A 144,179-nucleotide genomic window follows, 5' to 3' on the forward strand; every position below is an offset into this window, starting at 1 on the left:
AACAACGAGTCAGGGGAAGGATAATGGAAGGTGTCAGAGGCACAATAAATAAGATTAGAGTGGACAAGGAGAAGTGAAAAGTATTAACTGCATTGAAATTTTCAATTAGAAAAGCAAAGCAAATCCTTTATGAATCATCCCCTCCACCTTCTTTTAAACCTTTCTGAATAAATGCAGTTGAATTGCCTGAATACTAGTTAGTACAAAATCAAGCTCTTTCAAAGGAATAAATTATGGTTTTATGTTGTTACTCTAGACACTTAAGTCATTTTTAAGAACACAGCGAGGCCTCAAGATCTTGAACACCTGTGGTTGAAAAGGCTAGTGGTAATTAGCTGGTCACCTTTCTAAGCAGATCTGAAATATCAGAACATCAGCTAAGCAATGACAAAATACATTATGTGCTGGATGCTACGAATCACATTGCTTTCCTAGTTTTCTTACATGGACGGTGTTTCTGGGTAATGCATCCTGCCGAATATGAGGACTACAGCAAAACCAACATGAGGTGAATAATTAGGCGAAGACAGTTTTCATCAGTTCACTTCTGATATACTTGTAACATGAATTGACATTGAATTTTCTCTGTAATGAAGCAAGTTTATCCACGTGAGTCTTCTAATTTTGTCCCTCTTTTACTTGCTTAGAAAATGTGACAATTGTTTCTTCTGTCCAAGGACAATTTCATCTGCCCAGACATGAGGGCAGACTCAGCAAGCAACAGGGACTTTGATTTTTAAAGCAACTGTGTTACAGGAGGTATTAGGGGTCCAATCACCATTTGTTACTATGCCTACACATTGGGTATTTTTTTCTCTTTTGAGGCAGCAGTCTTGGGATCACCATCATCATCATCATTACCCCACCTGGAGTACTGCGTCCAGCTCTGGAACTGTCAGCACGAGAAAGACATGGACCCCTTGGAGCGGGTCCAGAGGAGGGCCACGAAAATGATCAGGGGGATGGAACGCCTCTCCTATGAAGAAAGGCTGAGAGAGTTGGGGTTATTCAGCCTGGAGAAGAGAAGACTTTGGGGAGACCTTATTGCAGCCTTTCAGTACTTAAAGGGGGCTTATAAGAAAGATGGGGGCAGACTTTTTAGCAGGGCCTGTTGCAATAGGATAAGGGGTAATGGTTTTAAACTAAAAGAGGGTAGATTTAGACTCGATATACAGAAGAAATTTTTTACGCTGAAGGTGGTGAAACACTGGAACAGGTTGCCCAGAGAGGTGGTAGATGCCCCATCCCTGGGAACATTCAAAGTCAGGCTGTACGGTGCTCTGAGCAACCTGATCTAGTTGAAGATGTCCATGCCCATGGCAGGGGGGTTGGACTAGATGATCTTTAAAGGTCCCTTCCAACCCAAACTGTTCTATAATTCTATGATCCTATGATCATCTTGGAATTGTAAGACTTTGACCCTTTGGCTTGGAGCCATGATTTATACCAAACCTTGGTCTTCTATCTGAGTGAACAGGCCACCTGCCTAGGTATTTTGCTGCCCAAAACACAGCCACTTTGTTGTTAGATCTCTTAAGACCGTATGTGAGGATCAGCTCCAGAGTGGAACATTTTATAGATACCGCTAAGTGGGCTTTACACCTTCCTAGTAAAAGTTTTGATTTCTGCCTTTTTTTTTTTTTTTTTTTTTTGTAATTACCTGTAATGTCTTAGAGTTCTGAAAATAATTGCCAATTACTGTGTGAAACACATAGGAGTCCTGAGGTGGCAAAATACCAAGTCCTTAACAGGAGTTATTTAGGGTTGCCTTTAATATATCTAATCAATGTACATGCCACAGTGTTTCCAAGAACTGCAAAAGTTCTTCAGATTGTTCTCCTTATTAGAATCCTTTTTGTCTTCTTTAGTGAATCCTCAGCTGTGTCTCAGATTCCCAGGATCCTGCACTGAAAACATGAAATGTTGCTAAAGTTATTATCCTATATATAAGTAATATCCACAAAACTTTAACTGATGAGTTAAACAGATTATTCACAAAACTTGCTTTCCTGTAATAAACCTAAAAAAGGAGACCGAAATAAGCATGCTTTCTAAATACAATACTTAAGTCTAGATGGAATTTCAGAGCAATATTTCATGCTTCTTGTCAACACATAAGGATAAAATGCTGTGTCAGAGATTCAGCGTGGTAGAGAGGTAAAAATAACAGGCAGTCCAGAATTTATTAGTTACAGGGCCACTATGACTATATCTATGCTAATAAACTCAGTGTGCAAATGCTGCTATCCTCCACAACAGGTTGACTGTCCCCAAGTTGCCTGCTAGCTATGGCCATTGGAAAGCCCAGCTTCTGCATGGCACCCATGAAGTGGTGAGACATGAGAGAGAGAGCCCTGGTGGACATGAGCCATTTTCGTAGGTTAGAGTTTGGAGAGCTGTGAGTCACTTAATGACATTCTAGGGACTGTTTAATTTACTAGCATGGATGAATAGCCTATAGGCCTACTCCCCCCATTTTTATATTTGAAGTGTAGTGTGCCATAAGAGGAATCAAATTAAAGTTGTAACTCTGGTCCACTCCTACAACTCATCTCACTCCTGCACCATGAACTTTCCCAGCTAGGTTGAATAGATAGGTGATGTGATGAGGCACCTCTTCAGAACTCCCCTTAGACCCCAGGAGCAGAGTTTACCAACCAAACCCTTTCTACCTTCTATCTCTTAGTTGTCATCTTTATCAGCACACACCATTAGAATCACAAGCAATTAGCTCCATTGCATGCCATACTTACACTCTCCGGTGTTTGTTTTCTTCCCAGCTGAACCCCAGTGTCGGTTGAATGCTGACATCCACCTTTGACAGCCAGATTCCACCATCCCTAAATGGATGCATCTCAGCGCATCTGCTACACTTGCACATAAGCACCATATCACTAGCATTCAGAATGACCTTAGCCGTCTTCCAGTTTGCACTCTTTCCGGCCTTATCCAAATAGGCTTACTCTGTGTCTCTGCACTAGATTTTCCCGCTGCTCTTTTAACTATTACATAGCTGTAAAGCGTCAGGTAATGTTCCTTTTGCTGTAGCATGATATTCAGGACAGTACTATCACCAACCCAATAGATCATCAGAAAAGCTGTTATGTATGGCAGAAATGTATATGGCAAAAAAAATCATTTTTTAAAAGAGCACAGCAAATGCCTTCATTAGTATTAGCAACCAGGCTGGCTTTATAGACAAACTATTGGTTGACAATGCGTGCTGTTGGTTGACAATGTGCACTCTGTCTGCTGGCTATACTGCAAATTAATTTATTTTTGTCTGGGTTTTTTTATCCGAAGAGTAACTCACCAATATTTGGGAAGAAAGGTAAAAATAAATAATATTGTTGCTTTGTTCGTCTGTGTCTTGATAAGATATGCTAAAATTGATTCCCTGATACGTTGTAATTCAGTAATGAGGTTTCTGATACCTAAAATGTCATAAAACGCTCACATGAAGTAAGTGTCTTATATGCTTTAAATGTGTGTGTGTTCTTAGGTTACTTAAAATTGCAGCTACAATATAGTTTCCTCACATCTGTTTTAAATACTTATGTCCTAAGTTTATTGAAGTTTTCTTTGAGCAGTTGTGAGAGAGGACCTCTTGTGTACCATTCTCATCCCAAAGAGGTCAGCTTCAGTGTTAATAGTTCTTTTATCTGAGGTTAATATAAAATTCTTACCTGTTTCAAATTTGGTAATAGAGGGATTGAACAGTCTGGTAAACCCCTTCCCTGATTCCTGTCCATTCTGATTTTGAAAGCAGAAAATCAGAAACCTGATAACAAATAGCCTTCAAACCTGAAACCCAATACATTAAAACCTTTTAAATGTATAGGAAGAAACAAAATGTGAATTTAATAACTATCTTAATGCATTTACTTACTGAGGCCACTTCTACTTCTATGTGAAATTTTAGGTGGAATGGGGAATGCTGTGAACCAACCAAGAGTAAGGATCAATATTTTAATTTACATAGGATATTTACATGGTGGGCGAGATAAATGGCTGGATATTTCCCTGTTACAGGAACCAACTCAAAAGGCTGTAGGCAATTAGTTTTAGTGTCACAGGTAAAATTAAAAAGGTCCAACAATTTTAACTGCTACCTGTGCCTGTCTTCTATGCTCAGCTATTCATCCCAGCATTTTAACAAATTTCAGTTTAGTTGTTCGTACATGAAACCAGTTTTACATGATGTCATCCAAAATCACTTCTGAATACATGATATTTCTGTGAATATATTTTAGTAACTCTAGCAAATATTTCTAATTTTGTAGGAAATGCGGCTTTTTCCAGCAGCATTTATTCTACTCACAGCTTCTGTGAAATTGTGGAGGTCTTGTGGCGTTTCCTCACCAGGCTTAAACACCAGGCATCGTGTTTCTTCTGTGGGTCTTATATGTGTGCTTGTGTGTGTAATAGAAACAAAAATGTGCTACTAATTATAAAAATTTCCTTTTAAAAACCCACTTTAGTGACTAGTCTCTGGTACTGATGACTGTGTACATAAGTACATGGAGTGGCATTTTGTTGGAAGGCTTTGCCCAAGTTTCCCCAAGGGAAGGTTACCTTAAATGTGAACTCCTAAGTCTCAGTGCCTCCACATGCACTTTTGATATGACATCTGTGTTTTTAGAAATATCGATCTGGTTTTCTTTTGTTTGTGTAGAAGTCCAAATATGCAGAGTCATTGCTGGCTGGACTTTCCTGTAGATTTATTCCTCTTTCTGAGTTTGCAAGCAACATTCACTGTCCAAATTTCTTGCAAGAGAAATAGATATCTCAGTATCAAAACCCTCTGACTTTATGGGTGTAGCTTATATTATTATTAACATTAATATACCTGGGTATTTCTCACTCAGGAGAAATAGGTTGCACACTAATGCATCCTTGTGCAACTCCTCTGCTCTCTCCGGCAGACCACAGAGGAGGATATCTGTCTGGGCAAGAACAGGTTTGAAACATTGCAGTCTGGCGTTACCACAGGGGGAGCGCTGCCCGCCTTCTCCTTACAGTATGCCATCCCCCTCCTCAGCACATCAAGCAGGTCTTGCCTGAGCTTTTTGACCATTTTAGCCTAAGCCTTCTGGAAACCAGGCAGCAGAGAGTTCCCTGTCTCCAGCAACTCTCCAGCGGAGGTTGAAAGATGCTTGAGCCCTGCAAGGCCCCTTTGGGCTGGGGAAGCGAGGAGAAGGCAAACTGCTCCCCCCACTTGCTTCCCCAGCTGTGCTACTGTGAAATAAAGGGCTTGCTGCAGGCTTGCTAAGTGGGTCCTCATGCCTCTGCTTGCCAGCTGGTGCCGAATTGCTGGGCTACTGCAGTAGGACCTGGTTATGTACAACAGACCAGCTGCAGGAGTCATCTGATCATAATGGAAGCCATAAGGAAGGAAGGGGACAAGGGGAGAAAGGAAGGAAGGGAAAAGCACATTGATAAATATTCCATAATACTTTGATAAGTCCAACCAAGAAATGTATCCTGTGATCAGTGTGCTAACAAAGCTCAGAATCACAGAAGGTAGCAGATGGTCACTCTACATTCACTCATCAGTTTATACCATGAACTATGAAGCTACGGGGTTGGGATGGTTAGTACATACACATTTAAAAAGTGAGAGTAACTTGAAAATATAAAGAGGCTCAAACATTATTTTTCTTGTGCTCAATCCAAGAGAAAATGTATGCAGTAGGTTTTTTACTTCTGTGTCTATGTGTGTGCATATGTTTGTATGTATGTAACAGCTTTTATCTTTCTAAAGTATAAAAGACTTTCTTGCTTTCTTAGCAATAGTGACACTGCAGATAATGATTTTACTTCTTCATATACTTCTGTTCAAATTGTACTGAATTTCTGAAGTACATTTTAAAACACAATGTGGACAGAAAAGCATTTTCATGCTACTAATTTATACATGTATAAGCATTTGGAATAGGGAGACTTCACGTATTCCAGCTACTGCATAGCACCTTGCATACCAGGGTCCAAAACAAGGTTCACAATGTCATGGTTTGTTTTTGGGGTTTTCAGGTGTGCGTGACTTCTGGTTTTCAAAGATGTGTAAGGCAGTGTTGTTCCCTCTCTGCAGTCTTTTGTATTAAGCAATAGAATATACTGATTGATGGAAGAAGAGTTATTTGAAATAATTCTTTTTTTCCACAGCTCCTTTCCACCCAACCTGCAAAATATGGGGGGACGGGGCAGAGTCCTGCGAAATACTCAGCTGTTCGGGCTTTGGGAAAATGTTTATATGGTCTGTTCATTTTATGCCTAAGAGAGCGTGTCTTGAGTGGGGGATGGGGCAAAAAGGACTCTGAGCCGCTTTGAATACTCCTGCTTTCCTGAACTCTGTTGTGAATGAATCTCCTAACAGTACTGGTGTAATTGTGATTGCAGTGATAGGGGAAAATGAGCTCTTCAGCATTGCTTTAACTCAGTTCCTCCACAGCCAGCCTGCTGGTTCTTTACAAACATCGCCTCATGCCTCCGAGAAGCACTGGATTTGCAAATTTTGCTCCTGAGTTTATCCCTGGAATTTAATTGAACCTTTCACTTTCATATAGCAAAGATATTTGCTATACCCTAATCCAAAATCCATACACTAAAGACTCAGTAAACTACCTTTTTTTCCTTGGATATTCAGAAGGATTTTATATCTTTGTGTGAATAATATCTCTCTGCAAAGTGGCTAATAGTTTCATCTGCTTTTATATTAGCAGTAATAATAGTGTTGCAAAAGAAACCATTTTTGGCAATACAATTGAGAGGTTTACAGCAGTCATAGCTTTTAAGATCCCAGTTTAACACAGCATTTAAGCACACACTTACAGCAAATGATCTGAAGCAGCAACGCTGGGGCAAAAGTACCAGTGGGCCTTTTAAACAGTGAACCACATACCTCTTTGGAGGATGTCCACTACTTTAAAGTTTTTTAGATACTCTCCTGGAATAATTTGAAATACAGAACTCTCTATTTTGGGGTCAGCCCTACGCTGTGGTAGTTTGACCATCACAAGGGTAGCCAGATATGGCTTACAGCCCTGAAGGAAATCGCACATAGACCTACGCAGCATCTCTGTGGGTTATTTTCACAGACCACACCACAGAGTTTGCTGCCCACCACTGTACAGTTTTACCTCACAAAAAAGGTAGTATTAGACAACCAAACAGAGCATTTAAACTGGAATCTTGTGAGATCTCCATTTCTTTGCCTTCTGACTTCACCATCCCTTCTCTCCCGGCAATCTTCCGCCCCAGTTCTCCATTTTGACCATGTTGCAAGTCTCAGGAGGTTCTGTGGCTACCTTTTCTATGGCACTTAACAGATTAAAGGCCCCACAAATAACCTGATCTTTCTGGTAATACACTGAATATTAAAGTAAAATATTATATATCTGTTAAGACAGACAGATCTGATAAGAAACCAGGTCTATGTACATGCTCGAATATATATACGCAGAAAATCATAATGTAGCTAAAGATTGAAGAGCCTGGAGAGTGAAGAATAAGTGGAAAGTGATTAAATGGTAAGTGATATCTTAAAAGCATATGAGAGATTTTAAAAGGATCCATGCAGAAAACAAAGAGCTATTAGTTAAAAAAGGTAAATTGCAGATAGCACTACTCTAATATCAGTCCCACAATAGCCATCAGAGATGAACCAGTAATGTAATTTCTTTTAAATGGATGCTATTCTAGTCACACTTATCATCTGCAGAGAAATATTTCTGATATCTATACCGGATGATAAAACTATTTTCATTTATTATTGTACTAGATTTTTTCCCCAAGGTTCCTACCACATTTTCTTCTTTCTGCATGTCTTTTTTTTTTGCTTCTATAACAAACATTGCAAAGTTGCCTCATTTTGATTTTTTTTATATAAGACTCAAGCATTAATAGACATTTAAGAAATAGGAAATATTGTCTTGCTTCAAAAATGAAATTTTGAATCTGTTTGATTTTTGAATCTCTCTGAATTTCAGCCTATACGTAAACACACATACAAATATTCTGTATGTGATGTATATTTATAATGTATAATTTAGATATATCTAAAGTAAATAGTAATTTTTAGTCATTTCATTGTTAGTCAATACTCTTTCCCTCACAACATTTTAACAGGACTATCTGGTTTACTTATTTCTAAATGAAAAATAAAACCTAAATAATTTTCAGAAATGGATTTCTGCGGAGTTAATGAGTGATGGATCATGGTGAAATGATGCAATAAGTACATACCGTGGCCTTTTGGGAATAAAGCAGGGCTTTTTTTCCATGTTGTACATTAGAACCACTTTGTAGATCAGACTTCATCTCCATTCACAGTGACATTTAACGCCACTGTCTGATTATTATGCCTCTGATATAAATACAACAAATGTTAGCAGCATTGGAGAAGACATAAATGAAACCCAACATTAGTCCTGTGATAGAGTCTATAAAAACTTTGCTGTGTAGCCAGCTGAGAGGAGTCATTTCTGTTTTCTAGTCAGTAATTGGAGAATAAGATGCACTATGTTTCAAGGCCTTGAAAGCTCATTTTATAATGAGACTAACAAGCTAAAATAATTTATTTTACCTGAGTGAGGGTAGGGATGATTTGACTGTGATCTATGAATACCTGTGTAAGGAACATATTTCTGGTTGCAGAAGGTTCTGTAATCCAGTAGAATAAAGTGTAATGAGATTCCGTGTTTGAAAACTCAAAGCTGTACACATTCAGACAAATATTACAAGAGAAAAGTCGATTTACATTGGAATAACTAAGCCAGAGATCTCTTGGATTCTTTATCACTGCATAGGGTACATACTTTCCACTGAAAAAAAATGATAACAGCCCTTGCTTCCCGAGGGGTTTATTTTATGGTCTTGTGCCTATCTTCACGAAACAAGCCTTACCCTTCTTGCACTAAAACAGCTGGGCTCATTGAGGCAGAAGAACAAAATAGTCAACCATAGTTTTCACCAAAGAGATTTGGTATTTGTATGTTTATATAAAAGATGAATACTGACAAGGTATTATTCTCCCTTAACTAGGTCTTCCCTGCTACTTAATGTATGATTGCAAGTATAGGAGATTCAACCAGAAAATTCTTTTGTACACTGATATTTCTAGTTCATTGTTAATTGTAGTATCTGTGTTTGTTAATATGAGTTATTGCTCTTATTTAAGTCAACTATAAGCCTTAATACTTGAGATATTTTTCTATAGGATGTACAAAGAGATGTCAATTTCTGATTTAGTGACTGTTCTTCAGGAAAAACAAAGATCACAAATTAAATTCCTTATTGGAAAAATGTATACAATTCTGCTGTTGTAAATACATACATGTTAAAAAAAAAGGATAAATAAAATGATCCTTTGTCATGACAATCTATATATTTCATTGCCATAAATTGTCTCAAACTTTTTTCTTACTTCCTCCCTCCCTTTTCAATTTCAGGTCCATATTTTTTAACTAGTCTTATAAAACTTTTCAGAAGGTAGGTGTAAAATATTATATATCAGCTAAACTATAAAGAGAAAACAAATTAAACAGAATAATTGAACAAAGAATAGAAATCGATCTGTAATGCAAAATGGAATACTTTTTCAAACAAAGCTAGTTACAGTATCCCATTGTGAGACACAAACAGCTACTCTGAGATAATTTTTAAAAACTATTAAGGTAGGATGCTTTACTTTCTAAACTTGGTATTACATTTTAGCTGAAGCATACCAATTGATTCTACAAGTCATTAGAAATTTTTTTTCAAATTAGTTATGGTAAATTCATTTTTCCTCCTTCAAAATCAAAGCGTATCCTATCCCACCTCCCTTGAGCTTTTTATCTTTAAGAAAGTCCCAATCATAACCCACAAAAATAACTCTAGTGTTTCCACTTGCAGTAATTGGATGGGTAGAACAACTAAGACCTTGGCCAGATAGCAGTATTAATTTTAGATTCATTGTATTTCTCTCTAGATTGGAGTTCCATGAAGCCATCTGATCTGACTATGAAAAAAGTGATTTTATAGTGTTTAAAATATAAAACATATCAGGTTCTAAGAGTTTCCATTTATCTAATGCATTGAAAATATAGAAGATTGTATGCTAGAAGACCATTTCAGAGATTTGACTGTTTTAGCACTTCCACTTACAGACTGTAGTGATATCACATTCCTGAAAAACAGATACCTGTAAAACAACTTTTAAAACATCTTTTGAATTTTCCATTAAGAAAGCATTAAACACTTTTCTCAAACTGTCTGCTGAAAAGCAGTAAGGAAAGTGGCTATACCTTCTAATAAAATAGAGATCTTTCCTGATTCCCAAACCAGAATTTACTTACAAGTCTTGGGAAATTAAAAACGTTGTTTCTCAGACAACTCCACCAGTGCAGGCTGCAGAGCATACTGAACAATATCAAAGCAGTATCATAAATGATGTGAATGATTTGCAACGGCAGAGAACTTTGCTCCCAGGTTTCCAGGACAAGGACTGGAGGTGCTCAGCTGGGAGGGTGTGAGGGAAGGGGAGAAGAGAGGTTGCCTCCCAAGCAGCCCTTTCACCCTGGTTGGGTCAGGTACAGGCTACAGAGCTTTAGGGCATTCTGGGAAAAGAAACAGACCCCCTTGGTTTTTCATATATTGAGTAGTCTCCATCCTCTTTCATTCCGTACAGTGTTTGGGATACAGAAAAGTATTGCACTCAAGGAGCATATTTCCACATATGTTTGTATTTGGTGCATGCCTCAGTAGATGTTTATATACACATGTACACACACAGACACATGCACAAACACGCCTTGCAGCCTGCCTTTGAAACCTAGTCAAGCAGCCTTTCAATCATTTATTCAAGTCAATGTTTCAGAGTCACTCTGTCTTTTGAGTCACATCTAAGCCAGTTTCTGAGCACCACATTTAAAAATTTGGGTTGTTAGAGGCACCGTGTAATCTGCATCACATCTAAATACCAAAGAACTCGTGGCATTTTTGGGGAGAGTAAAAAACACTGGCCACAGTGAACTGTCATATTCCAGCTGAGTAATTCCTTTCTGCTTACTTGTTTTCTTACTATATTCTCAATAGCATTCTTGGTATATATATGTTAAATCTTTATACCCCTATTGTGACTCTGTTCCAATGACAGAATGGGAAAAAGTAATTTTTACTTTTCTTCAGTGAAAAAAACACATGGCAGAAATCCTGTGGAATGTTTTAAGCTTTCTGTTGGCTAGATACATATGGGCACCAATCGATTTATTTTTCTCTGTTTCTGAACACTGCTCACCCCAATAGTGCTGTGGAAATAATTAATAAAAAGAATCTATGTGTTCTCACTTTTTGCTTTTGCTAATAACATTTTGTTTAATGGGTGTGTCAGATGTTCATACAACATAATGAAATATTGAAACAGAGATATTGAAAAATGTACCAGTCTGCCTGAAAGTTATTTGTTTTGAACAGTTACACATATCAATTTATCTGCAGCCCAGGAAATGAACTAAGATAGAGGAAAAGTGTTTTTCTATTTACTTGATGTTGGTGTCACCCAACATAATAGTATTGCTACTTCACCAATGAGGCTAAAACACTGTTAACATAGAAACATAGAATAGTTTGGGTTGGAAGGGACCTTTAAAGGTCATCTAGTCCAATCCCCCTGCCATGGGCACGGACATCTTCAACTAGATCAGGTTGCTCAGAGCACCGTACAGCCTGACTTTGAATGTTTCCAGGGATGGGCCATCTACCACCTCTCTGGGCAACCTGTTCCAGTGTTTCACCACCTTCAGCGTAAAAAATTTCTTCTGTATATCGAGTCTAAATCTACCCTCTTTTAGTTTAAAATCATTACCCCTTATCCTATTGCAACAGGCCCTGCTAAAAAGTCTGCCCCCATCTTATAAGCCCCCTTTAAGTACTGAAAGGCTGCAATAAGGTCTCCCCAAAGTCTTCTCTTCTCCAGGCTGAATAACCCCAACTCTCTCAGCCTTTCTTCATAGGAGAGGCGTTCCATCCCCCTGATCATTTTCGTGGCCCTCCTCTGGACCCACTCCAAGGGGTCCATGTCTTTCTCGTGCTGACAGTTCCAGAGCTGGACGCAGTACTCCAGGTGGGGTCTCACCAGAGCAGAGCAGGGGGGCAGAATCACCTCCCTCAACCTGCTGGCCACGCTTCTTTTGATGCAGCCCAGGATACGGTTGGCTTTCTGGGCTGCAAGCACACACTGTAGGCCTATGTCCAGCTTTTCATCCACCAGTACCCCCAAGTCCTTCTCTACAGGGCTGCTCTCAGTGACTTTATTCCCCAGCTTGTATTGATACTGGGGGTTGCCCCGACCCAGGTGCAGGACCCTACACTTGGCCTTGTTGAACCTCATGAGGTTCACATGGGCCCACTTCTTGAGCTTGTCCAGGTCCCTCTGGATGGCATCCTGTCCCTCAGGTGTGTCAACTGCATCACTCAGCTTGGTGTCATCTGCAAACTTGCTGAGGGTGCACTTGATCCCACTATGTCATTGATGAAGATATTAAACAGTACTGGTCCAATACGGACCCCTGCAGGACACCACTTGTCACTGATCTCCATCTGGACATTGAGCCGTTGACCACTACCCTCTGGATGCGACCATCCAACCAATTCCTCAACCACTGGACAGTCCACCCATCAAATCCATACCTCTCCAGTTTAGAGAGAAGGATGTTGTGGGGGACTGTGTCAAAAGCCTTACAGACATCTAGATAAACATTTGTAGCTCTTCCCATGTCCACTGATGTAGTCACTCCATCATAGAAGGCCACTAGGTTGGTCAGGCAGGACTTGCCTTTGGTGAAGCCATACTGGCTGTCACAAATCGCTTTCCTGTCCTCCATGTGCCTTAGCATAGCTTCTGGGAGGATCTGTTCCATGATCTTCCCAGGTACAGAAGTGAGGTTGACAGGTCAGTAGTTCCCAGGGTCCTCCTTTCTACCCTTTTTAAAAATGGGTGCAATGTTTCCCTTTTTCCAGTCACCAAAGACTTCACCTGATTGCCATGACTTTTCAAATATCATGGAGAGTGGCTTGGCAACTACATCAGCCAATTCCCTCAGGACTCTGGGACACATCTCGTCAGGTACCATAGACTTATGTATGTTCAGGTTCCTCAGGTGGTCACAAACCTGATCTTTTCTTAGAGTGGCAGGGACTTTGGTCCTCCAGTCCCTGTCTTGAGGTCCATCCACTCGAGAGGTGTGGGAAGAGAGGTTTCCAGTGAAGACTGAGACAAAAATGTTGTTGAGTACCTCAGCCTTCTCCTCATCTGTTGTTACCAGTTTGCCAGTCTTGCTCATTGTGGGGGGTATGCTTTCTTTGACCTTCCTTTTCTGGTTGACATATCTATAGAAGCCCTTCAACATGACTCAATGCGAGTTCAGATAGAAAATGTGAAGTACTCCAATGGACTGCATGCCCTTGAAAAGCAAAACGAGTGTAATTCCAGAGTGATCTAAGCCTTTCAGAAGCTCCAGTTGAAGTCCTCTGACTGTGGTGGTAAGACTTGCAGCACAGGTAATCATTTAGCTGTTGAAAATATCTGAGGGTCTTGGATCTATGACAGGTATTCTCCTGCAACATAGCCTTAACACCAGACTGTATGTCTGGCAGATGACATGGCAATTTTATTCCAACAGTAAATCTCTCCTAGCAGTATTTTTTCTCAGTGAATTAGAATCAGAATTGATTGCACTTGCACTGTTTATAGAAAATAAAATGTAGAATTTGAGTACTGATCATGGGGTCTGCATTTACTGTTGTTCTCACTCTTCCATTTGTCTGTATATGGAAAACATTGTTTTCTTTTTGGCATGCTTGTATTCCATCCAAAACTGCTGGGCTCTTATTAGGCAACACTCAGTTTTCTTATTATCAGAATGTACTATAACCTGAGAAGTATATTAAAGGTGTAATGGGAATCCCCCATAATTCAGCTGTCTTGGGACCAGGAACAGGGTGGATTTTGGTTAATAACTGCTTAAGTATTTGTTAGTAAAGTTGTAGCCTTCCATTTTTTCATGCTTTGGTTTCAATATGCTTATGTGTTATCAGATTTTCAGCTGTTACTAAAGGATAGTATTCACATACCCTTCTGCTTCCTGATCAGTAACACCAGGCTGTGCTTTGACGACCAACTGCTGTCCATCAGAGGCAGTCTGTGCTGATGTACTGCTGTTGAGTTGTATCAGAGAGCAGTCCTCAACACGTTATTGCCCGTACTTGTTCTCAGCCACAGAACAGGTTGTCACATTGGCCCCAACCGTGGAGAGGTAAATTGTTAGCATTGTCATATGTATTACCCTGCTATAAAGAGTACATAATTTACGTACTTGGTTAACATGAGCCATGGTTGTAAGGGCTGCCATTTTATTTTCTAAACTGCATGAGCATTCATAATCAACTTGTAAAAAGTGGGCCATGATGCATTAGGAGCTATTAAGCCATCATTTACAAACACTTTGAAATACCGCCGAGTTCCTTTATGCTTAAAAGAGGAAATAACTGATGTATTTCAGTTTGGTAACATTTGATAAATTCATGCAAGGAAAGCCTAAAAGCACTGTTAATTAATCAAAATCAAACTAATGGAGCAACCACATTTGTGAATCAAGGGGGAGGGGAGATTTTTAATAGAGCTCAGGGGAGTCAGAGTCCCAACTTCCGCTGAATTTAAATGGGAATTTGTTGCCTAGATGTCTTGGGTGTTTCTAAAAACCTCAGCCTGAGCAATTGTTTCTGTAGTCCTTTCTCATCCTCATTTAGAAGACACTGTTGATGAAGTAACAGTTATTATTTAATGGCACGAATTGCATATATGCATTTAGCATGCTGTGTGTGTCATATGAACATTAAAAGCAAGTGAGTTCCACTTTTCCCTAGAGTTCCTTCAAAATAAACAGATTTTAGGATACTCTTGAATTTTTCGAACATACCTTTCTAAATGAAGTTTAAGAGAAAATTCAAAGGTACATTGAGCAAAGTCATGGACAATAGTGTGGAGAACCATAAATAGTTCAGCGTTTCCAGTGGAACCTTAAAAGAATACTTCCACTGCTATGTGCTAAATATAGATTAATTTAATATTACAAGGACTTTATTGCATTAAATCTTAAAACTGACACCATTATTGGAAAAATATCATACATTTTGAACAAAAAACTCCTAGCCAAATCTGTATGTATGACTTCCGAAATTTCTTCAGAAATTGAAGCCATTGATAATTTTTTTTACAAATATTTGAGCATGATACCCATTTAGAGCTGCCTTATTGATTTTTATTTAAAAAATATTTTTGGATAGAATTTTTTTTTTTTAACAGACTAATATCTACTATGAATACTATGCTAATTTCTATCAAAGGTTTTGCTTTCCAGCTTAAAAAACAAAACAAAATGTACCAGAAAACTGAAAAGCTCATGGCTGCCAGTTTTGTGATTGAAAACATAATTGATTTTTTTTGATTTGAAAATGCCACTGCGGTGCTTGGCAGGGGGTGCAGGGGATGTGCCAGACCTCCAAAGCAGCAGAGCAGTCACATTGCCCAAGCTACAACTGACGGAATGCACCGCAAATGCTCTTCTGCTCATTCAGCAACTCTAGCACAATTTGAGAGAGGTACACATTTCTGAAATGCAACTACCTGGAGATATGACAGCAGTTCTAAATTAACGAAAAAATTGCATGTTGATGAAATCTTTGAAACTGAAAACTTCTGAACTGTTCAGTTGTTTCGTCAAAAAGGCTAGGTGAAATAGGATGGGAAATATTTCTGTTTCCCTTAAAAGCAATGGAAGTACTTTATCCAAGCTCAATCTGCAGAGAACTCCAGTTTTGTATTGTGTGTCCCATGAAGTGCCTCACTCTTGATTTCAGACAAATTTCACTCTCTGACACAATTTAGCTTTTTGTTATACAATGGACTGCAAAAACTTGGCAGACCAAATTTTTTTTCAAGTAGTTATTGTTTATTTTTACACAGGCAAGATTTGCCCAATAAATAAATATAAATGATGAAACATACTGAACAGAGCTTGAGCAGAACCATATATTTTCAGAGTCATGACCACAGGGCAAAATATATTCTATTTATAGGTACCTAAAATGAGTTTAATGAGAGAAGATTTTGGAAGTCAAGAGCTATGTGTCTTTGCTAGGTATCTTCCCTGACTCAAGTTCCTATCAAAGGCATGCAGGAGTTTGAAAGTCATTCATTTTAGATAATAAATATTGTAGTAAGTACTTCATAGGACATAACTCTTTTTTAAAATCTTCAAGTGGTGCTCTCTTGAAAGACAGGAGAAATTTTACAGAGGTCAAGACTAGCTAAGATGTCGATAAGTAAAGCTGATTTTAATGAATTAGTGCCTAGTGGGCTTACTTACTGACCCTCTTAAAGACAATCAGTGACAACCACCAGGACAGTGATATAGTTTATTTCCAGAACAATTGTCTGTAATTGTACTTTATGAGTAAACCACACTAATATTGTTTTTAGTCAGTAGCTTCCACTGAAATCTTTACAAATGCTTTTCTGCGCTGTTATACATGTGTATTTAATGCCGTAATGCTAATATGGTATTCTTTGTTTGTCACGACTTGGAATATGACAAGCTTTCCTCTTAGTATTTTAGACTTTACAAATATCCACTACAGTCTGAAGCTAAAGGTTACATGAAAGAGCTTGCTAGAACTTTCTAAGTTGTGGGCAAAAGTTGGAAGGTCACTTGTTTTGGATGAAATGTACTAGCTAACATTTTTTTAAGACATTTGAAACTAATTTTTGAGAACTGTAGGTGGTGTCCTTTTGGATATCATAGAACAAACAAGACATATGCTGAATCACGTGCATAATATGTCCCAAAGTTACATATGTACTACACTGTTATGCCTGCTGTTATGAAAATGTGTCTCTGAATCTCTGAACATTTGTGTTTGAAAATCTGAATCCTGATAAATAAATTATTCTAATTGGAATAGCAACTGCAGCTTTTCTCAGGCCAGGTTGTAAACAAGTGTTTATTTATAAGTGTTTGGACCGTATCTACAATTCTTTTTAGGGATACTAAGCAAGGGAATTTGGGATTGATTGTTCACAAAATTGGCATTGTTTTTATTTTTTCCTTTAGTATAACAAAAAAAAAAAAAACCCACATTCAGACTATTCTCACTGGCTAATTTTGTTTTGGATGTAGGCATGCACAAGCCCTAGTAAAATCAACAAGTGTTGACTATCTAAATACCTAAAGAGAAATACAAAGAACAACTGCATTCCCAACAGTGCTCTGCATCAATTTAAAGATCCAGAATTCGGAACTGTATTTCTCTCTAACTTACCATGGATAAGAACCATCCATGTATAATACAGGGACAGTGAGACAGGATAAAAATTATGGTTTTAGAAGTTGTTCTCTCAGCCTTCTCACTTCTGTTCAATGTCAGAAGAAACTCAGCTGAAATGTAAAAAGCTTATGACATTTGAACAACAGGGGAGAAAAAAGGCTGGGAAGGGGGGAATTGAGACTGAATGCTACAGTATCACTCTGCTAGTTAACGTTCAATAAAACTTTCACAAACCACCACAAATCACTCTACCATTTCATCATTTGAAGCCTTTTTATTTCATGTTTTCTGAGCCCCTGAAGAGTCATTTTAATTCCTTTCTTGTGACGTTTTCCTTTGAGACCCAGAAGCAGGAGAGTAAACTTGAAACCCTATAACAAAAAAGCATGTTTGTATTCTTTTGGTTTTTAGAGGGAAATAGATAAAAAAACTAAAAAAAAAAAAAAATAAACAGCATTATATTTGTAAGAGTTTCAAGCCCAGAAAATACCTGCCTAAACTTGAGCTACTCAATTTTTTTCTTTCTTTTATTGCAAGAATAACTTTGCAGACCTTGAGAGTACTACACGTGAAAGCCCAGCAGCTGAATTTTAGAGAGATCTAGGTACCTTTCCTTTAGATATGCATCTTTGAAAAATCTTAGATAGTTTATTTTGCTAATTAGCCCTTCCCTTCCCATCCCTTTCCTTCTCCATTGGATAGTGGAAGAATGAACTATTGCAAGACACCAGCATTCAACCACCTCTGAAACACAGTTGACTGAGCATTTATTTTCCACGGAAATAAATTTTGTACAAAGTCATGTGGTTTTCTGGTTTGGTTTTGTTTTGTGTCATGTTTTCCTGATTGAATTTTCTAACTGAAAAATCAAGATATCTCATTTTAGGTCAAAGGTCAGACCCTAAATTGTGCAGTTCCAATCTGTTGAATAACACTTAACTGGTGTTTTCCCATAGTAATTTGTTGCTATATGGCAGCTGCAAGCCAGGCCACTGTTACTTTGATGGGTGAAGATCTCCAGCTGATTACATTACTGACAGAAAAATACATATTTTTTGAGCTAAGCAAGTTTAGGGACACCATGTAACTTAAGCTGTTGAAGCAATGTGCAGTACCTAGTATGGAAAATCAGAGACTGAATAATAACTATAAGATATAGGCAACAGGTATCAATAAGAAAAAATCTATTCAACTGTGCATTTATTTGAAGCAAAGTTTTTTAGAGAGGTTAAATGCATCAAAATGAAATATTCTAATGTAGTACTGCAAAAAGTGTTTCTGTTGATCCAAAAAAAAGATACATATTTGATTTTGACATATTAAAGTCAAAATATTGGAATTTCAAAATCTCAGTTTGAAATCAGAGTTCCAGAAATGCTGATGTTTCCTGCAGGGCAAAAAAATCTAGATTTCCGTTAGTATTATTCTAACTGTTTAATTTTGCTAAGGATATAACTATTCCTTGTACATTAATGGTTTTGCCTAAATATTCATTCTTTGTTTTAAACTCTATGAAGATAGCGAAAAGAGACTACAGAGGCAAGTCTTACAATCCCTTATTAAGTTAATAAATATTTCCTTTGCTTTGATTTGAGCACATGGAAGTGTGTTATGGTACAGCATGCTGGCTAAAAAAGGAATCTAACCTGTCATTTGAACTGTCTCAAGTGCTGTGGTGAGGTTGTTTGTGCTGATCTGTAGGTAGGTCGTGTCTCCTGTACACAAGAGCATTCTCTTTCAATTAAGTATTATTTTAGTTCTTATCAGGCATTCCTGGCGTGTATGTAATGAACTCAGTAAGAATCTGCCCATGGAGGAGATGAAGAATCTGGCCAAAAACAGTTAATTTTATGACTCTTAATTGAGAGCTTCAGAGAAGTGTTTGGCTATGTTCCTCCCATTATTGCTAAAAATTAAGTCCTCAGTCTGGAAGACACAGATTCAGAAAAATAACCAACATAATATTTCCAGTAGTTAGAAGACTTGCACCTGAAAATGAGAGAGATGTGTTCAGCCATCCTCTGACCAGAGAGATTGAAACCCTCTCACAACAACAAGCTTCTCTCAGAAGAGCACGCAAGTATCGGGCTGAGACCAGGTTTGGCTATTGCACCCTCTACCACCTCTCTAGAAACAGGGAGAAACAGCTGCCAGGCAGCTCCAAATGCAAGAGCTACACAGGAGGGACAAGGGGAGCACACGAAGCTCGGCGGTGAGGGACGTGACCTGCGAGAGAATGCTCTTTCTTATATTCTACATTTCACTTAAAAAAAATCAAAGGATGCAATTCATAAAGAAGCCTCCAAGCAGAAACTGAAAATCAGATGATGGCTTTTTTAAATGAATGCTCCTGTGTGAAACATCTTGCTTGCTTTCTCTTTATTTTGCCTTAGAGACCCTGTGTAACCTGTAGTCTGACAGTTGGGACACACTTTGAAGTGTATGCTCTAACTGTAAGTTTGTCACCAGCTGTTTTAAAAGAGAAAATTAACTCTTTCCTCCTTCCAGAGGGGAGGATTTATGTGTTTAACTCAATGGGAAGGCTCAAATTACCATCCAGCTTTGCAAAAAGAGATGGATCACATCTCAGAGACAGTTCAACTCTCTGGTTGCTGTTGGCAATAGGTGTCCTTACATTCACATATTTGTTGCTGTGAATCCCATGAGATTAGAATAACTGGTTTGATTTAGCCCGAGGAAGGCCAGAGTATCCTTCAGATACTAAATAAATTAGTGCAATGAAAAAGTCAAGTCCACTGTTCCACAGGACTAGGGTAAGAAATGAGATATTACTCAGAAAGTTTTTAGGGACTGAAATAAAATGGACAAAAAAGTTACAGAATCTACACCACTGAATGCTTAGGCAAGGACAAATATCTGTCTAGGATGATTTAGGCATAAAATACTATGTCAGAGGGATTATATGACCTCTAAAGGTCTCTCCTGATCTTTTCCCCCCCCCCGTTTCTTTAGGTTCCTATGCTGGGCCTGTGAATGCCATATAGTTTATGCCTCTTGTCACGTGAGTTTAGAGCATTTCTTTGCAACACAGTGTGAGGTATCTCAGTAAGGATAATTAGCCCAGACAAACTACTGTACTAATTTGCCTATACAGCTTCCAGAACTGCTGTTATGCTTCTTCTGGGATTCTTGGATGCCATCCACTTTCCTCTGCACTTTATATTTTCTTACTATTTAAACTTCCATCCAGTTGCCAACAGGTAATTGATGTTTCTACACACTTCCAAGATCCCTTCTATACATTACCTCTAATTTTGGTCCATTGAGTCTAAAGGATTATTAATAAGCATAAGTCATATCTTAAGGACTTAGAAAAATGTGAAAAAGCAGAGCGGTTATGGTAAAAACGTTAACTAGCTTAAATATTTTTTACACCTTCTTTTAACTCATTGATGGATATTTTGCATATATGTAAACTCCCTTACATATATTTGTAAGTGTTAAAGAGGACATTAAAAAGACAAAATATAAAAAAACGTAAGCTAGCAATTTTCTTTTTATTTGGGCCTTCATTAAAAAAAAAAAGAAAGGTAAAAAAAAGCCTACAGCACTGCTTATTTTCATAAACAATGCTATTTGTTTTGTACTTTTTATTATTCAGGCTAGAGAGAAGTTGATTTACATAAGTTGATGGCACGTGTGTGCATATACACTTCATATACCCATTTGCAAGCAAGTAGTTACATTTATCCGCTAATTGTGAACTGACAGAGGTTACATACAGTGTGTAAGTCTAAAATTACTGTATGAAAAAGCAGCTAGAGGCGTGTTCTCGTTCAATAAACATTCTACTCTTCTGCATGGATATTTCTGTGGGTTTTTAGCTTCTTGGATAAGTGTCACTGTTATAATCTTTTAATTAATATTGTGCCGTAGAGTGAAGGCATGAATGGATGCTACTGGCTGTTATTGCCATAGTGCCCAGAAGGATGCTACTGTTTTGCCAAAAATGTTCTGTCACTAATGTGAGGCCTGTTGACAGACTGTTGTTTATATGTGTCAACATGATGCCAAGTCGATTGTTTCACTACAGGAATCCTGGCTTGGCCCCAGTGGCTGTCTGAGGCTTTGTAGACAAAAAGATACTTTTATAGCGGCAAGCGAAAGGGAACAGCTTTTTGGACTTTCATCTTGATCTTGTAGTAACTATTCTCTCATATAGCTACTAAGAGGATTAATAGTCAGGAAATTTTGCAGACAACTTGGTACATCGTATTTTATACTCTCTGGACAGAGGAAGGACTTTGAATTTAAGTGGGGTTGTTAAGTGAGTCTAATCTCATTATTGTACTAGATGTTTAATCATATTAGTCAGAATTGAGCATAAAATGTTGTGACATGTTTGGAAGTGCATTTTAGTGCAAAAAGTACCATTTAAAAATTTTTTTTCCTATTTACTCAGAATAAATAAGTAGATTCAGTGTGGGTGGGGAACTGCATTGCAAATTTCTTAACATGGACCTCGCCTTCTGGGGTCACTGGATTCCATGCTCAGACTCCATTCTACACTTCTGTTTTGGGTAGTACATGGCAAGTAAGAGGCCCCAGTGTTGTAGAAAGAGGAAACTGATCCTTCCTGTTTCCCCCAAACTGATGATGTATTTTTAATAATGCCTTTTATCTGCTTCAGAGGAAGATAACTGATTATTTTGCAGTATGAAAGCTTGATATTTATGTAAATATGTTAATTTAATGGGAGAAATCTTATATACTATTTAGAAAAGGTCATCTAAAGAGCGATCTTTACTATTTCCATCTTGATTCCTTCTCATTGGGTTATCTCAATTTCTCTCAAACTAGCACTACTACTGGAAAAGTATCTTTAATTTCTTGCCCAAACCAGTGGGATGTTTGTTACAAGTAGATTGCCAACTGTCACTTTCGGGCAGAATCCTTAAATACATGGTCCTGTCGTCTAGTCAGAAAAATGTCTCCAAATCTCACATGAAAATGCCAGAAAAATCCATCACAAGGATATAGAAATTGTGTGAAAAATACCTCCAGCTTTTGATCATTCTGCCCAAGGCTCACCACATGGTATCCCAAATATTCATTGGAGATGCAAATTCTGCATAGCTGATGCTATAAGTCAGTGATAATAATGAGGGTTCTGTGACTCAGAAATGTGATCAATCATATTTACATGTATCCCAGGCTGAACTACAGCACTGGAGAATAGACTGACAGTGTGAAGGACTGAGTCTTTCAAGGTGGGCTTCAAAGTGCCGTCTAATAATGATATCGGGACTGCTACTACTCATAAAAATTTGTCAGTGCCAGGCCTGTATTTCTCCTCATAAAGGTCAGACTTTCAAATGTATTCTTCTGATAAAATATACTTCCTCTGTAACCTACAGACACAATTCAACTATTTTGGTCTTTTGCCCCCAGTCTTCAGGGAGTAAAACCTTTTCTCGTTTAAACCCAATAAGCTTGGCATGTGAGCATCTTTTCTAGCATGTGCAAGAGGGATTTTTAGAACCTTCTGCTATGTAGGAAAGTGACAAATTTGGTAATTGTTTCAGTAGCCATAGACTGTCTCCTACTTTCTGCCCCTGAACCCCACCTACAGCATTCCCCATGACTCAATATCCCTGTCATCCTTAATGGACAACAGAAACTGAAAATGTACTGCTAAGTATTGCTACAAAAGTTGGATAAATTCAAGGCTGAGGAGCTTATCTAAAACACCGAGATCCAGGGATCTTCACTGTAGTATTGGTACCAGCATATTTCTGTTTTTCTGCATCATATTTGGATGCAGAAGAGTTACTACAGTGAAAGCCAGCCACTTTTGGAGTGGACTTATCTATCTTCAATGTACCAAGGTTCAAGCATAAGACGAGAGGTTCAGTGATCGATCGATAGACAATAAATGAAGACTGGCTGGGTTTGCCTTTCATCTTTCCAAAATTTTGGTTACAGATATTTTAGTTGCACCTATTTAAAACAGTGTGTGTATTGAAAAAGGGGAGACAATGTATTTTCCTTTGCATAGCTTGATTCATACTGTACTTTTTCTTTAAAACACTTCATTTTTTCTTTATTTAGATTTTTAAAAACCCAGAAAAAAGCTTTGTTTTAAGGCTTTAAGAAAACGAATTTCTTTTTTTTTTTTACTTAAATTGTGGTTGTGGAATTCTAAATTATGTATGTGGTAGAGTGTATGTAGTGAGAAAAGAGCAAATGCCAAATGAAGCCAATGACAGTTTTAAAATTCATGAAAAATCCAAGCTAAAATGAGAAGCATGAACACTATAAATCATTACTTCCTTGCCTCACAGCCAGCTAATCCAAGAATCTGCATCAGTTTTATTTTGCCAGTTGTGTAATCTCACACAGCCCTGGAGCTTTTGGGAATCCAACTAGCTGGTGAGGAGTTCGGTTCTGGTCCACCCCGCCTGTACACAGAGCATTCTTCCAAGAGGTAAGGTATAAAAAGATATTTCTTTTTAGGCCACTCCTGAGTCACCGTGGAAGAGTGCACTCGCTGTCTGCACACACTGAAACTGGTCAACCTTCTCTTGGCTTGCTCCATGAGACAGGGATGCGGTCCCACAAGAACTGGAGATCTGTCTTCCCATTTCCAGATGCATTGTAGGTAGATCAGATGGATTTTCTAGCCTCTTTAGGGGATGAAAATATATGGATATCACATATCACCAGGTTTCTGTTCTCACCGTGACAATGTGACTTTTGCAGATAGCCTGCTGTTCCTAACACGTCTTAAAGAGGAGGTGTTTCAGTCTTCAGAGTGAGAAAGAGTTGCCTTTGACTCATCACTGGCTTTTGACAGTTTTGTTGAACTAGGGCCAATAGTTCCTTATTTTCTACTTGCTTAAAATCACAACATATCAAGTTGCATTTGTGTGAATAACATGCTTTGGAACGCTGATTAGCAACAACTAAAATTTAATAGTCTAGTTAATTTATCTAATGTTTTAAATTATTTACCAGTCAAAGGATTTCTCTCTTAACCAATAGCAAGCAGTTCTGGTTTGCAAGGTAATTTTAGACTATTTATAGTTATTACTGTTTATGTTATTTTCGTGCTAGACATCACATAGATCTAAATAGGCACAGAGTGCCTAGATATCATACCGTCTAGGTACTCAGTCTTGCAAAGATTTCTTGTTTAGTCAGATCCCTTAGTCCAGGTGTAGATGTTTAGCACATTAAGAAATAGCTTTTTTCAGACCACACATTTGGCTTGATATTTTGAGATACATTTCACACTGAGATTGCAATCTTTATCTTGAGCAAATGGAGATCTAATTAAAAATATATTAACTTGTCTTTCAGCCAGCCTAGTTTTACTGATTTCTGAAAGTCAACAGCTTTTCAGTTTCATACATCTTAATGGTGGTCTATTACCCTTGATTCATGCAGCTTCCACAGAAATTAATAGGAATTGCTTATACTGAAGAAATTAATTCATATCTCTCTTCTTCTGTGCTAGCAGGATTTTACCAAAATGGAGCAGCTGAAATTAGTGAAATGCTGCAACTCTTCCATTTTTTCTGATTTGATTTAGACATTGCATTGACGATTTTATTTATAATTTCTATAGAATCATTTTATGGCTCCCATTTCTTCCAGATGACTACAAACAGGAGTTAATGTAGACGTTTGCATTTTCTGCAAGTTTTTAAAGGTCGAAGTAGCAGCTCTCTTTTCTCACTTCCCCATAGAAAGAACCCATGGATTTAAGTCACCTAACTTAAACTGAACAGGGTGGATGCATAACACGAGCTGATATGTAAATGCCTCTTTCACTACGATCTGGTCACGATGTCCAGATTGTAGTCTGGCTTATTTTGTTAAGAGAAGACTGCTCTAATATAAAGCTGATTGAGCTGTCATTTACACCTCAGTCTGTTGTAGCACTAAGATGACACCGATCTAGAGCTAATAACCTGGGGGACCATTTGCAGGTGGAATAAATTAGAGCAGGTAGGAGGGCCAGTCGTGCTCAGACCCACACTGGACTAAGCAGCTCTGTGACAACTTCAAAGCTACTTTACACACATGATGCTGACCTGCATTAGACATCAAGTTGTTACCTTTCTATACTGGACCTTTTCCAGTATTTATTATTTTCTCACTTCTCTGTTTGTTTTGGTAAAAAGTTATCAGAATAAAAAAAAATGCTCCTAGGAAGTTCTATGATAGATGGAAATCTAATATTTGCTGTGACTAGGTGTAATCCCTAGGTGTAATTCTGGAGGTAGATCCATACTGTGAGAAATCAGAGAATATTCCTGTAGTTTAGATTTTGGTGCTGTTAGGATGAGTAACAATTTTCTTACATGCATTTCTCAAATGAAATATTCTTCACCCCAGAATACTCCTTGACAGATAAGTATTTATTTGCAATAACACCTACAGTTTTCCTAGGTATGAATACTGATATGAAGAGTAAAACAATAGTCATTTGCAAATTGAAGACTACAGTAAAATTGAATTTTCAAGGATTTCTTGACAAAGAATTACTGAGTTTCCCAATCTCAAAATGTATGCATTTATTAATTACTTCAGCAAGTGGAATTTTCAGGATTAATGTTTGTTGCACGTGGTTTTTACTTCACATTTTGTCATAATACTATTCGTGGCTAGTTAAAGAGCTGCTGTTAATGCTCATTAAAAAAAGCCAGAAGTCTGCCATGAAAACAGTACATATTTGAACAACACATATAAAGTAAAAGCCACGTACTGAAAATAGTGTTGGAAAATCCAAAACCATCTCTTAACTTGGTAAGCAACGAACTTAGAGGGAACTTATTTACCAGTGATGAACATATGAAAAATGACTACCTGACTGCAGAAATGCTCGACTAATTAGATTCAGATGTGGTTAGTGACAAAATCTGGTCCAGTGACAAAATTTGGACAACACACTGGTTAGCTTAAAGGCTAACAGCTTTAAGCATTTACCATTTCTTAACAATGGTTAAGGAGCTGTTATTTCATCAGTGATTTCTTCCCTGAGCTTTCTGATGCACACCAATAATATAACACATCTCATAGTAATGGAAAGTAAGGAAATAAGTGTTGTCCTTGCTGATCTTTTTTGAATAGCAAGTTAGTTACTTTGAGTATAGAGCTGGAGGCTACAAAGCTTGCCAGTTTCTTTATCAACTTTTGTTGTAATAGTTGACCATATTTGTCTGAGGTAACAAGCTGACTATTCAAAATGAATTTAAATTAATTTGGCAGGAAATAAGAGCTAATTGTATCATCAAAATAGAACTATTTTGCTAGATGCTTAGTTCACAAGGAATGTTTGTTTTGATGCAGGCTGGACCTACAATATGTTTAAATATAATGCTTAAATTATTTTTCAACATACCTGGAAAGTACGTAAAAATTCTGTCATATATATTTTAGTTACATAGCCCATTACAAGCAAAGACTTTGCAGATAGGCATCTTAAATCTCCTTCAAAGAAGTCCAGTAATCATTATTCAGAGGTACTAATGTCTTGAGGAATTTAATTAGACATCAACAATGAAAAGGATTTAATGAAAAAGCTATGGTGAGACCAAACTTTGTTGCCATTATAATAAGCGGGTGTATTGTGGTTTTCAAAAAAGAAAAAGTTAATTGTATAGGGAGTGATAATCCATTACGGTTAACAGCTGCATCTGTTGTAACATAAATGGTGTGGTCATAGATGTAAAATTTAAACAATTAACAACTATATTTTTGTTATCTTTTTTTTTTCACTGTAGGTTCTGGATAGAACTTAGCCAACATAAAACTCAAACAAAACACTTCCCCTCTTCCTTTCTCCAGCTTCCAGAACTGTTACTAGCTCTGAGCTCTGAAATCCAGGTTGTATACTCTTAGATTCACACGTTGTTGTTTTAACAATAACAACACTGGTGTCAGAGCTTAGCTGGTAAATGTGTTAATGGTGCAGAAAATAGAATGGGAAACAGCGAGTTCTTAAACAGGTATACGTAAGGACTCTTTAAGGGCTTTAAAAATATTTTACTCAAAATTCTCAGGCACTGTTGGGACTGCTTTAAGGCTCCCTCTCCTTTTTTTTCCCCTACAATTACTGTCATAATCGTGCTTAAGTGGATTGTAGGGTTCTTTGGTTTACAGAGTAGAAGGGGCCAACAGCTGCTCTTTCCTATAACATTCATTGTTCACTTTAAAAACTGCTTAAAAATGAATTTGTTTGTCTGCTCACAAATGACTTGTTTTAAAAACCTACCATTTGTTTCTTCAGAAAGATGCACTTCTAGAATCTAATATAAGTGCTCACTAGCATTTGTTATGTTTTCTTTTCCTTTTATAAAAATAATTTGCACGGTGGTTACACATGACTTTTTCTCATTTGTTCTATATCGAGCATGTATTTCATTCATTTTGCCCATAGGTAAGGGCACACTTTCAGTTTATTTAATAAATATTATCTGTATCTGGCATTTACAAGTTTGGTAGTATTTAAATGACATATTACAGTAAAGTGTTAAACAGAAGGAAGTTAAAACCATGTATTCAATAGAATCCATCACCTATTTTATGCAGAATCCAAACAGAAATTTCTCTAAGAGCATGGAATAAACATGGGTAGTACCCTGAGCCATCTTGCTGTGGAAAAACCATCTGGTGCTTAAAAGCAAAGTTTATTTTGGGAATAAACTAGTAAATAGGAGAAGTCCTGAAGATTGATATTCTGAAGATGGTATAAGCAATTATAGTTCATTCAGAAGCTGCAAATCCACCATCTTGGCTCTGTGAATGTTGTAGAGAGCTACCAGAGCAGTGAAATGGAAAAGTGAAGCTTGAAAGATTCATCTCCCAAAGGAGAAGAATTAACTCAAGCAGAGTACAAAAAATAGGAGATGCCAATATATTTTGAATTATTCCTAATGGTAGTAGATCTTAAAAAAAGTTAATTCAGCAGTCAAGAATATGGACGAGCTCGAATCTGAGTTGCACATCCAAACCTGGTTGCTACTTCTCTTAGAAACCACGGCGTAGCACATAAACCGCACAGAATAAAGTGGTGAGGTCTTAGAGGGTAGACTTCTGAAATATATCATACAGATCCTCTTTGGTGTAGTCTGAATAGGATGGGTCTTTCTGGTAATTTCCTGCCCTTTTACAGTATTTTCTTTTTCATCTAAACATAATACAGTGGATGTAATCTATACTCACTTATAATGGAACAGTAAAAGCAGGAGAATAAGGCTACCGTATATCCATTCCTGTATTGCTGTAACTTGACTTAGCCATCAAATACAGTGTGTTCTTTCACCATTCCCTGAGGGAACATGAATGAGCATTTTGTTTTGTAAGGTTGCATTTGTGTTTATTTTCAATTTGCATATTCCTATATGTGTTAAGAAAGCAAGGTCACAAGAGTTAACCCTGCACTGAGTACGGAAACAGGCAGGCAGAGCGAGTAATGAAGCAAATCTTGCTGCCACATCCAGAGGTAGACTTGGGAATGTTACTTTTGGAAATCTCTGAAACTCCTACACTTACTTTTGCCCTTCACAGCCTGTTTCAAGTAGGAATGGAGGATACTGGGAACTTGGCTAGTATAGACAGAGCTCCAGGAATGTTTTTTTGCAGTTTGGCAATGGGTAACAAAAAGCATGGTAGACTTGGACCCATTCTGTCTTCTCTCTTTGATGACAGCTGGAAATGTAAGTCATGAAGAGTAAGATTCACAGGGGATTGAAAGAGAGGAAGGGACAGGAAGGGAGAGAATAACAAGTAAGATCTGGAAAAGACTAGAGAGAAAAAGAGGAGGGTTGACATAGGGAGAAAGATGGAGAATGCACACACACTAAAATGGAGGGGAAAAAAGAGGGCTACAAATAAGATGAAACGGTACATGAATCCTTCTGACTTCCCCTTAGTGACACCTTTTCTCCTGTATGAACGGCATTTAACAAGAATTAATACTGAAATCAATAGGGATAACTTGCAGAGTCAGGTACTATTCAGCGTGACTAACGATGGCAGAATCAGACCTTGCTTTCTAAAACAGAAAGGAAGATGAATGTGAAAGATGAAAATATATCAGCTGGGCTATGCAGCAAGGGGACCTCAGAAGTCCATGTAGGCTGCACAACTCAACTGATCAGCATATGCCATATTAACTGCCAGTCTGTGGTATATTCTGCTTCCAATTACCATTATTTTTGATGGTTGCAGAATTACTGAGTATGTGCTTACCTTTTCTCGTAACACAGGGAAAGCTGGGGTGTCCCAAAATTTCTAAGCTGGTGAAAGTTAGACTCTTGAAAGACACTAAAAACTTGACTTTTAAGTTTTGGGGTTTCTTTAACCTTCTGAAACTGTTACACAGTCATACTTTTGCTAGTTGTATTGTCTTTGTCAAAATAGTCTTGGAAGAGCCAGCAAATACAAGTGAATGGTCAGTTCACTTCATTCACTACTTAGGACTTACTGCAGAAATTTTGCCTGGGTTTTATGGATGAGGATTTCCATTTTTAACCACATTTCTCTGAACTTTCTTGCTTTATTTCTTTGTTATGTATTCTGTCATCATGGTAGATGGTAGTTGCATTTGAAGACTCATCTCTTACTTTATCTTTGAAATATTCCTAGGGTGTCAAATTCCAGCTTGAGCTTCACCAATTTCTCACAGAAACAATTCCTTCCTATGAAGTAATAGTGTTGTATAGTTTATATGGTACACAGAAGACACTCATATTCTGCATTACTCTATTAGTTTGTGTAACAGGTGAAATGAAACATACCCACATACTGCAATTTTATGTAAACCTAAAGCAGAAGACGTTCTGTAGGAGCACACCTAGTCCACTGCAGTTGGTCCATGGGACCAGGTTAAGACTAGCCCATTTTAGTCACTACCCAAAAATGTGTATAATGTGAATGCTGGATCCTCAGCCGCAGTTGTTTGGCTCTACAGATCCACTCCCACTGTGCAGCTCTACTTGCTAATGCAGATATAGTCACTGTGTATGAGAAAAAACAAAAGGGAGAAAATACTCAAAAACCTGCTGTTTCCAGGAACAGGATCAGTTTAATTTCAGAGAAGGATTCCATCAGCTCTTTATGGAAGATTTCTCTGGAATATAGTAGAATATTACAATATCCAATAGAATTTCAGAAAGCATGCTATCTATGCTATAGAATCCCTTAGGATGGTTCAAAAGCCTGTAGGAAGTATATCATTTTCTCAAATTATGTAAATTATTTCAGAGTAATTTCTATAGGAAATAACTGGTGGTATCCTTATTAAATCCTTCAGGACTTTTCCATAAGGGAGGGATTTCTGTACTTTGGAGATGAAGCTATAGCATTTTATTAACTCTGCTGAGTTTATGCACCTAATACTTAGGCAGATTAATAATGTGTGTGGCAGAGATCTTGGGGCAACTTCACAGGGCCAGTAAGAATAATATTTAGCCGGTAATACAGCCATAGCATTGAGCCTTTAATTATAAATCATTTATTACGGTAAAAGGTACAAAGAGTGCTTGTAATGATAGTGGTTCTTACCCACAATGACATTTTCATTTTATTGCTTTTGTCCCATATTTGGGTTTCAGAACAAAAAACAGCAGGGAAACACGGTAAGCTGACCAGTTCAGAGCTCAAATCTTCAACTATTTACTTTGTAGTCCTTGAAGTAATGTGAAGAACTTGTAAGAGAATTAAGAACACAAATTATCTACCAGTATCTCATAAAAGATTGTCATTGTGCACTTCTTAGACATTAGTTTTTGCATTATTCCTAGGGATCAAAAACAAGCCTTAAAAAACAGTCGCTTTCCTACAACCTGTTACATTGACTCCCTAATGTCTAGTTATTTGGAGGCATCTGCCTGACAAACTCCTTTTGTCTACTTCCACATGTAAACTGAAGTGTGCATTGGGGTTTAGACATTAGAATGGCTTTGCCACTTGGATATGGCACCCGATAGCAGCATGAAATGTTGAGCAAGCACTGGATACTTAATACTTTTCATTTAATGAACTGTTTCTTTATTATTTTGCAAAGCCTGCATAAGACGTTTTTATGGTTTAAAAAGTGCCCTGCATCCTACTTCATAGGAAGGGGACCTCATTTAGATTAACCTGTGACTTCAACAGCAGGTGGTAGAAAGAACCAACTGCTTCAATTACTGCTTTTGCGCATGACTTTCATGTGTTGCTAAGATTATCAGAGGAACCTGATTACATCCCCTTAGACACTATTGTTGGCACAATGATTAAGCTGTTATTTTTTCTTTTTTTTTCTTTCTTTTTTAGACTGGAAACCTAAAGAGCTTTTTGGCATGAAGCAAAAGCACTGTGTATAGAGATCAGTAAGATAGTGAGTATCATTGCCCTGTAGCTTATCTCCACATATACAGCTCCCTGGTGGATCCCTATGATAAACATTATTGGAACAATTAGCTGCTGCTGACATAGAATCCAGACACAATGGCAATGGCCAGCAGCACCGAGCCAAATATCATGGAGCCAAAACCCATAAAAAAGCAACACCAAGCTACTCTCCCCATTCAACTGCTGTCATAAAACCCTCCCAGTGCTATGTTTGCATAGCTGGCTTCACCGATATGGCACCGAAACACAAAAGGAGAAGCTGCAGCACTTGTCTTTGTTTAGCTGAAATTACAAGTCATTGAATTAGTATGTCATCTTTATTGCGCTGTCATGCAGCGGAGGTGAGGAAGGCTCCCTGTAATGGATGGAAGAGTTTGATGGCCTAAAAGACAGGCTCACAGATGGTTGTCGATATAAAACAGTTTGCCCTTTTTTTTAAAAAAGGGAATAGGAAAAAAAGGCTGAATGAAATAGGTCTCTGCTGATCTGAGTAGCTGTAACTAACAATATTTATGTAAGGCTGATCTTGGAGGAGTCTAGGGCTAGAAGGTGAACCAAGAGTTTGTCTAAAGATTAGGACTCAGAAGTGCATGCTAAGCCATTTAAAAAAATTTAAATATCAGTGAGGCAGCATGACCCGAAAGGTGAAGCGGGAAAGGTCTCGCTCGGAGGAAGCTGTTGCCACTACGCTTGGGCGGGGGAAGGTACCCTTGTGTGATTCTGCAGCAGCAGCAGAATTCTCATAGCAGAAACAATGGAGACACAAAGCAAACTCAGGAGAAGACGAAATGATTTGTACATTTTAAGGAGAGCTGTGATGTTCTCTTTCCTTCTTTGTTTAAACAGAAAGGAGGAAAAAGGTATTGCCAATCAAAGTTTGCTATTAGGGTCTAAGATGAATGCTAAACTGTACCTAAACTCTTTTTTACCTGAAACACAAGACCATCACTTACCCAGTGCATTTTTCCATGCAGTTTTCTCAAACTGATGCTACAGTCATATCTAAAAAAGTGGTTTAGGATTAAACATGACCCAGATTACTGAAGGCCCTTTTTTAAATTATCCTTGGTAGCCTGGTTTTGTACAAACACACCATTCATTTCAGTCAGGTCAGTCTTTTCAAGAAGCATGAAGGAAAGGCTATTCAAGTCTTTGCTGAAGTTGTCCGGCATCTCCATTACAAGGTTGCCAGTACTTTGAATTAAAGAGCCTCGTATTTTCTGTTTCTCCCCTCCCCCCACCAGTTTCCTTGCCACCTCTTAGCACTATGGGTACTCTGAGAGCTGTGAAACGATCCCTCCCTGGTCAGGATTGTTTAACTACTTTAGTTAAAGCTTGTTCAGAAGGAAGGTACCACAGGAAGGAGTCACTCAAGGCAAGGGATGCCACCCCACATGAGTTCAGCCTTGGATGTAAGAGAAGGGGCCACAAAGCATTTCTCCAGCTTCCCCCTACACCACATTTTTCTATTTTCTATTTACGCAATTTCTGCTTGTTTCATAAGAATAAATGAGAAAACCAATTGCACGTTATTTTCATGCTCCCAAAAGTATCAACAAGGTGGTTAATCACCACATCGGTCACCATCTCTAGCGGTGGTGGTAGCATTTCCAAAGATTTCTGAAAATCAGTCATAATTTCCAAGTGCTGCATTTCCGTAGCCTTTTCCTCACCCTGCTGCATCCAAGGCTTTGTTTCCAGGAGCAGGCTGGAATGCTTTTAAAACAAGCACTCCTCTGTGCTATTGTTTCTTCCTTCCTCCTTGGGACAGCAAAAGGCCACCAAGGTCTCTCCTTAGGGCTCTCCCTCTAAAGGTAAGCAGGTATAAGAGCTATGCAGGAGGAGCATATGAGGCAGGACTAGCACTTTGGAGGCACTTGAGATACAGAATCGTGACATGACAGGAAAACGTATTTTGATAATAGCTGCCTTAAGTGGGATCTGACACTTCTCAGGAGAAAATGTTTTCAGCTTCACGTTCCCTGAAATAAGTCTTTACCTCTGTGAAGGAAAAATGAGTAATTTGGAAGCCACCTTTATACTTCATGAAATTTGTGAATATTGTGTTGTATACAATAGTGCAACAAGTCCAAAATTAGTGCCTGCATAAAGCTTATATATGTCTTTTTAATTTCAGCCAAACACCAGGAGTTTCAGTTACTTAGTTTAGCATGTTTTATTTAAAGATTTTTTTCCCCACAGATAGTGTGCAGCACATTCAGATTTCGAGACATTTGCATGTACATTCTTGAAATGCTATCACAGATCACATAATACAAAAATAGTTTTTTCATTTTGGACTGTCTGACCGAGCAAAATCTAAAATAAGAGATGAAACAAATGAAGAGGGAGACATTCATTTTTAATTTTCTATTTGTTTTTTTCCTTATTATGCTGTTTAATGTATCTATCAAAAAGTACTCTGTATTATACAATCCAGAATTAAGACATATGAATATCATCTATAAAAATTCCTCTGAGATACAGTCGTCTGTTTCAATTGAGAAATCCATCCAATATCAATGACCTTTCCATTTAGGGAATACTTAATGTGGTTAACTAGATATGATATACTTTGGGAATGCTTTTTATTGCATACATTTGAATTAGGAGATACACCTTGTAGGGAAAAAATGATGAAACAGCACTCTATTGAGGGTTAAAGATGAATGATGGCCTTTAAGACATTTGTTTTGGTTAAACACAAAGTAAGAGTCACTGTCATATTCAGGCCCACAGTGTTATTAAGGCATAAGAGATGAGGACTGAATTCAGTCTCACTTAAATCAATGGGAATTTCGCCTGCTACTGCTGCAGTTGAATTTGAATCATTATGGTTAAATGGGCTCTTTTTTAATCATAAAATGCTTTGAGTCATAACAATACGTATTAATCCTTCTCATTAATTCTTAGAGGTTTGTGTACCAAGCCACTTCGGATAGTGTAGCTCTTCTGGAAGACAAAGAAAAGCTGAGTCTATTTTGAGAATAGATTTTAAAAATACTTGGGTCTTGTATTTGTTTTATTTGCTATTATAAGCAGTGAACAGGTATATTCCAGCTGCATCACAGGAGTTTTGGAGTCTTCTGAATTTTATATTTCTTAGGTTCTTTTTGCTGTTGTTTTTAATTTGTTTATAGCTTTGTGGGAATATTTGGAATATCACTATGGGAAAGCTGAAGTAAACAAATAAGTTTTTCTGAGTGTCTGCCTTCTCATCAGTCAAATTTTTGTGTAATTTGGTCTCTTTTTGGTAGCTAGTCATACCAATAAACAGAGATGCCTGGAGTTGCGAATGGGACAACTCTGTTGGCATGTTGCTAACTGACTTATTGCTTTAGCTTTTTTTGCATTAGTTCTTGCCTCTCCTCCCAGTCTGACATTTTTTTCCTACAGTATTAATGTCACATTTCCTTTCTAGTTCTGCCCCTTCCCTTGGCTGTGCTTTACTTCTCTTACAACCTTTGCCCTTGTCTTTGCTACCTGCCTTGCCAGGGAGCAACACTCTGCTGGGACAGACTGTCAGTGATGTATGTAAAGCCCTAATTTATGCCTCTTTTTAAGATAAGCCCCAAATACATGGATTGACATGAGATACTAATTAAAAACCTAAAATAAAATACTGAATCCAAAAGTGACTTGCTGTTGGTGACTCAGTTTGCTACTAAGAAATGCCTCATTCTGAGCAATATTTTTGCTACCAAAATTATACTGGCATCATACTACTTCAGAATTAAACTCCTCTTTGAGCACACTTTACCTCAATAAAAATGATTATGTTTTGAACCTTATTGTTTAAGTTTATTATGTGGCCCTAGGAAGTAATGGAATAGACTGAGCAAACACCTTTCTCTTTCCTTTGGTCGTGATGTTTGGTGATTTTTCAAATAACTAACTAAGTTATTTAAAAAATAATGTTATAGTTATCTAAATATATCTGTATCATTCAAAAAGATGTTTTCGGAACTTTGTTCATATAACACATGTAAGATTCACCTACTAGATCTTCTGTTGTTTAGATCAGACACAGTATGATTAGCCAGCTGCTTTCTGTATCCCTTGTTTCTTAATTCTGGCTTTTGCTGGATTTTATTCTTAGTGCTGGAACTATTCCTAAGTAAACTTCCAAAATTATTTGTCTATTGGAATGCACTGTGAAATTTACTGGTTTTTCTATTTGAGATCAACTAAACTCCAGTTTTTACAGGTCAGCAGATTTTACTTATTAAGCTGACCTTGAATTTTATGTAAAGGATTTAGTTTTGTTTCAATAATTTCTTACATTATGTATGTTTTAGTGGCATTTAATGCTTAAATTTTACTGCTGTTTCTACCCGTCATTCACCTGGAATATTTCCAGGACTTGCAATGCAGAGCAGTGTTCATTCCCGTCTGGCTGCTTCTACCTGAAGGTGGTCATGCACGAGGGACTGATTCTGGGAGCACAGACACTTCTGCACCGTATTTTTGAACAGGAGCCAGACATCTCCCTGCTAAATTCTGAACTTGAAGTTGGCAGTTCCAGGGTATAGGGTTTTTATAGCGATGATGACTTGATCCAACAAATTAGCTGTCTGATATAGACCAGACTTAAAATATTTAGGTTTAATGCAGTATGCTTGGATTTCAGCCTAAACTTTGTGCCCATTTCCAGAATTGGGATCTGCCCTCAATATTTATCGCCCACTACAGCTATGTTAAGCTTCCATCACTAAGTTTATTTGAAAAAACACCCAAATTTTTGGTCAACTCAACATACTTTCTGCCTATATGATAATGTCCACAGTATATATGGATGCTTTTCCAGTTTTATTTACCTTTTCCTGTGTCTTTAAGAAAATACTAGCAGAGGAAAGCTTAGGCTAAATCGGTCTATATCTTGCAGTATGTAAGCAGATGACATAGATGTCCAAGGATGTGATAGGGATCAGCTCACACACTTTTCAGCTGAGCATATGTGTAAAAACAAAAACAAACCTTACTTTTTTCTTAGAAAGCACCACGTATTTCAGGCAGTTAGGCAGTAACAGATGTTGGAGACTCAGTAGGAAGCTAGATGTATGCTGGGATGTCACTCAACTCCCCTTAACAAGCTGCTGTGTTGGAGAACCAGTCTCCATATAGGCTCTGCTTAGTGTCTCAGAAATAAGATGACACTAAAATAACCAGCTTCCCATGAATACCAAGTCTCTCTTTTAAAGAATATACTACTCGGGGGCTGTGAGGGGAGGAGGCGTGTGTGTGTGGAGAGACTGTATATATAACTTTGCCTGCAAAGGTATTGCATGAGGGAAAGACTGTCTTTGTTGTAATTTAAGTAATTTTAATTTTGGATAGTGGCAGTATTATGTTTGTTATAGAAGTATTTCACTGAGAATTGTTATGAAATATGATCCTTCTGCATTTCTGATTGACATAGCTTCAGGTAACATGCTGTGCCATGTCAATAAAAATCTACCTAGCATTAAATAACTGCATTTGAAGATGGATATTCTCCATATTTGAGAAGCCAGTACAAGCATATTAATTCACTCTAAGACCGGAGAAAGACATACCACTTAGTTCTGATGCAGGAGTAAAGCAGCAATTACAACAAAGTACCATACCAATTACAGAAACTGCAAATACAACATTAAACTGAGCCGGATGACACAGTATAAGTCAGACCAAAGAAAGGAGGCTGCATATGGCATGAACAAATCTTATTGTCGATACAAAAGATGCTTTCGTGCCTGGTATGGTAATGAGTAAGGTCATACCTGGCCACATCAAAGTAGCCTGAAGAGTATAATTGACAGATATCTATCCAGCTTCAAGAGACCGAGCACAGTGACACCAGGGGACTCAGAGGCCTCCGAGTACTGAGGGTCATACAAGGACTTTGACGTCTTTGGAGAGAGATGCAGGACTCTGGAAATCCAAGCATCATATTTTCCGATTTTCTTTCAGTGACTTCAATTGTTTGGACCTCTCTCTGCCACTGGGGAGTCTGGGATAGGTATTTTTGAACAGTTTAGCTTTGATTTTGCCATGGTATTTTCTTGCTTTTCAAATAAACATTGATTTATTGAAGGCCCTTTTGGATCTTAAGGTTGTTTGGGGGAATATTTACTACAGTCTGGTCCTCGGGACAAGGGAAACAAACTTCTTACCTTAGGCAAAAGGCAGAAGAGAGGGCTGACAGTACCTGACCTGGGGCACTTTGTCACAGGTGCTGAAGGTGTCACCAAAAGGCTGACTGAAGTCAGTGACATGCAAGAGGACGGCCAGGGGACCACAAGGGATGACAAGATTAGGGAACTTGTGGCTATCAGTCACAGATCTCTTCCCTCAGTAATCACAAAGGTATCAGCAGTCCTGGCATGGGATGATGGGGAAAGTCCCTAAGAGTTCATTGGGATGAGAGAGATGGTTTTTTTCTGCAAACCTCCATAATCCCCGATGCAGCAGGATAACTTGCAAAGCCCAAATGTTTTTGTCCCTTTTTTTTTTTTCACAGTTACCAATATTTTAAAAGACATTTCCAAAAGTAATGGGGAGTGGGTGTTGGAGAGTTATATTTGCTTTATAGTCAGCTTTACATATAACAAATGAGCATTCCATTTCTCCTGGGAAATAAGTAAATTGTATTGAAATTGAAACAGTGGCAGAAAAGGAGTAAGTGGTTTGACTTGAACCACAGAGGGAGATTACAAGAGAACAGAGATTAAAATGCAGAAACCCTTACATCATGCCAGAGCTTTGTGTGCTGCACCTCCCTCTCTCTCTGCATGGAATTGCTGCTTCTTTCTTCTGGGGCAAACCAAGGCGCTGCCGGAAAAATGGAGCCTGTGAGCAAATCATGAAACATCACAGTACCATGTTTTTGGACCCAGGGGATAGGTTTTTTTTTGTTTTGGTTTGAGTTTTAAAAATATTTTCTTATTATTTCTCTTTATTGTTAAATATTCTTCATGCAAATAGAGTATTTTCTCAGAACTGTGTCTGAGACTTTAAATTCTTACACCCAGTTAGCATTTTTCCACTCATCATATACAGAAAAATCCTCACCCAGTGTCCCTTTACCCACTACTATCTCCAGATTAATTGTAGATGATACACTGGCTGAGTAATAAACTGATATGGAATGAATTGGTCACACGATTATTGTGCACTTATTCAGAAAATGTTTGTTCTAATTTATTATTGATTGATATCCAGTGAATTCTTTTTCACTGGCTAATACTTTATTGTGCTCTATCAAGCTGTAGCATGTCCCATACAATCACGTTGATTAAAAAATGAGAAGGATGTCAAAAGATTCCTGAACAAAATATTCCCATTAGATCTGACTAGGGGGTTTAGCTAAATTCTAGATGGCAGGTTTTATGGCTTTCAGAAGATAACTATGTGTTTGTTAAATGTTGATACTTTGGAAAGCTCTAACTGAAAACACTTCATGTTTTATGAGGTGCTTTGTTTATGCAAACAAAAGCCATAGGAAAATTATGGTTAAATGTAAGGATTTTTGTTATTTTGGGATAGTAATATGTATTAAGTGTTATAAAACAGAAGTTTGAACCAAAAGTTTTAAAAAGAGGAATTTATTCTGTTAAGTTTAAATTTTTTTTTTAACTGCCATATTTTTCCAATTTTTTGATATTTGACAAATTCACAGGATAATTTAGGAATTCAATAAATGAGATGGACTGGTTTAATCTAGAATTTTAAAATAAAAATATTTTTTTAAAAATTGACTAAAACAAAGTACCTTTATGCATAAGCTGCGTGAACAGACTTGCAGACCATGATTAGACTCTCTGCAATGCCATTTTCATTACAGATGTAAATGCTCAATGTTATTCTCAAAACGGCATTACTTTAAAATGTAATGATACTGTGTGATAATGAGTTCTACAGGTGCAAATCACAGTACTCCAAAAAGTAGATGTATTTGAAAAATCATCATGTTAATTTTTGCTTTTCAGAGGCATTGAATGTCCCATTCATTCTTTTATTCTGAACAAGTGTAAATAATGTTCCTTATTTGCCTCCTCTGCAGCATTCAGAATTTTCTGTGAGTTTAATCTGTTCCCATCCACTAAGAGTTAGTTTCTTGCATGTCCTTTCACACAGTCTTTGCATCCCTTTTTCATTGTAAAGCACTGAATATCTCCCCCTCTGCCCCCGGTCCCTTCACTGCAAGGTTCCTTGCCCAGGAATGGTTGGAACTAAAAACAATACTCCCCTCAAGGATGTAAACTGATTTATGAAATGGGACAGGAATGAAAACTAATGGTGAAATGGTATAAACCACCCACATTATTAATATTATTACTATTATTTTACCATTTTCACTGTTATTTCCTACCTTTGCACTGATGCATACATTTACCTTGAGCTTTTTAGATAACACCTCAGGCTTTATCTTAAGTGCTTACAGCTAATTTAGAATGTGGGAAGGTACACATTTTCATCCATGATCTTTGAGATCTTCAGAAGAATATCCCAAATGGGTACACCATTGCAGTGATAGGTAACACAAGCCAACCACCTCTGGTAAATAAATAAGCCTAACCATTAAATGAAGTGAAAAATGGAAAAAACTGTGTCAGTTGAGTAACTTATTCAGCAGCCTCAGGGACAGGGAGAGGCTCTGACTCCCAGCTGTGTCACGCGTTAGACTGGAAAGCCATACACCTTCTTCTGGTGCTGGCTAGCTGGAAATGGACCTTGAGGACCAGCCCAGGGGGGTTTTCATGCTCCTTCCCAGGTCCACCAAAGGGCACCGTTCACCTTCCACCACCTTCTCACACCCTTGGTGCACAAAAGCCTTGTTGGTCAGCACGGTACTTGAATTTGTCAGTCTCATTGCCAAAGGGTCACCCACATTTTTAATATACTCTTTCACTGCAGTTATTCTTAGAAAGCTGAGTGAAAGTTCCTCTTGTTACCACACAAGTGCTTGATTTCTAATTTTTTTAACAAAAATGGAAAGTGGTATGCAGCAATCACCTAATCCAGAAGGACTGAATTAATATTCTAGTAACACTTGAAGTAATTTAACACCTCTCCAAAACTGTTTTGTGGGTATCTTTTTGGAAAGGCACGATAGAGAGAAACTCTTTTGTAAAAAACTACACATAAGAAACATAGAGGTTTTCACACCTTGCCGAGGAAAATCAGAATCCAGTTGGTGTCCAGAATAAAGATGAGCTGCTCTTTTTCTCTCATGTTAATGCAGACAATAATTCCCTGTAACTTACTTGCAAGGGACGAAAATATGAATAGCTGTACAGTCGTCTTCTTCAACCCCTGGTTTTATTCTGAGTCTTAACTTTAAAGACAGAGGCTGGTTTATTCTGCAGAAATAAGTGGGAATGTTAGAAAAGGCTAAATATCGTCATAAACCAAAACATTATGATACCAGAAACCCTTAGGAACAACACTAATGCTTTTAAATGAAGGTTTTATTTGTCTCTGAGCTGCAAAAGGAAGTCACTAATGAGATGTCATTTACATTCTAACACCTGTTAAATGGCACTTTTCTCTTTCCCCAAAGAGAGAGATGTTTATGAATGTTTGCAGTTTTCTGAGTGTATCTACAAGAATTATATTTTCATAAACAATGCTGTATATTTTTTCTATATATACTTTAGTTACACTGGAACAATATAAGGAAATATCAGGAGCTTTTTTGGGTTTATTAGATTTATTTGTTGTTGTTATATAAATCTAACGTGGAATGTCTAGCTTACAAAGAAATTTCATTAATCAGGATTTAACACAATTGCGTATTTAGGATGTGATTTGCAGCCGTTACAGTGCAAGAAGTGTATGTAATTATAGCTCTATTTAAATGAAAATTAAAAGCTTGCGTTGTAGCAGGGTATACGTGTTGAATATATTGCTTTACAGAATAAGCCCTCCAAAGCAGAACACCTGAAAATCAAGTTTCAGTTGGTTCTGTCGGGGAACTGCTGCATGCTGTGACTTTTAAGATTGGGACTTGCATTAAGATTGACCAGAGGGAAAGATGGGAAACTATGGGAAAGCAAACGATCTATAACAATACAAGTTGATACGCTTCTGTTAGATAAGCATAATGCAAGTTTCTTTCAATAATTTCTAAAATAGTTTGGTGTATAAATTAACTCATTCAGTTAATATAAAAAGGCAGAATCCACAGAAACCTGTGCTGGAACTATGTTCTGCAGAGGAATTCGAAGAAGGAATTAAATTAATATTAGAATTAGATCTAGAATTAGAATTAAGTAAGCGAATATTAGGGAGCCAGTGCACCAAGCACTATGAACAACTTTAGCAGGTGTCCCTGCAGACTGTGTCTCTCACCCATTAAGTATGGGATTCATTTGGGAGTCTTTGTTTCCCAGTCCCCATCCCAACGTCTGCAGTTTGCATATCTGCTGCTTGTCTTACAGATGTGGCTCCTCACGTACCATGCGCAGTTGCATGGTACATCCGAAATCTTGTGTGGAGGAAAGGAGAGGCATGGTGGCTCTGAGCACACCCTCGGCAGGAGGTCCAGTGCCATTTCATCAGTTTGGGTTCCCTGTCCAGCTCAAAGACAGTACGACCCTAGCATATGACAAAGGATGACAGAAGGGATAACACAGCTGAAATGGCTGGTGCTTTCATAAACTGAGACACCTCAGCTTGGTGGGGTGTGGTGCCATTCCAGAGGCTGATGCCAGAGCCAACAGGAGAGATGAAAATAACATTTGGATCTTCTAAATCTCAATTAGATGCTTTACTCATGAGGTGCAGAAACAGGAGATGGCACTGATTGCTATAGCGAACCATGACAAACTGTATTCTTCAGCCAGAGGAATATGTGATTCAGCGCAGTCCCTCTGGGGACAGGCCAGGGCAGAAGCTACCAGTGGAAGTGAGCTGACAGAGTATAATGTGCAAATCGTGTTGGGGCAAATTAAGCTCTGGGGCCTACAGGACTTAGGCATGGTAAGCTACTTTTCAATTGCATAGTGCTGAGATTTTAAATGTTGATGGTTCTGCAATGCTGTAAGCATTATTCGTGTCAGTAGGTCCTAAGCAGTGGTTTGGGTTTTTGAAAAAGGTTTTAGTATCCATACATCTACCACAGATGTTCCTTGGGATTCAGCTTTCCTTGAGAAAGGGCCATATAAGTTGACAGTGTCTCTTTCAACATGCTAGATGTGTGACAAAAGAAAGGAGTGTTTGCAAGTTAGAGTCAAAGTAACGACAAGCCTTTGAATGAAGGTAAGAACAAGTCCTTGCGTGTTAAGTCTACTTAAGCTGCCTTTTGGATTTAACCTGAATGAATCAGATTTTTTTTTGAAAAGGAAAATGACTGAGCCCTGTTTGAAAGCTTTACAGCCCAAGTGTTCTGTACTTTCGGGAAGGGAAGAAAATTTTTTCAGATATGACTGGATCTTTCTGAGAAATAATCCAAAGTTTTAGTTCATGAACCATCTTCCTTTCTATATTTCCCAGTTCTAACATTATTGCCTCTCTCCCCCTCAAACTACTGCACATTTTCTGTAATTCATGTTAGTCTCGGATGTTCTGCTCAGAGAGCAGAAAGATTTTTTTTTTTAAATTTACAGCAGCTTTAAATTTTCTTGTATGTTAAAGAGACTGGTTTCCTCTTGCTTACCTTATGTCTAGAAACATTATTTAGAAAAGTTTGCAGTCTAGAGAACATGAGCTTAATCAGACTGCTCTGTAATTACTCACTGGCTTTATTCACCCTGGATGATATATACCTTGCATGGTGCTAAAAGAAATAAGTATATTCATTTCCTATCCAGTTCCCACCTTGCATTATAAAAGCCAAATATCCATTCTGTAAATAGAGATGAATCAGCAATCCATATAATATCTATTCATCATACATATTTCACAAGGAGGATATTGTGGTGGCTGGAAAGTTCTTACAAAAATAATATGGAAATCCGGAACTTGATGTGGAGTGTCAGAGAGCTTCTTACTATTATTTACCTTATCAGCTTTTGCTTTCTGAAATCAATGGAAGGGCATCAAGTTCAGCTAATCCATATTTCTGAGTATGAAATTGAATTTATAGTCTGTAGTATGTTGACTACCGCTCGCATTTAAGGCATAATTGATTTTTATTGAAAAGCCAGCAGGCACATCAAAAATTTCCACAAACCACAAGGATGTTAAATTTTACCCTGTTTAGATAATAGTGTTGCTTTATTTATCCTTTAAAATGAAGCTTTTATATTTATATCAACAAATGTTGTGGAAGTGTGACTGATGCCTTGTGAAACCATCAGTCCATAGTTCTGTTAAACTCTGCGGTAAGGAAATAAGCAACTTTTCTATTCCTAAGGTAAACGTCTATGGTTGGTTTGTTTTAAGAATAAACGGAATAATAAGTCTGCACAAAAGAAACCATTTCATGTCATGTAGCAAAGTTATTTTTCTTCGTTCCAATAAATAGCTTGTGCAATTACTTTTTGTGTCCTCTTTTCCTTTCCTTTTCTCCATATTGGCCACTGTTTATTTCTGTCTCATTCTTTTAAACCCAGAAGTGTACTTTTGTATCTGCTTTTAATTAGCTATAGATAGCAGACTATCTAATCCATGTTAAAATTTTTAATTTCCAAGGCATTGACTTTATTTTCTTCAGGTACAAAGGTGATCTTAATCATAGACCAGATCTGAGTATTGACAAATGCTTCATGACGGATTCTTTTCAACCAATTAAGCAATTAAATATATTTCACTTCCCTTCCTTCACTTGGGCTATTCTAGTTACTTGTGCATGTCCCTCCACATTGCCTACTGCATTACCTCAGTGCCTATGTGTTTTTCATAAGAATTTTTTGAACCAAAGAAAGGGGTTGCCTGGCACAGGCAATATACTACAGTAAATAACATAGCTGGGAATTTTGAAAAAACAGGCAACGAGATATATATATGTGACTCAAGAGTGTTCAAAACAATTTATCAAATGCACAGAAATACAAAACTTAAAGAGATTATACATCAGTTTCTTAGTGTACAAGTATCAAGAAGAAATGATCTACCTTTTGCAAAGGCAAGTATTTTCAAATACATGTGCAACAGGTGCAGGCACAAATCCAATTAATAAATAACAAGATTTGTGCCTGCTCCTCTCTACTATCACTTTCAAACTTCACCACAAACTACAGATGTCTACAGATGTTCATACTTTCTTTTATTTTTCTCCTTGTTGTCCATAGCAATTTGCACATACTTGCATCTTCTCTATTATGGGAGTCTTAATGAAACCATCTGTTTTCTTTCTGAAATATGGCAGGTTGTAGTAAAAAATAACTTGTAACTAAGATAAATATGACACATGTCAGTAATATACAATACACTAGAAAGGCATGATCTTCTCAAGTAGTTATCAGAGCTCTATAGGCATCAGATCTTCTCAAACAGTTCTTGAATAGTTTAATCGAGCATAATCCCCATGAAACCATCTTTCTGGTATAGCTACATTGCTAAATAAAAGAAACTAAGCTCAGATGTTGGAGCTGCGGTCAGCCACATGGCTTTAACTGATAGTTTGCTGCCTGTATCTGCTTGAACTACTTCAACTTACTCTGTCTAAGAGAAAGTAGAATATTTTGGGGGATACCTCATTCTGAAACTGATCCCAAAATGTAGCATGAGCCAGGCAACATCACTTTTGGTTCCTGCTATTCTCCACAGTCCTCTCCCCAATCACTGAAATATCTTCAACCTTCACCCACACCTTAAAGTACACCCCAGGGCTTGTAACATATGTACTCACTTTGATGAGATGAAAACACCACTTTGATGGGCTGCGATACAACCCTCACGTTATTTCCAGATACTGTGAACTCAGAGAAAAACAGACATACAGAATAACTGTATTTCTTAGCACTGGAAGAGGCACTTGAGGCACAGAGGAGACCCAACACCAAGTGCAAAGCAATGGCAGTGTGCCCACTGGTCAGCCACAGAGCGATCCAGCACTGAGCAGTGGAGATGTGAACCTGTCTCTACCACTTGGCCATCCCTCGCCTTGTGTATTTAGCAACATTAGAGTGCAGGCTGAGAGCTTTTGTACCTACCCTGGTAACTGAAAACATCATTTATTTCCTTACTGTGTACTTTTATATTCATTCTTACATGTGAACACTAATAACGTCCTATTGTTTTAGCATTGTTCACCTGTAATGTAACCACACCACTCATTATTTCTGCTACAATAGTGTTTAAAGAGCACTGTTCAGGGACCAAGATACCGTTACAACAGATGTCATACACAGAATGGAAAGACTTGTCTCTGCCTAAAATTGAGAGCAGCCAAAAGGTGAACAAAGAGACAGGAGGAGGCCACAGACAGACAGGAGCTCAAAGAAAAAAGATGAAAATGGAAGTTTTACCACTTTTGCATATGATGCTCAAGTGTGTTTTCCAGGATACTTTCTAAGGATTTTTTACAGTGAACACTTGAATGAAAACTGCTAAAGGAATGTAGGCTATTGAAGTTGAACTTCAGTTCATTGGCCTGGCAATTTTGCCTGATTTTAAACTTCCAAATAAAAGACGATTTTTTTTTTTGATAGAGAGAGGTGACTCTTTTCATTGACTATGTCTCATAATTAATGTTCATTATTCTGTCCTTTTTTCTCTTCTGCTCTTCTGAAAAAGAGACCATTTTTGTATAGATGCCTAAATGCTTTACCAAGCTTGTATTTATTTGATCAAGGAAAGACAAAATCTTCATGATCACTACCAATTTTGAGCAAGCTTTAGAAGTCTGGTAATTTAGGATTGTCATCTTAAAAAGAAACAGCAAATGCAATTTACCACATGTGTAGTACCAGGTCTGTGAGGGATGAAAGATCGGTTTGTCTGTCTATCTCTAATGATACATCCTCTATGTCTAAGAGTCTCATCTTTCAAATTCGCATACATATTTAGGAAAAGTATGCAAATTTACATGAAAATTCCCTGGAGTATTGTATGGACAAATCTTGCCCATTAATGGACTCATAATGTCTATTCTCATATGAAAGATATAAAGGATATTGTTCACAAGAACTGAAATGGGAATAATTCTATTACAAATACATGTAGTACACTGAAACTAAGCAGGGACTGCATTCTTGTATGAATACAATGTAAATTTATCATTGTAACAATTTTGTATAAAAGGGAGCTTTTATTTGCATTCACTTCACTGCAGAGATCTGAAAATTACTTATACAATGAATTTGGGCCCATAATTAGAGGAAATTATCTGTTTTTAAAGAATTTGCTGTTTTTGAAGAATTAGATGGCTGTTGATTACAAAATATAATGACATTGGTGAAGATGGGAGTGTATAAGTGTGTACGGGAGAAAGGCAGATATTGGAGACTTGATGCTGAAACAAATGAGCCTTTCCTCCATCACATCATTCCCTATTTATAATCTTCCCCTTAGAACTCCTAATCACTAAAAAGATCATTCTTAAATGGTACCCTGCTCTCCTCAATTGATTTTCCTACTACATACAGAACCATTAATACAAAAATAATGTCTTGGTTATTTTACTTTCTGATTTGGAATACGTAGGTTTTGGTATGGATAATTTGGTGTATTTATCAATTAGACTAATTCAGTGCCAGATTTTAATTTAAGATGAAGGGGAGGTTGAACTGAAATATTAAATGAGATTGCTGAAAACATGATAATTAGAAATTATAATTTTTTTTTTAGTTTGTTCCTATTGCCACTCTTAAAAAAAAATCAAAAAAAGAAAACAAAAAAATCCTTTGTATTACTTTTTACTGGTAAAATGTTAGAGTCTGACCAGATCTTTTTGCACCATTTTAGTTATACTGTTTACACATGGGCATACACATAGTCATACAGAAGTACATTTTTTATTTTCCCCAAACAACAGAAAGTACTAACTTCACATGAGTTTTCAGTTATAAAGGAGGGTCTTTCTGTAATAAATAATTAACTTCTGAAGATTGTCTCAGACATCATTTTCCTCAGACCCATTTCAGCAACACCTACAGTTTGATCTTTGCAAAACAGCTGAGTAGTTATGCAGATGCCTTAGCACTGTTTTTCTAAGTGTTCTTAACAGAGAATGAAAAAGGTGCAAGTCTCCAAAACTGCTAACTGCATGACTATGAGTAAAAGACAAATCTAGATTTCCTACTTCAGCTAATTAATACATTTATTAATTTCCCACCTGAAGGCCAGTCCTATCTCCATAGCATGTTTTGGGATAATGTTTACAAAGTTCTGGTTCTTCTTGTACAAGAACTCCATTAATAAGATTAGATTTGGGCTCTTACTCTGCAGTCTGTTTCTGCATTCATAACTTTATGCAAAAACTTCCCTTTTTTGTTTCAGTTTCCTACTGTGTTATTTCAAAATATTTGCCAAAGTTACTATTCTTGAATTGAGGGGAAAACAAACACTCCAAACTCCTTTGAAGTTGAGCTGGTAAATAAAACTGTTGCTTTTATCAAATATCTCTGTGTGAGGTTACATTGCATTTTATGTAGCACCAAATTCAGGACTTCAATAACATACTTTTACACTCCTCCAAAACAGCTAGGTTGCCTTAAAAATTCTTGACTAACATGGAGTTACACAGGAACTCTTGCAATGCAGCAGAAGGAAAGGACCATCTCTCAACATTCTTCAGTGGGAGTCAAAGACGACTTACACCTACATTAATTTTTCATGCTTACAATAAAATCCCAAGCATAAAAAGAAAGGATTTCTTTTTTTGCCCTCTATGGTGGTTTTATTTTCTCAAGTAGTTTTAACCAATATTAACTCTCATTTGGGCTGTACCAAATGTTTATATTCTGCCTCTTCTATTCTTCTAGGTTGAAAAAGAAGATGCCTCTCTCTCTGGGACCTACAGAAGATGATGTGTGATAACGTAGAATAGAAACACCACCTGTAAGAGAAAGAGGCTAAGTTACATGTAATTTGCATTGTTTAGAGATTGTATCATGTTGATCTATACTTTGCCATACACAATGTTTCTAGAGCCTGGATGCCTTTTATTAGGTTACAGCCCTATTGATTTACCTCTTCATAGCCAAGAGGAGAGACCTATGCAAACAACAGAATATGGAAAAACAGAGTGTTCAAGTTAGAAATGGTTCCCACCAGATCAGACATCAATACAGCCGCTAAAATACACCTCTTGGTTCATAAGGAAAACAAAAAATGTAAGGAAGTTAAGATGCAAACAGCAAAAATAAAATTTGAATGCTGGATGACATTTTTATTCTTGTCCCCTTTCTGACTACTTTGCTTAAGACTTAAGTAAGATCATGAAAGTACAATACTAAAAAGGACCTTCAATAAATGGAAACAAATGAGCTTTTTCCTACCACAGAATTACTTAAAATCAGTCCTTCTTGTGAAGCTAATCCCTCGACAGATAAGACTGTGAATTCCCCCCTCCCCTTCCTGCACGCTCACAGATGGGTTGCAAGAGAAAGATGACAAATGAGTTGTGTTTGGCTGGATTAATGGGTATTATCATGTTAATGGATGTTTATGGTGCAGTTTGGGAGGTTCATGTGGTTTTCAAAAAGTGTTGGTGTTCTGGGTAGCTGAAGCCTGTGTATGTGTGTATGTGTATGCATTATTAGCCAGCTTTTTATGCATATTGTACATTTTTGGTCTCCTTAATGGGTCACAGCTAAACTGGATGTGGAAGTGTTGGCCTTATGCTCAGATCTTTCATCATGTCGTCAAGCGTGACATGCAAAATACACATGTCTGAGACTTGTCTTTCCACAGTCTCTGTGAATGCAGGTGCCTCATAATCCCGGGTCTACTTTGTTGCAATCACTTTTAAAATCTGACATATTGATCAGGAGTTTAGCCTGAGTAACTACTGCACATATATCAACTTCGGTTGGGGATGTCAGGTCAAATTTGTTGGCAAGGCGATCTTACAGCCAACCGGGGTAATTTCTGCCACTCATGTGAACCGATGCTTTTAGCCTCATTTGGCAAGGACAGCATATATTGCACCAAGAGGGCATGGGAATTTTGTGCCAAGTGGGGCAGACCCTCAGGAAAATGTCTCACCAAAGATCTAGACATGGAAAAATCTGCTGCTCCAAGAATCAAGAGGTATCAAAAATGTAAAATCATACAGAAATAAATAAGTTTTTGCTCTGGATTTTAAAAGTTGCTTTTTTTTGTGTTTTTTCTTTTTCCTGTTGAAAGTTTCTTATTCTGTGAAAGAGACCAACCTTTAAACATTCTTGTTTGCTCTCATTTTCTTCTGCCCACAAGGCTTGTTTTCCTCTTACTTTCGGCATTGGTTTTATAGTCTTTAACTCGAGCTGATAGGCTTCTTTCATACTAGCTATATATAAAGGAATACATATGTCAGACACTTGTGTGTAAACTTCTGCTTAAAACCCTAAATGCTCATTTGAATGCTAAAATGCATCATTTGCATGCAGTATTGAGGGAGCTGTTCGCATAAATGTACAGTTGTGTTGACACTCAGTTTTTTTCTAAAAAGAGCAGGTATTTAAAATCTGGAATATCCTACACGAAATAACAGAATCTCCATCAATTAATACATTTATTGACTTAGACAGTATAAAAAATAATGAGGCTCTGAGGTACAATAACAATGCGGGCAATATTCTGCTTCATGTAATTCATAAGATTTCTGAGTTTTTTTCTAAAATTTGGGAAGTCAGATTTTCCTTTCAGAATAGAATGATTTTGGGATTAAAACAGTGAAAGCGATCTTCTGAAATCAGTACCAGCGGGGATTTTAATGTACTGAAATAGTGCTTGCCATTTATTTGGTATTCCTCCACCATCCAGTATAAAATAATTCCTTCATGTCTTTTCTTTCCTTAAAAATTCACCAAGCGTATGTGGACCTCACAGATGCAGCTTTAATTGAAAGTAATGTCAAAAACAGTGTTTTGATCTGTTTCCTTTCTTTTGACATTCTCTGTTTTTGTAATATGTTGAGTCTGTACGACCATTCTCTGTTCAGAAATTCGTCTAGAAATTTACATATTTTAAAGGCTTCTTGCTCTATAATACAGCTGAGCATAATAGTGCAAGCTACACAGAAATTGAGGTGTGAAGGAGAAATTTCCCAATTTCAGTCCTTAACTGAAATATAAAAACAATTCTTCACCATCTGGGAATGACTATACATGGCTTTCTTCTGAGTAGGCTTGCTAGAGGGATAAAGTTCATATGATCCAGCAATGGATAGGCTGTATCTGGCTTAAAAAAAAAAAAAAAAGACTTTTTTGTAAATTCATTAATTTACAGTGCTATCATTGAAACGCACAGAATGTTTCATACATTCAGAAACATACTAAAATACATTACATCTGAGCAAACCTCTAAATGTGTGAAATCCAATAAATTACATATTATTCTGCAGGATGATAAAGTCTGTCTGTGACGAAGTAAGTAATGTTCCTGATACAGAAAGGTGTAAATCCCACAGGAAGCATTAAATATCAAGGATGCTCAGCATTTTACTGGATTATGCCCCAAGAGAAAGACAGACAAAATAGAAGAAGAATAAAGTAAGATAGACATTCATAAAGCTTGTCCTTTTTCTTTTGTTCCCCACCCCAACAAATAAAATCAAGAAAGGTCTTAGTCTCAGAAAAAAGTTGTTAGCTGTATATAATTTTTCTTCAAATGAATTATGAAACCACCTACTGTTAAAAATAAATTGAATCTAAAGGCAGTATACATGTACTCTGTCATTTAAAGGTAGGACTAATTCTGACAGTTCAGTACCAGGCGCTGTGGCTGTGAGCACCTTTCCGATTGTACTGGACTATTTATTCTGCAATAAACCTGCAACAACAGGAGGTATATATAGTCCTTAGATCATATTGGTGTCGTCCACTTTTATTAGCTGAATTCATCCCTTGCTAGTTACTGAACTTACAAAGGATGGGGAGGAGACAGGCTTACTAGCAGCTAAAGTCTCAAAATAGTCAAAACTGTGAAATAAAGCACTTCTAACAACATCTACTTTGCATAGTCCACCTACAAGGATTACATAAACAATTTGAAAAGCTCTACTTGCAGAAGGAATAGAACCTGTATACAAAACTCCATAAAAACAACTTGAGCTAGAAGTGCTAAACATTAGCAAAAAATAGCAGCATAAGCCTATGTATACAAGTATGAATTTTCTATATGCATGTGGTCACGTAAATATAGGCACAGGGCTCAGTTCCTCCTGCCTGCGTGAGTTCAGATGTCTGAGGGCATGTCCACAATAGCTTGTGCTCAAATCAAAACTCCCTTAGCACCCAGAAACTGTAGGTGCAAGATTAATCCATAATGCGAGTGACAGGTTGGGGATCACGAGTCCAAGGATATAACTTGCTCTCTGGCCCAGCAACCTAAACTACGATACAGAGGCAGCCTTGATCTCGCTGATCCTGCTTCTCGTTTTGAACATACTGGCAGCTACACTTCCTTACTTCCTTGGGCAGGGGTGTTGGATAAAAGCAGGCTATTTCTTACCACTTGTCAGGTTACTTTGGGTTGACCAAGATTATTTAAAAATCTAGTTGAAATAAGTAATGGTTCAGATCGGAAAGCCCTGTGAGGCAATGATAAATATTAATGCTATGATAGTTGTTTAGGTTCTTTTCAAAATTAAAACTTTAAATTTTGTATTTTGCTGTTTTCAATACTGTTAAATTTACAACTTTAAGCATACAAAACAAAACAAAAAATATTGTTGAGATAAGTATTCTGTTCAATATGCATTTTTTTTCATCTATTTGGAGGGGGAAACAGATCCCCTTTGGCTCAAGCTAAATGATCTCCCCATTCACGAAACTGAAAAATCAATATTATTTAGGATATATGCATCGCACATAGGAAAGTGATCTCTTGTTGAGATGATAAGTACCAGATAAGATATTCTAAAAAGCAATATTCCACCTTTTGTCTCTTTCTCCGAGACAGCCGTGACATCTGAGTTGATGGGTTGACTTTGCTTTCTGGATGTAGAAGTTAAACCACTTCAGAGCATAGTATTTGCGCTCTCCTCTTTGCTTTTTTTTTTTTTTTTAAATATATTTAGAAATGCAGTATTTTACCTCTACCTGAGAAGTGTGTAAGTGGCTCGCTCACCGGCTCTGTCCAGTGACTGTTTTGATTGTTGGGATGGTCTCGTTCCTTCTACGCTACTAAGCTGTGACATCTCCTACCCGCCCTTGAACAAAGTCTCCACATGGTTGAACTGATCTGCTGTGCATCCTACCCCACCGCTGCTGTGCTACGAGATGGGCTGTGAATGCTGGATTCATCCTGGGCTGCACTGGGAGACGCACCCTTTTAAGGACCAAAGGGGTTGGAGTGGGCTCTTGACTCCGTACGGATTCTAGGTTGTAACAGGACTCTGCAGAAAGACACAGTCTTGGCACTTGTCCCATGAATCAAAGTTGTTCCAGGTGTGAAGCTGTTCTCCTGGTGACCAGGGCTACACTATTTGTAATAAATTTGTTTATTTTATTTGCGAACAGCCGCTTTCAGTCCAGCGAGCATTAGCGCTGAGTGGCATTGTGCGTATGTATTCAAATCGATAATCGCAGTGCGTTCTTTCAATGCCTCTTTAGGAATGGTTTTCATGTGTAATCAAATGAGGCATATGTCAGGAAGATGACAATGGAATCCTGTGATGTCTTATATATGTTTTTAATAAAAAAGCAGAGGGTTTAATTTTGTGGCTGTTATGAGTCTCAGTGCATGAGGCATTCTTCTGTTTTTCCTGATAAACAGGCGATTCACAGTCTCTGCTTTACACAGACTACAGCAATTCTGGATGCAGCCTCTCTACGCTTTGGCTTTGCCCGTGGCTCATCTACTGATAGGTAGAGTTCGTCATCCCAAGCCTTAGGTACCCTTGTGCTCCACTTCGTCTGTGCCATGTGTGCGCGCGTGTGCGTGCATCTGTGGGTGTGTGAAAGAGATGGAGCGAGAAACACACTGCAATGAAAGACGAAGACTCTGCTGTGATGTTTGGGGTGAGCAAACCAAGCGGGCTTTAGGGAAAGCGTAGATTCCACTGAGACACATACGCTTTCCACCCCCTCCATTTTTCCAGACAAGTGTTATTTTTTCAATATTTTATTGTGCTAGCAATAGGAGAAATCTTGTAATAAAATCATATCACTGTTTCATCCAAGGCAAGTTTAGATGTTATCACAGTGATATACTTTGTCATAGATTTATTATTAAGTTGTCGCATAATGTAGTTGAATAGAGTTATAACAATTGTACTCTAACAAAGTTTTAATACAAGATTGTGAAATTTTAACATGAAGTAGATTTCTACAATGACAGACTGTTATTACCTGCAAACTTCCAATGACAAATCAGATGACTTAATGCAAAAAATGCAATTTAACAGCATTTGTTATTATCTGTACAGCTTTATTATTGTCTTTTTATTATATTCATAATCTGAAAATAATGTAAAACAGATATATGGCTGATCATGTAATGACCAATGGCATATTGTATCTTGTTTAGTAGGTGGCTGTCCTCTTGTCTTATTTGGGAATATATAGTTTAACAAGATACTTGCCATCATTTTCTTAACAGGGATAATAAACAGAACAATTCTGCATAAAAGCTCATATCGGCTTCTTTCATGGCTTTTCTTTTCACAAGGCTGCCTAAGGGTTTAAGCAATTTAGTTGTCTGACCCGCATCCTTTCTCTGCAGTCTGCAGTTCTTTTGTTTAACATTAGTATGTGGGCAAACAGCATTCAGAGCTGTGCAGAGCTTATCAGCCTGTGCTCAGTCGACCAGAACCCCATTCTGTGTATCTAAGAGGGGCCACGTTTAATGCTTCACAGTAGGAGCATCTGCAGTTTCCAAAAATGACTTGTTTATCAGATAAACTCTGTCCTTGCACTGACACATAGTGGCTCTTCAATATCATGCTCTCCTGTATGAGAACTGAGCAAAACAGGGTATGCACAATGAATAACAAGTGAAATTCATGCACATGGTATGGTGACATAGGTACCCTATAGCATCAGGCAGAGTTTCTCTGCATACGCTCAGTAATTACACTGGGAAACTTCCTCATTACCTTCCGAAAATGTTTTAGTTACTCGTTCTCAAGATATTTAGAGCACATGCTCTGAAGTCAGTAAATGTTAATTAATTTACTTGTTTTGCTTGGAATTTAATTAGAAGTAGCACGAGGGGCCTGACTTCTACAGCACAGGCAGAGGGATTGGGAGCAAAGCCTGATGCTGAGGTCTGTGGTGTGTCTGTAGGTGTGGCAGCCGCTGATGGTGTAGTTGGGACTTTCACTTTTGAGATGCTGTGTTACCAAAGTATTCCTCCACAGCTCTGTAACTCAATTTTTACAAGCTATATCTGCTCTACACTGATTTTTTTTGCGGGAGATCAATTAGACCCCTGAGCACTAAAACCATAAATATATTCTTTTAAGAATCATGAATTTTGTGTTTAAAATAAAAGCCTCGCTAAACATTTTAGATACTGTAGAGGTTAGCCAGTGGTTTAGAAATAAAATGCCTGTTAAAACTTCATTATTTAAAAACAGGTAGAAGCAGCAGCTTAGAGTTGCTGTTTGAGGCTGAAGATCCAGTGAGAGCGAAGTGCTGTGAGCTCTTTTCAGGCAAGTGCAGCTGGTCTCTCAAATTCTCCATCCGACTGAACGAAAGAAATCTTATAAGATGAGCTGGCTTTGCAAGATTTCTGGACGGCTCTGGAGCCTTTTCTGAACATGTTGGTGGAAATATCTATCTGACCGGTCACAGAAAGGGTAGGTAGATGGGGTAAGAACCAGAGGTTTGGATCCAAACCAATGCCATCTCCCTGCAATTCAGGTGAGCCTGTATTCTAGAATGATACCCTTGACTAATTATAATGATTTTATTATATGAAATTGATATTACATTGCAAATGGCAATGGCCCAGAAGGAGCCTGATAAAATTAACGTCCTCGTCTGTACAATTAAGATTTTTGGTATAAAGATGAGAATACAGTGAGTCTGTCAGCTGTTACACTTTCTATACATACAATGGCTCAATGCTGAAACGGTGTGCTGGGAACTGAGGTTTATACCAGGCTTTCACTTTTCTTTCGCTCCCCTCCCCCCCTCATCAGTACATGCTGGCTGGTCAACTAGTCAGAGAAAAATTGTTAATGAGGGTTAAATGGAAGTTATCTATTAAATGTCATTCTAGGATCAAGACATCGGAGCTTTATTCTGAATGATGCCCATATTTTTTCTCTCCTTTATTTTTCCACCTTCTCCCTCCCCCACCTGAAAGAAAATATCCAGTGGATGCCTGGCAGCATCCTCTGATTGCTCGCTGTTTTCCTGACACTAAATCTACTGTGTCATATTCCTTGCATGGGCTGCAGATTTTGGCCTTTTCACCTGCTGTTTTGGCTGGCTTAGATGCAAAGAGAAGAATATGAAAAGGAGAGGGGGAGGGAGGGAAGTTGGGAATGCTGGAGAAAAAAAAAAAAAAAAAAGGCAAATGTTTTTAGCGCCTTCATCTAGACATGTGTCCCCTCACTCTGTGACATGGCTGCTCCAATGTTGCCATGGTGAGGATTTCTAATCATCCCTACACATGACAGGCTCCTATTTGTCTGCACTCCCTTGGGTGTAAATTTCTAGGCTTAAAAAAAAAAAATCCATGTGAGCGTATCATCCGCCGTGCAGATGTTTCACTGCTTTAGAATATCAGGCAGCTGCTTGTGCCACCGTCGACAGCTAATTGGAGACTGCATCGCAGGAACAGAGGCGTAATTATGGCATAAATACACATCCTCTGGTGCATCATTGTATCTCTATTAACAGAAAATTTTAAACAGTGTTCAGAGTGTAATTAGTGTAGTTGATAAAGTTGTAAAACATGTAAATAAGGGAAATAGCAGGTACGTGGCCAATCCACTACCCAGCACTAGGGGATGCAGATTATTGCCTATTTAGAAATAATTAGCAAAGCTGCATTAGCAAAGCCTGTGTCCAACAGAAGCAATGCAAACATTTATTCTGGTAACAGCTCTTTCTGTGCTAGCCATGAAAATCTACTAATATTGGTAATTTAGCCCTCATTACCAGAGGATAAAGCATGAAAAGAGCTCAGACATGAAATATGACAAGTAATATTAATTTTTATTCCAGAGGAAAGGATGCTTTCTTGGGTTGCATGCTGATTTCTCGGCAGGGTCTCGGTGGTGTGTGAGCGAGCTGGTGGTTGAGGATGCGGCTCTGGAGCTGGCTCCCTGCTGGAGGTATAGCCCGGGTACCCGTGACAGGAGCTGATGAGGCATGCTGTGGTTAGTGCCCAGCCAAACCTTGGGTCACAGTTCAAAACGAGCGCTCAGGCATTAAACTTCTCTCCTTATGGACTTGCACCTTTAATTTTGTCCCCGGCCTCGCTCCTCGCCACCCCCAAATGATTTTGCCAAATCACCTGCTCTGCCCCCAGCTGTCCTCCCCAAAATGCGTAACGCGCAGCTGTGCTGGGCGAGCAGAGAGCTCTGAATCGGTGTGTAAGCTGTTACTCTTCAATTCTGTCTTGTGCCCTGGATGAGAAATGATGGCTTCACTCTCACTGTTTATGTTTTAGATTATGTTACGTGAAGAACATTACCCTGTGACCGTAAAAATAAATGCCAAAATTTTGACTTTGCTTTACAGATGTATTTTCTAATGAAGAAAAATGTGAAAGCCTGGCTGGCACAGGAGGCATAGATCATTTTTTAAAAACAAGAGGATGAGAAGGCTGAATGTTCTGGAAAGGGAAGGAAAAAAATCATTTTTTTGCAACACCTCTGATTTCTTCTTTTTTTCTTTCTACTGGGTGTAGAAACAGAATGAATAAAAACTCCAGCTTATAGTGTCAGCTAAGTTCTGCTGCATCCTTAATAAGCGTGCACGTGTGTGTTTACGAGAGAGAGGGGAAAGGGGGAACAGGAGAATTCTGCTTGACAAGTGCCAGTGTTTTAAAAAGAAGTGTAAGAAAGATGTTATCTCTGGCTCAGGCAAATAAATTTCCCCACTTAGCCAGTGTTTCCTGAACATTTTCAGAATTCAGCTCTCACCACAGACTGCATAAAATCCTGCCAAATAAGGGCTGAATTTCATGTAATACAATGCTTAAAAAAGAGAGAAAGAAAGAAGAGGGGGGAAAGGTAGAGATGAAAAGAAGCCGGACAAGCTACTGTCTGAAGTATTAAAATGTAAAATAAGCTTTAGAGCTGTAGCAGGGGGAAAAGCCTTTTACAGATCCAAAGCGAACACTGTGTATATTTTATCACCTGCAATGACGTGAAAATTGTGAAAACACTGAACTTGTTGATTGAAGTGGGTTTTTTTCCACACTTCGGTGGAGGTTCAGTACTCATCTCACCACCCTGTTTAGATAAAAAACAAAACTAGAGAGGGAAGCTCAGTCAGTCTTTTGCCTGTGTTACAGCCAAAAGCACACAAAAGCTCAGACAATACCCACCTCATCTGCTTTAATGTGAGCATCCCATTGGGTTCCAGCATGCCAATTTTTATAGCCTTACCGTATTTTTTCTATGCTTAAGATTTATGTAGCTATATGCAGATGTGCATTCCTTTGGCATGCAATAAGTACATCGTTTATGCATATATACACTTTATGGATAAGCTGTTTGTATGTGGTCAGGATGCCTCGTTAGATGCACTGGTACTGCTCTGCTCCCGCGGAGCTCAGTGAGGTTGTTACCACAGACTTCCCTGGAAGAAGAGCTGGGCCAGCTTCTCCTGCTTTCATAATGCTAGCACTGTGTGGCTCTGTGTGAATATTTGTAGGGCTATATCCGTATACAGATGATGTTGCTTGTTTGTATGTGCATGTGTAAGTGTGTGTGTGTAGGCACTAATCTAGGTATTTGGAGTGTGTGTATTTGCATGTGATTATGAATGTTTCATAGCAATAGATTTCCTTGATAATGATGTGATGGAACAGGAAAACCTGCCACGCAGTCTGCATGCAAACATATATTCATATATGTATAATGCATACATATGACATAGACATACACACTTATGTAAAAGAGACATTTTTAATTTGTATACTGAGTTGAAATACTAAATGATATACTCAAAAAAATGTAACCCTTTCCAACACTCATCCCCCCTCAACTTCATCACCATTATTTATCACAGTGTATGGCTTGGATGTATTTTTCCAGGGTCAGATACTTTGTTGAGTCCCCTGGACTGCCTTCAGAAGTCTTTTATTGCCCGTCCACTAGAAAGGAGGAAAAAATGTTGTTCTGCATCAGGAGCAGCCATCTCTTTTCCCTCTTCCCTCTTTCCTTTCAAATTGCGTAAGTAAAGTGCATGTTGTTGGCAAGCCTGAACAAATTACAGTGTTGCAAGCAGATCAGGAGGATGGTCTGAAGACTGGGTGTGTATGGAGAGGTGCTTGGAGATGGACAGAGTTAGACTTCTGTAAGTAAATACGCACAAGGGGGTCCTGAAATGGTTTTAGGCAGATTCGAAGTAGCTCATTACAGGGTGACAGGGTCATTGCTCATTCTTTGCTATAGAAAATGACCTGACAGGTCATCTGTAGCTGGAAGTAATTTCAATGTTTGCTGGTTTTTCCTCAATTTAAAAACTTATGTGCTATTGTTTGATATTAATAAACAGGTTTTAATGTTTCAGTGACCTTTTCAGTGGGCTGAACACTATAATATCAATTTGAAATACAAACATATTAATATAGATATATTTTGAATAGATCAGTTTAAAATCACATTTAATATAGTTCCTATGGGCCAAATTTAGTCCTGTGTAAATTAGTTTAGACCCATTAAAGTTAATGTGAATTGTTATCTATCACTCTGGTCTAGTATGAAAAATGAATGCTAGCATATGTGGCATTTCTTTCGCACTGAGCAGTGTGTGTACTGTGACAGAAAAAGTCCTATTTCTCCATTTTCATCTTTGTAGGAGTGTGTCCCATGGCAACTCTGTGGTCTTTGGCTGAGGAGTAGTAGGGGTACCCATCGCGATGCATTGCTTACTTTCTGCCTTGTAGCGGAGACCTGAAGCAGTTAAATTAAGGGGTGCAAAGTAGCTGGGGTTGGTTAAACAAACCAGTTTGTACGGAATGAAAGCTGATGAATTAACTGGGCCAGAAGGAAATGAAAATCAGAACTGGGTCTGGAGGCAGAAGAAATGGGGATCTTGCAGATGGTGGGTGTTTTCCTGAAGAATTACAGCCACTTCATAGGTGTGAAGGTTACAATGACGTTGACCCAAAGCCCATTGAGTTTGGATATACGCCATTTGGTGAAAAAACAGTAACAGAAGAGAGGGTGGATGGGAAAAGCAATGCAAGAAAAAGTGGTTGTGCTACTGTAGATATCCTAACCATTCACCTTTCATTTTCTCTTCATTTATACTATTTCTGTGTGTTCAGCTCCAGGTGGGTATTGAAATAAAATGTTTTATCCATGTTGTATCTTAAAAATAAAGAGGATAATGAGTTGAAACTTATGATTAATTTTTCTTTGAAGCTATTTGACGACTTCTCTCAGTTCTTTTCCTGCATATACTTCTGCATATATTTTCAAGGAGGTAAAGCACACCAGGGGAGTGAATGAGCAGCAGGCGGGGCTGTGGCTCACAGAAACTGTGTTGCCTGTAGCAAGTAGTGTAGCCCAGAAAGAATAGATTTGTAGAGTGAAACTGTAGATGCTGAAGAGCTGACTTTCCACAGCGCATGCTCTGCAAGGGTTTTACTATGTGCTACATCTCATCTGGTCTTGTGAACTGAACATCCAGTAAGAGTTGGAGCAGATAGGTGTGTGCTGCCAGTTTACTTGGAAAGCAGCACAGGCGCTCTTAGACCACTCCGTGATGCAAATCAAAAGGCAGCAAGTGGAGAAGTTAGGAGATTCACTTCAGAAGCACATTCCTGCTCTGAACGAAACCATTGGTATGGATGTACCCCAAGCCTGGAGGTCTCTGTTCTCTGTCAGCTCTAGTACGTTCACTGTGCTTCAGCAAAAGTAATGCTTTCTGGCCTCTGAGTCCATGAGTATGATTCCTTTGTCAATAGTTTGTGCTTGGTTACCCTGGTAAGGGTAGGTGAGCCACTGTACAAACTTTTGGGAGGAATTCAAACTGTTCATGATCCTGAATAGACGAGTTTCTGCCTCCGTTTCGTTTAGGATACCTTGGTATCCTAATATGCAAACTAAGGATAAAGCAATGAAAATGGCATAAATAAGAATTATATTTTCCTGAAATATTATTGGGAAGAACACTTTTCTATATCACTATGTATATTTAGGGCAACTCAGTAAACACTGATCGTGGAAAAACCAAGCTTTGTAAGAAATTCATTCTGGTCTCCTTCACTAAAGAGAAGGCAGCTTTTTTTTGCTATGGATAAGGAGCACACCACCAGGGAAAAACAGGGCACTGAAGCACTCAGTTGTAGTAGCAAGGTCAGTGGTTCAGTCACGCATGGGCTCTAGAGCATTTGTTACTGTTATTAAAATGGTACATTCCTCCCACATTGACAGGTTTGCTTGCTAGCATAGGCAACATCAATATTAATTTTGTAAATGTTTATCTCATGTAATGTATATGATTAAGACTTGTTTGGATGTTTTGTGCTGATTAAACCGAGACCTTTCTATGCCAACAGCCCTGTGGCATTGAGTTACTGTGAGAAAAACAATGTGTGGCAATGTTAGGGGAACACAGCTGAACATAAATACTTTCTCTAGTGCGTTGGGTTTTCTCTAATTTTTTTTTCCCTCTAATTTTGTTGCCGCTGATAGAGCCGTATACAAAATCAGATTTGGATTATCAAATGTCAATAGTATATTTTCACTTCCTGAGTCTGTAAGTGAAATGCCATTTATGGCATCCTTGGAATAATGTCCATTTCTTTAAGTTACACATTCTGTGAGGTGGTAGATGTTTCTCCCTTGTCCGGTAGCATTAAAATCATGCTTTTGGGCTCATGTGACAAATGCTGTGAAATGCTCACTTTTAGTCAAGTTTCATTTCATGCTGAAAACAGCAGAGGGACTTCACAGGTTCCTCAAAATATTAGCTCTTTTTAGGTGTCTTGGTAAATGAAAACTGCAGTTCTTGGACCAGGCTCACTCTTTGTAAAAATGTTCATTGAAATTGATGAGAACTGACCTTGATTTCATGGCATGGTCATTACCCTCTGGTAATCTAGAGATGTGAAAGGATTTGGGAGGAAGGAAATATCTCCCACTTTTATACATGTCACACTGCTGCAGCATACATGAATCAGTAGCCAAGAAAAACATTTTTCTACTTGCCTGCTGAAGTGGTATCTAACATAAATCGATTTGTTTTACCCCTTTTGCCAAAGAAGTCACGAAGACTCATAACCGTCAGCCATGATGAAGACCAATTGTTCTTAGCTGAAATTGAGTGTACGCAAATGTTTTGTTGTTCAAGTAAACCACTACCATAATCTAACCCTTTGCAATTTTGAGCCCTTGCTTGCAGAGGAATGGATTACTCCAGTTTGGGGGAAACTGTGCAATAGTCACTGCATGGAACTGAAGTGGGATTTTTGAGTCCTACTCCTTAATCTGGCTAGTAGTCCAGGCCTTAATTTATTTATCTGCAGGACTTGCACTTCTCAGATATTTAGTGTTTGTCAAGCATATTGAAATCCTTAAACTTGAAGGCAAAGTGTGACTGCAAATTCATTTTTATTATTATTATTACTATTACTATTATTATTAAGGTTTCACAAAGTTAACTGTGACTTAATTTGGGAGTTTTTTATTGGTTTGATGGATCATGATTTTGTAAGTAAATTCTTGCCTTAAAATGTGATGACACTTTTGATTGCTGTTTCACTCTTTAGTTACAAATGATACCAGCTATTCTGCATTAGCTATGACCTTTAGAAAAATAACTGATGAACTTATTCATCTCAACAGTTACTGTACATGGCCCTTTTTTTATTTGCTCCTGTCCGTTCTGTACAAAAACACAGTGTGTGAGTGTGTGTGTGCATTTGCAACAACGGGACTTTTTTATTTAGTGATGTGGAGAAACTACCCTGCACTGTGGGTTTATGGGTAAAGAAAGAAAAACCACAGGACCCGGTAACACTTCCAACACTTGTAAGTGTGACCACTGTGCGTGGGTAGGTATGAATGCACTCTTTAATTTAAACTCACCAAATCGTTGATTTTTACCAGCTGTGAGAGCGCCTGTGTAACAGTCTGTCCATCAAAGTGCCACACGAGCAGCCGGTTGCGAGACGCGCAGCGTGTGCTGTAACACGGGCAGACACCTCGGTATTTATGGAAGAGCTTTCCTAGAGTTGAAGCTGACTCTGGGATTACCGCTAGCGTTTTAAGGCCCATTGTAATAGAAACTGTAAGATCAGCAGAGTAAAATAAGTATATCTCTTAAAATGGCTTTTCATGTTTACTATTCAGGGTGCTTTCCTTGGAGAGTTTGTATTAAACTTTGCCTGTAAAGAATTCAGACTTGCCTAATATTATAGCAGCTCCACTTTCAGAAAAGCTGTGCTGCGAGTGCTTGCAAAGGCGAGCTTGCTGCACCAGATGGTCTTTTCCCGTTCCTGAATCTTTTCATGGGTTTACGCACTATCAAAAGTAAAATCCTCTTGTCAGCCACCAAAGGGCCCGGTATTATTTTGGCCATTATAACAGGTAGCCACGTAATAATAGCGTAACTAATATAAGGGAACTTTCACAGAGACCAGAATTTTACTGGGTGTTAGGATGGGTGATTAAGGTTACCTTGTGCCTGTTAGCACACAGTCCCTTTCATCTACGGGATCCCAGAGTGTTGTGCAAACCTAGCAATTTGGTATGAAAAACTGTATGGTGATCACTTCATACATGCCTGGAGTGAAATGCAGCAGCTGTTCGACAGCATACAGTAATATCCCCAAACTCTTTAGAGCAGGCAGTGATGAATGCTAAAAAATCAAAGACAGATTTTTTCAAAACTGGGTGTATTAAAGTTAGCTGCTAAAATACCTTTTCGGCAGCTAAATCTCAGTAGGTGGGCCTGGCTTTCACAGGTGAAGAGGGCTGGCATCTACCCTGAAATCCATAAAAGCTGCAGGAAGTTCAGTATTTCAGAAAAAAACAGGATCCGGGCATCCTGAAATTCTGATCGCAACACTGTTAATAACCTTTAACATGACATAATATTCTTCATAAGATAATTCAGATAACACATTCTGAAAGTTTTAACCTTTCTGTGAAGCTAACATGCTCTTTCATGACTGTGTGGAGTTCTTATTAACACTGAAAGCAGCTTTGCTCCAGAAAATACAGGAGCAACAAAAATCACGTGGCTCCCACTTTAAGGGAAGAGCGATAATGGGGAAGAAAAACATACTTTTCTCCCCAGATCAAATCACATTAGGGATTAATAACAGCATTCAGTTTGGTAGTTTGGTTTGATATTGATATGCAACACCTCATGAATGCATGAGGAAATAAAAGTCCGTGTTTGCTATCTACTCCCACCAGAGCTGGTGATTCCTCTGTTACCTGGTAAGCCCCATGGTCACACCGTGCTTCCAGCTCGCAGAAGGGATGGGTCTGTTCTCTGGTCTTCCCAAGCAATTTTGAACGGGCAATCTCCAGTGTCCGAGGAAAATGTCATAGCCATAGGGATAGGTTATTTTCTCTCTACTGATGACGTCCCGCTTTGAATCATAGAGGGAGAGAAATTGTTCACTTCATCAATCAGGCAGAGGAAGAAATTTAATACTGGACCTGCTTTGTCTAGATGAAGGACTTCCACCACAGGATCTCCTTCCATTACAACAACATTTTGTAAGTTTAACATTCATTTCCAAGACTCTCATTAAAAGTGCCTAAAAGCGAAGCATGTTGGAAGTGTCACATCAAACTTTTCTTTCCACTTGAAGCATTTTGTGTCTAGTTAATTATTTCATCATTTTTAAAAAACCCTCTGTCATTTCTGTTTCGGCAGAAGAGATTCAGCAGTTCAGCCTAAAACCAGGAGTAATTCCAGTTGCCTCAACTAAAGGGAGAGCTGAACTCCCCCAGGAGTATCCCCTGGCAGGGTCCAGCTACTCCAGGTCTCAGAGAATCTGAGCCCACCTGGGGGTGGGAGGACATGCATGGAAGAATACAGCTCTGGCGTGTAGGGGGAGAAAGGGAATGTACTGGACTGCTGGGAGCTATTCATCGTAAAGTTTAGTTGTCTCTGCCTGACTAATGATAACTAAGGGACAGACTCTAATCTGAAATGTGCACTGGTGTGTGTCTTGAAAAATACACTACGATGAAGGAGTGCATTTATCAATATATTCCTCACTGTTCACCCTACATTTCATCCAGGTCCAGCTTATTTTGTGAAAAGATCTAACTGATAAAGATCTGAATATTATTAGTCTGGAATTAGTGAAATAGTTACAAAGCAGGGGACCAGTTAATGGTCTGGTTTACTGATTTATCTTCCTGCAAAATCAATTTTGAACTCTTCTTATTAACAAAATGTTCACTTGTAATGAACAATAACTAGTGCCAGCCACACAGTAGTTGAAAGACTATTTTGCAGGCAAAAATAACCTGTAAACATAAGAAATATTATAGCACTTTGATGTAAATAAATTGTTCCCTTAATAATTGATTAGTGGATGATGACAGAAATACAGCTTACAAGTGAAATGTTATGACTGACATAGCAGATAAGTTCACTACTGTGATATCATATATCACTTAATTTTTTAGTCAGTTAACATCTTCAGAAAGAACTTTCTGTGTGCAAAAATAGTTAATGACCCTCTAGGAAGCATTTTAACACAATATTTAATGCAAAGGAAAGTAACAAAGTACCATTATATCTATTTCTACATGTGTATCTCAGTTTAGCTTTTTGTAAAAATTCAAATGTGCGACATTCATAGCACTGTAAAATATTTTGTCAGGGACACACTTTAGCAAACATTTAGTCACCCAGAGATGCAGCTGTAATTCTTGGAGAATATTAACACACAGGCTTTATTCTCAAGCCTGGGAGAGTGTCATCCTGACCTCTGTTTACTGCTATTAAACGTAGAAGATTTACTTTGAAGCATTCATTTAAGGAAGTGAGTTATTATTCCTTTGCTTGACCTTAGCCTATGGTATATATATCATGAGGTTCCATAAGACTATCATGCACAAGAAAATTGGTCTACCAAAAGATAAAGTTAAAAACAATCTTGAAATATTTTAAAAATCAGGGACAGGTATTATTGCTTATGTCCTCATCAGAAGCCAGGTAAATAAGCATCTATATATGCTGAAAATATATATATTTAAAACTTGTCATTTTATATGTAGCAATCCCTAATACAAGTACCTTGAAATGAATCCTGTTGTTGAAGTTAACATTATGCGAGCTATTGCTTATATTTATTACTGGGAAAACATTATTTTTAAAAGCATATGAAAAAATAGTTTTCAAGCTGTTTCCTTAATGAACTGGAAATAGTAACCCTGTCAAATGTAATACAAAAATAGTGTTATAAGCCTATGGCATCTATTTATTACTGGAGAACAAAAGCCTTCATCCATTTCCTTTAGAGAATGACATTTTTGTAATTCGCTGCCCATTTCATTTGTTCTAAAAGGACTTCGTAGGTTGACAAATATCCCACAGAAATGGCTTCTGATGCTTGATAGGATAATGTGCAGCCCCTTAGGACAAGGGCAAAGGCAGCAAACTTATCATCCTTTAGTTTAGCTTAGCATGGGTCAGTAACAGCGCCAGGGGTGACAGAAGATGTTAAAGTGTGGGAAGCAAGAACTAAGAGCTGTAGGAGGGTAGTTTTTATAGTTTATCCTTTCTTTCACCATGACGCTGCAGAGACAGCTTGAATCACATTGTTGATTTGGTTCACTGCACGCCACACTAACTGCTCCAGTAGGAGGAAAAAAAACCACTTACGGGTCATTTTCCCCAATAGTGTGTGACATTTCAGCACTTATCCTATAGGAGGAGGAAACACATGTTTAATATTTTGGCCTGAAGTTCATATTTTAAAGATGCATTATCACACTTGGAGGTCTGGTGTGATAAATTTGAAGATTATTGTAGTTCTACCAACGTGAGGATTTTGGAGGAGAAAGTGTTCTGCATGTTTAATTGTCCTCTACATTTTGTTCTGAATCTTTTTCTCCAGCAAAGCAGGGTAAGAATGAGCATTTGGCTCCTGTGGAGTGCACATTTGAAAAACAACAAACTAGACTTTAAAACCGTGATGATGGCTTTCATTCATCAAGAGCTAAAAACCATTTTAGAAGTGTCATTTTAGAAATGTGTTTAACAGAGTTAGGTCTTCCTCAGGAGTAGATGATTACTCCTCAGTCATAGATCTTGTAAACTTTGGACTGATCTAGCAAGACGTTCCACGCAAAGATTTTCTGCTAAAGCCAATTAGAGTGACTGAACATAATGAGCAAAATCATATCCTCGTTCTAAAATTTGCAGTTAGTTTATACTAACTAGCCCAGCTACCCCTGCAAAATATTTTTCCACTGTCAGGTTCCTTAGTTTCTATTCAGTACATTGGAGTAATAAAAAGCACACTTATTTTTTGTTCCCTGATTAAAAAAGGAGTTTTCACAAACTGCATCCAAATGCAATTATATTCATAAGGAAAATCTCATACTCCTGAAAATCAACCCTCATGATTGACGAGGATGTATGTAATTATAAAGTACTGTGAACCGAAGCGGCTTGGGTTCAAACCAAAATTTTGTACCTTGGTTTGCAGACATTAGAAGAAAACCAGTTTACTCACCAGTTCAAATATGCTTTCCTTGAACTAAAAAATAATAAAAAAAAGATAACTGTAACTAACCCTAACAAACATTTCACACATGGACACCTTTGGAGCTTTTCTTCTGGGTAGTTTTTTCAAGTGCCCTTAAAGATCTTTTCTGAAATAACTTGAACCCTGAGGTTCTGTGTCAGTTGGACCCCAGCATCCTGAGTGCTGAACACCTGCACAGGTTGCAAACTCCACCTAAATACCTGGAGCTCCTCCTGGAGGGATGGGACTTGAGGTCTTCTCAAAAAATTTGTTCTGATTAAATGTCTTTCAGGTTTGTAAGTACCAGGAACACCTCTGATAATGAGATTTAGGTTTCTAAACCACAAAGAAACGTCTGAAAATTTATGTTAACTCTTTCTTTAAAAATGGCTCTAGAGGCTCCTTTTTGCTGAAGGGAAGAACTTTTGATAACTCATGCACTGGGGTGGAGGGAACCTTTGATCATTTTCACAGAACATCCACTGTTATGGAGCAAAATTGAGGTAACACTTTAACTTACGCACCCAAGGTTCAGACTACGGATTTGTGAATACTTTGTACAATTGTAATAAACCTTTCACACAAATAATGAAACATTTTTATATTTCTACTGCAAGAAATAAATTTCTCCTAAAGGTCTGGCAATAACCATTCTTTAAGCGCTAGCTGGAGAGTACAGCTTGCAAACGCTCCTTGCCTGCACCAGACACACCCACTACATATTAATTACAGAAACTGTCTTCACTGCAATAGCAATTCTGGTTGGATCAGACCTGTTTTACAAAGAAAGTGGAATAATTTGTTGGTGTAATGTATGATCTGAATTAATGTATTTTTAAGAATCAAATTATCCTGATGTGAGAGCCCCTAAAGGGACTGATACAGTGGAGAAGGACTGAAAGTTTTGACATGGTTTAATGAGCTGTATGCTAACTCCACCTGAGTAATTAACAGTCTTGACAGTCCTTTTGAACAGTGATATTCTCTGTAAGGTTGTTTAATGCTCTGAGTATCAGCAGTGCAAAAGCCAAGACAGAGGTAGATCTGAGTAGGGATTTTTTTGTCAAAGGAGTTTTGACTATATATTTTTTCTCTTATGAATCATTAAGCCCCATACTTTCAGAAGCAGTAGCTAATTTTTCAGTCCTTCTATTTTTGAGTACCCAGTTACACAATGCTTTCTCACAAGTTGTAGAGATGTCAGCTTCTCATTCCTTAAAAATTAAAATATAGATGCAAAGTGGCCCCATCCAACACAACCATGTGCAAACACTCTTCTGTGAGTAAAAGATAAATGATTCTGTGGCAAGCAATTTCAATTCATGCTTTGTTGTAATTGTTAATATGTGCTAACATGCATATCATCTTATAAATCATTCTTTTAGAATTAAAAGAAATTGTTTTGTACCCAGAAACAATGAGATAATAATATGATTAAATGCAGAGGCCACAGCACTATTAAATTTTTTTCTTAACCAAAACAATACCCCTAAATGGCAAAGCACAAATAATTTAGGGAAATTTCTAATGAATACCAAGCCTGGACAGACCATTGACAACTGACTAACGTCAAAGCCCAGGTCCCTCAAAATTACTCGTCTTCCAGGTAGCGAAGTCCTGACCAGTTCTTTTCCATGCCAATGAAAGGAGCGACGAAGAAAGGTAGAGCCTCTCAGCTGCATAAGGTGTAGAAATGAACTTTAAGAAGGGCCTTTATTTTTTTTCTAGACTTTATTTCTCTTATTTTTCTCATTTTCCTTAATTTTTGTAAGCTAAAATTCTTGATCGGTTGTATTCATATATCATGTAAATCTGTACATGTTGATGGCTGTAACTTTTCTGCTTAACAGATTTTACTCCTTACTATGCCTGTCACTGGTTTAAGCAATCTGTGTGTAATTGATTTCTTCAGTAAAACAGATAACATTTGCTTAAAGCTCCTCTGATGGCTTTACAGCCTCTACATTAGCAACAGCACTTCCATCTCCACTGGCATTCTAGTAAAATATAATTATTATATATCCATCACAGACAAAAAGATGAAAAAGTGAGCAGGGAGAGTCAGTGCTGCATTTTCCCTGAGTTCAGCCCTGCCTGAGTGTCAGATTGTTCAGCTTTTACTGTGGTCACACTAAATGACTGCTAACGCTGTCCCTCTCCCTGGCCCCATGCCATGTAGTTTTCTATTCACTGATTTAATACCAGAACCGATGATATTTCTGACTCAGAAATAAATAGGGCTTTAATTGCCTTGCAGGTAAATTGACTTATTTTTAACTTCAGCAGAAACCCTTCTCTAACCATAAATAAATACATAAAACAGGATTTATTTTGTACAATGTAAAATAATGACTTTTACATGTTCTACTTCAGATAATTAAAACAAAACAAAATATAAAACCATCCCTAAGGACAAAAGGTTTTGCCTGGAAAGGACATAAGAAAGGGAAAATAAGACAGATGCATGGAGGAACTTAATTGTACCACACAGAGAAGACCCAAGGGACTGCAATGTGGCCTCTCTCCTCTTCTCTCCAGCATTCCGTGGATTGCAATTAGGCATCAGTGCACTGGACAGTGGATGCTTCCTACTGAGAAAGTAAAGGCTGCACACAAGAATTTTTAAGTGGTTTTATTATTATATCCAAAGCAATCACTACAGGCAGATTTCTAAAACAATTAATTTCCCCAATTTAACACATATGAAGAAATAATATTTCCACCTTCCATGGATAAACAAACATGCATGAGGGATTTCAGTGACAAGACAGGTCAGCTTGTAACAGAAAGTGCACAAACTGTATTCGCTTTGCTTGCAACCTACTAGCTTTCAAAAAGAGGAAAAGTGGATTTTCCCTCCCTTTCCCTGGGAATCAGAAGTGAGGGAAAGCCTTCCTGCCTAAATAATGAACATACTTGTGATAAGTGAAGGTCATTCTCATGAGCCACAGAATAAAAAGCTCTTGAAAAGTAATACTACTCCATCTGACCTGAACCCAGGAAAGCACAGAAATGCATGCTTAACTTGGGTATACTCCTCATGGGTAAAAATGATTTTCTGGATTGGGGCCAGAGTGCTCAACACCTTACAAGACCTATCCCCAGGTGAATACCCTGGGGGTGACCACCTGAAACTGAATTCTGCTGTATAGCCCATTACCAGCATCTCAGCATGTTCCTGCTGCTGGGTGCCCCCAGCCTGGATTGTCCCCCCAGTCACCCCGGGTGTACGCACACAGGGCAGTGATGAAGGCAGGTGGGAGGCAATTGCTGTGTATGTGTGTGTACGCTATGCCAAGAATAAATATTTGCAGCTCAGGGAGTATCCTGCAGAAACACCTTCCCTTCTCCCCCTGCTTTTCCTTTGTTTTTATTTTTTAAATTTGAGCTTTCTCTTCTTGTGTGTTTTAAATGAGAGAAAACTCTGTGCTGCAAGCTCACAAAGTGATTATTTCTCAAATCTAGGATGTCAGGGGAGAGTAAGGGTTCTAAGCAAGCTGAATAAATCAAATATGCAGAATGTTAAAACAAAAAATGGTGTGTTTCATATTGATGTGGCAAAACCGGTCTGGAAAATTTAGATCCCAGTTGAGATCTGACTCTCACATGTGTCTTGTAGATGCACTTTAAGGCAGAGCTAGATTTCATTTTCATAGAACAAATATGTCTGATAAAAACACTTGGAAAAGTCACTGGGCTGGGAAGTGGAGGACGGAGCTAGTCCAGCACATAATACTTTAGATTTTGTTTCTGGCTTAATTATTTAACTGTTCATTCACTATAGGCAAAGATCTGTGCTGGTTTAAACATTAATACTTATACGTTAAATAGTAAATTTTTCTTGTCTTTCACTGAAAAGATGACTGATGTGGTTTGATGTGATACAATTTTACATCCCAAATAACTTCTTAGGGAAATGTTATAGGCTGGTTTAAAATGACAGTACTGAGGTTTTTTTTTTTTCCCTTCAGCTTGCAGAAGGTGCTAAAACAGTGATCCTCAGCTGTGAGGATCTCAAAACCTCTTGCTCAGAATTAAGATTCATGGCAGTTTAGTGAGAGCAGAAAAGATCTCTGTGTGAGAGGCAGCTGATATTTTTCTCCCACCATAAATCTTGATTTCAAAACTCTGATTTCAGAAGTGGGAAAACTGAAGCCCAAAGAGCTTAAGGGGAAAACTTAAAAGCACTTATTTGGCCTAGATTCAACAGTGTTAAACTAGCTTAGATACTTGGGCACCTAAATACCACCGACTCTCAAAGACTTTCATATTATAAACTCTGAAAAATTAGAATATGCAGATTTGATCATATTGCCCCTTTGGCAAGGAGGATTCAGGCTGAAAGCATGTGAGGGGGAGAAGATGGCCAAGATCTGATCTGAACGCATCAGTGTAACTAAAGACGCATTTTAAAACTGATTTAATTATATCAGTTAAAAAACTTGGCACAGTCACTCTTAATTCATCTTGCTTCCATTGATTTAGCTAGAAACTGTAGTCTTAAAGTGTATGGAGCTGTTTGGTGTGGAACCTGCCTGACTTCTCCCTGAGTTTTAACAGACTGCAGAAAATGATGCCTCCTGGACCACTGTAGGCGTTGCCCAAGGAGCCAGGCAAGGCTTCCCTCTGCCTCCTTCTCCTTCTGCCTGAAATGTAAGTAGTGTTGGACTTGCCATCACTTTGCGGTTATGTCGGCAGCCCTGAGACAGCAGCAGGTGATGCAGTGATTTGCTCCCTCTCCAGTACGGGAAGGGAGAGTAGAGAACCCACATATCAGACCTCACTATTGTTGCTGCCAAAGCATGGCCAAAATGTTTACTTATAAAAATAAAGGTGCATCTACTGCTTGGGGATCGCCAAGCCACAGTGCAGAGCCATATAGTCACTCTGGATTGCATCTGGTCCTTGTTTTGGTTCGGTCCTGCTCCGTGTCCTCGTCTGCCATGCACTCACTTGTCTACCACTCACTCACATGCCTTAGCATTAGCCAGCAAACAGCATCCCCAAATCAACAAAATGCTGCAGCTGAGGGTCCTAGGAGGTGAAAGTGTGGGCCCTGTCTAACCTCGATCACAGGTTTCTCATCCTTGCTCTATATGTTTTAAAGGGTGTGAGTAGAAGGTGTGAACGTGAGTGACCAGTTCTCAGGGATGATGGATTGTAGTCTATATTGCCCAACATAAACTAAGAACCCTATTTACAGTGAGGATAAAATTGCAGTATCGTATCTGAAAGTAACCTGACACTATGACCACAGACACACTTTTCGAACTGTGTAAAATAGCTTCGTTCTCCCTGTTAAAAGACTCCCTAGGCTGGAACGATCCATGTGTATTTTAATCCACAGAGCCAATTTTGTAATGGATAGCTGCTATCACATTTTTTACTCCTATCCCTAAATGGTTTACACAAATCATAGCTGAGGAAAGAGATTCTGGGTATGCTAACTTGCACCTGATTCTCACTGCTAAAGAAACACCTTCGCTAAAATTTGTGCAGCAAAGCTGTCTCACTGCCTCTCGCTCCCTGCACCAGCAAGAGCTGTCGCTTTCCTTTTCAAAGACAGGGAAAGAGGCCAAAATATACGTGACAGCTTGTTTAAATGGGACTTCAAATATATTTAAGGTCATATTCTCCGTTTTGACGGAGTTTTGTTCATTTTAAAAAATTATTAAAATTGAGGCTTGAGCATTTAATTGCTAAATTCTTTCATGAGCCTAGAATCGCTACAGAAACAGACATTTAACCTCTTCCTCCTCACTGAGACATTCAAAAAACATCTTTTCTTAGACCCGAGTTTTATCAACCTGTGCAAGAGTCAAAAATGTAGATATCGATGTTGCAGCCCAGTTCCTCCAGAGGGCCTGTAGGTAGTGAGCACTTGCTAGCGGAGAACCAATACAGTAAATAAAAGTCTTCAAGTCTGGACACTGTGCAGCTCCTTTCCTTCTTGGAAACACACCTGAGAGTTTCCATGAGATTCCCCAACAAGTAATGACTCTTTCCCCTTTTCCATTACTTTTTAGGATTGAGTTATTCCAGGTGTCTCTTATCTTTTTCATCTCCTTTGTCCTTTCCAGGAATTAAATTAGAAAGCGCAGAGCTATTCATCGTTCTCATACCTAACTGATAGAGGAAATTACACAGCAGAAGCGTTAGGAAGAAATTTTATTCCTGTGTTTTCTTTTCCGAGGGAAAAATATCTGATACATTTATTCTATTTATTTTTTAAATTTAGCAAGTATCTTTTTATTTGTTACATATATCCCTTAGCAAGCCCTGAGTAATGGCTGTGATACTAGGACCTGTTGCTAATGTTTCCTTGTCCACCCTTGTTCACAACCCTTATTATCATCATTCACTCTTATTCACCTGTTACATCAAGTTTTTTCAAAGCAGGGACTGACATGTAATGCGTTTTTTTAGTGTCTCATCAAATTGGGCACATAGCCTTAGATAGGAAAGGAATATTAATATTAAATAATAATAGAAGTTTTGAAGTTTGGCAGTTCAGCCACTTTTGAATTATCCCCACGGGGAGAGAAAAAAAGCCACAACTAGATTTTTTTTTACTATGTTGTTCAGAGAAGTTGAGGGAATGAGGATTACTTTTTAATCTTCTCATAAATCCAAAATGGCTGAAGGAATTTTGCTCAAACTTTTTAAAAAATCACTTTGGAAACAAGTCAAAGTATGCTTTTTAATAGCAACCATGTAATTTACTGTAAAGAGGTTGACAATTGAATTGAGAAGTGGAATTAAATTTAAAAATGTGTTTGAGTGAGCTATCTTTCTCTGCAATGGCAAGAAATTTTTTCATAGCGTATGTCCAATCTTTCACTTAAAAAGGCAACTAGTGTCGAACCTGCTATTTTCTTGATGAATGAAAACAGTTTTCTGCTGTTGAACTGATAATAGGCTTTTATTATACGAACATGAAGACATCTTCACCAAATCTATCAAAAATCCAGTATGTAAGTAGAGTATACAAGCTATATACTGGCACTTTTCCCAGGAAAATGATTTATCTTTTCAGCAACAAATAGCAACTGCTACTGCTTAAGCGGGCAATATTTGTGAAACGTCATTTTAATGGGGACACATTCAGTCAGTGTCAAGTGACTTAAGTGATGTTTTAAGTATGAAATTCCATGCTGAGATTCCCACTGATGACTAAAAAAGTGTGATGTTTCAGGTCTGGTATTTCAAGATGGAAACTAATATTTAACCATAAAAAGAAAGAAATGTAAGACAGAATTGTCTTGGGTTAAACCCTGAAATTTGGCTTAAAGTAAAGGCATGTGTCACAATGCAGAACTGAAGTCTTTTTAATTATCTTTTAAGCATTGTGTGACACAGGCTTTGCTCTGTTTTGTGTTGTTTTAATGTAAGGACAATTAGCCCAAACAGAGGTGGCTAGTTTGTATATGAAAATTTCACACTTAGCCTAGCTACCTTTTGTGGATTATATGCTTTGGGGGGGGGGGGGGGAAGCTATTGACCTTAATGTAAAGGTGAAAAAAACAGATGAAAAATTCTGAAGTCTATATAGATGCTATAATAGATGATCTGATCTTCCCTTGTGATATTAGAAATATGTGAATCTGCTCAGCTGAGAACATCACATAAACCCATCTCAGCATGGCTGTCCAGCTAGCTCTCTGACCTCAAATTTAAGTGTACCATGGACTCAGCCATGCAATGGTGCATCAGTACTCATTTGGCTTCCTGTACAGTTTCTAGCTTCTGTAAAAACTTCTTATGCTCCATAACTGTAAAACAAAGATGGAACCATCAAGGTTGATTAAAACTCACCTCCTGAGCCTACATTAAAATTGATTAGAAACTTTCCCAGTCAGGTACTATATCTGAGGTGGGAGGTGATAACAAATGACTAAGCACTGGTCTGCACCTATGGTCTCTTTGGGATTAGCTGTGGTCCCCAGTGCTCTTGCCTCATGAGCACTGGGCTGCAGCATTAGTGCCCATTAAGCTGCACGAGGTAGGTACTAGGGTTGGGTAAGTATACCAGACTGAACTGGTCATGCAGACGTGACTTCTGAGTAGAGGTTTTTACAGTTGCTTCTGGTACGGAATGAAGAAAACGTAAATTACCTCATAATAATTAACTTGAGACAAGTTAAACAGGAAATAAACCTGAGGGTATGTGATGAGGACTTGTAAGACAGCGCTCTTTCGCACAGAGGGAGAAGAATATTCACTCTATTGCAGGCCTCCTCAAAGCTGTATTCAACAGTACCACTTTAAGTCTCTCTACAACAGAAGACTTTATATCCCGTGACATATTACACTTCTAGTTGATACTGAAGGGCCAGAGTTAAGGTTGTTGTAAAGATCTTTCACAAATTTTTCTAGCCCTTTGATTCCATGAAGAATCAAGATCTTTATCATAGACACCTCCTTAAAGGCCAGAAAATACATTTTATGCTCATAAACTTAATCACACCATGGAAAAAATTCAGGGAGCTGTTTATGCAGGGAGTTAGAATTAGACACACAAAACTGTGATACTTAGACATTGTTGGGTTTTTTTTCAGAAAACTTATTATTTTATCAAAAATATACATGATTAAAATATACTTGCTTTTTGCTGTTTTTAAAGATTTCTCTGAAGGCAGCAGTATTCTACGAAGATGCTGTCAAGAGCACTAAGTGTTATTAAATAATTCTATAAAATTTGTGACATAGATTATCTCAGTAGAATATTTCATGTTTTGTGTTTTCCCTGCTTCTAATACACTAAGGTGTACTTGTTAAGATGAATGAAGCCTAATTTTCTAAGTGTTTAGGCTAGTGCCACTACTGTATTTTCCATTGTGACGATAGAACTAGTAATACAAACAAAAATATTGCTGAACATCAGATCATGAGGCAGAATCCTAATGCTGTGAGCTTACACACTAACATGATGGAAGCATAATACTACAGAAACTGTGAACATATTGAAATAAAAACAAACAGTATCCTTATCTTATTATTTTAGGACTTCCTGAGAAGAAGACCTTGTTAAAGTAAAAAGGCCTACCATGACACTAAAATTTATATCCCTTTTAAAGCCCTTTGTTAGTGCTAGCATGTGTGAGAAAACATCTTGACCACAGACGACAATCAAGTCCATAGTATTCAATCTGAATGCTTTACGTAGGCATGTTAAATAAGCTGAAGTATAAACAAATACGGTTATAATTTTTAATGAACCTTTTCTGGGTGAAAGGAGTTGGTTTAATAGCCTAGAGCTATGAAATGGGGTCCTTTCACGCTATTTTTAAGAATGCAGCTTGTGTACTGTTGCATTTGCTTATTTCCATTGATTCTCTGTTTTTTTTAATTCCTGAGAAGAGGAGAATGGAAGAGTTTGGTTTTTCTGATGTTTAACCACCAACCAATCAACCTCATTTTGATCCCTGGGAAAATCATGGAGCGAGTTCTCTTTGAAGACTTTTCTAGGCCCATGAAGAAGATGGTGGCTAAGAATAGTCCGCATGGATTTACCAAGTGTAAATCAGCTCCGATCTCCCTGATTGCCTTCTAAAATGAAATGACTAGGTCTGTGGATGACAGAAGAGTTGTGGGTGTCATCTATCTTCGCTTTACCAAAGCTTTCACCACAGTACCCCACAGCATCCTTGTATCCAAGTTGGGACATTCTGATCTCAATGGATGAACTAGAAGGTGTGTGAAAAACAGCCTGTACTGCTGGCCTCCCAGTGCACAGGTGGAGTTCCTCAGGGGTCTGTCCCGGGACCTGTCCTGTTTAATGTCTTTATCAATGACCTGGAGACAGAATGACAGATTGTGCACTCTCATCAAGCCTGCAGACAGAAGCAAACTGGGGTATGAGTTGATCTGCTCAGGGGCAAGGAGCCTTTGAATAGGCTGGTGGTAACTTCATGAATTCAACAAGGGCACATCTGGGACAGTAGAACTGCCTGCAGCACTACATCCTGGGAAATGGCATGCTGGGAGGGAGGCTTTAAGTGAGGGAGGTTTTGTGTGGATATATGGAATTTCTCTTGTCATGAAGATGACTGAGCAGTGGAGCAGGTTGCCTGGAGAAGTTGTGAAATCTCTGCCCTTGAAACTTTTCAAGACCCAAAGAGACATCCTGGTTTATATTGAGTGTTGACTATGCTTTGAGCAGTGGGGTGGACTAGGTGACCTCCCAAGGTCTCTTCCAACTTGAATTGCTCAATGCTTCTAATGCTGGAAATTATGGATTTATCATCTTTGGTTCTGATATTTTGAGTTGGTTTTTTTTACATTTCTTTTTTACATGTCTTTCCTCTAATAAGCTGAGATGGAAATGGTGACGACTCTTGCAGTAAATATCTGGGAGGGACAAGCTTTGTATCTTGAATGATTAAGAGTACAAAATCTAATTATTATGAACTGGTTACGAAAAAAATCTGGGCTGGAAAGTAGAATAAGACTCTAGCCCCCTGCTTAAAAATTTGTTGCTATCCCAATGATGGTTGAAAAGACTCTTGATTGATATTTGTTGCAATATTTTAATTCCATGCTTTAGGCTTCAGCAGGTGGCCTGAAAGAGTGAGGAAATAATTCCTTAACAAGAAAAAAATGTTTTGGTTTGGTTTGGTTTTCCGAAGAAGTAGACCCTGCCTTTGCCTTTACTATTGACACCTTGTATTACGTCTATATGCTCATAACTAGCCTCGTCAAAAATTTGAGATGTGATTTCGTACTTCTGTCTTCTAGGTCAGGTTGACAGGAATCGCTGGGGTTTCCTTTTTAGTCTTTCCTTACCACGCAGAAGCAATTAACTTACGGGGATTATCTGTGCATTAACATCTATCAAATTCCCTGCTATCACATGGAACTAGGATATTGATCTCTCATCTCCTGTCTTTTTGTGGCAAATTATTATTTGTGGCCTTGGCTCATTTAAGTAAGAAGAAAAAAACCACCTACTTCTTCCCACTGACTGCATAGGGGAATTTAGGCACTTACTTGCTAATGAGGATTGGTAGACTGGGCACTTTAAAATTAGATTCAAGTTAAGTGCCTAACCTGGATGAACTTGATCCCACCCTCACTCATTAATGGATTATAATGATATTCATTTTACAGAAAAGCTCACTTAGAATGTGTGTTAGCAAATTCCGTCTGAAATTTTTAAAAGCAGCACAAGTTACTTGGATGACTGTTCTCATTCATTTAAATGAACTCGCAGGCAGCTGTCAAAAAATATTCTTCAGGACAGAGGGCATCATTCTTCTGTTTCTACAGTGCCATGGCAGTGCAGTCCTAATCTGTGACTGGGTCTTCCGTACATTCTCTGCAATATGTGTAGCACTACGACTCATAGTAAAAATAAGGTGATAAATCTGTTCATTAGTGGAGGAAATATTTCCTCCTATCAACTAGCCAGGCAGAAATGGAGAAAACACGTTGTTTAAAAACAGAGAGAAGAAGCGCCAATTTTTAGGTCATTAACTTGGTTTTATATTCAGGTCATTTAACATTATATTTTCTGTAGTTTGCAATTTGAGAAGCCGAATAGGTCAATTTTGTGTCTGAGGTGGTAAATTAGGCTTCCATACACATGTAGCATAACTTTAAGTAAACTATGACATGCAAAACTAACTTAAAGAACAAAGAGATTAAAATACATGACACTCAGAAGTTAGGAAATTGCAAACAGTTGTCAATCCAAACATTCCTCTGAATCTCTAAAAGTATTCTTTGTCATGAAACCATTAGTTTAAACAATTGCACTTTTAAAAATTTCCTTTATTCGTACATAGGTTGGACAATGGCCATTGAAATAAGCTACTTATACTTTCCTTGGTTCTTTAATATTTTTTCCCTTGTATACTTTCTTCACTAGTCTCTCGTCCAAGGCAATGGAAGTCAGCTATAGTCTTTCCGCTGGTTTCCAGGGCATCCCAAGCGAGATGGTAGTCCAGAAGATGGGAGAAGAGACACACACCAGCTGTAGGTCAGGGAAAAAGAGAGGTGAATTACCCTGTTATTTCTTGAGATTTTCTGCATAAGTGATTCTCAGCATAACATATGTACTCTGGAGCTAGTGTGTCGTTATCATGAATCCATTTGGCGTTCATTGTAATGGCTGTGATCATCAATCCGATTAGTACTCATATAGATGTCAATGATGTTCCATTACAATTTATTATTAGTTAATGAACACCTATATTAGGCTCATACTACACTCATTTTAAAAACTGCTTAAAAGGGTTAGCCGTGAAATTTAGTGGCAGCCAAGTTCTGCATCTCAAATCAATCCTCAGCTTCCTGCAAGGCTTCTCTCCTTGAGTGAAGAGTGAAATCTTAATGCTTGAAAGATCCCTGCTAGGGGACAGAGACAGAGATCTTACAGCACTGCTTTTGAGCTGGGAACGATGCAAAGCCCACTCAAACAGTGCTCTCCAGCTCCTGGACTCTTCTGCCTCCATCCTCTGCCTGCCTGCTTGGCCAGAGGCTACCAGCCGGTGGCTCTGTGCAGTGTTTTTGCATATAGTGAGAGGCAGACGAGGGAGCTGTTTCCCAGGAGCAGGGACCAGAAGGACCTTGGTTTTGTGCCAGTGGTTCTCCCAGGTATGACCGAGAAGCCAGCTGCTGTGCTCACCCAGTATCCAGTCCAGCTCTTGCTGCAATGCCCTTGCTGTTGTAGGAGTCAGGCTGTCACTGACAGAGCCAGGAGATAGTGTCTCTAGAGAAGAAAGCTGCTTAGTTGCCCCTTATCAGGGAGGTACCTGAGTCATAACAGACTTTTCCTCATAGAAAGCAAAGGGTCTCGCCAGTCAGCTGGTCAGCACCAGCTTGACTTTACGTGGTGCCCTGGCTGCCATCCCTCTGATAGAGATTGAAAACCAATAACAAAGGACACATTTTTGACCAGTTTTTGAAATAAACCCTCAATTTAGATTCATTATCCTTTTTTTTCTTTCTTTCTTTTTTCTTTTTAGTAATTTTTTATTATTATAATTTTCTGCCCTGGACAGCTACCTTTGGGATCACTGGACTCTTGCAAAGTCTGTTTCAGGCAATAGTTTTGAATGGAAACATAGGCAAACCAGTTGTAACAAGGATGGCTCGTATATTAAGTTTGTATGAAAATAAATGGGGAAATAATACGTGATGTTTGCATATCACTGCTGATACACAAATCGTTGTGCGTATGTCTGCTGATATTGTACATGAATCACTTTGCATGAAATTATTAATGCTCAGAAATCATGACAGTGAAAGCATCTGTGGTTTTGATAGGAAAGCAGAGGCGTGCACACTCAGTTACAGCTATAGGATGAGGCTGTTTCACGGTGCTTGGTCAGGCTGACTCTCCCGGAGCCCAGGGCACTCTGTGCCTGTCTCCCTGCTGCAGCTTTCCTCTGCTTCCACCAGATCAGGCACTGGGCCCTTCTGGCTAGTATCCCAGGACTGCAGGGGCTTGCTTATCTCCAGGGAATTACCCTACCTATTCCTTTTCTATATTCCGGTTAGTTATAGATGGCACTCTTCATTCATTTCCCGCTGTTGTTAACTATTTATTGTGGTTTAGCATCATGCTTTAATCCTTACATACAAGTCTTCATTTGCCCTTGAACTATTTCTGACTTACATGTCTCCATCAAAACAATTAAACATGGTCAAAATATTTTTTTCCTGAAAACTTTTTCTACGTCCCTTGGTTACCAACACAACCTCCTTTCAGATCAGTGTGTTTTGTACCTTTAGAGGAGCCCATAACTGTTAGTCCACTCCCTGCTCCACCCTTTTCACTGTTTCCTCCCTAATTCTCAATTCTAAGAGATAACATTTTATTAGTTAAAATTGTGTCCAACTTCTTTTGCAGCAGTTGTTGGAGCATTCCCCTTTGTGGTTTTCCCAGATCCTGTCAGTTCACAATACAGCTTCTCAATTCTCCTTGGGTTATCACCCCAGCCATGCTAATTATCCCTTTTTCCACCCTTCAGTAAAATGTAAACTGCTCCCCATTGCCTTTGAGATCCTTCATAATCCTTACTGCTGAGTCAGTGTCTTGCGTCACCCATCCTCTTTGCTTTGTCACCTTCATTCCCCCTTCCTTGCGTCGCAACCACCTCTATGCTTTGTGCCTTCTTACACCACGGAGCAATGTCTCAGAGCAGATCCACAAGGCTGCGACTCTAACTTCAGATTCTGATATCTTTTGTAATACTTACCAAAAGGCTTTAGGACCAATACTGAGAGAAGGTCAATTTGAATTTGCTGTGAATTAGTAGGGGAGGGTGCAATATTGTTCTCTTTTTATTCTGGCTCGTGCAGATATCCTCTCAGAAGGAAATTCCTTTTTTGAGAAAACCATGTCTCCATCATGCATCTGGACAGCACCTACTACATTGTTGGTGCCAATGGAATACAATAACAACAATAACAATAACCCCTACCCAGAAAACCTCATTAAGGACGTCAGGTATCCCTTGAGTTAGGTATCGATCCATGTAAAGGATTGCTGTGTCATGCACTTACATGAAAGGCCAGATTTAAATCCTCCAAAAAGCCACAGAAGAGCTCACATTACATCTCCACAAAGAAGCTTGATTAAATGCGAATTTAGTTCAAGGTCTGAAGTGTACACATTAAAACACTAGAGGATCTTTTAATCAAAACTTGGACCCTTTTGCGTGGTTGAATCTGTGATTTTTGTTAGGTGATATTGACACAGACTGTTCACTGATGCATTGTGATTTAATGCCATGTGACCATAATCCTTGCATGCAAATGATTAATTACAAAGCGTATTTGATTTTTTTAAAGGACTTATCACATTTCCTCCACTTCTGCCTCTCTTTAGATTGCAGTCTAAAAGCCACAGGCCTTCCATTTTTTATTTTGGTTTGAATTATGTCAGAAGATGTAATAATTCACAAGCTATTTAGCTTTTGGATTAAAACAGGTAATTGTTGTTTGTAAAATATTATGGCTTTAAGTCTATAGCAACTTTAAACATTTCACTGTTTGCTTCGAGGCATGAGGAGACAGTGACACAGCTCATTTCCTCTGCTGAGCTCTCTTTGCTGCCTTGTACAACACTTATTTCAAAGCACGCTACAGCTTAGAACTGTCGTGATCCCCATTAATATAAAATCATTGACCTCTGCTCCTGCTGGTGCGACTAAATTACATTCTGCTGCTCAGCAGCAGCCGCATATGGGGCCAGCTCTTTTAGTCATGGCCAGGTGCCTTGATGTCAGCGCTGCCCCTCCTACGCTCTGGGTTTTCCTTTAATGAGGATTATGCACCTTCAAAGATCGAGGAAACCCACTCCCGGGATGGCAGCATTTCTAATGGCATCTGTCCTTATCGCACGCAGTAACGCGGTGTTGCAGGAAGCTGTGGAGAGGCACTCTGTTTTTCCCCCAGTGAGGAATTGTGAGGGGTCATGCTTTGCTAGCTGTGTTCTCCCTCGATCAACAAACCCAGGACACTGTGAACAGAAATATCACATTTTTATGAAGCCCTGTACTGTTGTGTTAAAACAGTATCCCATATCGTGTCAAAACCCAGGTGGGATTCCTTCCCCCTCCTCTCGCCCTCTTGTTCATGCTGCACAAAAATAAAGTGCGCTTAGCACAGTTTTATAGTCTGCACATTATTGTGTTCTTACAAAAAAAAAAAAAAAGATTTTACAGGATTGATTAGGTTTGATACAACTACTGAGTGTGGTCAGCTTTTCTCACTGTGTGGTCTTTCTTGCTGTTTTTTCCCTGACCCTTTTCACCCACCCCCACCCTCTCGAGACACTGTGCTTTGTGAGCCATAGTGCATTTTTGCCTGTAAGCTCTGTTCACTACAAATGGGCCTGAGCAGCAAGTTTTTATACCAAATCATCCTAAACATGGTGTTGTTCAACAAGGAGACGTTTTATGTCCTGGTCTTGCCATGAGTTACGTATTCTTAGACTTTGGCTCCTATCAGAGAAACTAAATACTGCTGATAATGTTTGGAATAACACTTGAACTGCCACAGAAATTGCCAGTGCACTCATTTTGGGTCCAGTCCCACCAAGTAGTATTCATCACATTAAGCTTGTAATGATGTCAAAGTGGATTGGTAATGACCCTCTATTTCTTGATGGGAGTCAAATTCTTGTAGATCTTATCATGTGAGAACAAGTAACAGAAGAATTTGGCACAAAAGGTTTTTATACAAGAAAATGAGAAAATGTTTTATGGAACGTGTACAAATACATCTTTCTTTTGTTATAAAGTGTCTCTGTGTTAAAGACTTTAACATCGTTGTTCTCTTTGATAACTAACACTATTTTTTCATACTTTAGGCTACTGCATGATTTTATTTGATTTTAATTTTGCAATTAATTTAAATCTGACACTATTTGTTATTTTTTGAGGACTTACGGAGTTTTGTATTCTCAGTGCAAATAACTGTAGGTGTTGTTGTTGACTGCAATAACCGCATGGTGTATGTCCTTTGTCATAGTCCCTCTTGTGCTCCCAGTGAAAGTTAATGTTGACCAAAAATGATCTGGAAAGAAAAGCTGAAGATTTAGAAATTTCTTGTTGGTATGTACCAGTAGCCAAATTGCAGATAAATCTTTGTAATGCAAAGGAACAGTTCCTCGTTTTTCTTTTGTGTGCACGTGTGAGAGGGGGAGGAGGAGGTTTTTAATTGTGTTTTGTTCTTTATGAAAGGTAACATCTGGATTAACAACTTGCTTCTGAAAGCTGATACCCAAACAGAGTGCTTTCTTTACTGAGAGATGTCCTAACCCCAGTCACACGACTGCTAATTTGGCTTTTCTCTTAATCTCTGCAGAACTTGCTGAACAGAAGCGAAACTATGTGCATGCTAATAGCTCACTTTCTACACACTCCCCTCTCTCCCTCAGAGTGTCTGGTGTGCAAAGCCGAGCTGGAACAAAGATACACTAATTATTCTCCATTAATTTGTCTGCTTGAATGGTCCTAAATACCAGAGTGATTAATTAGCGCAAGGCAGCCAGGGCAGGATGTCACACCCTTCTCTGCGTTTAAGTGTTGGCAAGGTTGTGCTCAAGTGTTGACAACAGCATATCTTTAATTTTCTCCACGAAGAAAAGTTTAGTCAGTACAATTAATTTGAGCTTGGCTAGCTTGCAGGAATAAATGTAACATGTGGAATAATATTACTGCTGCTTAGGCAATTTTTTGCATCCTTAGGGTACGGTAAAACTTTTTGGCACCTCAGTTATTGAATATTGTTTTTCTATAATTGTTTCAATTTGGTTTAATTACTTTTGTGCATTTTGCAGTTAAAAAGTGGATCATAAAACTCTTAGAAATTATTATCTGTAATGACTTGTGATGGGGTATACATGAATGGCTTGATATGATAGATGAATTAAAGAGAGATAAATAATGTCAGTTCAATTCCGGAATTATCTTTATTCAGTGTTTTTTCATGGTCACTTGCCCAAAAATATATGTCATCAACGTTAAAAAAATTACAGACTACCTAGTTTGCAGTACTTTAAGTAAATTAAGTAAAATATCTTGAAATTAAAACAAACGTGGTCCATTTCACCTGAGATCAGCACTTGTGTGCCATTCTGTTTTCATATACAGCTGTTGAAAGAATAGTTAGCAATACAGTTTTCTGATATTAGCTCCATAATAATGCTAAGATTTATATATATACATTTGTGGACTGTATAAGAGAATCGTTGTGTTTAGCAAGCGCGGTATGTAAAAATAAATCATCAGTTGTAGTAGCACTGGTAATTGTAAAACTTACTGCATTTGCAAGTCCCTCTGTTTTGTTTTTATTTTTTTAACCACTTCTTGGAGCATAATTTTTTCCTTGGAGGGAGGGAGTATAAATGCAAAAGAGGCCCTAGACATTAGACTATGCCTATGACCTTTTGGCAGCTACCCTCAGATAAACCCCTAAAGGGGCCATACCAGAAGCTACAGAGGGAGCTTCATCTCTCCTTGCATTGTTAGTTGCTATTGTTCTCCTTGTCAATTAATTCCCCATAATAAATGTTTGACCATGTTGTGGCCGATACAAGCCGCTTCAATGTATGTTACTTTCCACCGAAACGGAATCTTTCTCTTGATCATTCCTTGTTGTGTTTCAACCATCAGTGCATATTTTACTTTATAAGTGAATTCTTTATTCAGCTATGTGAGTGCACAGAAGTTCTCATGTTACAATGAGAATTTGGGGAAGGGTTTAACTAAATGAGGAACATTTGTTAGCTGTTTAAATTGATAGAGCTTATGCATACCAAGTTTTGCAGAAAGATGTAAGTGCTAGGATGCATAGTGAAACATCCAACTATTATTAAGTCTGGTATTGCTACCATTATGGCACCTACGCGCAAGAAAACAACAGACAATTCTGACAAAAGCTACCAGTTGCTGGCTCCCTCTAAGGTCAATAAAAATAAGTAGACACAATAGACTCTGAATATGAGCTGAAGGTCTTGGTTGTGAAGTACAGATGATAGAACCTTATTTAAAAAGCAGGTAAAGAACAGTTCATTAAGAAATACCATAATTTTGCTTCTTCTATGTGTCTTGAATTTTTCTGCTTGCTGGGTTGCTTAAATAGGAATTTTTTGCATCAGAAGTCTGTGATTGCTCAGTCTCTTCTCCGATCAGTGAATGATGCTGAAAAAGTTTTATCCCCAATTCATGATGTTCTTTTAGTTCCCTTGTCTTAAAAATAACTCACTACATTTTAGGTTCCAGGTCCTTACTGACATATAGTGACTTGTTAAGCTTACGTTCCTTCTGCACAGCAACCTCATTTCAAAACCATAACTTCCTCATTCCTTCTCTTTTAATCACCGTCTGTCCGCACAAGTCAGCACACTGTCTGCGTAGTATCTGTGGCTTCCTGTAACACAACTCTGTAATGAGAACACTTCAAGTAAAAATGTCTAGACAGGACATTGGGAAAAGAGAAAATCAACATAATTTCAAACTCTTAGCTGGTTGGTTTAACCAGAGAAATGGGACCCAACTATTCAAATACACTCCCCACTCTTAAGAGTGAGCATTAACTTTTGAGGTCTGTCCCAACAGCCTCGTCGTAGGCAGTGATCTTCACACTTTCCTACTTAATCAGAAAAACAGCATCCATCAAGCTGTTGTGAAAATGAATGAGCTGCTTTGCGGGGGAATCAATTCAGTGCACTATTACAGGGCCATGCTTGTTGGTAGTGATCCAACTTGGATTTCTTGAAAGCTGCAAACTCTACAGCTAGTCCCATTGAGAGCAACGGGACTAAATTTATAAGTCAGAAGTTATTAAGTCTTCTAATGCTTTTACAAAACTTCAAGTGACTACAGAATAAGAGGTGAGTTCAGCAACACATACCTTGTCTCACTATTGTCTGTTGGCTCTAAAATATTATCTATGACAGAGGAGAAAGCAGTTCTTAAATATCATAATTTTCTTAGATCATGAACCATGATCTGTTAATTTCTGCGTTCAGATGATTCATGATTTTCTTCTTTATTTTCAGATGGCTCTAAGTCCAAGATATTTGTCCAACATAGTGAAAACAAGAAATGTACCAAGGGACCTTCTTTGCTGTGTTGATATTGAAAGAAATTTGTTGTATATTTGGTGCACTGGAAATGTTATTTTAAAGCAAAAAAGTTACTCCTGTCATTTTGAAAGGTCAGTACTGGTGTCGGTTTATCTGCTATGGATAAACCCTGCTATCCCTGCAAGGAGGACTGGAGAGCAGATCCAACCTGTGTAGGTGGCCTGTTAGCTGAACTGTGCTAGCTATTGCACCTCTTTTCTTTCATCCTTGTGTTCCATTTCATTTACATCTCCCTTCCTCCGTATGGCAACCAAGTGGAAAGTCCATTCTACACAAAGAAATATAGGACCAAGCTCAGAGATGCCCAACATGCAGATGGTACAGAATTTCACTAATATTTCCTTTGTAATTAACATTTTATAAGTTGGCTCTCTCCTTATCCCCTAGAAATTGATCTTAATTATTTGCTGGAGACTGTGGTAAATCAAAGGCAAAATGCAGCTGTTGTTCTGGAGGATATCTGAAGCGTATCCTAACATTTGGCAGATTAAAAAGCCACAGACTTCTGTAGTATAGCAAAGTATAAATGTGAAGCACGGGTGAGACAGGGTAGTCCTTCAGTTTACAGATCACCCACCGATAAGGAACATCTAAATATGAAGCAGAATTCCAGTGCAAACTGGCATAGCTTCATTGACTGCAGAGAAACTGCATTGATTAGCAATACCTGTTGAGTCCACACCTGCATGAGATCTGTTTATCACAGCGGGAAGATTTTGTGTATATGCACTTCAATTGAGTGAGCTCTGGGGGCTAGAAAAAATAACTGCAGTTATCTCTTTTGTTTTATTCAAAGCCAGGCTCAGTGGCTACTTGGAATCAGCAGGTCCAGCTGGACTTCCCTCAAAATTAGAGACTGAGCATAGTTTCTTTCCTTGCAACATCTCCACTAATCTGTTGTCACCAGTTTTCCCTGAAGATCCTAACTCGGGGGTCCGGTTCTTTTGTGCTAAACCCACACAAAGTTAAAAAGAGCCCTTAGAGCAAACATTTCAAGTTCATAATGAAATGTGAGAAAGTACAGTATGCGAGTCATGGGGGAAAAAATAAAAAGAAAAAGTAATAGCAGTACAGTATTGCCGACTTTCTTTTTATTCCTAAGTGTTCTGCTAATGAAAGATTGGCACTCAGAAGCCATCCTGTCTTGTTTTTTGTGGCCAGAGCTATAACTACACAATGAGTCACCTTTCCTAAGCAAATGCCAACCCTTAGTCTGTAACTGTGTGGAAATATGTAGGCTCAAGGCATCATCTTTCAAAATATTGAGCACCTCTATAAGAATTTTCATTGCCACCCATGGAAATTGCAGGTTCTTATCCCCTTATGGAAGAATAAATGTCTAAATGTGGATGTGGACATTAATTTGATCCCTTCCTTTCACGAAATTTATTTTTTTTCACATGTACCATCCTAATTTTTAGCAAGTTGCAGTCTTTAAATTGATGTTGTCATTGACCTCCCCCGCCATCATTTACCTGCTACACGCTGTTCACTAACATTTGTTTTCAGATAATGCTTGAAAGATGGAAAATTTTCAATCCTATTTCTGGAACAGAGCCTGAAGTGTTCTTAGCTTTATCAGAGGAACATGTGTATTTCTTATTATTCCAAAGGTCTAATTCTGAAAAATTATGCCAAGTAAAACCAAAACACTATGCTAACAAGCTGTGCGAGGCTATGGGAGAGAAAAATGGGTTCTCCTGAACTTCTGAATATTTGATGCTGTCATTTCTGAAGGGCAGAAGTGCAGTAGCCTCAGAAACTTTCCTGTCAATAGAAGGCATTTGGGTGAGCTCTTGGTCCAAGAGCTTCATCTCTGAGAGAGAAGAGAAGATGGTTTTAGTAATATATTACCTTCTCTGATTACAACACATACTCATGTAAAGGAGAAAGAAAGAGATCAATACCTTTTCCACCATGATATTTATAACATCTACATATCACAAAAGTAATTTGGACAGGATTTGATTCTTATGCAAGGTTACATTAAAGAAATACTAAAAAATGTATCTAGTTCCTGTTACCTATTTGCAATCCTTTTATCCTCCTTTGTCACATATGATTGTATGAACTGTAAATCTCTAAAATAAGATGATTTTATGTATTCTTTAAGAATTCCCATTAATAATAGGAGTTTGCAAAAGAGCTGATTTTTTTCTCAAAAATTGCTGTGTTACAACAATTCAAAGATGTAATTAGGAAAATTACTTTTAATATTGATGCAGAAGCTGAGGGCGAGTTTCTAGGATCATAACGGAGAACATATACAGAGGAAAGCAGAGTACTTATATACACAGGTTGATGATGCAGCAGACTCGACCCTGGCATGTCCTCCTGGCAGCATGTAACTTTCCCTTCAAAAGGGAAATTCACAAGTCGTTAGGATCTCAATTGCTCTGCTGGCTCCCAGCCTTCTGTAGGATAGAAGCACTGGGCTGAATCATGTGGACATGGCCAGACATTCTCACACATGTGCACACATGTGCACGTGCCTGCACCTGCACACAAACACGCACACACAGAGGCAAGGAGCAGACCTTGCAGCACCCTAAGGAGGTAAAGGTCTGCTCCAAATCCTGCCAAAACTGGTAACACTCTTTCTGCTGCCCTCAGTAGGTATTTCTAGGCTGTCAGCCCATTTATTTACCCCCCAGTATGTGCTGTCACTCCTGATCACTTACTCACAAAGTGCTTTCAGAAAGATGTTTACAGAAGAACCTCATTCTGACTTTCATATTAGTGCAAATTAGTGGGAGTACTTTCCTTGGAAGTGCTCTTGGGAGCCATTTTGGAAAGCTCTTGTTATTTGCTTGCTACTGTAAATTAATCCTGAATGTTTGTATATTATTCATGAACCTGAAACTCAAACAAGTCCTCTCCCTATATCTCTGTGTTTATATAGTTTCCACAACCAGTTAAATTGAACAAAAACAAGACCTGCTATGTGGCCCCACAAATCCATTCTCGCATAGGGGAATAGGTTGACATTGCTCTATAGTTTGGCACACTTTTACCACTCAGTGTGAGATATTTCCCTCTACCTTTACAAATAGGAAAGCTATGCCATAGTTGTGGCAGGACAGGAGTAGTTTGTTCACTGTGTATTCACAATCTTGGTAACTTTGTGTTGTGCTGTCCTCATCTGCCACACTGTTAGAGGATTAAATGTAGGCACAGGTAAAAATAAGGTAAATACTTAAATAGGTGGTTTTGGCAATATGGCACAGGGCAAATTGTTTATCAGACTGAACCAAAATCCTGAGAGCAAACATTTGATAAGAGTATGCACAAACTCTGTTGCATGTCTGAGCCACTCTGAATACTGCAACGCAAGAATATACCCGTTAAAATGAATACTCGGGTTCTGAGTGGTCATCAAAGGGAAAAAAGCATCCTTGCGCTATTGCTCTATGTAGTGATCATTACGCACAGAAGTTAAACTGAAAGTCTGTGGAGTTTTTAAAATTTGGAGTTTACTTCAGTAAGATGAATTGCATAGGAAGAGGAGAGCATGTGTGCTGCATCATCCTGACAAAAGTTCTCGTGCAAGTAATGCCGCTACCAGAGGAGAAACTAAATAGAAATGTTCAATAAAACATGTGTGCATCTGCACAATAGAATAGTCCTTATATTTTACATCAAGCTACTTCAGGGTCATGGAAGGTGTTTTATTAGCACAGTCAACAATAATAGCATGATTTTTATTAGTAGGAAAAGATAGAGTGAGAGACTACTAATTATTTTTCAGCCTGAGGGGCATTTTTCCTGAAATGACTGTTAATTTGATCATTGTTGTGCAGTTCACAGATTTACATGAACTTATTTCAGTGTGACACATGGTTAAGAACTAGACTAAAAATGTTGCTTTATTAATGGTTTTCAGCGAGTGTATTAGAAAGTGCTAACCATGTGGGTATAGGGATGATATTGATAGTACTCAGAAGGTTGAATCTTTTTGGAAGTAGCTAGCCCGAAGCCCTTTCCGTGTGGTATTTTTTGTTCATGTAGTGAGATATTAAGCCTACAAGAATAAAATAAAATCCCAGTGAAATGAGAATATGTTGGTGTTGTGCAGTGATTTTCCTAGACATATTTTCTTTTTCTTTTTTTTTTTAAACTGATCTGACAGGTCTAGGAGCCAATTACTTTTTTAGGTAATTATTTAATCAATACCTATGGCCTAGATGTTTATGTAGGTATGTACGCATGTATAAATATAAACACACTCTTAATGAGTCTTCCACTAGAAGTGGCAAAAAATCCTAGAAATACATTCCAGGTTTCAGCATTTTTAAACACTCCAGCATTTTTCTTACCTCAGCTGTCTCCTCTCCCTTTCAGCCCATATACACACATCCTTTCAATCCTGAGGAGAGTCATATACGTAATCTGAAAGGCCTTTAGTTTAGATTAAGAGAAACTGCCAGATGAAAAGGAACAAAGGCAGAGTCTCCACAAGGACAAAGAGTTTGCACCTCCTTTGTCATATGCTGCCTTCACTTTTCCCTACAAAGTGATAGCTTCCCTTGCTGATGGGGACTTTTTAGAAATGTAAAACTTTAGCATGCAGCAATCAGTCACTATTGCTGTGTGCAACTGCCCGGTGTGTTGCACAGCTGCATCTTTTAGCCTGCTGTGCATCTTTCGTCCTGCTGTGGCAGACTCCAACACATGGTACAAGTGAAGTACTCTCACATGGTCATATGAACCTTACTTGAGTTGCAAGCTGAACAATTTGAGCTTTTTAAAATTTATTTTCATTGCTAGCTGTGGCAAAAATGGTAGAAGAAACTCCCAGACTGGAACAACAAGAGGTTCCAGTGAGCTGTCAGAATATTCTCCTACTTTTCTCTTCAAGACCATGCGTGTTTAGTCACCTTCACGCACATGGGAGAGTGCGGGCAACAGTGTTCCCCAGGCTGAGAGGTGACTCTAACCCAGGATGTTCGCCTTCTTTTCCTAAATGTCTTATTGACATGCACTTCAGTCTGAATCAGGGGATGTAAAGCAAATTTTTGCCTCTCTTAATGCTCTAGATTGCTAATTGTCCCGTGTCTGCCCCCGCTCCCAATCTCTTTAGCTGGTGTAGATAACTGCTCTGGTTTTGACTGCTTTGAGGTCCCAGTTTTGGTTCTGCCAAACCTCCAATCACTGTCTGCTCATCAGCAGACCCAAAAATAACATTTTCTCTTTGTGGTTCAGCAAGGCTTATTAGATACTAATTGCCTCTCGCATTAGCAAGAAACAGAAGTATTTTTATCTGCCTTTTTCAATCTAGGTTTGGTAAGGAAGAGAACACAATTATGCAAAATAATTTTTTTCAAATTCCCTACTCCTAACAGAAAACATTTCACAGAGACAATTATGTTCTTCAATGATACTGTGTAACTATGAGTTCCTATAAGAGATTTTAACTGGATTTATAAAATCTTTTAACTGAGATACTTGAGATATTATGGTTTATTATGAGATGGATGGTCAGGTCTCAGGTTCCGATGCATTAATGTCAAAAACCTGCCCTAAGCCTCTGTCTGGAAATATACTCAGACAGAGATACTTAGACAGAGAGCCAAAGGATAAACTCTTGTGAGCCTGTTGCAGGAGCAAATAACACAGGGATCCATGGAAGCAAAGGAAAATACCAAACCCAGTAGCAAAACCTACTGGGCTAGCACAAAGAGGCAACATCCTTCTTAATGATGCCTGACCCTTACCAACACCTTTACTTTGCTGTGGGTCTTACTTCTGAAGAATCAGGGTAATGAAAACATGATTTAGAGTTACCTTTCCTTCCATCTCCTCTTCTGCCCTAAGTTTACCTTTGTCACAGATGAAAATTTTGGTTGGTCATCTTTTCAAGTTCATTGTGGGCACCCGCTGTTATCTGCATTTTATATAGACATTCATCTGCCTTTTGGCTGCTGGTGCCTTAACCATGAGACTGAGATGGGACAGCCTTAACAGGAGCCTTTTTGCTGAGAGAAGGTGATAAGCTATTGGTCAGAATGACTGTCATCATTTTGCTTTACAACGGTTTTGTTCATGATAGAAATTATTTATCTCAGTCGTGCAGAACTGGAAAGCTACCCTGAGTCCAGCTATTACGTCAATCTGCAGAAAACAAAAGTAGGAAGTCTAGGAGAGAAACAGGCACTATCAGGCATAACGAGGACTAGAGGATAGTTAACATGAATTCTCCATTTCTTGTGTTACAGTCATTCTCTAAGGACTCTTTATGAGGTACCAATAGATCCTGACATGCAGCTCCATATCCTAGACTTTGAACTGTCCTATCATCTATAGTAGCCATCGTGATTACACACAGGATCTCCTCTGATATGAAGATCTAAATAGCAAGGTCACACCTGAACCTTTCAGATACACCTTTTCCTAAGATACTTTTCATCAAATAAATTAGACCCCTTAGGATTTGAACTGTATTATTTTTAAGGAATGTTACCACCACCGAATTGTGATATATTAAAAAATATTTCATTTTTAGTAACATCTTAGTCTATTTTATGTATATTGAAAAAAGCTAAAGTTCTTATTTCAAGAAAAGAAATTCAATTTTTTAAACTCTTTTATTTACAACTTTTATTGCTCTCTTCCAAGAATTTGAAAGAGAGGTAAAACTAAAGACTGAATATTGGGAAAATAAAATATATTTATTTTCATCTAAAAGGAAACCCAAAGCCCATTATCGCAAAAGCTATAGCCCTTCAATTGTGCGTGAAATTAAAATATCATTTTTAAAACCAAATAAATAAATTTGAGTTGCATCACACATCTGTTAAGTAAGCCTTAATGCTATAAGACTGATATCACACATATTTGTACTATCCATAGCATAAAAATCTCTCTGTAACATTTTCTTTAAAACCCCTTTTCTTTTAATATACACAAAAATGGAAGGGAATTAAATGATATTTATAATGGGTTTTCCTTTCTGTTTTGAAAACCCGTGGAAAACTGAAAATCCTACTGCCTTAAACTAAAAAGAATCCTACTGTCTTTAACCAAAAAGAAGGAACATAACAAACACCTAGCTAAAATTTCTCTGAATTTCCTTTTTTTCTGATTTCATGAAGAAACACGGTTAAATGAGCCAAACACCACTCTTCATCCAACCGTACTTTGATTTTATCAGTACTTGCATTCATATTAATCTAACATAAGGTATAGTTCTACAGTAACCTCTGTACTTTTATGATACATTTCCACTTTATAGCTAAAATAGCTCTAGAGTATTACGGGGGAGTTATGAGCAGAAGTGATAGGGCAGGAGATATCTGATAGGACTGACCCTGTGAAACGGCTGGACATTTCTACCATTTCTACTTTGTCCAAGACAACTGCAGCCTGAATACCGTAAATTAAATTGGAACAGAACCATTAAATTTTAAAGGGGAAAATAAATGTGTCTCATTAAAAATGTTATAACTGAGTAGACTTGAGGCTGTGAAAGATTGTTTTTAACAGAAGTCTCTTGGCTGGAAGCTCAATAACATCTAAAAATGTAGGACAATTTCATGCAACTAAACAAGAAGGAAATGATTATACAAGAATCAAAATAATATTGCTGTTTGGATGTTCTTTAAAGTTGTGAATAGCCACCTTTGCTTTAAAATTCACATTTCTGAACTTTGAAAAAGGTTCTTGAAGACAATTTGGTGCTGTTTTTTCTCTCCAAAGCCATATGGTTGAGAGAATTAAGCACTGTCCTGGGAATCAGGACATTCTCACTCCTTGTCTCATCTTTACTGCTGATGGGTCTTAATACTTTCTACTTCTTTAAACTTTGGAAATGCTATTTAATTATGCTATGCAACAACCCAGTTTGCAAACATTAATTAAGCCTCATAGCTCCCTTGTGGTCTGAGACAGGTAAAATACCATTAGTCTCAGATAATAGGGAAAATAAGGCTCAGAGGGGTTAAGTGGCATGCCCAAAGTCACAGAAGCAGTAGTATTTGCATCAGGATTATAATTCAAATTGTCTCTTAATCTACAATGACTCTCAAGCAAGGCCCACGTAGCAATGTGAGTTCCTTGGGTTAAAAAGCAAGAAACAAGCATTTTAACCATTCTGAAAATTCAGTACCTTTAAGTCGCAGTTACCTCTAAGTAAGTGTTCAGCTGAGCCTTACTGATTAATAAACAACCCCATGCAGAGGCCACCTCAATACTGGGGAAGATGAGCAGAGAATACAAACAGGATCTTCTTAAAGAAGTTTCTAAGACAGGGAGGGGGCTAAAATTACGTAGAGGGCATCACGCCAGGGGCAGGCTGCAGGGCTGGCGTTTCAGAGCGTAGACCCCCCCAGGAACCGGTGGGCTTCCAGCTGCTGCTCAGCCCAGTGAAACACGAAGTGATTTCCTCTGCCTCGGAAGGTTTCCCATCCTGTCACCTAACCCGGGCGACACAGGAGGGTAAAAGAGGCTGTTGGGGAAAGAAGCAGGTGACTGCTGCACTCCTGCTCCGTGTGGGTCACCAGGCGCGTAGCAGGGGGACCCCATCTGCAGAGGAGCTTTGCTGTGCACCCGCTCCTTAGAGATGAGCCCCAGCTGCACCTGATCTCCATGCCTATGGCTCCCTGCAGAGAACTGAAACCGAGAATTGACAGAGCAGAATGATAAGCTTTGCCTGGGACTCCGCAAGCAAAGGAGGAGCAAGGATACCCACTGTTCAGAGTAACATATTAACATCAACCGTGAAGAACAAAGTTCTGAAACAGCACAATAACTGGGGTATTTACCCGGAATGATATACCATCCTCTCTTCAAGCACTACTACATATTCAGGTAGCCATGAGAGAGTATTCTGGAAAAATGTAAAGAAACCCTCACTAGACACCTAACTACATACAGATCTCATTTCCCACATACTATCTCCAAACATTGGCACATATCCTCACTGTAAGAATATATAAGAAAGAATAGTACACTTGTTTCCTATATGAACTATTAAATAAAATCTTTTCTACAATTCATAAACATATGGGATTTTTTTATCCAATGTATTTTCTATATAGGTTCCACTTCGGCCTGTGTTCTGCGTGCGGGGCCTGTGCTCATGCTTTGTGAACAGCCTGCCCTGGCTGGGCAAGACTACCCTCGTGTGCCAGGACATAAGGAGTTGAGGTGGGCCTTCACTGCCCTTCTGTTCTTCTTCCTGCCTGTGCTCATGCGCTAGATCTTTACAGGGTCTGCGGTGCCTATACCAGCTTTCTGAACTGCAGTCTATATTTCTCTGGATGCTCTTCTTCAATAGCCAAAGCCAAATCTGACAAGTCGAAGATGAAGATACTGATAACCCTGTTAGTGGCAGCAGTCTGAGGTCCCACTTAGGGTTAGGAGACAGATAACATGTCAGAATGTGGTATGCAGTTTCAAAAATACATACAAGCAGATTCAAGCAAGTGAAGATATTTTCTGGACCAGTGACATTCTTCTGGTATTCCCTTTGCTTAACTTTAGGTCTTCAGGACATTCTAAGAGACCGACTTAGCAGAGACATCTCAAGTAATCACAAGGAACTCCTCAAATATCTTGTCCTCCAAATGTCATGCAAGACAGAATTGCTTGTAACATGCCATAACTGTTAATGAGAGGCAGTACTACTCCAGAGGAACTGGAAGACCTGGACCTCTGTATGTATGTTCATTACGTACGTTTTTTTCACGAGTACCCAGAATCCGTCTGCCCTTGGGAAAGCTGACCAGGCTCTAGTGCTGTCATTCTAATGGTTCCACCTTTTGCCAGGTACTTCTACAAATCTAATCCAAATGGAAACCATTCCCTAATAGATTTGAACAAGAGTACTTGGTACATCTTCAAGTGATGATATTTGTTCCTACTGAAGCCCTCAGCACTGCCTCTCAGCTTGATTACGGTTCCTCTGACCACACGTCACCACATTTCCTGGGACTTAGCCACATTACATTTCTGCCAAGTTATGGGGAAGAAATTCTTGAAATGAGTAACCCCTGCTTTTTTGCCAGCAGTCTCTGGCTAGCTGCTTAATCCTTCCATCATCTTTCAATAGATACTGCGTTTCTGGTTGCTGTATTACCAGCCAAGAGGCTGTAATAACCACCAGGGATTCTTCAAATTAGACCTCCAGATATTTCCTCCTTCCAACCTTCATATACTGTCTTTCCCAAAAGTTGTTCTTGAACCACGTCCACAAGCACAGCTTAAAGCCGTCTCATACTTTTGATAATTAAAACCTTTTTTGTCCTTTTTCTTTACCGGCCAAGGCTAAACTTCATGTCCTGAATGCAATTAGCACATTTTCTTTTCTCCTTGACAGTGTGGTATTAATTCAAGCCTCGTTGAGACTAAGTTTATGGCAGAGATGAGAGGTTTTTGACAGGTTTGCAGGGACTATCCAAGTGGGTTTCTGATTTGTACCTACTACGTTTTATCAAAGAAAGACCCACTCTGTTTTGTTCAATTTGAACAAATACTATCTCTTTTCCTCTTTGAACAGCAACCTTTAAAGATTTATAGGGCAGCAGCTTGGAGTTCACTAACTATACCAGAGACACATGAAATTACAGTTCTGATAGAAGGTGTGAATTCTGACAGCATCGGAAGTTTCAGAATAAAACTAGGAATTTCACTTAAATCCTCAGATTTTTAAATTCCCAGACTGAAATGGAGTGAAAGAAATGGTCACTGGAGCTAAGAGAAGCCTTCCTTCCACTGTGGGATTTATCTACAGGGCAAAGTGCTTTCCTTGAGACATAGCTAACAGAGAAGGGTGGAGAAGCAGCCAGAAGCACCCCATTCATAAGTTACCAGGCATCTTCTTTCTACAGTAAAGAATATAATTAGAAATAAACACTGAAGGCAGGATGAATTCTTGTTTCATGTTGAAGATACAATTTGTAATTAGGGGAATCTCTCCTGGTAGTTTTTTAGATGCAAAGGCTAGTTTTGACAGGGAAGATTCAGACAAAGTCTCTAAATGTATTGATCTTTTCCATCCATCATTCATTTAGCTCAGGTAGGTCAGAATGAGTTCGAACATTCCCTCCTTCTTCACATTTCTCACGCTGGGGAAGTGGGTGATCCTGAAGGGGTAAAAAAAAGGAGGCATTTGACACAGTTTAATTCTGTCATGGTCTTTTGCCTGGATTTTGCTGCAATGTCTGTCACAGGCACAGTAAAACCGTCCGCTTCCTTCTTACAACTTTGAATTTGGTTTTGTCTTACAGGTTTTCTCGTATGAGAACCGCTCACCGGAACAGAAAGCAACCCACCCCGCATTTTGTGCAGCTTGGCTAAATCAAAATAACAGCATCCTGGCAAACATTTGGTAGAGAGAGTGTAATAATTATTGGTTTGGTTTTCGTTAACCTCTTTTTGTTTAGTCAACATTAAGTCAATCCACCTGGAGCTTAATACTGTATGTTACTATAGTAACTTTACAGCCTATTTGATTGTGACAAAGGGCTTCATCTCGTCCATTTCATGCTCCTGTGTCGACCTACTCCCTCCCAGTGTTTTATTATATCTGTCTTTAAGAGTATCTGCAGGAGCCACAGCTGCTGTGCTTTTGTAGCAGAAAGCAGCTTTCACTGTGTGAAATACTCTGCTCTAAAAGGTCTTATGGGCTGATGGCATTATTGAATTTCAAAGCAAAGACAAACAACATTAAATTGTTTAAAGCTAATATTCATGTTTTGCTGTACACCATGTTTTTTTTTTTTGCGGAATGGAACAGTATATAATCACTGGTTGGTGCCCTTGAGAACAAAACCACAAAATAAAGCAATGTAGAATACAAAAAGACTTGAAAGTAATTCAGTTTTCAAAACAAAACAAAAAAATGTGTTGGGGGCTCAGGAAAAACACTAACTCTGAGAGTCAGAGTTAGCAGTTTGTAAAATGAAAAATTCTATAATGATCTATAAATGGGCCAGATCCTTCCCTGTTAAACCACTGTGAAGCCATTGAATTTAATGGCATTACTCCCAAATTTATACTGGTACAAGGCTGAGTAGTACATGACCCACGAGCGCAAAATGTTTAAGACTTTCCAACTGTCGCCTGTTCATTTTACAACCTGGTTGTTCTATAATACTTTAACCAGCCATGTGGATGATTGTAACAAGCCGCTACGCGGCTATTGTTTGGATTACCAGCGCCACAGAACTCTTTCATTACATTGTTTGTTCCTGCTGTTGTTTAAATTTACCTTACTCTAGCTTCTCAACACAATTTATTCATATTGGGGCTCCCCCTCTGCTCTACAGACGCTGGCCTTGTGCATGAAAATACTTTACAAATCTATTTTTCTTGAGTCCGTTCAGTTTTGCCACATATTGCTAATATTTATCCGCATATTTGATTTGAGAGTAAAACATGTTCTCTGCCCTAGTTTCTCTCACTCCTCGCGTGTTGTTACGGATGCTTCTGAATAAAGATCTGTGCATCTCTTTGTCGCCGGCGCAAGGGCGATGCGGCGAGGTTCCTCCAGCATTTCAGCGGAGCCCTGTTCCAGTTGTGTTAATTGTTGGGCTGGGAGGGCAGCGAGAGCTGAATGCCGCCTTGTTAACTTGCTAAGCAGCTGGTCAGCAGGGTAGTTTGATTCCAGCAAGGCTCTTGACACCTCTGCCAAGGGTTATTGATACCTCACACACCCCAGCTGAGACAGATTGTTTTAGTCGTGCTTCATATCCATAGCACAGCCTGTAGTTAGGAAAAAAAGTGATTGACAGCTCACACCTCCTGGGCCCTTCTTACTACCAGACACAACATCTGCTATGCCCTGTGGAGCAGTGAACCAACACACACTGAGAGAACTGTTTCTAGTATTGTCAGGGTTGATTTTGTTTAACCCTTTCTGGCTGCTCTCTGGAGATGCACATAGGGGTTTCTGTAATCCTTTACACGTGCTTAAAAAGCGTGGAATATTTGGCCGAGCGAACACCGGAGAAGACGGTGCTAGTGGTGGTGAGGAAACCGGTCAGCAGTTCTTCCGCAGTAAGGTGATCGGCACGCTCTGGATCGCAAAACAGAAACTGGGTTATCCCGATAGTAGCATCGCTTAATTCCAAACAGCGCTGCAGATGCAACCGAAGAGGAGTGCGGCTCTGAAACGTGGCCTCTAACTCTCCTGGTGCAATTTCACTGAGTGCGCATGGATACGCTGGGGAGGGGGCACAACCACGAGGTTAAGCAAGTCTGTTTGCTAGCTAGTTACCTAGGTCAAAGCACGCTCTGGTTAAAGGTTAGGTTATATGTACAAATACCAGAGGGGTATAGCTCTTTGACAGACAGTAGAGAGATAAATGGTACTATTTGCTACCTTCAGAAAACTAGCCTGTAATAGACTTGGCAACTACAGCATCCTCACTATAAATGATCACATGTTTGATTACAAATATGGGTCATTAAATATACACACAAGGAGCTTTTGTAAACTGTCTTCAATATGTGAAAAAATGATGAGAAATCTTTTAATGTTTCCCAAAAGCAAACCGATAGTTTTAAAATACATCTGACATGTTTGAAGGACTGATTTGTCTTAGTTTTGGACAGTTTTTTAAAAATTTTTTCCCCCTAAAATACCACCAGAAGTATTGTTGAAGCCTAGAAATTAATATTTTTATAAATCTTACTTGCTTTCATTATACAGGTATAGTCAGTGAGACTTTCATAGAAAATGCAATGCAAAACTACAGAAGCCATATAGTAACGGATCAAAAGGATATTTTGATCCTTTTATTTTCATTTGGCTACAAACTGGCTTCCCACCACGCTGTCATGGTTTAGAACTGATGGTTGCCAGCTATATTATCTGTGTTTACAATGCCATAAGGATGTGTTATGCTACAGAGGAACTAATAGCATTATTTATTATATCTTTATTATAGCAATGTAATTAGCAATATTATTATTGCTAAGCATCACTATCACCTCTTGTCAGCACCATGTTACTCCAACATAAGTCACTGTGTATTTTATACCCTGGACAAAATTATTGGCTGAGTTTACATGATGCTGCCTTGCTCGTACTTCACAGGATTACTACAGTAAACCAGCATTGTGACTACGTGACTTTCTGCACACAACTCTCACTTCTGGTGGTTGTCCTTTGTTCCAGATGATGTCACAAACTGAGCCCACTATGGAGTAAACAGGCGACCTTCAAGAACCTGAACCGTACTTTCTGATGACTTCAAAACTTAGAGCAGCCCCAGTATGGATTACATGAAAAAGCCAGAATACAAAATTAGTGAAAAATTATTTTTGTTTCTGGACTTGCATAGTTACTATAACTGCATTTGCTGTAAAGGTTCCTTTAGCCCACTCCTGAAACAAAATAAAATGTATAAACTGAAGCATGGCCAGAAGTCAGATGCATGGCAAAGTCAGACTTTGAGTTATGTCCTTTTTCTGCAATAGTTGTCCCCTCTAGAGGTCATATTTGTTTAAAAGAATGCCACATTTCCTCCATATGAGCAGTGTGTAGATTGTTTTGAATTAGAATTTAACTGACGAGAAAGAACTCAAGTTCCCTTTCTTTGAAGTTAACATCAAATTTGAAAGTGCCTCACAAACATGGAGCTCCAAAGTAGACATTCAAATAAATGAACAGCAGTCCCACTTCTCATAAAACCACGCTTATTTCTAATGTTAATTTCTAATGCTCCGGTGATAAGGGAGATGATGCAAACTCACCAAGTTTGGATAATTATCTTTTATTTGTTGTCTAAATCCACCAGACATGGAGAAATCAGCCACACTGCAGCCAAAGGAAGAACATGGTAATGTCTTGAACCCACATCCCCTCGACACTTACCAGGCAAAGCGCAAGCAAGGCCAGACAGATAAGGCTTCAGGAAGAGGCTCTGGCACCAGTGAAACTCACCCCAAAGAACCTTCTTCAACATCAGAGATTTATTGATAAAGTAATTCACTATTAGCAAAGTCAGACATATATTTACAGAATACATAAAAATATGCACTGGTCAAAATAACTATACTATCAGTAACTGACATCGGTACAAGTCAGTGCTGATGGGCTGACTTATCCATCAGTCACAAACAGATCAGCACCTCAGATCACCAATTGCCGAGATGCAGCATCTTTCTCTTGGCAAAAACTGAAACCATCAAGGCAACTCAGCAGCAAAGAATGGGCAGAAGTTCGGGAGAGCGTTGGGTTCATGTTCATCACGTCACACTTATTCCTGTGTGACACGGACACCTTTGAAAAGAAGGGAGAGCTCCTCTAAATCAAACAAATCGTAATGCAATAACCTGAGAAACTGGGACAGTACAGCTGGATTGCAAAGAACTTCATCAAAGCAGTAGGGAAGAATCATGGAAATCATGAAACAAAACCAAAACCAGGTATAGTAGAAAGCAACAGAACGGTCCTTTCTTAATCCCTTTTTAAGGTTCGCAGTAAACTAGCTGTATCAGGTTTTCCCTGTCCCTTGTCTGTTGGCGTGTCAGAACATATAAAAGAGTTAATGTTGAGTAAGGAGGAAGATGTGGCACATCAGACGTATTTATCTCCAGGATCTACATTTCATTCTTTTTTTTCCTGAGGAGGCAATCTTATTGTTTACTCTGAAAGGCAAAATCAAGGGTCAACACAGAAGCAACGGCATGAAAGCCTATGACTTCTGCTATGTACAAGACTCAGACTACACAAACGAAAGGTTTTTTCTGCTTCTGAAATCTAACATACTTGAAAGAACGAAGGTCTTAGTCAAGCTCTTATAACTGCAGGGAAGTATTTCATATTAGTTTGACTCCTAAGTTCTGCTTGTGCGTGTGTGTGTGCTTGTTTTTGTTACAGGAGAGCATCTCAGTAGAGCAATCAAAGCAAAAAACAGTCCTGTATATCTACACATGTACCTACCTCTCTCCGATAGCTTTGGCAAGACATTCTTGGACAATGACTGAGATGTCTGGGTCATACTGTCACCTAAATAATTAGAAACAATAATATAATGGGAGTGTTTCTCTGTGTTCCTTTCTTCCAGTAGCCAGTTCAACCTTATGCATCTGGGTTTGTTTCTTGAGCAGAAGGAACTGGAGAGAAAGGATATGTGTAACCAGATTTAATTTCCTTCTGTGGCTTCTTACTGAACAGGAAACATTATAACATATTTCAGAAGAATTTTCTTTTTTTTTCTTTTTGTTAATTAAAATGCTACTTCACTACTTGTCATGCTCCACCCTCTTGGACTGCAGATGCAATTTATATCAGTGGCTGACAACGAAGCATAATGTACAGCACTGATACAAATTTTAAAAATAAATTTTAAAAGTCTCTGGGAAGCCTTATATTCACATATATCATTTCCTTTTTCATTGGGTCCCAAATGAACGGGCTGACACTGCAGGAAAATAAAATCAAATGAAACATTTAGTTCTGGATTTTTCTCTTCAGGTGGCAAGAAATTGGGATTTGGGGACTACTGTCAGGCAGCTTTTTGGAGGACACTTCTTCCTCCTACCGTTGCTATGAATCCCTCCACTCCACAGCCTCTGGCCACCTCAACCTGATCAAAACTAGAACAAGGGGATATTATTCAATATCAGTTATTGGATAATACAATAACTTCCAATGGCATGGAAATGCTGGGAAATATATATTTTCATAGCATTTGCTTTTACCAAAGGAGCGCTTGGCTTTTACAGGAATCCTTTTCTGTAAAGCCTCTTTAAAACAAAAACCCAGTCTCCAGTGTTATGTTTGACCAAATACCACTTTATTCAACCATCTTTGCGATGTTGATATAAAAATTCAAGAATGGCCTGTTGTGTGGCCAAATCGGGCCAGTTCTCTGAGCATCCCTGTATCCAGTGGGTCATTGAAAGCAGCTGTACCTATTACTATAGGCAGCAGTTCAGTTTGTCTTGGGACAACCCAGAGGACACCTTTCCCTGATCCGTTCTGCTCCCTGACCTGCTGGGGTCTCTCTCAAATCTTAGGCTCGTTGTCCCCTGTGCTTCTGTTGCCCTCTCTTCCATGCTTCTGCTAAGGCCATGAGTAAAACTGAAGAAGTCAGCTCAGTCTGTGGTGATGTTTTCCAGTGGATGCAAACAGAATTATTGCTTTGTTCGTTCACTCTTGGGGTAGGTTCCTTAAGTGGAAGCCAGCTGTGATCCTGAAATGTGGAAGGCAGCAGTTTTAGGAACTGATTAAGTCTATTCTCTCCCTGAGCTAAGGATGACATGCCTATTCAGGATCTCAATTCATATCAGACTCTTCTGTCCTTCAGATAGCAGTGACTGGAAACACTTTGTTTTATCATCTCAGCTGGCGCATTTTCTTCTTAAATGCAGACTTTGTTACAGTGATCCATAACTGAGAATCCCTTCAGGCTTGTCTACTACATTGCACTCTATCAGATTCAAAGTGTGAAGAATCCTTGAATTCTCCAGTTCCTGCAGAATACTGTTGCCTCCCCTCACAAACGCTGTACTAGCAAGAACATATCACAGCTCTGCTCCACAGGCTATGTTCAACACTGGAAAATCAGGGTGCCAAAAAAAGATCTTAAAAGGCCCGTAGTCAGCTATAAGAGAGAGGGTATCTGTGAATGTGGAAATCTTAATCCAAATCCCGGAGTCATTCAAGAGAGGCAGAACAAGGTTGTGCTGGTTACAGCTCTTGAAGTGACCCCTTCTTGATTGCACATGGGTCCCAACCCTGGATACTTTGAAATAACTTTTAGTTGCCCAGGCTCTTCAGTTGCTACCAGTTCATTACCCTTGGCACTATAATAGTTATGCATTTGCTGCCATGGGGGCTATATGTGAGGAAAGTTACTCTCCTGAAGGGCCTCTATTTTGGAGCCTTGTGGCTTTAAACCCCCTAGTATAGATATTCTGCTATGTTGTGAACGGGGCATAAAAGGATCACCTTTGTGAACTTTGCACTGCACAATAAGGGGAGCAACTGCTCAGATACTGTTTACAGTTATTTTTTACTTCTACCTACCTAATACTCAATAAATCCTGCACTAATCTATCCTTAGAGGGTGGAGGGGAAGAGTTGGCAAAAATTCCTCCTCCTTTGTGCTGTTTTGCTACTTTCATTTAGCGGCAGTGCGGTTCAATGGTAAGTCACTGAACCAGATACAGGCTCTGACCTTTTGGGTGACCTTGGGCCACTCACCTCTCTGTGCCTCTCTTTTGCTTCCCTTCTGTTGTTTCCTTTAAATGCACGGCATAAAATTATGCAGAGCTGATTCTGTCTTTGGAGAGCGTTTTCTGTCCTAGCAGGACCCCACCCCTGGCTGTTAATTCCAGGATCTTAAGTTCATGATTAAGTTATTTCAGTGTAACAAGGTACCTTACATCTGTTGCTCGTTAGGGGAAGTTGTCTGAGCCAGGGTAAATTACTACATCTGAACTAGTCATCTTGACTTTCTCTGTAGTCAGTGAAAAAAATTTGTCACTCTTAGGTTGTGTTCTGCAGTAGACATCTAACATATATCAGATGAATCATGTCCCCCAAATGCCTATTCCTCTCCGTTGATTATGAAGAGTGTCTAGAAGAAATAGCTGAGATGAAGATTTCCACACTGCAGTAGTCTAAAGTTACGTGGAAATTACTTTCCTAGTAGATGCTCATACATGTGCTCCTCACCCCAAACAAAAGTGAACTGCTTTGATGCAACATACAACTAACTTTATATGAGCTAGGTCAAATTATCTTACATTTACTCTGAGCTAAACACCTACATGCAATTAACATGGCTCAGCTGACACATATTGAGTGGATCACGTGTTCACTTGCCTACTTTTTCTAAACACACCATTCTATTACATTTGTTTACCATCAGCCTACTTTGTGACCAAGTCTTCTTAAAGCCTCACCTTTTTCTACTCTCTTTGACTGTACAGACTGAGGGCAAGGTCACTCTTTCTACTGGCTTGCCATATTTATCTTACTCTCTCAAGCAGAGTAACCTCGGTTTACAGCTCTTTCTGAGCTTTCCTTTTCCTTTTACTCATAAGATCCCTTCTTTCTATGCAGCCTTCTCAACGCTCCCTATGAAGGACACTGTAAAAATGAACTGAATTTTAATACCTAAGTCCTGGAAAAATTTAAAATGCAGACTGTAGGCATGAGTGTAAACTATTTTGTAAATCAGCAGCCTTACAATTTTTAAACCAAGCTGTAGTATGAATATCAGATTGCTTTAAAGCAAATACTTGTAAAGATGCAAACAGCTGGAAAGGCACCCTTGAAAATATTTTTCGTAGTGTGTCTATGGGAGATAATATTCCCAAGCAAAATCTCTTTTTGTTGTTGTTGTAGCTGCATGTGGAAACAACAGAGCTGTTTCTAAAATGTAAACAGATTTTTATGTAGATTTCCAAATACCCATCTAAGACTTTTTTATTGAAATATGGTTGTTTACCTATGGTATAAAAATTACAGAGATATACAACATAAGTTTGATGTCTATTGTATACATTTCTGGCCGTATCAAATATTTAATACCTGGTATTGTTTGGGATTTGTTAGCATCTCCTTTAAAACTTGCCTGCGGCAGTTACAAGATGGAATGTAAAAAGTGGTTTTGATTATCGTTTTGGATTGTCACCTTGACAGTTTGGGTTGGGTTTTATAGGCATGGAGAAAGAACACACACAGCTGCACACAATTGCTCCTTTTCACTTTGCATCCCTTTCCCAGTAGACAATGCTCTGCAGAAATGGCTCAGGAGCAGAATAGACATGAAAGGATTACCAAGTGGAGCTATTTGAGGGAAACCTGGTTCATTATTATTTGGAGACAGGAATATGTAAGTGGCCAGTTTCATCTATAAATTGCTATTGCTAGGGGGATCACAAATAGACCTTAGTGGGTATCTGAGTGGTCAGGTCAAATACACCACTGCCAACGAAAACAGAGGGAGGGAAAAAGCAAGTGGAAGGAGAGAGAAGAGGGAATAGAAATAAAAAAAAGCAAGAGAGGAAAAGCGAAGTATCATCTTTAACTTTTCTTGCCCGTTGAATGAATAGGAAATGTTTAACACCAAGAGAAGTCTAAGGTCATTGCTTTAATTTTTAATCTGAACTGGAGGATGCAAGAAGAGTGCTAATGTACCTATGTGTATGTTTCCTTTAAAAAAGAAAACTGCTTTATATGCTGTTTTGAGTACCTCAGAGCTATTAGCTTGCAGCTCCCATTTAGGATGAAGGCTGCACTTGGCCACGCTGTTCCAGCAGTGCCCGTCAATCCCATTTTGTCCACTGGGGGAAAGACATTTTGTCAGGAGTGAATGGGAATCTTACCTGAGCATCAGACAGTGGGTGACAGGGTTCCAATAACTATTTATTTGTAGCTGGGCTTTGTGTTTGTTTTGATGCAGAGTAGAGGCTGCTGTTTGCATGGTAATTGAGCAGGCTGGTCTGGGCACTGAATCTTAGGCATGAGGAAGACTCAGATGAGTGATTTTATCACGAGGGAAGTAGAGGGAAACACCAGTGATAGGTGCAGCATTGTGTTTCTTCTTTCACACTCTTTCACAGTATGACTGCAAGTTGAGTTTTCTGAGATTTTCTGTAAATGACACCCAAGCATCATAATGAATTGAGAATATTAACATCCGTCTTTACATTAAGTCTACACATAGCTGAAATCCACAAATCTTTGTGAAGCATACAGATTTTTTTTTCATTTAAGTCCTTTTACTACTGTGGTGCCAGCCATTGCTGCTATCATTAAATATCTGTCAGCATTTCCATATAAACCTTATTTTCAAGGGATTTATAACCTACCTCTTTTACTTCATGTTGTTCTGAAACTTGCCATAGAAAATTTTTAACGTGGAGTAGATGACACTGTCTTTCCTTGCAACATTTGATTTAAACGTGTATAGCTATTCTGGACTGACTGTTGCAAAAGGTAAAGGAGGATCTCAGGTAGTATCATTTTCCTACAAAATAAAAGTTGAGCAGGATGTAATGTAAAGCATGAATTTTGCAATTTGGAAAAAAATTGCAGAAATTTTTCTTTTACAAATAAAATTTATCAGACAGTCATGACTGCGTGGTGTGTTAATAAGGAAAGGATATTTTTACTCACCAAAAAAAAACCCATAAACTTGAATACCATATTTTGTGCATTAATTCCTGTAAGTCCTACAATTCCTATTTATTCCTAACACTTAAGAATGCACAGAAATAGTGAATTTAATGAACATGTCTTTAAAACATATAGAGAAGTGCTTTCAGTCGCAGGTAATTACGTAGTTCTGTGACAAATGATGAACTGTACTGTTGTCATAATAAAAAAAATCCTTCCCATTGGCTTCCGCCTATTGCTGTAGCCAAAGGAGTTACAATGTTACTCTTATGCAGAAATCTGGGCAATGACGTCTTGTTGACTTAATGCCTAATCCAAAACCTAATGAGGTAAAAGGAATATTTCCTTCAACTTCAGTAGTCATTGGAGCCTCAATGCTCGTTCTAATAGTTCTCTCATACCCTAATAACTGAGATAATCAGCTGCAAAAAGAAAGCCTGCAAAATATTTTGGGTCTTTGTTATACGGAGCTTTACCAGTTTTTATTCTGGCTAATTCACCCCTGTATCAGAAGACCAAACATCTTTTGGTCTGGTGTAAAAAGTATGTAAACATGTAAAAAGTGTAAAAATTTGGTGGGTACGAAAGATGGGTAAACTGTGTTTTCCTGAGTTTATTTTGCTTTTAGATAATCTCAATGTATGAGTCATGGAAGAGAGGAAGCTGCCGTTCATGTCAGTACTCAAAGAAAGAAAAAGGAGAAGAAAATCTGGAAACATAAATATTTTCTTAAGGGAAAGTTGGCAAATTGAACAAAATTCAGGATTCTTTTTCCTTCTAAAAGACATTGTAACATACTACAATTTAATCTGTTAGTTTGCTTTCCTAGGTGTAAGTTAGTGTAGTTTGTATATTACTTACTCTTGCATTTTGATGTGCTTCAGCCACTGCATTGGAAATCATATCCATTTTGCTACAGAGTTTTGAATGGCATTAGCTTACGCAGCTTGGCTTCTGAGGCATCTACCATCCAGCAACTGCTCCAATGAAAAAGGTATATTATGGGCAAAACTTGAAAAATACTAATTACTGGAAATAAAAAGTCTAAAAATCTTATAACATTCAGGCAAACTGGAAAAAGGTTTTGTTTTCAACAAATGGATTAATTTTAAAGATCTTGTTTTACATTTTGAAGCTCAAATAACTAAGAGCCTCACAGTTTCAAAATATTTCAAAAATAAGATTTTCTTATTTATTTGGGCTTATGTGATTAGACCAAAGGAACCACATAGTTATATTTAGTTGAATAGTAGATATTTTGGTAGCAACATACTGTGGTCAGGAATGCAATTGCACTGTGCTAGATACAATTTCTATACAAAGACTTAAATGTTTATGACAGGAGTTGTTTTATTTTAGTCTGAAAGTAGCAGTTAAAATAAAGGAGGAAAAAAAAGTCCCACAGCGGAAGTCATGGAGCTGCTTCACTCTTTACGTTTGCCCACTAACAATAATCCCAAGGGATGAAAAACATACTTTACCATGGTTGCAATAAGCACAATTTTCTTTATTGAGAGAAGGTTAAATGGTGACATGATTTTGTTCTGTAAGAATCTAGAGTTGGAGGAGATTTCTAATCAGAGAGGGCTCTTTATTCTAGCAGAGAGGTAACGAGACTTCAAAGGGTGGAAGCTGAGGTTAGTTATGTTCAGATTAGAAATAAAATGTAGATTTTTAACACCGAGGGTCGTTAGCCAGTTGCATGTATTGCCAAAGCATGTGGTTGACTGTTTTATTGTTTTAAATCAAGTTTGTGTGGCCTTTGGAAAGAGAAGTTATAGTTCAAAATGTTAGTTCTGATGCAACAATTATTGGGTGAAAATTTGTGTTTTGTGTCACAAGATAATGATGACAGTGGATTTTGAACACCAAAAGCTATGAATTGCTGACAGTCAGGTGACTTTCCTGTATTGAAAGACTCAGATCAAAGTAGTCAGCCTCACGGGTACCTCACTCAGTATTGTGCATATTAGATATGAAATCCAAATGTTATCAAAGTGGTATAGGAAAATGTTGGCCAACAGTCGCTGCATTCATTCTGACTAGGTGTATGGAGTGTCTTAAAAATTATTTGTTTGTACAAATATATGAATGTCATTTAGTGCCTTGTTTAAACCAACTGTATTTTTCTAATGTGTTATCATAGGGCAAAACCCTGGCTCCAAATAAATTAATGGGGCCAGATTTTCACTTAAACTGTACCCTTTACATACTATAGAGCATGTGTATCTATCCTTCACACAAATGACGTTCTGAAAATAATTCTATGTTTATCAGATATAATGAAGCTATGTTCTGAAAAATATGAATGCAGCAAGGAAGAATGTTGTCTTCAATGCACAGCTTTGATTTACTGGTGTTCTCTGGAGAACTTCACGTTACAGAATGTCACTCCACAATATTCTTTCTAAGCACTCCCTGAAACTACACAAAGCACAGGAAATGCCACATTTTCCTTCTCCTACATTGTAAACTTTGGATAAATAATTATAATTTATGTTTGATAGATTTTATCTTATTTATTAATCCATAGCAATTTCAACAAATTAATGACCCAAAGTTCAGGTAAGTAGTTTAAATAAATATCTTCATTCAATCTTCTCTGACAGTTTATATATGTATTTTGGAATATATCTGTAGGTTGATACTTGACAATGGAACAAGTAGATAAATTTTCAATTTTTGCAGGCTGAAGGAATTATTTGTTGATTATATGAAATATTATGTGGTTTTCAACAATATAATATGGCACAAATCTCAAATATTTTGTTGCTTTAAAATCAGTAAAGCAAGAACATTTTTATATGTTACAATACATATACAATACACGTACATATTACAGTACATGTACAACACAATATGTTTTTACAAGTCTATGTTGCAAGTGTCAGGCCATCAAGCTGGTGAGAAGATTGAATATGTCACTTTTTGGTTTAGGACACGTGTAGCTCATCTAAGGAGTCAGGATCTTTAGTTTTACTTCTGAAATTTATTTTGGTTTAGAGTTACTAGAATAGAGTTGTCATCAGTGGTTAACCTGGGCGAATGATGAATTACAGTATAACACCAGAGAACAACAGTTACAAACTGCTGCCTATAGACCTAGGCAGCAGGTGACCTCTATAGACCTATAGAGCTTCCCCATGTCTTTTTATTACTCTTTCCCTACAGGATTTTGTCTCAACAACCTCCCTCTGTCTGTAATGTTGCTTTTGTTACCCCTCTGGAGGCTTCTTCACAGCCCTTTTTCAGCAGCCTGAGTGAAGTGACACAGCTGGGCCACGTCAGAGCTGGACCACGGGTCCCAGGTCTGCGGGCAGCCAACCGCCCTGCCTGCCCCCCCTGACTGTTGGGGGCAGGGGCTTGCAGCAGGGGCTGAGAGGGTTGCAGGATGAATATGAGTTTGACATCCTCAGTAATGTCCAGCACAGTTCTGCATGGCCAGAAGTCTTTCCTCATTAAAAAATACTGAGACGCCTCTGTTCTGATGCTCTTTCCTAAGCTTCTGCAATTAGTTACTTTTAGAGACAAAGAAATAGGATAAACAGGGCTTCCTTCTGACCCATGATAGACATTCTTAGATGTAGGTAATTTTTTATCTCTAGATACGTTTTAAAATGTCAGTCAAATATCAGATATATTTCCAAGACAGTTATGCTTCTTCTAATACAATGCTGTTTGACCTCATTGTCTTCCACATGCTCGCACAGCACCTAAAGAGGCAAGAGCTAGGAATATCGTGCTTACTAGGTGGAGAACTGAGTCATGGAAAGTTAAGTATCGAAGAATAGAAGAGAAATCTTCAATAGAACAAGTAGATAAATTTCAGCTACCTGCGGTCCCAGTCTAGTGCCTCTGTCAAACAATTCTCAGTCAAACAGAAACAGAGGTTATATCTGTTTCACTGGTGACAGGCTGTAGCACCGAAGGAAATATTAAAGTCTTTGAAGCTTTTCATTTCAACATGAACTTGCAGCATCTCCTAATTTTCTTTAACCACAGTCTAGGCTGAGTAAAAAAAAAAGCAGGAAGAGAAAAAAAAATGTTCATAGTATGTTTAATATCTCCTTATTCATACATAGTGTTATATATATAATAATATATGCACATGATGGCTTATCTCCTTTATGACATTCATCTTCACCTGTGAGGAGAGAAATAATAAGTCACTGGTGACTATTGCACTTGACTTATCCCTCCACATCAGAGAAGATAAATGCCAATAGAGAGATCAAACCTTTTGTATTCTTTTCTAGGGGAGAGGGAATTTATCATAGGGATATTGGAATTTATCTTGATCAGATACAGATGATTTCATCATGGTAATGAGGGAATCCTTATTGCATGCAGACAACGTCTATGTTTTGAGTGTAGTTTCATTTTTTATATACTGCTTAGTGTATAAAACAGACTCCTACTTTTAATTCAATGCAAGTTGGAGCTCTCAGTTCCTACTGAACTCTACCAGGGACGAATTATTTGGTTAAAGGGAGAAAAGAGCAGAAATAAAAGAACGAATGGGAAGGAGAGCAAAAATAAGAATTTATGTTAAAGGAAATCAGTTGGTATACAACTGAGGCATTTGTTGTCATGCACATAAAATGCAGCATGTCATTTTAAATTACACACTTCCCAACTCCTCCTAATTTAACACCATTTTAACACAGCTTTTATGCATGAAGTTAATATCTATTGTAGATAGAACTGCAACAGAACAGCTTTTCCAGACACTGCATTTGAAAAATACAAGCAAACTTTCCTTCAGAGTAGTATTTCACGGGTTCTCTTTATAACCTGTCTGTATTTCCTTCTTTACTCCCTCTTCATTTTTAGTAACAAAGGCATTTTCACTAAAAACATAGGCCCTGTTTCCAGATACATTGCTGTGGCTTCATTCAGGGCTCCAGGATCAGGAAGAAATGAATTCAGCCCCTAGAAAATGTCCTGATGGTATTCTGGAAAGGAAATTTGATCAGGATTTGATCAGAGAGATCGGAGTCCAGTTCTTCAGAGGTCTGCTCAGTGGAAACTCTTTTGGGAACAAGCCCGAAACACTTCATCTGCCATAATAATCTCTTTGGGCTGGAAAGACTGAGACACCTACAAAAATTACAGTGTGACTTCATTGACAGCAACCATGAGGTAGAGCAGGTTAATTAGAAGGAAATCAAAATGCTTGTTTATGCTCAATGAATATGATAGTACAGGAATACCGTAAAAGGAATGCAGTAAAATAAACGGTAATGTTGTGACTGTATGTAGTGAATTACATTACATTTGTTAATATTGGCTGGACTGTTTATAAGGCAATTCTAATCTATCAAAAAAATCTCTAGGCTCATATTGCAGACAATTCTGATTTGTTCATATTATAGATTCTTCAAGTATCAGCATTGCCTGATGTTGCAATATAGAACATTTTACAGTGACATGCCCTGCTGTTTGTCACTTTGCATCATGATGCTATATCTCAAAAATCACAGCCCCACCTAACCTCCCCACTTCTCTTTTTTATTTATGGAAAGCAAACAGACATCGAATAACTCTGGAAAGCAAGGGTTTCCAAAGATCAGGAACTTGGAAGCGATTTTTAAATTGATGTTTCATGGACTAAATAGGTAGAACTGTGACTGCTTAAATTGGTATTTTAAAAAAGAAGGAACACCTTTAATTTCAGGAACTCACTTTAATAAATATACTCATCAACATAGTTTAGAAAATATTTCCACCTTTGTTTTATACAAATAATTCTACCTTTTTGTAACAATAAAACAGTAAGTTCATCAATGAGTCTATCTGCATATCATAGGTATCCGTTCCTGTGTTTAAGTATTTCACATAGATGTCATAAAGTTATCTTAGGGAGTATGTAAATTCATCTGCATGTGTTATCTAAATAAACACTTTGTGTATACTTTTAAGTTCATATTTGTGTTGAGACTAATATACTGCAACCTTGAGCACAGTGGGAGCTATGAGAATCAGGGGAGCCATCAACCAGGCTGATTAGACTGCCCACTGAGCACAAGTGATATCAAAACAAGCAAGCTTTGGCCAGCATTAAAAGCAGAATGCAGCAGGGACTGCAGGCATGTTATACAAAGTGGGATGCTGTTGGCACTTATAAAATAGCAAGATGTTGCAAAAATGGACCAATCACCCCAAAATGCAGCCCTGAGTGATCAGTGGGTCTCATGGGAATGATGGGACACCGCTAGTGGAATTGAAAACTAAATCACAGCCTTCACTGTGCACACAGTTACGGATACACATGTTTATATATAATCTGTCCACATATCTGTCAACATTACTATTCATGACTGCTGTGGCACCTCAGTATGCTGGTGATATTTCAGTGAAAGGAAGAAACTTTTTTTTTTTTCCTTGTGAAAGACTTGCATCCGCATGTAAACAGATTTGCAAAAACTGAAGGAGTACATTTTCAAAGCATTGCATACAATTTTAGTATCATGGACTGCTACAGGTCTCTAAATCAAGCTCTGTACAACTTCTGACAGAATTCTAAAATAAATTTATAGATATTTTTCTTTTCGGAAATACATACATATACACATACAGTATTTTGCCTGTGATGGTCCTGTCAATGAAGGAAACATTACAGATTTCTTAATCTGGGGAGAGAACAGGTGAAAGGGCAGATACTCCTTGCTTGGGAGCTGAAGAAATTCTGCAATAATTTTTTTTTCTTAAAAGAGATTTAAAGCACTTCCTGCTATCCATGGTAGATCATTCATTTGGTGGGCATCTTGCACACCCAAGGCTGAGGTTCTCTGTATTCACAAAAGGTCTGAGGTGGCTTTGCAAGTGAGCCTTTCTACTAATGAGGGGCATGGACATTATGTTTGTGCTGATTGCAGGTGGAAGGAGGAGGGGTTAGCAACTGAACCACAGCAAATTTATAAATATGGGACTCCAAAGGCTCTAAAAAACCCTGTTTGTTTTGTTTTGTTTTGTTTAGAAATATTTTGAGTTGCTATGAGAAATTAGACAGGCAAGGCAGTTAGTCTCTGGTTAGAAGAACTATCTGCTTCTTCCATCTATTGCTCTGTCCCAACCCAGAAGCTGATTTTACGATTTGGTTTCTTAGAAATTTGGTAATTTCTCCTCAGTATAAAGTTACTTGGAATACCAGCACTCTATTGCATACAGCCCAGTGTCCATCACTTTCTTGTGTCACTTGAAGAACATGCTCAAATCAGCAATATACTTATTTTTGACAGAAATAATTTGTTCCCTCATTTTTACGCAAGAAAATTTTTAAAAATACAAACTTAAAAAATGAAGATATATGGGAAAATTACCCACAGCATTTTAAATTTCCTGCATTGAATAATACTTTTCTGTCCCTCAGTTTGTGAGGGGCATCAGTTAGTGTTTGCAATCATTAAATGCTTTTCACAGCTTTCAGAAAAAGTGTTTTGATGAAGTTTGGTCTTATCCCTACAATAGATGATGATTTGTGTCAACTTATATGTGAAATGAAACAATTAGATCTTTGACATGAAAACTAAACTTTAAAGAGGATATCATTCACCATTTGAAATTTTAGCATTTTGGACTATAGACTTTGTGAAATATGGAAATGGTTACAATAATAAAACTGACAACCCCCTCAACCATCAGAACCGAACTTCTTGGGGCTCAGTGGTGTATCCAGCTAGAAGGAGTTACAATTTCAATTTCAATATAAACTTGTGTACTTGAAGACTGAAGACAGTCGATAAAGAGAATTTCATAGACTGCTTGGGAAACCTATCAGACTCTTTCCAGCCTAAATCTGATTCTAGCTACTGACCTCTTCAACAAAGAGGACCAAAGTAAAATATGTTGTTTAAAAAAATCTTCGTTCTACTTGGCCACAGCACAGGCTGCTGTTCTTAGGGAGTTCCTCATTATAAACATCAGTTTCCTACGCCTTCAGTCTTTAACGAGTATTCGAATGAAATATGGTCCACAGTAAATCATATGTCCCACCATGCTTTTCAAGTGTCAGTAAAACATATGTACAGAGTACGTGATGTAGGTCTACTAGTGAAGGCTCAGCAGATATCTTCTTCCCATTTCTCCACGTTAGCGTGATCCCATGGTGTTTCACATAAGAAAACAGTTATTTTACTTCAGTTCAATAGTGTTTGTGCACAGTCCTAACTGTAGCTTTTCATATTCTGAATGTAAACCTGTTCTGATGGATATATGTATGTTTTATGGAACCAAAATGTCAGTGGCCTTTGGTCCAAGTAATAAAATCAGGTTTTACACAGAAACAAGCAGTACTGTTAAGGCTTTAAACATCATCGTAAACTATCATGAGTCACTCAGTACATCATCTTCAGGCACAAGATCTTTTGGTGCATTCTTACCAGCATCCATCAATCAAAGTTTATAGGCTCACAAATTGCTTGGCCAACACTCAGTAGTAATATTTTAGCCATATCTACACTGAAAATAAAATCCATAGAGAAAATGGAAGGTGAATGTCTGGTTTTTAGTTTGGTTTGTTTTCTTAATTTATCAAGAAAATTGATGCATTCCCCTCTTTGTGAAAGTACTTACTTCTTTGGATGTAGGTGTCTCAGATTAACCCATATCTATAGCCAAGGCTACTCTGTTATATCTCCCGCTCTCATGGCGATCACAACTGAATCTAGATAAATGACATATTAGTTCTGCTCCTTTTGCTTCATGAGTTTTGTACATTTTAAATTTAGCAAATATTTTTTTCAAACAGTGATTTATCTTGATGGCAAGAATCACAGGAAAGGCACATGAAAATGAATTTTCTGCCTTCCTTGGCCAGTATAGTCTCAAGTCAGCCTTGTTACATAAACAAGCAATTTCTGGGGGGAAAAAAAAAAAAACACACCACTTGTCCTTTATGGATAGAATGGATAGACACATGGCTGAACACTTAAAGTGAATTTCATGTTATAAGCATTATAAGGCTTCAGATTCTGAATCTAAGAAAGCACACACAAGGTCAAGGGCAATACATCAGAAGAGATGTTACTGCTGTGTTTATAGTCTAGGTTCAAGGCTATTGGATGCTTTGGAAAGGAAAGTTGCTACTGTAATTATGTGAAGACTATCATGTCAAATATACCATGCCGGAAATTGCCCCAAAGATCTTGGGTTTTGGTGTGACTATTGCAATATCCCATGTTCTATAATAACTTGCAATATAATTTTTATTTTGCTTCATTCATCACAAGCATTTGTTTTTTCTTTCTCAAAACCTCCCCCAAATGTGTATTCCTCTGTGGTTTAGTATGTATGTTAATAAAGAATGTACATCATCCCAGCACTGTCATATAATACATACACCATCAATTACATGCATACGCAGAGTGAGCAATGCCCTTTAATAAGCTGCTCTGAAATAAAATAGCCTTTTAATTAGCTTATAAATGTGATCAACATCAGAGCACAGGGTATTTCAAACTCTTCCTTTCAAGTCACCAACCCAACGCTATCTCAACTTTGAGGGATAACCAAATAGCAAAATTGGAATATAAAGTTCTTAGGTAAGCTTAGGAGAAGTTTTTTGTTCTTAAAAAGTCAATGTATCTCAGGCGTCTCTCTGCCTCCGATTTCAAAAGTAATAATTTGCTCTGTTAAGACCGGTATAAACAGACTTTTACATTAGCGTTTCCTGTGTTGTAACTAAATACCCTGCTCCTGCTCTTAAAATTATCTTGCTGTTGAGTAGTGCATTATTACCTTGGATTCCCAAACTAACTTTTCATTAGATATTTAGGTCTGATAAATCAATATCAATAGGTTCTGCTCTCCATGCTAAAAACAGAAAGTAGTAACAGCAGGAAAGAGTCTCAGCAACCCATAACACAATGGAAAGTCTGAGGCATGCAGGTATAAAAAGAGTAAGGCAGTTCTGCAGTGAATGTAATCTCTAACCTCTCCTAAAATAATCATATTTAAAAGTGTAAGTGGCCACATTGTGGTTTCTAATGTTAATACATTGGGAACATTTATTTAACATTGGAAGGAAGTAGATGTGTGAAAAGGTAGGTGATTTTTGATTTGTGATTCATCAAAAAGATATTTTGAAGGAAAGGGGAGGAAAGTCTATTTTTTTAAAAAATCTCTTCAGAAATTATAATCTAAAACAAGAAGTCAGAAGTTGGTCTTTGGAAAACTGTTTAGCACTTCCTAAATATGTTTCATTTGTGCCCTGTGGGTCAGCATAAGTTAGAATGGTTCAGAATAGAGCTAAACTGGCATGAAACTATGATTACGGTTTTAATGTTCCTCCTCCACTCAGCCAGCAGGGGAAAAAAAAATGTGCTTATGTCTAAAAAGTGCTTAAGCACCTGCTTAACGTTATATGCATGATTCATTAAAAGGACTGGCAAGTTTAAAGCTAAAAGGCATCATTAGACCATCTAGTTTGGTCTCCTGACTAAATAATTACTTTGCTGGATAGTGAGAATGAAAATGTGGTTGGAAATTTCAAAATCTCCCTAGAGCACCAAAAAGTGCCTTTCTTTTCTTGATGGGATATGTAGTGCAGTTAAGTTTTCAGGACTGTGATATATCCTGAGAAACTTTCTGTGAATAACTGCTGATTTTGCACAATTACAAGTAAATTTATAAAGCTGTCAGTTTTCAAAGGTTTCAGATTTTTATTTAGTCAAATATTATAAATAAATGGAATTTTAAACTAAATGGCATGCTGACTGGTGCACTGTCATTTTATTTTGTATAGGTTTATAAAGAATATATACATCTAATGCTTTGGCTTATTATGATAAATGATTTGCAATAAAAATTGGGTGGTTTAAATACTTTTTTAATAAAATGAAATTGGAGTGAAAACAGGTTTTTTAGAACAAATAATACTTATAATAGTGTATTTGACTTTTTAATAAATATATCTGAAAATACTTTAAGCCCGTTTGCTCTTGTTTAACAAAATATATGATAAGTGAAATGTTAAGCTACCAGACAATTTAGCAATTTTTTTGCCTTAAAAAATGTGTTTAATGAAAAGAACAGGCAGCCAAAATATTTCTCCATTTCTTAGGATATGCAAAATGTACAAACCAAATATTTTACTATGGATCCCTACGTGCAAATAAGGCTATTTATAATGTATTTCATAAATGCTAATTTCCTTTGTAAGTCTCTCAGACTGATTAAGCACTGACTTTGGAGTGACTTATTGTATGCTTAAGTTAATTACATCCACAAATATTTGCAAAATCCAGGGAAGAGGTTTTGCTTGATATTAGTAAAAGCAGCAGAATCTAACCCACTGTTAACTTTATTTAGTAAAACTACATACATTGTGTCTTTGTTTTCTTTTTATTTTACTGACAGGCAATGGGTAATAAGATAAAACTGTACTACCAGTATGTGGAGAAAATTAACCTTTTAATAGATAAGCCTGGAAATATCCAAGAAACATGACTGTGATTTTTGGCCATTCTATCCATGTGTCAAATAAGCTAATTCTATCACAGCAAATACAAATATGCACAAATTGTATGCTTTAGCAACAGTATTGACTCTTTGGTGGAATCTCTATTTTAAAAATCACTAAAACTTTTGATTGTTTTTGAAGTCTGTAAATATCAACTTTGCAAATCATATCCTTAGGAAAGTCTCAGACTGTAAAGATTACAAACACCTTTGCATTAGCTTTGAAAGGTCAGTGCATGTGGGTGCCTTGTGTTAACAAAAGTGCCTGTCACTCGAACATTGTCCATTCTTTTGAAAGCTATTGTCCAAAGCAGGAAAAGTAACATCTTCTCATTTTCTTTTCTCTCTTTTTCCGTTTTTTTTTTTTTTTCTTTGGTTTGGTTTGGTTTGGCTCTTTTCTTTGTCTTTCCCTCTGTTCTATTCATATTTTGGAAAACAAAAAAGTTTTTGATTGTTGACTCGGTATTCAGTTATAATAACATTTAAATGTAATGTTCACCACACAGATTAATTTCATTCCTGATCATATAAACATAGCTTATCGATAAAGAGATAGCCAAGTCTAAGCTATTTCCAGTGCTACAAGACCAGACATTGACTGGGACATGAGTAGTGTGTGTGTGTTGAGTTGAGCAGCAGGGGAGTTTGTGATTGATGATCACTGGACTCTCTAGGAGCTATCGCTGCATTGGAAATGATAGCACAGTGTTTGGGAGATAAAAGGATAATCACCATAGCAAAAAAACAAATAAAGTGCAAACAGTCACAAAGAACTTCAAACTTAAAAAAAAAAAACAAACCTGTTTTTGGGTTGTAAACAACAAAAGAGATTGTTTCTGGATTTCAGTCTCTGGAATGAAGTGGAGGTAAATGATCTTTTTACCAAAATGAGTATCTACTCTTTTGCCATTGGCCACTGCACAGTCAGGCCACCTTCAAGCCCCGTCCATATTCATTCTTAATTCTTGTTCTAGAATGGCTAAAGGCAGTGTTTGAGAAAAGTTGTAATTTTAAGTATGCAGATAATAGTCACAAAATTACACACCATAGTCCAAATATTTTTCAGAACTCGCCAGGTATGAAAGCCACAAAATATTTGCTGCCAGCTCTCAGTCTCTGCATTTCTCCCTCCCTTCTTACAAAATAGCAGAGCTGGAACATTCTTGTTTCTCCATGATACCATCTGCAGCAGACCTCACTTACGCAGGGATGCAGGGTGGTCTAGACAGCCACTGCCCAAATGTTTTCCTTTCCTGAAAAAGATAGTCCTGGAGTATTTAATCTTAATTTTTACAGTTCCTGTAGAAGAAGGTTGTCATGTGGAGTAACAAGTTAGGAACCTATGCAATTTCCATCCTTTTATTGATTTCATGCTACAAAAAAAGAGAAGGAGCTGGCAGCATGACTTGAACCAATGGTTCAGTAACTCTTTCCTGTCTTTCATGCTATCTCCTGCAGGTCTTTGAGTCTGTTGTCATGACAGAGCAAAAGGAATAAAATCATTAAAAATTACAATAGTTTTCATGCTCATTCATTGGACAGTAATATGACTGGGGCTTAAAAATTAAAAATACCACCAAGAAGCTGACACAGTTGCTGATCACTCTTTGTCCCCCCAGTAGGACAGGGGAGAGAATAGGAAGAGCTAAAGCAAGAAAACTCATGGGTTGAGATAAAGATAGCTTAATAAGCAAAGGAAAGAAGAAGGAAAAAACAAAAAAAATTATACAAAGGCAATCACTTGCCACCTCCCACAAGTAGACTGGTGTCCAGCCAGCCTCCATGCAATTGCTACCTCCCCAAAATGTCCCTCCACTCAGTTTTTATTGCTGAGCATGACATTATATGACATAGAGTATCCCTTTGGTCAATCTGAGTCTGCTGTCCAGGTTGCGTCCCCTCCCAGTTTCTTGCCCACCTCTGGCCTACTCACTGCTGGGGACAGAGTGGGAAAAAGAGAAAGCCTTGATGCTCTGCAAGTATTCCTCAGCAATAGCCAAAACACTGGTGTGTTATCAACATTGCTTTAGTCACAAATCCAGAACACGGCTCTATAGGGGCTGCTCTGAAGAAAATTAACGCCATCCAAGCCAGACCTAATCCAACAGTTCAGAGCAAAAGTTTAGAAAGTGAATGGACAAGGTTGATAACAAAGTGGTTAAAAAGAAAGAAAAAATCACATAATCTTATACATTTTATGTATGAGTGCTGACATATTTAGACTGGGAAATGAAGGTATTTATAGGTCACAGTACAAGGAGGATAATATGATCTGCTTCACCTATTTAAGTGAATAAATTAACACTGAGAGAAATAGAGAAGCTTGATAAGTTGATTCAACAGCCTAAGAAAGAGGTCTAAAGAATATTACTCTGTGGAGTGAAAAATGAAGGAGATTTCATAAATTTTCTAGTGTTAATACCATGTGAAAAAAGATGGCACTAACAAGCATCTGAAAATATTTTTTAGGCCTGATGAGACTTAAAACCTTTCTTGCTATGCTCTTAGGGCAATACATCAGTATGCTATCCCTTAAACTGTATTTGCAGCACAGATTTTATGCTACGTTTGCGATTAGAAAATCACAAGAAAGATTTAGAAACCACCATTTTTCTAAAATCAGATCAAACTTTGCTTTGCTGAAAACAAGCAAATGGCAGACTGCTCAGATTTGATAGGCAATTAGATTATTCCTTTTCAGTTGTATGTTTGCTATTGAACTAATCATGTCCTAATGCTCGCAACCTTAATTCTACATATTGCTATCAAAACATATAGGTATTGTAACTAAGCAGCTATTTTTGGCTCATGTTGATCAAGCATTTTCAAGTGAAGTTGTTTTCATGTGTACAGAATACGCTGATTTCTTGAAGCCAAAACATTTCACATCAATATGAAGGGTTTTATGGCATTATTTTAACATGGGTATTTTTGGCCCAGGATAGAAGTTGAGGCATGCAGGAAGGCCGAATGGAAGCAGAAACTCAGTTTCCAGAATTTCCCAGAATATCTAAGAGCCTAGCAGTCAGGGCTGTCGTGGGATAAAGTCTCTGATTCAGCACAGATGTGCATGTCTGTTATCCCAGGTGAATGTCCTATGCACCAAGCTCTTATGAAGCAGGTGCTTGCACCATCTTCTCCAGAATCCTACTAACGATTGAATATTCTTTCCAGATACCTGCAGGAGCTATAGTCAGTACTATGGCAGCCACATGTCCTGTACAAGACTTGAAATAAGACTTGAAGTTACCACGTCTTGCCACGTAGCTTAGTTTTGGGCATTAACCTTATGAGACAGTTGCCCTATCTGCCCTATGGTGAAAGCCCGTAGGGAACCTAGGGAGAATACAGGACCAACCTTGGTAACGGTGTGAGTGTGTCACCTTCAAGTTTCAGAATGACTTGCTACTGGTTTCTTGGGTATCGTGAGCTAGAGCTTTTCTTTCTTCGTCAGGTTATTGGGCTTCTGAAACCTCCTCTCCCAAAATATTCCCCAATGTTGGCCACTATCAGCTGCTACATCCAGTGATGTCCCCACCTTGTACTGTAGCCCCTGATACCTAGTCCATGCTGCAAAGGTGCCTCTTCCGAAAAACCACCCTCTTTTCCACACCTGTCACTCTGCAGTTGTCAGTGATGTTGCTCTGTGAAACCCTCCCTTACGCAGAAAGAGTGAAAATAACTTTTGTTTTAAACTCTAGCAAACAAATTTTAAGAGCCTGATAATTATTCTGGCTCTCAACTTTTCTTATTCCATCCCATCATTTTAACTTTTTGTTTTGCCGCAGAAATTAATTTGTACAGTGGGGAAGTAAAAAAACATTTTTAAAAATGCTTTCACTGAAAATCAGCTTGCTGTGGCATTTTCTTCTTCTAAAAAAGTTAACTTGAGGAGAAAACATTTAGTTTTAAAAAAAGTGAACAGTCTAATTGTGATTTTGGAAGCAAACCGAACAATATATAGGAGCAGACTTCTCAGATTGTATGATTGCTAAACTGGTGACACTGCACACCTGTACACCTCAGCCTCCTCTTTTTTCCGAGCTATCTGTTCTCATAGGTTTCCTCAGAAGTCTCTAACTCTTTCTTTCAACCTGCGTAGAGGATGACACAGACTTCTTATACTCCATCAGAATTACAGGCTGCACCTACAGAATTGAGTCAGCACAACTTTCTCGCTGTTTTAATGCAGATTCCTACACTTGCTAATAGCTTGGGTCAACAGATGAGCCCTGCATTCTTATGCAGGGGCATAGATCGTAGTATCCTGATACAAATGTCAAATAAATTACCAAGCTGGTAGTTGCTTGGCCATACTGTTTGGGGAAATAAATAAGGTGGTGACCTAAGCTATTGTTTATGAGTCAGGTCTTCATCATGTAGTAGATATTATTGTACATGAGAAATAACAGCACAAGCAGAAAGATCCCAAAATTTCGCTGTGTGGTTGCACTTACCACATGGTATATTAAAATATAATGAAAATATATTATCTTACGTGATATAAAATAATGTCAAATAGAGGAAAATGCAAGCAGGCTCCTGACTGAATAAATCAGGGAGAATACGCAAGGCAATAAATTCCAGTCAGTTTCCTCGCTGTGTGGGCAAAATGGGATTAAACAAGGCAGTGGCTTAAATTTATAGTAGCTCTTATTTATGAGTCAGGCCTCAATCATGTATCAGAGACACTAGGCCTATAATAATGGCACAAGCAAAACAGAACTGATTCTCAGAGGGCAGATGCCTTCAGGACACGGAAGTGTGCTACTGCACAATGTAGAAACGGAAAACGAAGGCAGAGAGGGAGATCTGAACAACACCCTCACCATATTTCTCTGCAATGGAGGACAATAACCCCAAGATTTTCCTCTTCTGTTGCCTTGCTTCCTTACCTCCTCCCCTTCCCCATTGCCACGCTTTTATTCTCTTCATATAGTGTGAATCAGGAAAATAGCAGAAGGGCTTCCTGCCGAGTCCGGAGCGTACGGGGAGCTGGAGTCGCTCCCTTTGTCAGCTGTCTCACCAGAACAGCTCTCTTTCTCCCCATCTTCTACATACTTGTGACAATCTTATATAATTGGGCAAAGTATCTGAAAAAAAAGCCTGTCATTTGCTTGTAAAACACAGGGATACACATGTAAAGCAGCAATGCCTCACAAAAGAGCTGGGATGATAGTAGCTACCAAATTAAACATGAGCTTGCTTTGTGATCCGAGCTGAAAAATCCGCTACGATTTTTGGCGGTGTATGCAGAGTCATCGTATCGGATTGGCAACACACGACTCTCTGCGAGCCACCGAGTGAGCTCCAGCCACTTCGGTACAAGGGAGATGTCAAAACAAACTGGTGGGAATTTGAAGCGGAACACTCCTTTCCCCTCTCCTCCCTTCACGCCTACCCGCCTCTGAACATCTGACGAGGCTGGAAGAACTGCTACATCCGGAGCCTTTTAAATATAGAACTTGTGAATGGTTTGTACTGATTCATATATGCATCACTGACACGGTGCTGGCAGCAGCACAGCGATGAGTGCAGCATAAAATCTATGTGAAACAGAAGAGGATATAACTTTTTGTTTATGTTAGTCAGACTTTGGTTCGGTAGATATCGGTTGGTTAAACCAAATTTATATGTGGGACATATAGCTGTGCTATATTAAGAGTGTTTTGGCCAAAGAGGTATTGCCAAAGGAAGAAGCAGTCTGTCAAGAGTGACACGCATTGCTGGTGTGTACCAGTTTGGCACAAATTTGTTCATGAAAGGTTTCTTGGGTGCAGGCTAGAAAGTCCAGTCAGACAAGAGGGAGGTTTCAAAGTAGCTCATAGTCTGACATTCCTGCTGACTTGGGATGTAAGAGAGGCCAAATCAAGTCTCCCCATCTCATGGTTCACGCTGGGGGCTTGCATTCCGTCTTCCACATTACAGGTGAGTGCTCTGACCACCAGTTTATTTCCCATTGGAGATCTGCTCTGCAAAAATAAACACAAGATGGACTCTCTAGCCAAACAGCTTTTGATTATTTACTGGGGTGTAGGAGACCCAAGTTTGAATTCTTGGGATAATAAGTGCTAATTTATGCAGGAGTTTGTAGTCTCTCTTGAAAGAGAACCATCCCAAAATAGCAAAGAACAGTGGCTGAGGCACACATGAACAGTGGCTGAGGCACACATGGGAGAGAGAAAGCAAGAGAGAAACAGAAGTAGAAAGTGGGGTGAAGACAAGTGAATCTAGTTTCCCCTACAACACACATGGGAGCTCTAACTATTCAGAGGCATTTCTCATATTCATCTTCCTTCATATTAAAGCTTCAAAAGGTCTTAATTTTCACCCTAAATGGAAAGGAAACCTTACAAAATCTCAATACTCTTGCATGAGGGAACTGCTACCAGTCTGGTTGATAGGCGTATTAGAAGTATTAGAAGTATCAACAAATATTGCATAAAGAAGAGGAATAGCAATAGACAGAAATGGTGTACCTACAGTAACTGTCAAGAAAAGCATATACCACTTGGGTTGCTGAGGCAATGAAATCTCTTTGCAATTAAGCTGTACAGGCTGGACAGAGAGGTGGGGGGCAAAGCTGTGGAGAACAGGACTTTATTGATGGAGGATGGACAAAAAGCCTCACTGATTTTTCTTAATTCCTTTTCTTTTGTTTAAGAGTCCACATCTCTAGGAACATATAAGCATTCTATCTTATTCCTCCAGCTGAAATATTTTTTGAGCATAATCTCAGAAGAAAGCAGGGTTTAAATTGCAAGGAGAAAGAAGTAAATATTTTACATTCTGTAGCATTCCATAGAGATAGAAATGCATCATGGCCAGGTTTTTCTCAGATTATGTGTTATTTTCTAGTGCTGTTATATGTTTTACAAGACACAATATTGATTTAATGCAGTAGTTGGTTCTCTTGTTGTGCCTTCCAGGCACTATTCATTAAAAAAAAAAAAAAAACAAAAACACAACAAAAAACCTCACACTTAGCAAAAAATACTATATACTGCACTGCCCTGTTTGTAGCATTCGAGACTGTGGCTTTTATGCCACTAATACAAGTGAGGTGTAAGCTGAGACAAATAATACTCCAAAATCCGCAAAATGCCCCTCTCAAGTCTGTTCAGGTTATGGGTTATTCCATTAGTAGTTTGGAATTTACTAGTAAGTACTGAAAACCTGATAGGAGAAATTACTTATATTTGTGGAAATTATGCTTCTCTGGATACTTATCATCATGTGAACTGTTTTTCTGTTCATTCTTAATGGTCTGGGGATCATGTTCTTCATGATTATGCCTCCTCTGATGTGGATCTTCTGAAATCCAATTTTCCTTTTTTTCATCTGTGGGGCAAATGTGTTGCCTGCAAGTAGGTTGTTTTGTGCTCTTCTGAACTAAGATCTCCTTCACAACCTTCTCAAATAGCTCAAAGCTTAAAGGAGCAAAAGTAAATATATTTTTCTTACTCTTTAACTGTATTTATTTTACGTTGTCTGCTACCCTGCCTGCAGCACTGCTAGTGTTCCCAGAGCTCATGAACCTATTTACTTTCTATCCACTGCTTGCTGCAGAAGGCTTTGTTCCTGTCTATCACAGTTGGGAAAAATGTTCACAGCTTTCCAGGTCTTACATAGCAGTTGCAAGTAGACAAGAAATATAAACAGGCTCAGGAGATCCAGGTCTGAGGGTGGAAGAAGTTGATTCCTGAGGTAATTTTGACTTTCGGGATCAAACACTTGGACAAGACTTTGCCAGGACCTGTTGCGGCAGCTGAGAGATGTTGGAAAAGAGGAAAAGTCTGTTTACATCTTCTTCCTTTAAAGGAGTCCGTCTTGTCCCTTTCCTGTTGTGGACTGCTTAGCATTAAAATGGCAAAAGCAATTGGGATGGGAAATACTCAAGTTGTGATTAGGTGATGTGCCTCAACTACCACTCCACAATTTGCAAACTAATTATGGGAATTTCTGAGGGTTGGGGTTTTTTTGTTGCTGTTGGTTGGTTGGGGCTTTTTAAGACTGGAAAAGGAATAAGGGTCTTTGCAGAGAGGAAAACTAGAGGAAAGAGAAAATTTGAGGTTAAGCTCTTTAATTCAGAAGATTTCTATTAAGGAGAAGCTACATGCTGCCAAGTATGTGAGATGCCCATTGTAACCTCTTGGGCAGTTTACAATACATTCATTTTACTGTGTTTAGTCTTAGAAATTCAATGAAGATACTAGAATGAACTTCTGAAGTGGCCAGGGAAACCCAGGAGCACTCCTTCCTGAGGAAAACGGGGTAACTAAGGAGACGTTCTGAAGTCTTTGGGCAATCTTTGTGAGCTTCATCTGTCACAAATGTTGCATATCTGATATCATCCTCTGTCACTTTTCATTTCATTTGTTTACAAACTGGATTTTTTTTTCCCCTCAAAAATATGTCCAGGGAATATCCTTCCAAGTGTTCTATCAAACAGTTGACCTTGAAAATGGAATAACTTGCAAATGAATAGAGAACAAGCTAAGAAAATAAAAGCATTTTTAAAATATTCTTTTCTTCCTCTTTTCTTACTCATTCAACCCATGATGTTGGTATTGTGACTAAGCAACAGAAATAGTCTGTTTCTACATTTGCAAGAACAGAGTTGATCAATGCAATGAGTTTTACATGTTCTTTTCTAGTGAAAAAAAAATGTATATCTAATGAAAAAAAGAAGTGTTTACCTTCTAGTCTTTCTTTATTCTGTTTCCTAAATGGAGACAGGAAGTTACCTTAAGGAAGGGACTTTTCTTCTATGTTTCTGCAGTACAGCGTCACAGGAACAGCAGCGGTTCATGACTAAGGCATTGGCATTACTTTAATACATTCATTACTTACCTCCCTGGTTTAAAGATCACACACACATGAAGTACTACCAAAAATATCTTTCAGCCAACTTATGTAGGAAAGTCTTCTTGCCATCTTTCCCCATTAAAGAAATTATAGCAGCAATCACATATGATTTGCAAACTGAATGAGCACCTCCAGCTTTCATGTGACAGTTTCATACCTTCTACTTTTATTTGGAAGTTTAAATGGCTTGGGCTAGCCCAGCCCCAAATCCGCCCTGTCTTTTGGCATGACTGCAACTAACTCACATTCCCTACAGCAGCATGAGGGCAACATCAGCCGAAAGCACTTCCCTCTCCTGTGACTGCTGGCTCGATGGGCTAATCTAGTAGCTAGGCAACAGGAAGGAGAGGAGCTTGGGACCAGGGAAGGAAGTTTTCGGCAAGGAAGGCTGCCTGGCTGTGTGGGGGAAGTCTACATAATTTCCTTACAGAACAGACTCCCTGCATGATGACACAGCGTAGTAAATCTTGATTGCAAGTGCTGTTTGAACGGGGTCAAGGTTTGCTAAGGGTAGTATACCCACATCTAAAATTAACTCAGCGGTCTTCCCCAAGTGTCCCACATTCTCATTCTACTAGACGCATCTTGACAGTCCATGCTCAGTGTTAACTAATTTTATGCAAAGCAGTAAATTTGGAGAAATATATTCCTTTGCACAAAGTTGCTAATCTATGTAGAATTCAACAGACAATTCTGTAGTTGTGGCAATGGTAATCTGAGCCAATGAAACTTTTTGCCCTGCTTGTATTAGATCATTTTTGTTTCAGAGGATGAAGGCAGTTTTAAAAAGAATAGCTTTCCTCTTCTGTATTAGCCAGTGAAGAAGTATGCAGAAGCTGGTCTAAATTTGCTTTGTTTATATGCAGCATGTACATATTTATGTGTGCTTCATGTATTTTTTCATTTAAATTTCTCTCTTTTCCCTTCACTAACTCCTTTTATCATAGTGTGTCCTAAGTGAAAGGCAAACTCAATTAATCATCAACCAGCTTGTATTTCCATGGCATCTGTCTCCCTGATATCTAAGCATTATTTAAGTTTGTGTTGAATTTTGTGTTCAAATTTGCCCATCCTTGCTAGAAAGAGGCATGAGGCGATTTCAAGAGCAATTTACAAGGAGCTTTTTTCCTCCTCTGTATGAGAGCAGCAATTCCTCTGATTCACAGGTTGACAGGAGCACATCACTCTGGTGCTCAGATCAGTGCACGAGCTGCCCATCGAATAGCAGATCAAGTTTAAAGTCCTAAGGGCAAATTCTGCTGTCAGTTACACAGGTGAACATGTAACTATAAGAGCAGAATTTGGCCCCTAGTCTTGATCTTCAAGTCTCTCAGTGGGAAACTTGATTACTGTGTTTAGGACAAAGTGTAAGAATGCTTTGTAAAGAGCTTGGTACACACATACCATGAGATACAAGTCTCTTTTTCTGGTTACCTTTTGATAGCATTTGGGAAGTTCTTGAATTACAGCAGCTTTTAGGCTGCGTGTTGTACTACTGTATTCATTTAAAGAAGAATCATTTTCCTTGAGCCCTGTTATGCAGGACAGTAAATGTAGCATTGATAAAAGCTTGATTGCCATATTTTCATGAAAGCATTAACTAGCAAAATTGGAAGTCGTGAATAAACACCCAGCCTCTAAGATAATGTGTAGTTAATTTTTCCCCTCCCTTTTCCTTCTCCTTTCACCAGACCTCCCGAACAGTTTCCTGGGTTTCTTTAGCACTTGAAACATTCTGGATTTCAGAAGCCCTTCATAACACATGCCTGTAGGCACTTCCAACAGAAGCTGGATAATGCCACAAACCTGGGCACTCTGTTTTATGTAATTTAAAATTTCCCTAAATGCATCATTCTCTGAGGTTCAGTTTAGCCTTATTTAAGTGCTTGAGTGATCATCAGGTGCTTCCTCCCAGGATGGGACTTGGCCCATAGGAGCAGCTCTCTGACCTACCAACTGAGCCAGAAGACAACCCACAAGGAGAACGTGCTCAGAGCTCTACTGCAGCACTTTTTTTTTTTTTCCCCCGACAGTGTGAAAGACAGGCTTTTCTTCATGTTTTTCCCAAGGGCCTCATGAAAATAAGCCAACACCTTCTGGATTCGGTGTCTCGCACTGCAGTTGCAGGGAAGTGGGGGCTCTCAGGTTTTGCAGAGATAGTTTCCTTGCAGCGTGAAGACTGACAGTGGATCCAGGCTCTTCTGCAGAGGATCCCTAAACTCCATGCACCCCTTTGTTTCCTTGCCCCACCTCCTCACAGCTCTGGTCAAACGAATAGATCAGAGCAATGTCCACCAGATGGCAGCATGCCATATCGAAAATCAGTCACTTAAATCAATATTTAGGCATCTAATTTTTATTTTATTTTATTTTTTCAAGATGCACCATTAAATCTAATAAAAGCTCACAACGTCAGAAGTTCAGGCGGCCCACTTCAGGCACATCAGCTGCTGCCAGTCCCCAGAGGATCCAGTGGGTAGGAGGAAGGTGTCTTAACGTGACACCACCACTTTCCAGCCCACTTTTGGGATGGCAGAGAAAATGAAAGATGCAATGGGGCAACTGTCCCTCCTCAAGGCCTCCAAGGGATGTCTCTGCTCTCTGGGGTTACTGCTTGGCACGTGCTTGGACATCACAGCTACGAGGACTGCATGAGTGGCTGCAGGGTGCAAGAGCTTGATGGACCAGAAGTGCCACCAAGACCTCCCTCGCAGGGGCCTTTCCTTCCGCCTGGTGACCAGGGTGGCAAGCAGGCACGGCAGCACCTTGCTGCGGCTGCTGCTGGCCTGGAGGAGCCGCATCCTGGCACCAGGACGTTGCTGCCAGAGGCCTGCGGTAAAGAAAGGTCCAAACTCCTTCTACTATAGACAGGAGCCAGGCAGAACTGACCAGCTTGGAAGACAGCTTCAGAGCAGTCACGAGAGGAAGGGGAAGAGGAAACACTTTGCATTCAGGTGTGTGTGTGGGGGGGGGGGGGGGTGCAAGATGGGGAAGCCATCTCCCATTAAATTCTGCCCTTAGCAATGTTAAGAATATGACCACAAGGGTTGTGTAGGCTTCAACGTGGCAATGATGTTTGCAATACCACTAGATCATAGATACGTAAAACCGTGAAAGTGGTCATTTTTATCATGAACATTGATTCATAGTTGCATAACTAATCATGACAACTTTATTAATTGCTTATTACCAAGGGTTTTCTCTTTTATTAGAGAACAAGTGACTTCCTTCCCTTGTAGTGGTGTATATTTCTCTGTGTGATAGAGATTAATGCATAAAGCTTTGCAGGAAACTGCCTCATTGATTTTGTTGCCTTTGTATTTGTCTTCCTTAGGTGACTTCCAGTAACACAGATAGAGGGGAGGCAACGAATTTCACTGGGACATCAAATACTGTTCTTACAGCAACACGAGTTTTGGGCTTCATTTGGAAACCCCGTAAGCAGTAGGTCCATTTTTCTCTGTTGTAATTTTTCCTTCAGTTTTATTGACTTATTAGAAAATGTGTTGTTAATTCAGATCTAACAGTATGTAATGGCAAGTTATTTCGACCTGTATTGGTTTTACATAATGTATAATTACCATAATGTACTCAAGAACACCTTCTATAGCCTTTTGCAAAACGTAGTTTTGTATGCATATATGTAATTGAATGTACTTTTGCACGAGACTTTATACGTTTTGCCTTCATATATGTCTCTGTGTGTATGTATGTATTTTACCAGCATTTTAGACATACTCTGGAAAATTGAAAATTTCTGTTGTTAGTGTTTAACCTTATGACTCTGCTGTGTGTTGAATGAACAATTACTATAGGACCATTTCACCCTGCACATTAGTAGCATATATTGCATTCACTGAACCTAAGAAGAAACTTTACTTTAGATCCGAAAACCTTCAGTAAAAAAAAGTCTTATATCAGTACTTTCGAAAGCCTATAGCTTGGGGATAGTGTACATGAAAGAATGCAAGAGAGCTGATGGGGTACTTTTAAAAAATGTCCTGACAGAGTCAAGGTGATGGCCATTTTTAGCTGCCCTGCTATCCATCACCTCTTTCAGCCAGGCATACTCCATCATATGCAACAGCCTCATGAATTTATGCATCAAGCTGTGCAGCCAGTCGTGCCGAGGGCTCTGGTGACAAGTGAAATTGCTGTGCGCCTCATTTAGCTGTTTATTGCGCCTGAGTACGTGTTGCAGCTGTCATCTTACGATGGGATGATAGTGCTCGTTAATAGACAAGACAGGCAAATAATGATGGAGACTATAGCAAGAGATGCTCATCTGCCAATAGGCTCTCAGCAATATCACAAACATTCACAAAGTTTTCAATCAAAAACAACACTGCAAGAAAATACTGAGGGGAGCATCTGTTTTTTTATGTGACTAGCAGTATAGATTAAACTTCTGAGAAACTGCAGCCCAGTCTACCACGTAACTTAACTTCTTGACATTTTAACTTTTTTTTTCCTCTCTTTTTTAATGCCTTTTGAAAGGAATGATTAGTACATGGGAAATAACCCGGTGTGTTCTTTCCACTTTTCTGGTCCTTTAGCTACAACTCTGCCTGCTGTAACTAGAGTTGTTCCTCCTTGTTTGAGCAGCATGACTGTAAGTGCACCAGGAATTTGCAAGCATCACTTTGAGGTTCTGGCAAAAGTTTTGCTTAATAAATTTCAGTTGCCTAGTTATGCTCTTGTCCGTTAACCTGCTTGTATATCTCCCCTGGAAAAAAAGAAAACTCTATTTTGGTGGCATGCAAAATAATTTCCATAGAAAAAAGAACACCTGTGAAGCCCACATTTCTTTCTGTGAAACAGCAGATATGATGAACCCAAATTCACCTTTATAAAACTCTCTCAGTAAAGATGATCCCATATTCTGCCTTTCCCCTCTACACTAAAATTTGTGATGTGCTGCAGTTTGCAACATTTTCTTTTCTGTGGTTTGCAAAATTCTTTGCTCAGAGTAGCTTTATAGCTTTATAGACTGTAGTATGAATTTCTAACTTATTTACAAGGAAATCAATTTTATTTCATAATTAAAGCCTTCCATTAGAAGGGGAGGTAAAGGGTTAATGCATTTGATGTAATTAGAGGACGTATTTGTGTATGTTAGATGAAGAAACTTTATGTAAATCCTCCTGGAATTTTCTGGAAAGGTACTTTTAAACATTTTGTATGTGTACTTGCTAGACACTTTACTGAATATTAAGCCAAAGCTAACACTTAAAATAATACAACATTGAATAATACAAAACTCTCTCACACTTGCTCACAAACACACAAAAACACACAAAAGGTATGACTGCAATAAAATGCATTTTGTATAATAGGCAATAACACTACAGAGCAGTTGTGCAGGAATACAATACTACAGAAATAATAAAAATGAATGCATAGTAGTTATTCATGTAATAAGTATTTTCCACATGTAACTGACATGTTTTCCCAGATTATTATTGCATAATAAAATTTTTAAAAAGGAAAAAAATGCTGGAAAAGCAGCCACAGTTGGTAATGTAATTTATGTGTCCATTCAGTTGCTATCACTGTAATATTGAGGAGGCAAAAATGAATCTATGGGAGGTTTATGATACTTTGAAACCATATATGTCACAGGATGATCTAAAACTGCTTTGCAAAGGGATAAACATTATCCTCATTTTACAGATGAAGATACCGAGGAAAGAGAAATTTCCTGTTCCAAATCAATATTAAGTAAAATATACATGCTATATGACTTGGTCTTGCAAAAGTCTAAATAAGATGAGGAATTTATTGTGCAAGGACTATAAAGTGAACTTAAGTCCAGCAAGCTTAGGGTAGGTTTCCTCCAAGCAAGCATCAGCCACCTGACATCCCCAAAATAGCTGCACGATCTATGCGAGTTGCCTGGAGTCTCTCTGTAGAGACCAAATAAAAAAGACCAAAGTCAAAGCCCTGCGCGTCCTGCTCTGATGGGAGTGTGAATGAAAAGGCCCTCTCGCAGCGTCTGCCACTCTCCTCCGGCTCCTGACAAGTGCTTCAATTTTAAAGAAACCTGATTTTTTTTAAAACTAAAGTGAAATCAGATAACCCCACCTGTACAGTCTAACCAATATATCTCTAATGATATTTTACTAATGAAAATCTGAGACACAGACGGAGGATGTGATCTGGCAGAGAACACACAAAAAATTTGTGTAAGACCTGGCTCTTTCCCACTGGTGCTTTCATTTCTATGAATAAACTCTGTAGCATCTTTCAGAGGCTGGTCCCTTGCTGTGAGATGAATGAGTCATTTTATTCCTTCATGAGGGAACATTAAAATAAATATCAAAAAGCTGTAGCACTGACTGTACACTAACCAACCAGGGTTTTTTTGTATGAAACTAAGTTATCATGAATGAAAAACTGGCATGTAATCGTGTGGCTTTGATGCCTGTGTGTATGTGGGCAGAGTTAAGGTTGAGCAGACGGTCTTAATGTCGGAAAACTCTTGTCATTTGAACGCTTCACTTCATGGTCTTTATTCTTACACATAGTTTGTCTGTGGCTGTATGTTTATATATATGTAAATAAATATACATATAAATATACATATAGGTAAATATAAACATGTGTGTATTTCCACATATGAGTTTCTGTGTCTATTTGTTATGATAGGAGACTGACTTGGAGGCAGCATTTAAATAAGGTAGTCAACAAAGAAACAGATTTTGTAACCAAATGAGAACATGTTTTTGTGACATGTCTTTCCTGTCTGCAAAATGTATTTTCTCTGGTTAAAGAGGTGTCAGTATTTTTTTGAGGAAGATATTTTTGTTGAAAAAATGGTTGGCTGCTTTTCCAAAGCAAAAATGTAGTGGGAAATTTTGGTTTAAAGAAAAATGAACCATTACCTCAACAGAAGTGGAAAATGTAATGCCAGTGCAACTTTTTTTTTCTCTTTTTCCCTGTGTTTTCTTTTTCCTTGTTTCCTTTTTACATTCATCCCTTTATCTAGTTATAAACTTGAAGACATAAAAAAGAGAAAAAGAAAAGGAATTGCAGAAAGACAGGATGGAAGGAAGGAAACATAAAAAAAAAAAAGGGAAATGAACTTTTCCCCCCCACATTTTTGTAAATTCATTTATACTTGCAGAATAGATCTCTGCTGGAAATTTTCAAAACTTTTGCATTTTTCACATGATATTTACATGTAATTTGCCCAATGCTGATGATAGCTGACTACAGGCATATAGTTGTATATATGCATTCCACTATCCCACGTAGGTAACTACATTTATTCCCTCTTCTATTAATTTACACCAGCTTTATGTTGATATTAATTCCAATTAATTCTGTAATTTAAACCAGTAAAAGCAAGAGAAGAATCAATTCCAATGAAGCATATATCATTACTAACTATAATTACATATAAAAGCAGTATATGTGCACACATGCACACACATAGTAGTCTATTCTGATTTATGAGATGACATTGCAGTACAATATGGCAAATCTATGTACAGTTTGTTTGTCTCTTCCAATTTGTGCTGAAATTATCGTGAAGCCAAATATAGTCTACCCACCACAGTGGTACTGCATTAAAAATAATCTTTCATTTGTTTTTGTCATTTACAGAGCTAATGGTCAGCAAATTTGTACATCCTGCCTTTTTTTTCGTAATGAAATGGAAAAGGGATGTGTGCTACATAAAAAAGAAGTTTTATTAATGTTTCATAAAATGGTTGCTACAATCAAAGGAACTGCTATGAAAATTAAATTACTGGGCTGACTCTGAAAATCAGCATAATATGCTCTGTTTAATTCAGTCATGCTAAGATGTTAGATTCTCCTTCATTCTCTCAGCTTTCTCTCTCCTTCACCTGGGGGCATCTGCTGATGAGTCTCTTCTAGAGGTTGTTTAATGACTGTTTTACAGCAACTGTCAGCTTTCTAAAGCCCAGTGGCACTGGGCATCACTGTATTACCAGCCTTTTTACACAATTTGCCTGACTGTAAATCTGAGCTTTAAAAGTACAAGAAAAGCTCTTATTTGATTTAATGACTGGCTGATGGGGGTCGATTAATCTTTTTATGCTTAGATGTTTTACTCATAAAGGTCATCTTCTGTTTGTTTACTCTTTGGTTCTCCTCTCATGGCCAATGAAAACGACGTGAGAAATTTAAAGTATCACGTAATTGGAGCTGAGTGGCTTGGAGAACAGTGTTGTTCATGGGCAGGATTGTTATTGTATATAATTGATATCACAGGAAATTCCGAAGGCACTCTTCAGAATCAGGGCCCCATTGTTCTAATCACTGTGTAAATTCCCAGGGATACACGATGCGATCTCTGGGATATGGATGATCTAATTTATGAGAAGGTGCAATGGATGTGCTGTAATCACACAAAGGAGAGCAAGAAGGCAAGGACACCCAGTGAGAGGAACACTCATGGAGTTTCTGTATAGTTTTTAAGATAACATGAAATAGATAAAGTTTAAAATAGATTCTCCTTTAACCACCAAGGATAATTAACCAGGAAATAAAAGGCCATGAATACACCATGAGAAATACTTCCATAAGCACTGAATTTCCATTTTCCAAAGTGACTTAGGTACTTAGGAGCATAAATTTCATCTACATTCATTGAGACTCAAGTACATTTTCCAAAAGTTGTGCATGGAATAGAAGAACAGATCTTATTTTTAAAATCAGTTATGGTTCTTTGTCTCATTGAAAGTCAGAGGGACTTAAGCTCTTATTGGGTACAATTTTTCAAAAGCCTATAAATATGATAACCTGGCATCTACAAAGCAAAAGGATGAAGAGCTATATGTAGTTCTATAGAAGTAGATTCTTCAGCCAAGATGACAATGATTAGTGGGACAAACGGGTAGAAAAGGCATTTCTTCATACAAGAATCTCTCTTCATTTCAACAGTCCTATTTCTCCAATGCCACTAACAATTTCTTCCATGTAACAGACTTGGTGATACTGTCTTTCCTTTTGCTTTTGAAATGGTGCAAGGTGCTTTCTGACACTTCAGTGGGTTCCATGAGAATAGCACATAAACAGCTATTTCCTCCTTTAATTTTATATATCTTATCAACTCTACTGGGTGGATTGTAAACCTTTCTGTCTCATATATAGCATGAAACCCACTCTTGACACTTAACTCATAGCCTTGGCGACATGTACCGTGCAAGTGTGAAAAAGTAGAATTGGCTGATCCTTCTAGAGCAACTGAATTTTCATGCAACTAGTAAGGGAGGTGAATTAAGTTTTATCACCTTGATACTTAGAGGGTTTATATAATGATTTGTCATGCTATTTAGAACAGTAGGTGAACATCACAGGCTACCTTGATGCCAGCACTGGAAAAGCCCTCAAAGCAGGACTCTTCCCTTGCTGTCAGTGGTTAGTTGTGTCATTGTGTCTGTTGGATGTAATATGATTGAGGGCAAACAGGCTTTACTGTTTGAAATGTAATACTTTTTTAGATGACATGTTTAATCAAAGTTTGCTTAATTCCATAATTTTTTGCAGATTTGCTGTAGAGAGAAAATTGTGAGTGTTGAGGAGAAGATAGACTGCAGCTTTCTCTGGAGTTTTTCTTGATTCATCGCTTTCCTGTACCACAACTCTTTCTCCTACCTTAGCCTTCCCTCCTCTTTGACTTTGTTTCCAGTCTTTCCCTCTTTTCTTTGATTTGACTTGACTTCTAGTGAAATTGAAGTAGTTCACATCAGGAAACCAAACCGTGAGTAAAGGGAAAGTGACAGGGTAATGTAAAAATGACAAAGGAAAGCTGGTAGCGTCTGACACCATGTGAGGGCATGTGAGGCTTGATGGCCCTCTTGGAAGTGGGGCAAAGCATACTAGTGCTTAACATGCACTGTGAGAAGACTAAAGACAGCAACAGATAGGACTAGTTCTAGGAGGTGAAAAGCACAGAAATGAATTTACTTCAAGTCCAACTGGAAAATGGCCGTTCCAACATGTGGAAAATGTCACGGCTTCAAAATTTTATTTCTGCTTTGGTATAGAAGGAGAAGAGGTACCTGTCAGTATCCATCTCAACCAAAATCTCATTATCTGAGTACAAGCAGGATCTGGAAACCTGTAGTTTCTGTTCACTGCTAGGACTGAGCAAGAGCTGGGATGTGACCCTGGCTCTTTAATGTTGCCACACCTCGGGACTATCTAATTCATGTGTGTCTGTCTCCATCATTACTCTCTGTTCCCTCATACCTCTGTAAAAAGAAATACATACAGCAAAAGAAAGTGAGAGATTTTCTACATAAATTCATACTTCAGACATTAGGCATTACATTTTAGCTATTCTGCAGTGAGAAGTCTTTTCTGTCTTCGTCTTTCTCTGATTTTAATCAGGAGTTTTATTCTAGACTTGAGAGCCTTTCCCAGTCAAAGTTTTGTTGAACTTGATAAGCTCCAATAATCATTTAGTTCAATGCATCAGCATCTTTCAGTGAAAAAATCCTCATCACTAAAATCCTGCTCAGCTTCAGCATCCTTGTCTCTCTCTCGTTTGTGCTGAGATGATTCTGTATCAGAAGTGGAAAATCATTGAACTAATTTAAGATTTGCAAAATTAATTTGAATGCTAACAACTTTTGGACTATAATTTTAAAAGACTGTATTTATAAGGGGTGAATTATTTTTGGAATGGTAGGGGAAGCTTGTAGAAGAATTTAGATTTGGAAGAAATTCCTGGAGCTTCTCACTGGCCAGAAGTTTCTAACTTCTATTCAGTTTATACTGGTATTCAACAAATTTCTTCTTGAGCTAAAATCTTTTTCTCTATATATTTCCCTGTCGTTTTTATCTTCTTTTTTTCACAGTCTTCCACAAAAAGTACAGAAATCTTTTCTTCCTCTCTATTGCACCCCTCAAATTTTGGTCAGTTTTATCTTCTCTCCGTTTCAGTGCTGCTTTTTTAATGAACATTTCTTAAGGTCAGTGAACATTTCACTAATACCTGACTTTTAAATTCATATAGGGAGAGAAATCAAGCAGGCTAAATTAAATTTTCTATTGACTTCATTCCTTCTGTTGTGCAACTGTTGGATGGTCAGTTCAGTGCATCAGTCAGTAAAAGTTCCTTAATGGGTGGTTAATGGATATATCTGGAGACTGGAGCACAAGAGTTTCAAGGAATGTGAGCAAAAAAATGCACTTTCTCTATGTTAAATAGTGAGCTTAATGATGAAAGCCTACCAAGTATGTGAAGGTCCTTACTCAGAAGCCTGTGCTCCTGTCTGCAAGACCAAATATGTATTTTTTGTTCATAACATGAGGCATTAAAAAGTTTTTTAAAAATCTGGCTCTGCACCATTATGGTTAACCTGGAATTAGAGAACCTGTCACAGCCAGTGCGGGAAAGTAGGAGGCAAGCCTGGCTGATCTGCATGGCCAGAGACCATATATTGCTACATAAAGTACAAGCCAGAACAGTGGAGATCCGACACATGCCTATCTTACTATGTTGCCTTGCTTTGAGCCACATTCCGCCATACATCATACGCTAACTGCTAGCTAGCAAATCTAATCTCATGTCCTTCATATTAACAAATGGTCACATGGAATCACTTATTCAGCAACATAAAAAAATAGCCCATGGAGTTTCCAAATAACCTTCTGTTTTATGCATCAAGTTCATTCTTTCATGCAGTGCAGACTCCATTTTGGTCACTGAAACCATGGTGTTTCAACGGTTTCAAAAAATTTTAATGGCCCCTGTGTTCTTTCTGCAATTCCCAGTGTTGAGGAATCACATTTCTTTGAGAAGCCTGATGCTTCCAGTTACTTTTGCAACTGTACTTTCACTCCACAGGCAAATTAATCTGAAGTGGATCTGTAAATCTCTGACAAAAGGGTAGGAGATATTTAGGCTTGATAATTTAGTATGTTGCTATCAGTACCAGACCTGGGACTTGACTTAAACAGACAGATTCTTCCAGTGGTCTTACTTCCCTTTTATTCTTCTAGCGGTCTTCCCTTTTAAAGACTGCTTCACTAACTAAATACAAGTCTGGAACTCTACCCTTCTGCTTGTAGATATATGTTCTGGTTTCTCATATACATATGATTTCATCTTTTGATCCCTATAATTTTGTGGGCTTAGGCTGGAGATACTGGAGCTGCGTAAATTCCTGTTTTTCTTGTAACCATTTTGGCAGGCATGTGTCAGTTTGATCGATAATGATGTCTGGATTAGGCAGTCCCAGTGGCAAAAATGGACTCTTCTTAGGCTTATTGCCAGATTTTGAAAGCCGCTATAATGACATTCTGCCAAGCAAGCAAGATCTGAATGTTGATTGAACCCCTTTTAAAAAAGTGCAGACTAATAGGCGTTATTGCGCGAATAATAATTAGCACAATTAAGTGGCTGGCGCTTTGCCTGTGAAATTTTCAGAGCACACAATTAAAAAGCTCTACAGAGTTTTGTTGACTATTGTTGAGTATAAAATAATGGAAAGAAGGAATTACCAAGAATGATGCAATCTTGAAGATATTCATCTATAGCGTAGGAAAAATTGTTAAGGACGAAAGTTTCAACAGAACGTATTTGAAAGTTAGACAATAACTGCAAATCTTGGAAGGAAGTGTCCTGTGAATCCTCTGATGCGCAGTTTTTTAAAGGAAGATAAAATCTTGCAGATGTGAATTTTGCAGTCCTTAAATGTTTCCCTCACATTATGAGGCTGTTTTGGTTTTTTTTAACCTTCTTAAAGTTCTTGCAGAGTGTGAAGAGGTTAGATTAGGACACTGAAAAGAGCTCATCATCTTTTGTTCTTCCTGAAGTTTATGGGCTGAAGGAATGATGCACTTTCTAAGTCACTTTTGACTTCACTGAATCATCTCTGAAGGAGTAAGTTAGGCATAAGCACTGCGTACGTTTTCTATCTAGCTAAAAATACAAATGGCCCCTCTAGTTCCAGAGATATGTTCATGACTAGCTATCAAATAAAGATTATTTTCTTACCAAGTCCTCTAGTTCAGCCTTATTTGACATGTGTATAGTTTGGTATGAGCTATATATAGCATAGTAATATATTAGCTTAATATCAGCTCAGGCAAAATACTGTTAAAATTTATGTGGGATTTAATAAGGAATTAATAGATATGAATGCTGTATAGGAAATAAAGTCTATCAAACAAACCTAACTTTAAAAAAAATTGAAATTACATGTTACCTTGTAAAAATAAGTGCAGACTTTTATAAGGCTTTTAGCTTAGATAGACATGATCTTCTGGCTGAACTTTAGTACTAAACATTAGTAACACATGTTACAAGGATTAAAAACTGGGAAACTGGTGGGTCTCTAAAGGTAGCTGTCAATGAGGTTGTCATTTTGAAGGGAGTGGTTTTAACAGGGTGCTTCAGAGATCAGTACTTCCCCCAGCACTATTCAATATTTTCATCAGGGGTTGGGAAGTAAGTATAAAATTGCTGCTGATAAAATTGGCAGGTGACACAAAGATTGGCAAAGTGGTACATAATGATGAAGATGTCAGTCATACCAACTGAACTGAATTGCATAGTAAACTGTGCCTTATTCAAAGAAACTACATCTTAATATCAGGAAGTACAAAGTTGTGGTTCTAGGAACCAGGCATGTAGGGATGTATACGCAGGCTGAAGGGCTACGTCATTAACGTGTGACTCCAAAAAAGATTTATGGTTAATTGTAGATAACAACTCATATCAAACTCCCAGTGCAATGTAGTGGTTAAAAGGACTAATGCAATCAGTGGATTCTTAAACAGGGAAGTACTGATGAGAGGTACGGTGTGTCTACTTTTCTGTAAGGCAACAGTAAGACTGATATTAGACTACTACAGAAATAGACATCGTCCACATTTAAACCTTTAAAAGGGTTATTAGAAAACTGAAATTGCAGCAAAGCTGCAGAAAACATTTGAATTTTTGAAACAAAGCTTTCCAGGGGGAAACTGGAGGAATTCAGCTCCTGAGGTAACCTGTTTACAGAACATTGGTATTTCCACATGGAGAAAATAACAGGTATCGCAGGGTTCTGAAATGCACTAAAAAACGGCGTAAGATGAACTTGTAGTTGGTAACTGGAGCCATATGAATGCAAATGAAAGACTGGTCACAATTTCTTTAATAGCATGAACAGTTAGCCAGCACAACAAAATACCAGTGAAAATCATGACCTCTCCACATCTGGTATTTTCCTAATACGAAAACTGAGTGTCTACTGGGGAGACAGCATTTAGCCAAGCATGTCACTGGCCTCAGTTCTGAGTTAAAGGGGAAAAATTGCAGAAATTATGGGACTATATGAACCAGTTCTCCTCTTTTGCCTCATGCGCCATGTAGTTGTGACTTTTAGGAACATTCCTTCTCTCCATCTTCCAGCCATTTTAAAGAACTGAGAAGAAATGGAAGGACACTAAGTGAGAAATTCCTAGATGTTTGACTAATAATCTATTTTCTGACTGATCTTTTTTGTCTTGATGGACATTCAATAATAACTGCATGATGCTAATAGAAAAATACACACAAAATAGTATTCTTCTACTTCACAGCGCTTTTGTTACTGTTGAAAAACAAGTCCCTCAAAGCAGATATAATTTACAAGTGAAAAATGGGGGTTTACATTTTTTTGCTGTTGCTGTTGTAGCTGTGGCTGTAAATCTGCTACTTAGTTTAATGGAAGATCATAAGGAGACCATATGGCTTTCCATGAACTGATTCTGCTTCTGCTTAAAACTTCCAAATTGGCTCAGTCCATGAAAGTAAGTGTCATGCTTTGTTTACATACATAGAAGGGATTGACTGAAAATATGCTAAAACAAATACTCTTCACCTAGTTTGATTTAATAGATTAGATATACTGAAAAGGTGCTAATTATTTTTTAACTTTTTATAGTTGTCTAAATGTCCATTGGAACAGAGTAAAGATTTCCTTCTAAAAACAGGTGTTTCTTTTGCTTACATCAGGCAATGACTAATGATCATATGATAGATGCTGACATCTTAATGGTGGCTACTGTATTTTCTGTAGCTACTAGTTTCTCTGCTGTTGAAGTGTTTTTTTTTTTCAAGAGTGATTCTATTTGGAACCAAAGCCAAGCTTATTAAATTAATTAATGGGGACCCACTCCTTATAATATATATGCAAATTTCCAAAGTGCATATTTGGTTTATAAATGTGAAAAGAGTTTGCGCCCTGTTCTTTACTCAGCCTTTGAAGGCATGCCCCTTCAGTTTAGGGGATGCAAACAGTTTAGGGGATGGAGAGACTGGGAAATCAAAAAGATGTCACTGGAATAGTAATAAAAATAATGCAACTGACAGACAATGACAGAGCATTAAATGGCAGATAGTAAGTAGTGAAAAACAAATTTATGCAAAACAAGAAAAGAATATTAAAGAGAGAACCTCTCACAAAGTTAAAGGCAATGAGTCACTTCATGATGAAAGCGCTAGTTAAAAGTATGAATGCAGTTTATGAAACATTAGCAATCCCCCCACTAAGATGCAATCAAATCTTGAGTATGCAGTATATGTTTGTAGTGGCAGTGAGTAAGAAA

This window comes from Calonectris borealis, chromosome 3 (genome assembly GCF_964195595.1).
Source record: "Calonectris borealis chromosome 3, bCalBor7.hap1.2, whole genome shotgun sequence".
Taxonomy (NCBI): Eukaryota; Metazoa; Chordata; class Aves; order Procellariiformes; family Procellariidae; genus Calonectris; species Calonectris borealis.